General features: G+C 41.7%; 3 protein-coding genes across 10 annotated transcripts; 2 read left to right on the top strand and 1 right to left on the bottom strand.

Annotated features, from left to right (window-relative positions):
• Positions 1 to 1,458: 1,458 nt before the first annotated feature.
• Positions 1,459 to 42,877, top strand: mboat2a (membrane bound O-acyltransferase domain containing 2a). Its single transcript, XM_085144290.1, has 13 exons — positions 1,459 to 2,158; positions 21,808 to 21,953; positions 26,696 to 26,773; positions 31,301 to 31,396; positions 33,525 to 33,580; positions 36,174 to 36,228; positions 37,111 to 37,297; positions 37,871 to 38,063; positions 38,702 to 38,805; positions 38,903 to 38,967; positions 39,240 to 39,372; positions 40,159 to 40,310; positions 41,877 to 42,877. Exons 1-13 carry the CDS (start codon positions 2,075 to 2,077, stop codon positions 42,043 to 42,045), a joined length of 1,518 nt encoding a protein of 505 aa, XP_085000416.1. The 5' UTR covers positions 1,459 to 2,074; the 3' UTR covers positions 42,046 to 42,877.
• A 126-nt stretch (positions 42,878 to 43,003) lies between these two features.
• kidins220a (kinase D-interacting substrate 220a) lies at positions 43,004 to 91,772 on the top strand. Of its 8 annotated transcripts, XM_085144277.1 has the most exons (33): positions 43,004 to 45,207; positions 46,666 to 46,753; positions 48,668 to 48,826; positions 50,091 to 50,189; positions 50,874 to 50,972; positions 52,114 to 52,212; positions 52,561 to 52,659; positions 52,875 to 52,973; positions 53,771 to 53,968; positions 54,072 to 54,170; positions 54,475 to 54,573; positions 56,732 to 56,830; positions 56,931 to 57,108; positions 57,219 to 57,383; positions 57,497 to 57,676; positions 58,847 to 59,012; positions 59,212 to 59,363; positions 60,110 to 60,210; positions 60,354 to 60,539; positions 60,726 to 60,866; positions 61,743 to 61,980; positions 63,190 to 63,281; positions 65,669 to 65,813; positions 66,255 to 66,417; positions 80,159 to 80,337; positions 82,354 to 82,565; positions 83,315 to 83,428; positions 86,050 to 86,082; positions 87,260 to 87,376; positions 87,563 to 87,661; positions 88,625 to 88,843; positions 89,764 to 89,985; positions 90,345 to 91,772. In XM_085144277.1, the coding sequence occupies exons 3-33, from the start codon at positions 48,695 to 48,697 to the stop codon at positions 91,233 to 91,235; spliced, it is 5,115 nt and encodes a 1,704-aa protein (XP_085000403.1). In that variant the 5' UTR covers positions 43,004 to 45,207; positions 46,666 to 46,753; positions 48,668 to 48,694; the 3' UTR covers positions 91,236 to 91,772. The 8 variants fall into 8 exon arrangements, with proteins under 8 accessions (XP_085000403.1, XP_085000401.1, XP_085000406.1 ...); XM_085144275.1 differs by lacking the exon at positions 46,666 to 46,753; XM_085144276.1 differs by lacking the exon at positions 43,004 to 45,207 and having other exon boundaries at positions 46,031 to 46,753.
• A 1,360-nt stretch (positions 91,773 to 93,132) lies between these two features.
• id2a (inhibitor of DNA binding 2a) lies at positions 93,133 to 95,563 on the bottom strand. The gene is made up of 3 exons (XM_085144297.1): positions 95,101 to 95,563; positions 94,730 to 94,790; positions 93,133 to 93,871 (listed from the first exon to the last, which is right to left on the bottom strand). Exons 1-2 carry the CDS (start codon positions 95,452 to 95,454, stop codon positions 94,734 to 94,736), a joined length of 411 nt encoding a protein of 136 aa, XP_085000423.1. The 5' UTR covers positions 95,455 to 95,563; the 3' UTR covers positions 93,133 to 93,871; positions 94,730 to 94,733.
• Positions 95,564 to 121,896: the final 26,333 nt, after the last annotated feature.

The raw sequence follows: 121,896 nt of genomic DNA, 5'->3' as shown, positions 1-121,896 counted from the left end.
CTGAATGAGTCTGATCTGATCAATGCTATGCAATGCATTTAACTCAGTCAAGCCGATCCTTGTACCAGTGTCATTAAAATATGTTTGTATTTCTTATATATAAAGTTACCTTTATTACTTAATCATATACAAATAAACACTGGAGACCAAAAAGCTCATGCTGTAATTTTTTGTGTCTTTATAAACCTAATAAAATGTAATATGTTTACTATACTGGGATTATACATAAGCTTTAACTCCTCAAGTTTTCATATACTGCAGGACTAGTGAAAAAGCGAATGAGCTGCTGTTTATGAGTACGCGCTGCCCTCTATTGGCTACTGTGGCCTGGTGCAGACACCAGCTTTACCGCTTTAAACAAAACATAACTGGATTATTTAGGGAAAACTTAACCACACACTATGACTAACACTTCAGTGAAAATATAAACGAGTTATTTATAATCCCATTTTAAATATATATACGATACTTTATACCTAAGCAGGGTAAAAGGAAAATTTAGTGGGAACCACTAGATGGTGCTGATAGCAGACGGAGAATAAAACTAGTTGTGTGACTTTTCTGGTTTGCTAATTTTCATATACAAAAGGCATATACAAAGCCTTTGGGAAAACACATCATTTTCATAACGTGCAAGGCTGCACCTGCACACCTTTCAGATTGCTCGACTTCAATGGTGTTTTCCTTTCAGCCTCATGATGCAGTGGAAAGTGAAAGGCAACATCCTGTCTTACATTCTCAAATCGAAAACACAGATAGATTAAATAGAGCAATGGATATGACTGTTACAGCCACAGGCTAAAGAATAAAAAAATCATAATCTATAAGCGGAAAAAAGTTTATATACACAACAGTGATAAAATAAATAAAAACAATGACGTTCATCATGAAAATAATGACTGACATTGTGAAAAGTAATAGGGACACTATACATTTAAACAGCATCTAGCAGGTATAAAAAGGAAATGTGCAAATACTGACATTTTGAGCGATATTATATTACATAATTTTGATGTTAGAAATATCCCGTGAGTTACTTAAGTGTAATATAATAATCTTTATATAACCACCCTCAGGTTATACAGATGGTGACCCCTGAAGTCATGTTTACCTCCTTTTATGTCGCTATAAAGGACCAATGCTGATATTTGAGATAGATAGGTCTTGCTTTTTTATTAAAAATTTTTTTTTACACCAGCTTCGTTTTTGTCTTTTTCTTAAACGAGTATAACTAAAAACACCCCTTACGTCATGCTTTTTCTCCCCCTTCGCGTGTGGAATGGTGTAAATGACAATGGAACGGAGGGGGGCGGCGCGTGCAGCATCCTTCACATTTAAATTCAATTTGCCTCGAGGACCCCGAATCCAAATGCGGATTTACGACAGTGGCACTGGATAATGGGATTCACGTTCTCTGCACACAGGGGTCAAAAAATGTTGTCAGGGAGGGCTGGGTCGCCATCTCTCCACCCACACCGACACCGATTTCATTGTCATCAAAGGTGTTGTACAATCGAGATAGTTCACGCGCTAGCCTTCAAAAGTAGCAACCGCTGTGTCCTATTTGAGCTAATGAAATTGAATAAAGATTATATTAAACGTTAGATAGAACAAACAAACAAACAAACAAACAAAAACAACCCTCAGCTCGTGAATAAATAGCGGTGGATATTCTTTTGTTTTTTTGGGGTTTTTTTTACGACAACTTACATTGCGCGTGCTCCTAACAGGAGTTGCCACTTTTCTTCAATGCAAATAATTAGCATGCTGTGTAAGGCGAGAAGGGGCTTAAATGTGCTTTAGTTTTCAAACGTGTTTCTTTCTTGCAACTCGTAGCTAATACATATATAACTACGAGTTTCAAGAAAGAACATACGGGTAACTCTCTCGTTCCGGCTGTGTACTCTTCGTTGAGTGTGTGCCGTGGATGACAACAGTACAGCTCGTCGCAACAACAGCAGCAGCGGCAGAAACAGCGGCGGCGGCAGTGTATTTGTCATTGCAGCAGCCTAGGGGAGCGAAGTGAACCGAGGGGAGGAAAGGAAACGAAAGGATTTACGGACACCGTCCAAGCATGGCTACCCAAACGACAGCATCATGCACTGGATCCACTCTGTTGCAGCCGCTCAGTGAAATTATCAACCTCCCTCTTGACCAGGTATGTGTTTGGATGAAGAAAAAATTGATCAGTGGAGCGAAAGGCACGTTATGATACATGTTTGTCACAGTTAGGAAGCATCCGTAGATCTGAGGTTAGCAGAGGCTGGTGATGCGCACTACCAAATCGTTAGCTTAGCATTTATACATTGCGGTTTCACTGAGAACGACTACACACACACGCACACAAATATCACAGTTGGTGGTTCACTGTCACCATCAGCTAGTTCTTAGCCAAGCAACACTAACGGTAATGCCCTTTGTGTCTTTATTTCGATGCCCAGATCCTAATCCAGTCTTTTCCAAACTGGGGTCTCTTAAATATTCCATCGGGTCCTCCAGTCTAATTGAGGTCTACTAGTTTAAATGTATTTAAATTCCACTTAAATATTCCTTAAAGAGTCAGTATGCAGGCAGGAACGATTAACCCACTGCATTGTTTTTTCACTCTTACATACAAAATCTATCACTGTATAGTTAAAGGTGAGCTGTTTAAAAAAAATCAGGCATGTGATTATGATGTAAGGCTTTATTTTAGGTTCATAGCTGTAGGAATCTTAGATCATGAATCCCTTTTTAAAAAATTCCCAAACCGCGAAAACATGTGACAGTGCTGTGTTGTTCACCAGAAGAGAGACCTGTGCCAGGTCCTTGGGCATTTTTTTTTTAACAGCATGGAGACTGCTTGGGTAACTTTTGATAGCTGTGCCTTGTGTGGATTATTTTGAATTATATTTGTCACCGGTAGATTCTTGAAGTAGTGCAAAACATCGGCACTTTAGCAGCACTCACAGGCACCACACCCACTAACTCTGGTGGATCAGTCCATAATGATCTGTAATGGTGGTTTCAAAGCTCTGGACAGCAGAGATGGTGTGGTTGTCTGTAAAAGCTTCTGACTAGTCTAAGACAGATGAGGCCCATTTTTGTGTCTTTTCTAATCTCATGCATTTGTACTGAAATAACTACCTTGCTACCTTCCTTGTCAATGTCAGGTAATGTTCTTTTTGTTAATTGTGATCTGAAATCAAACCTCGATTTACTTTTTATTCCCCACATTGCTTTCGGCATTTGCCATAACTAGTCTGAATAACACTTTGTGGTATAAAGCATAAAAAAAGTTCCCCAAAAATGTTCTCCTCCTAGAGTGGCATGCTCCTAATGCCATGCATTTTTCTTCACATGCAAGTCTTGAAGTCATTATAGAAGGTTTTTGTTGGGGAATGTTTGCTTCCCCAGCCAAGCACTACTGCTAGTGTTTCACCATATTTTAAAAGTAAAAAATTAACTTTGTTACACAAAATAGTTGTGTGTCCAGAATCATGGATTGTGTCATTTGTGAATAAACTACGTGGTTTGCATCTCCATTGGCAGACCCTGCACACAGCAACTTAGCCAGTGTTTAACTCCTTGTCTTGCTGTGTCAAGCAGTAAACCAGTCTTTCATCCTCAGTTGAAGCTACATGTGGAGGCAGGAATGTGCCATTATTTCTCTTCTCCCTAGAATGTACCAGTTTCTGCAGGGAGTGTCATGTGTTGAGGACTCAGTCACATGAAGTAAGGAGTGTACATCCCTGGGATCCAAACTTATTTGCTTGTTTTTTGATTGCAATAGTTGTATAATAAGTTTTAGAATTATTAGAGGAATCTGTAGCTGACTGGAACCAAATCTCATGCTAAGCTGTTGAGGTTTTTATTCTCTTGTATCCTGCAATATTTAGCATGTTTCAACCTCAGAGTTTGGCATTAAAATACCTACATTTCCATTTCTACTCTGTGCGGTCCCGTGGACATCAACACCTGCTTTGGTCTAGCACCTCCCTGTATGTTAGGACTCCTCGGCACTGGCTCGTCTCAGAGCTATAACAGAAGCTGTAAAATCTAAAATGACACTATGTTTTTCCTTCTCTCCATCACACACTGCCCGCCTTCTGTCAGTAACATGCCGGCACTACTTTGAATAAGACCTCCCACTGCATTTTGTGTGCCCACACAAACACTATTCACCTACTCTGATTCAAGAGTTTTTATAGGAGAAACGATTACACACAATTACATTCCAAAATCCTAAACTGTGCCATATCTAGTACAAATTGATGCACTTAGTCTTAAAGATACAGTGTTCATGAAGAAATCATCCCCATCCCATCTTCCTCCTACTCAGTCTTCTTATGTCGACTGGTCTACAGATCCTTTTTTTTTTTCATCAGGAAGCATGAAAAACAGTTTTAGTTTCAGATATCCACTTTAAATGAGGATGCTGGACACTTATTGCGCTCTCTTACTCCCTTTAGGACTTGGTGTTCTATCACGTATTTGCACAATTAAGCAAAGCTGCCTTAGCTGCCATTTTCAGAGCTGGTGGGTAAATAAATTAAAACTAATCTCTTGGATTTAATGTTTGCACGTCCTGTTTGTTTGTTTGTTTGTTTTTCAAACGGGTCGAGGCATCGCAGATCCAGTGTCAGTCTGAAATGTCCAGTTCACATAACCTCACAGCTGCTTTGCTTGTTATCAAGGCTCATTGGGTCCATATCGTCATTCAGCTGAGTGACAGAAAATCAAAAATAACCCAGTTGAATGAATTATGCAGTCCATCTATAAATGTATGACTCCATACCAGAAACGACTTCGGTAATGGCCAAATTCAATTTTCCTCTTTTTGATGACACTGAAGCTAGAAGGGACTTTTGTAACTTGCAGCATCAGCTGTGATGTTCCTTCTGCAGCTGTTTCAATATGCAGCAGCTGGAGGCCTAGTAAGAGACTCCATGTAGTATATATGCACTAACCCTTTGTTTTAGACATTTGTAGGCTGAAAGTGATGTTTGAATTAACTTAATATAGTTATAATAACTGGTGATAGCAATACCAAATGCATGTGAAACAACAGATACAGCCTTCTTGCTTGTCAACAGTGCAATAGAGATCAGTTGATAAACTTTTTTTGTACATGCAGCTATTCCTTGTCTTGCATTTACATTGCAGTGCACCAGTTGTGCAGTTCTGTACTGCCCTTTAAAAAAGCAATTCAGCTGATAGCTAAAAAATAGATTTTTCTGATTAATATAAAACAGGAACAAATCCATGCACATCATGCGGAGCTGAAAAAATATAACATGGAAAAAAAATGGACGGCTTGCACACTACAGGACTCAACAGTTTTCTTACTTATTGCATCTAGTTGTGACGTTTTAAGCAAACCTGCTCTTCAGCAGACAATGAAACACTGGGCGGCACAATCTTAAATCACCTGTGATAAGTCACATGACCCACGGCACTAACGTCTAATAAGACAGTGTCTTGTATAGGACAAACAACTGATAAATAATTGACAAGTCATACTTGTTGCCTTGGCATAAATCAGGAAAAAAGGTGCCTCAACTGACAAAATTAAGATTTTTTTTCACAAACCCAACAACTAGTAGAAGATGTGACGCAACAGATAAATATCATCCACTGACATCAGTAAATACCATCTTTGTGATGCACAGATGGTTGATGCAGCCATTACAGCGTGTTATTGTTTTGTTTCCTTACAGCGCTCAGGCCTAGTGGCTAAAACTACAGGGTGGTGATCGTGTCTGTAACCAATGATCTTGTTGTATTGTTAAGTTTACATAGTTTACGCATTATGTACTTTGCATTTCTATTCAGTGTTCTGGGTAAACATGATGTGACTTGATAAAGTTTACTTGCATTCAAAAGGCTGACGGCACTACCACCTGTGCAGGTGTGTGGGATGTCTCAGAGGAGCATGGCAGTGTGGAAATTTCCAACTGTACCATGTTGTGTTTTGCAGGTGGTGCACTCATAGGCTACACTGCCACGACTGGCATGACTTCACCAATAAAAGGCATTTTGCTCATTTACTTAAGGTCTTTATAGATCTCAAATATTCAGTGGAGATTTTGTTTTTAATGTAAGCAGTGACCTTTAAAGCTGGGAGGCAGGAGCTTGCATATATTCAGGTTCAGAGACAGCTTTGAGATTTCAGCTGATTATTGCAGACGTGAGTGTGTCAGTAGACCATAGTGGCCCTGCCTTGTGATGCAGAGAAATACTGTCTGATGGATTACATAGTACTCTCTCTAGTCTCCAGTGATTTGATGGCTCAGCCACAAAAGTATCAATTTCTCACCTTTGTCGTTTCATCTTGAAATAGCAGAGCATTTGTACCCGTGCTGAGAGGTATTCCATGAACATGCAGGCTTTGTAGCTCAGTGGTAATTTCACTGTGCACTGTCTGATATAAAGATATAGTCTTTGGGGCTCACAATGTACAGGCGGCTCTGCTCTGTGTCCTGTGCTCCCAAAAGGCCCGGCTGTAGAATCAATCTTCTGTTTGGGCTACATATTGGATTGCAGTCTGTCACAGTCAACGGACATGTCTGTTATCACAATAACAAGCTTTCTTTTGTTGCTGCTGCTGGATTGCCTACCCAGCTATTGTACAGTAAGGCCTTTGAGCCTACACCGTGCTTGAGGGTTTGACTCCCACTTTTCTGTTATCCACTGTCAATTCCCTGTGATCTGTGACACAATTCAGTTTAATGGTTAGGTTAAAATGCGTTTAACTGAGGTTTGAAAGCAGATAAAAGTAGTCACATCTATAGTGTAAAAAAACGGGATCTTGAAAGGGGACTCAAAATAATTGCAGATACCTCTGATTTCCTGTAAAATGAACTTAATGTTCCTCTTATTAGCCTTAAAGCAAACATTTGCTTCTTTCAGTTCATTTAGTAAAGCGATAGCAGAGCCTGGATAAGCCTTGCCTGAAAAATCCTATGTTTGCTCCTCTCCAAAGTCTCCTGCCACTGATTGAGTTCCCAGAGTCCCCTGCCTTGGGGCTTCTGGTCTTCATTTTAAGCCCTTGGGTCTTGTTAGTTTCCCTACCTCCCCTTTGTCTTTAATTGGCTGACCTCTTGGGAGTTGTATCCTTTCAATTGATTTCGGTCCCTTAGCTCTCTGTAATACAGTGCCAGTGGCTGTTGCGTTATTATGGTTAGCTATCAACTATACAAGCATGCGTAATTCCTCCTTGGGAATATGGGAATGCTTTGTTGTTAGTGGCTGATAACAGGCAACGCAGTAATAATAACAAGCAGACAAGCTCCCTCTAAATGCGATTAGATGTAATGATTATGTGTTTATGACACTTATCTGTTGTAAGTGTGACATACAGCAAAATCCAGAGAAGTACAAGATCTGACCATAGAGGAAGGATCAGCCCATAGCTTTCCAATTTACACATCTTAATCAGTGTAATTACTAAAACTGCATTTTGTAGTACTTCTCCTCCATAATGTCCTGATTAAGTTCCATTAAATGTTATTAGGAAAATTAAATTTGTTGGACTTCTTGTGAGTTTTGGACCATTTATTCTTAATTTCTTTCAACAGCGATTAATATTCTGCTGCTGCCTTTCATATATTTCTTTCCCTCACTGAGTCTGCTACATTATAGAGAGCCAAACTGTGCGCAAACCTGCGTTCTATCATCATAGCGTGGCAGTATATGCATTCTTTGTCACCCTTTTATTTACCCTTTCAAGTGATTTTCCCAAATTCTTAAGTTGTCTGGAGACTCACTGGTTTGCTGGTTTTGGTAATCTTTGAGCAAAACTTGGAGCTCCCCCCTTTTTCTTCCACTTTCAGTATTCACCATGACCTCATCCTGTATTAGGGTTGAAGTGATAACTCTGATGGGTATGGATGTATTTCTTACTAACCATAAATGCAGTCATGGAATGGCAAAGCCATTAGGCTGAAAGCATCAGTCAAGTGTGATACAAGGCATCTGTTATGTCCTACACACACACACACACACACACACACACACACACACACACACACACACACACACACACACACACACACACACACACACAGTAAAGTGGTTTCCGTATATCCTATAATGTAGTTTTTCTACTAATGCCTGTTGTTATGGGTTTTGCTGTTTGCATGGTAGAGCAAAGCAGGTAGGTTGTAGATGGAGAAAGAGAGGGAAATCTGTGCAGCTGTCGCCACAAAAGTGCTCGCCACAAAAGTGGATATACACATGACTCAGCTATACTAACTCATTAGTTCTGTTGGCAATGGTGTGGTGCTATGAGGGTGGATTGGGTTTCTAAAAAGCCTGCACTCTCGGGCTTGGAGTGCCAGTTTAGTACTTGAGTGGCACAGCATATGGGTGGCACAGAGAAGATATTTTCAGGGACTCACTTTAGCTATTTCAAATTACAGGCTAGTCAAATTTCTATAAACTTGATGTTGCAGAATGTGAATTTATGTGACCAAGCAAAACTCATCTGAGAAGATCTGCTTTAGGTTATGATGGTGAAGGCAAAGCTCACAGTCTTACTTTATTAGGTGTCACTGAGCGAGGCTGTACTTTGCAACTTCGGAAAGTTTTCTCAGTTTCCTAAAGTAATTAAATGATAGTTGTCAGTTTATCCGGCGGTGCACAGCAAAAAAGGATTTTTAAAAAAATTTTTTTTACCCATATAAACAAATTTAAAACTCATGAAGCAGCGCCTGAATATATTACCCGCAAGCTTATCAAATACAAGGGCTTCCTCGGACAAATAAAATGTCAAATTCATTCCACAGCCAGTTTTTTCATTTCGTCAAATAAGATGAAGGAGATGCATCCAATATAAATAAGAGAACATACAGTACTGTGCAAAAGTCTTGCACCGTATGTTTCTTAACACAGGGTGGGCTATTTATATGGATACACCGTAATAAAATGGGAATGGTTGGTGATATTAAAGTCCTGTTTGTGGCACATTAGTATATGTGAGGGGGCAAACTCCTCAAGATGGGTGGTGACCATGGTGGCCATTTAGAAGTCGGACATCTTGGATGCAACTTTGGAAGCACTCCATTGTTTTTCTTGTGACATTACCAATAAGTTTGATGTGTCACATGGCTCTCTTGCTATTGAAAAAACAAAAGTTGTATCCAAGATGGCCGACTTCTAAATGGCCAGCATGGTCACCACCCATCTTGAGGAGTTTGCCCCCTCACATATACTAATGTGCCACAAACAGGACTTTAATATCACCAACCATTCCCATTTTATTACTGTGTATCCATATAAATGGCCTACCCTGTATTTTGCTTCTATGGAGTCAGACTTTAATTTATTAAAATAGTCTTGAACAATAGTTATCCCAGCTTGTATTTTAAGTTGCCTGCTTTTTCTACTCATTTTCAGTCCAGTCCTTTTACCCTAACCTGTTTGTTTTGTCTTGCCAAGTGGCAGGCCTGCAAGGGCAGCAGAAGAAGAGTACGTGAAACTCATGTCCTTAGGAAATAGGAAAACCTTTTAAGTTGATTTATCTAGATCAAAACCTCATCATTATTGGTCTCAGTGGGACAATAATGCCAAGAAAGTAAGGTAAACTGTAAAAAAAAAGAAAAAAGCCTTAGGTATACCAAATTAAACAAGAACTGGACTGCAAATTTTTAGCAACAGGTCTTGTGGGGTGATGAATCCAAATGAGAGATTGGTGGTTCAAATCGCCTACAGTGCAGAGGTGGTCAAGAGTGAGGTACAACACTGGTTATAGCCACCTGTAAGACACAGTGGAGGCTCATAGTTTGAGGCTGTATTTAAGCCATTGGTGTTGGGGATCATGTCAAACTTGATCCACCAAGCAACCATCTGGAAAAAGCACAAAATGGAACACGATCAGTCACATATTGTCCTCTTCATAGCCCGGACTTAAACATTATTAAAGCTGTATGAGCTAATTTTTGACAGAGAATAGAACAAAAGGCAGCCAAGATCCAAAGAAGAGCTTTGAATGTCCTGGAGAACTAGTCCTGAACACTACTTAAAGAACTTAGAAGAAAACCTGCCATGGGGAGTTCATTCGTAAGCTGAACAAACTGTTCTTGCCTTATATACTGCATTTCCATCTATGTTTGCACATTTCATTAGGTTGTTGTTCCTATTTCCCCATTTCCTCAAAAAAATAAAGCATTGAGGAGTGGCTGAAGACTTTTGCACAGTACTACGTGGGCATACAGTGAATTGACCCTCACTGGAAGACAGTCACATTCACCAGGCCTGTGTCTAGCTGTACATTCCAACTAGTCAACACAAATGTTGACTAAAAAAGTACGAGTTGTATTGTCATTTGAAAAGTGGGACTTGATTCATCGTGTTCACTCTCCAGCACCTTCTGCTATCGATTCCCTTGAACCTGATTAGCTGTGCCACACGATGCTTTTTAATTTGTACTTAAAGGTGAACAATGCTATGTGTACACCTCAGCTGACAAAGTTACAAATTAGTGTGCCATGGTCTGCTAGATTTGTCATCCCTCCCCTTGCAAACATGAAAGCATATTGTGCTTGAAGCTTTGCCACATTATGTACATGTGCATCAAAGCAGCCTCGAGTGTTTCCTGTCAGATTGCCAACTTCTGCTAATAGCCAGTCACTTCTGCGCCAATTGACCGAGCATTGTAACACAGGTTCTAGAGCCATTGTATCCATTTTGCTTGTAAGATGCCTGGCTGATCGTATTTGTCCATTCAGAAACATTTTAGCAGTTGCCACTCTGCACATGCTGAGTTGCACCTATCGCTCTCTTAGTTACAAAGAGATATCAAAGACACACTGTTGATAATTTTAGAACAAGCGTGTCTACACAGAAACTCCACTTCTACTTTCCTGTAGGGCACACTTGTGAAGGGGGACGTGGTTCCAGATGATATTTCTTTCAGCGACCATCAGTAGTAGAATAGAAATGTATTACCACAGAAGAACAACCACAGAACATTAATCCATCCAGCTAATGTCGGTTACTTAACTTGCTTATGTAACATTATCCCTGCATTTACAGTCTTTTGTAACTTTACGCAAAAACCTCTCTTTTATGCTAGTAGGTCCGATAGCCGAGCTAATAAAGCCTGCATCCTCTGTTGCTGATATGAACTGAAAATTCTTGTGAACTATTTGTGGCGATGCCAGCGGGCAGTGCCAGTTTCCTTTAACTTGCAAAGTGTTATCAAGCAGTTACTGGTTTGAATACATTTGGCTATTTATGGCAAGTTTAGGGCCGCTCTTTTCTTAGGCTGTTTTACTCTCTGCATTGGTCCTCATTAGCTGAAGAAAAGGCTTTCTTTAAGAGTTACACTAAGGAAATCTTTGCAGAGCTGGTTCACTGAGTAAAAAAAGGCCTTCACACAGTGTTTGTCAAAGCTGTCATGCTCTTGTAGATGAATTATTATAGCTCTCGGGTGGGGGTGGAGAAGTTTAAATAAGGCATTTCTATAAGGACTTTTTCCACAATAAAGCATTTCAGAAACATGCAGATTGAGTCATAGACAACAGAGCCAACTTTAGTTTAATTGCTGCCTTGATATGACGTCTTTAAGATTAGATCCAGCTCCTCTACTTCACTTTTAAAGTATTATTAAAGCAAGGCTGATCACACATGGCAGCCTGCCCTCCCTTTGAAATGCTGTCTTTGCACATTCCATGTGCACAGCTGTGGCCTCATGTTCGAACAACATGAGGGTGGTGATTGAAGTTTGCTTAGACGCTCGAGATGTAACTAGCTCATCTTTATTAGCAATTCCCCAGCAGCTCTGTGTGAGTAAAGTGAGGTGACCCGTGTGGGCAAGAGCCCAGTATTTTTTTGCCCTTGGGCCAAAACTTGACATGCAATCAATTACACCAAAAAATGTATTGTTTAAAAACTGCAGCTATTTTGAATTCATGAATCAGTACACACACTCATGTGAAACAGCAGCCGTCCAGAGAACAGGCTCTGGAGTTGGTCCCTTAGGTAATGTGACAGAGATAAGATAATAATATGGCTTCTTTAAACCCTTCCAGCCAAATTTAATCATTCTAATTATTTGCATGCATTTTAAGGGAGGGTTATGTGTGCATTTTTTTATTTTTACACCCGGGCACCATATAGGATACCCGATGCTTGAATAAATGCTACAGCCTGGTTGCTCTGACTGTGAAGTGACCATTGTGTGTACTCTGATAAACTTGTAGTTTGCGGTTGTTTTTACTTTTACTGATGTATTAAAAGAAAGGAAGCTGTGGCGACCACTGACAAAACTGAATTAATATACTTTTAAAAAGTCTGTCAAATTCAAAATCCTAAAACAAATTTTTGTGCAGCTGACCTTGTTGCTTATATGACCTTATATGGGAGTTCCTTTCTGAAGGTGCAAAATATAGGGAGGAGAATATTAGAAATCAAACATGCAAACTGATTTACTTACGTTTACGACGTGCAATTTACTCCAAATTGCACCGATATTTAACACAGAAAAAAAAAAAGAATATTTTGGGGGGTTTTTTTGCTCTTGATTTGAAATGAACTGACTATGCCTGTGTTTAGAAAACAGCACAACTTTTGTAAATCGCTCGTAAAACTAACTACACCTATGAGTCCTATTTGGGGACTGTACTCACATGCTATTTGGGCCCATTTAGTACATGTGACTCATAATCTTAAACTGGACTGGACTTGACTTGTTTCTTCAGTTTGCATTGATTCAGTAATGTACAATATGGATGGAATGAAGGTCGAGCTCAAGGTCAGTGCATCTGTGGAAGCATGACTTTATCGTAACACCTTCTTAGGGATCCAAGATGATTTTTGGGGGGGAGGGCTCAGATGATATTTATGATTAAAAGCTGCCATATAATCTTTGCTTAGGACGGGTTCAAACACTTTCCTGGAGACACACATACATACCATGAGCATGGTTCTGGCCCAGTGCTACTTTGTACCTTGTGGGGAATGTCTGATTGTTCGACTATTAATAGCGGTGACTGTAGAGCCTGACTGGGATCTGTGGATCAGCTCCGAGGGGGAAAGCACCACACTGCAGGCTTTAACACGTCTCTGTTTGTGTGTGTCGTTGTGCACCACTGCACACTTCTTTTAGGTTAGCCTTATCCGCATGACACTTTCCTCATTATCTCCAACATAATGTAGCCTTGGGCAACACGGTGAGTTTATGGCTCAGAGTGAGGCCTCTATTCCACAGTTTTCAGTGGCTATCTTATTCATCTGACAGCCTTTTGAACTGACTTAAGTGAGACTTTGTGAAAGTGTCAAACTTTTATTTTTTTTATTTCTTCTTCTTTTTTTTTAATTCGAGTTAGCAAAGAGACATAGCCAGTGTCACAAAACATGTCAGAGCTTTGTTTTTGTTGGCTGAAAGAACAAGACCACTTTTGTTCTCATACTGTCAGCACAACCTCGTTGCGCTGAGCAAACACACACGCATACACAAACGCACACACGCACGGTAGTTTGTCTCTGGGAGCCATGACCAATTGTGGCACATTTATTGGCAGAGGCTAAAGTACTCGTGACATTTCCCACGTCTTTGCCCGCAGAGAGTTTGTTTGGCAGAGGATGGAGCTCACTATATTACATGTTATTGAAATTTACTACCTCATATATGCATGGACACATTTGCTCTTGTATAATTTTCCTACCTCCGTTTCAGAAAGAAAATTCCTCATCTCTTTTACTCTGTCATCCTTTTGTTGTTCCCGCTTTCTGTAACGTTTAAGAACACTCTTATCGTCAGCTGTTTTTAATCTTCCAGGGAATTAAACATGAGTGCTCTTTCTCGTTGTCACCTAACATGAAAACTGCTGCTTGCACTGCACCACTCTCTAAAGAGGATTAGGATAGTATATGTGTGGTGCACCATATATCCTCCGCAGACAGTTTTGCATTGAATGCAGACTGTGGAACTAGTTGAGTTTAACTTCGAGGCTTTGGTTCCCTCCCTCCACTCGAATCTGCATGAGTCACTGTGGACTACAGCTGATGGAAATCAAATGAGACTGTGCGGAGCGGGACTGTAGCGTCGCTTAGGCTGTATGGGTGGAGGAGTGTTTGGGGGGAAGGGTGGGTTTACTTAATGACATGGAAAAAAGGGCTTTATGCTAATGACTGTCTAAATTTATCTCTGTGTGTGTAGACACACACAAGCAGATGCACACACATGCTGAGATGGGAACTCACCCGTCACAGCGAGTAAAGGGAGGCTTTGTGCAGGAAGGAACTATTTTAGTCCCTGGGTGTTAAACACAGACTACACACATGGAGAGGACAGGAATACTCTTCATGAAAAGTGATATTACCCCTGTGAGTGTGTATGTGTGTGTGCCTGTGCTACTTGGGCTTACTGGAGTGAAATTTTGTCATTACCTAAGCAAAGATCTCATCTATGGAAAAGGTGTTAGCACCAACAGACAGCAGGTCAAACTCATCAAGGCAGTCTTTAGATGTTTATCTCTCACGGTAACCCACAGGAACCTTTTGTATTGCATTTTCCCCACTCTTATCATAACACACAGTTTGACATAAGTGGGTAAATAAGCCCTTTAGTAGACTCGATGCAAATTCTCACTTCTGCTTAGCATTTGTGCTTTATACCTGAGGCGTGTGTCTGTGATTGTGAGCCTGTCATCGGTTTCCTCATAGGCCACATGTAGATTTCCACATAAACACTACTGATCACATCCTGAGTTTATTGGCAGTTAGTCACACAGGTGATATGGATGTCAGAGTCGGTCTGTCAGTCAGTTGCTCTGAATTTTTTAAAAAGTCCATTTTTTTCAATTATAGTCTGCAGCCATTATTTTCTTTAGTGTGACTGTACTATTACTTGGCAAATGTTAGCATGCTAAATCAGTAACATCTCAGACCCCTTGTGACCCCTTGGCAGTTACTGGTTGCTAAATGGTTGGCAAGTGGTTGCGATAGTTGGTGAAATTAGTTACAAAATTTGAGTGCTGCACCAAAAATCTTCTTGTGATTGGTTTTGTCATTAAACGCTAGATTGCTGTGAATGCCCGCGGTTTGTATGGAAGATGCCGACTAGTCTGCAAAGGTGTCCAACTCCTCACTGAGTAGCAGTGAAACTTGGGGAAAAAATGCAAAAACAAACAGGAAATGGCGAAAGTAAATTTCGCACCTTTTTAAGCATGTTGGCTGAGTGGTGAGAAGGAACTTTTAGTTTCAAAGTGAATGGTTAACAGGAACCACTGGTCAAGCAGTCAGGAAGTGGATATTTTCCGTGGGGACCAGACATTGCGATGGTGTCACTGACTGAAGACTGTAAACACTATAGCTGCACAACTTGTTAGCATGACATAATTGTTTTAATGTTAACATTTAGCTCAAAGCATAACTGTGAAACTGTCGTTAGCATGGTTGCAGTCTCTTACTGTTGTTTTTGTGGAAAAGAGAAAAAAGATAAGCTTTGCCCAGAGTATAAAGGACTTGCCGCCCATCCCTTCGTTCCTGTGCTATCCCTACTTTCTTTCCTCACAGCCTCCCTGCTCAGCTGCAGCTCCTCTCCAACACAAAATTCCTGGCTGATGAGACAGATAAAAACCGGAACAGAGCGGGAAGTAGTTGCTTTATAGACACGCTTTAAAATCCAGATTGTGGGTGAGGATATCATTTTGGTGATAAACGAACTGGAAAAACTGGAAAAAGATCAGCCCCGAAGGCCTTTATGTTTCCTCACATGCATGCAGGCACCCATACATGGACACTGGGTTTGACTCAGTAATGAGCTTCAGGAAACAGGCTTATCTGTCTTCAGCATTCACAGTGATTTCCTGCCTTCCTTTCAGCTTCTTTCCCAGTGCTAGTTTGTGTCAGTCTATAATATAGCGTCTTTAAACTGAGCTGAACTGAGCCCTATGTGCCACAGCTGCCAGGAGAAACTGCCTGACAGCTTATGGCCCCTAAGCGCTGGCTGCACACTGGCACTTGCTACCTATCAAAACATCCGTATGTTGCCTGTCTCTGTGATCTGTACCCTCTGTAATGACATGTGATTGATTTGCTGAGACATCACTGTTTGACATTGTATGCTGAAGACAAAGGATGGAAGGTGCTTTAGCTTCACAATGGTTCTCACCAGGCCTCATGGAGCCACTTCTCAGCTTCAGAAGTAAATATTCTGTCAGTAGCAGGCATGGACATGGCACCTTACCAGCATCCCAGATCTGCAACTTTTTGCTTTTGGGGCCTTCCTCCTCCTTTCCCAAGCTGGTCTGTGTCCCTTTTTCCTTGTCATAAATCTTGTCTCCTCTTTCATCCCCTTGAATCTTGAACGATTCTGCAGCACAGATATTCTGCCTTAGTTTCTGAAACAATAAGAGTGCTGTACCCCAGGGTAAGGTTGACTTCAGAGTGAATCAATAATGGAAGAGGGGATCCATGTATTATGAATGAAGGAACAACGTACCTCGGCACAGGAGCTTGTCTACTGCAAAGTGTTTATTCAATAAACAACCGTCCCAGGCTGAGAGAAAACACATTTAGCCTAATCTTTTAACAAATCCTGTGACTATCAAGTCTGATACTGCTTTTCTTTTCTTTTTGGCATGTGGCGGCTTCTATAACGATATAACTTTGTTGCAAAGTACTGCATGCAACCCAGAGGGAACACTGGTTCCTACATATCCCAGAATTCCTTAGATTTATGTCAAAGTCAGAGGGCTCTGGTTGAAAGCACCTTTTTTAAAGCGAAGAAGGGGGGGAAAAAAAAATCACAGATGCTACAGTGCCCGTTCAGTGTAAAATCACATCTGCGAGTGAAATGTAGCAAGTTTGCTTGTCATCTGGTCTCATTGTGTAAGTACTGCCCGGGTGAAAGAACCGTTCCGAAAATGGTTGTTTTCCCTGACAGCTTATTTCTCAAATGCTGGCATTAATTTCTAATGTCAATCTCCTACATGATTTCACAGATTCTGCAGGAGCTCTTGTAATTGACCTGTGAGCAATAATAATATATCTTTCCCGCTGAGTTGAACACACAGCACTGAGTGGTGAGAGGTACTGCAAGCTGTAGCTTTTGTCTATAAAAGGATTCCGATTAACTAACATATGGTGCAGAAACGCTGTGAGAATATGAATGCAAATGCTCTCATTTCCAATGAGCCACCAGTTAGCGGGGAGACGCTCTTTAAAGTGGTCATGTATGTGCACTTACCTTTAGCTATTCAGTGTAGATGTTGCACAGCATTCATTACTCATTAATTCAATCTTTTCCATCCCAGATAACAATCAACAGGTTATTATCAACAGGTAAAGTAAGAAGTATGTAATAAAAAAGTCATCTTTACTATTAAGGAGACTTTTGCTTGTATGACTTTAGTCCTTGAAGTAAATTTGTAAGTATACATTTGGTCTTAATCCTGCAGATTTTTCATGAACTCTCCTGTTCTCCGTTAGTCCTGGGTCCTCTGTTCTTTATTTGTCCTAATTAAATAGCTTGGAAGCGTAATAGGTGAACAACTGCAATCTCATTTCTCAGTTTAAGAATAAATGATTGACAGTTGTCAGTTGGCCCGCTTGAGGTTTTGCCACAAATAGTCACCCACAGCTCCGCTTCACTATTGACTCACACAATGCTGTCTGTCTGTCTGTCTGTCTGCCATGCCCTTTCCTTACTCTTAAGGTAATATTTTGATATCCAGGGAGGGCCAATTCACACTTCTTGATTTTCCAGCTAGTCAGCAAAGGACGTTGTAACTTCCTTCAGTACAAATCCAGAGTCGAGGGGTTGTGGCTGTAATAATCTAAGATGTAATTTAAGATGCATACCTGTGGTTTGACATACTTTCAATGCAGTCATGCACATTTAAACGCTCCTAAAACTAGTTGGGTTCACACAGAAACATTCAACTAGTTGACTTTAACTGCTATTTTTGTCTTACTGGAACACTTGGATAAATCAGTGACTCTAGTAAAATGTGGGCTGTTTGTTGCTTTGCATATCAACCTGTTACCCCGTGGGCCAGTGTACAGGCACACAAGTCATATTCAGCAAGTGAGCAGCTTGAAGGTAATCAAAGTGTAAAGCAACATCCAAAGCTGTGGACTGGCTAAACACTGTGCAAAGAAAGAGGCTTGCATGAGAAGGGGTGGGTGGAGAGGGAGTCAGAGAAGGTCAGTTTAATGTGATTTCTTGTCATTACATTAGGGCATCTTATTTTATTTTTAGCGCTTGAGCTTTAGAGAATTAGAAGCGATCTGCAAATGAACTGCGGCTTAATTTTGCCACATTTGTTGCGCTAGAGTTTCTGAGCAGAAGAGCAGAAACAGAAGCCACTCGGTTATTACTATAAGTCCTGGGCCTTTTCCCTGTTAATCATAGCTGAAAGATGGAAATAACAGACACTGTCAATAAAACTTATCTTTATTGGCACACAGCTGGGTGCGGTTGTTTGTCTTTCATCCATATGAGACAGATAAATGACTCATAGTCTTCTTTTGGCAGCCGTGGAGCTAAAATGACACATTTCTTCCCAGCGGATTGCTTGGATTTGTTTGCTTTTGGGCTAAGCTGAAGGAGTATCAGCATCAGGACCTGCACACAGCCATCTGGTTTAGCTTCTCCTGCTTGATTATTTGTTAATTACACTCATCTCAGTCCCAACTGGTTTCCCCCTTTTAAACAATATAACTCGTAACAATAGAAGAACAAAGCAGGGTAGCTTCTATTGTTGAGGCTCATATACATTGTGTGTATGTGTGTGTGTGTGTGTCTGTGTGCGCATGGAGAAACAAAAGCCCTGATATTTTCAACCAACTAGTATCTGATATGAAACTCTCAGGCTAATGCTGCAGATGATTTGTGGCTACGTAGCCCTGCAGACGCGAGGGCTTTAGTACTTAGGGCTATATCTGTCCCTCTCCCTTTCTGTCTCATCAATCATGCAGGATCCATAGATAATGGATGGCGCTCATGGTGTTACTTGTCTTTTACCGTTCACTGGCCAGACGGATCTGTTAACATGACCTATATACATTGGCGGGCTGTCATGTATTCAGACATGCATCGCTTAACGTGACATCAAACAAATGTGGGCTTAGTGCTTAACAGTCTGTTTCCCTTTACAATGTACTGATGTTTGAAATTTGTTTTGTATCTGTAGTTCATTTGCATCTGCCAAAGGAAGCTGAGGGCAGAGATGGACTTGGAGAGGCAATAAAGAAGTTAACGTGCAGCCTTCTGCTTTGCATTTGTGAGGGTGTATGTGGAATAGGCCTGTGCAATGTGCAATGACATGCTTCTATATTGCAGAAAACGTATGATGTTATAGAAAAACTTTATTAAAGATATCATAAGGTTAGGTTCTGAGGTTGCAGAGGCGAGGGTGTGGTGGTTCTTTCTTCTCCCCATATTCACAGTAAAGCTTCTAGCTAGCTATACTGTCATCCTCTTCTTTATTTCTATTTTAAAAATAGTTTTTAAGATAATCACTGTTTAGAAAAAAAAAGAAACATGGATGGAATGGAAAAAAATATAGTGAAATGTCAATGAACACAATAATATTTAAGATATGGAAAACCATTGAGTTTAAAAACATGGAAGAACCACAGACAATATAAATGATGTTACCCACTGTTAGTGAAGTCTCATTATGAGGCCTTGATGAGTGTTTTCGCCATCATCATCTTGGTGTTGATGGTGAATGGCTTTATGAAACTTATACAAAATGGACCTAAAGTTTTCTGCCTTGAAGTGTGTGACTGAGCCCATAAATTCACCAGTATTAACAGAGGTCAAGTCCAAGGGGTTTTAGACTGAAAGTCTTTCACAGAACACATGGTCCCTGCAGGCTACATAAGCATCAGTCATTCTTTGTCACCTTGGCAGAGGGGATCGACTGCTGTCTTGGCCCACGACTTGCTTTGGCAGAATCAGCTATGTGAAGATAATTGGCACATTAAGTTACCAGTAACATTACGTGCAGAGCTTTTCTTATAACTTGTGCGGAACAATTCATATTCTCTGTTTAATCTTGATTTAATAAAATACTGTAAAAGACTCGGCTGTGAAGGCTGATTGCACGTACTTAAGCTGTGTTGTAAAATCTTCACTTCACCTGGGCTTGCCGCTTTGCTGCCCTGCTGCGTGTGTCAGAAAAAGAGGAAAGGCTTCAGCGTGGGACAACAAAACATGATAGGGAACAGTTAGCTTTTTATTGTTTATTTGGCTCAGATGCACTGCCTCAATAGTAATTTTAGGGAAAACCCTATGAGATGTTTGCAAGATATGTGTCAATAAAATAAATGTCCTTTCTCATAATGTGTTAGGCATGTTCATGTAGCATTTGTGTAGTGTGGTGAGAGGTTTTACAGCACACACGAAAAGATTATTTTGTTTTCTGTACCGGTATATGACACACGAGGATTTACACTGCGTAAAATAGTTCAGTGTTGCCTGCACATGTTAAAATGATCATAGATCCTTACTCACCTCTTTGTATACTGAAAGACATGTCAACACTTCCAAAACTACTTGAAATATAATGATGACAGACAGTAGGGCTGCACAATTAATCGTTAGAAAATCGCGATCTCAATTTATACTTATGTGCAATCTCATTTCCAAATGACAATGATTTTTAAAAAAAAGAAAAAAAAGATGACGATTGTACCACATTTTGATCCGGGACATAATCTGCATGAAAAGAAACGCTCACTCTTCTTGCTCAGCAAATGACAAGGGCGGAGCCTTATACCACGTGATACAGAAGCCAGCTGGCAGGGAAAAAACAACGGAGAGACGAAGCTGTAAGGCCAAGAAAGTGACAGGAGAAAATCCGTTCCGGTCAACCACCCAAACATCAATAACGTGAACCTTATACAGCGCTTCCCCATACCGGTCAAACTCCCGCAGGCACAAAGAAATTACAGAGGCTATCACTTATCACCTGACCAAAGATATGGCTCCCATCAACACTGTGCAAAGCGAGGGATTTATGAAAATTATCAACACCCTAGACAAACGCTACACAATGCTATCCCGCAACTATTTTTCAAATGTTGCACTACCTGTTCTATACACGCAGTGTTGAGCAACGGTGGAGGTGGAATTACAAGCAGTACAACATTTTGCTTCAATGACAAAATATGAGACATTTATTGTTTTGTTATGTTTATTTATTGTTTTTATGTTCTGTCTCAACTGTTACGAAGTTGATGTGCAGTTAATAAATGCAATAAATATTTATATTGGAGAAGAAAATCGTGAGAGAATCGTGATCTCAATTCTAAGCAAAAAAAATTGTGATTCTCATTTTATGCAAAATCGTGCAGCCCTAACAGACAGTGTGAGTCAAACAATTATTACAAGGTTAGCTTGGGCTGTTGTCACAATTGTGTCAAATAGCCTTAATATAGAAAAATCCAGATGGATCAATACCGTATAAGAATCTCTTTTCTATCTTCCACCTGTGTTTGGTGTTACTAATCAAACGGAGAGGTTTCCTTTGCCCCCTCCCACTGGATTCAGTCAATCTCACTATTGACTGGTGTAAAGCCTCTTTGCTGTGCCATTTGGAGACATTAGGAGATGAAACAAGGTCTCAAACACCCACTCTAACACCCTCCAACCCAGCTATGACCTGTCAGATTCATATTATATTAATTTTTTCATAAATAGATGGATATTTTTTGCTTTATTTTTCACTATTAGAGACAATTTAATTGCACAAGGTGGACCACACCTTTGTTTTATGCTCAGTGTCTTCTACTATAATCTTTCATATGCAAGCGATACACAGAAAAAGCATCCATTTTTATCATTCATTACTGTGTCTCTGTGCGCAGGTTAACTTTGTGGCATGTCAGCTGTTTGCCCTGCTGATGGCTGTTTGGTTTCGGATCTACCTCCATCCCAGTAAGACCAGTCCCTTCATCAGACATGTGGTGGCCACTCTGTTGGGCTTCTACTTGGCTCTCTTCTGCTTTGGCTGGTGAGTCACCCCTCTGTTTATCCCGCAGCTCTGTTCTTGTCATCAGTGTGCTTTCAGACTCTGCTCCAACCTTCCTTCCTTCCTACAGTATCACGTTAGTGACTTTGTTTTCCTGCAAACAGAGGGCATGTCCCAGTTTCATGTTATGGCTATGTGCTTTTTTTTTTTAAATTTATTTATTTGATTTTACTTATGGTTCAATTATCAGTATATAGTATGTTATGTAATGTTATATAATACAAGAAATGTTATGTAATGAAGTGTTCATTTCTACTTAAGTTATTTTTCTACATTTCCCAGAATGCTTCTTCCTAAATCAGGACATACGTGAACAGTTCACCCTCTGCTGGTTTTGCTAAACTAGCATTCAGTTTTACACATAGGTCTCCAAACAAGTAGTTTGATAGAAAGTCAGCTTTTAAAAATGGTGACACAGACACTTCTTGTCTGGGTTTCGTCAGTCACAGAAATTAAGCCAAAAAAAGCTCGACTCCCAAACCATTTTGGATTTCATCCCTCTTGCAGTAGTACCCATTTCCCAGTGTCATGGTTTCCGTTGGCAGTTTATGCTCGCCTTTGTTGTCCTTATAAATACGAATGCGTGCCAAACGTTAAGTCACAACTTGTGGTGCGCCTTGGTGTTGTTTTGGCTTTTCGTGCACCCCCCTACACACGCACACAATTTTTTTTAACCTGGTGTGTCCAGGGCATTTTGGATCTGTGCAAGCAGGTCAGAATCTACTTGATTGTAGAGATGCCAAATGGTGCCAAATGGCAAAGAAGGAGATTGGTTTTAAAAAGAAACCTCTGTGATGGCTTTCTTTCCAATGTTGTTTTCTGGTCTATTTGAATTTCTTAATCACCTGCAGTGTTTATTCTGTTTAAATTGAACTCTGGTTCATTTTCCTGTTGGTGCATTTCATTTATGCAGGTGTGAACACAGTAATCACACCCTGGTGCTGACCAAAACAATCGCACCAAGACCCTTTGGAGGAAGTGGTCTCAGTGCGTTTCAAAATGAATTTCACAGCGGTTCATTTATGGCGTGAATGTGATTTGACCTTGATCCTAACGAGCTACCAGGTGTACGTTACAAGGTTGAACTAAAACAACTTCCCAAAGCCACGTCTGCTTTTTCCTCTAAGATGCAGCAATGTACTACAGATATGCAAAGGTTCGTATGAGCTACCAACTAACCACAAAATAAACGTAAACGCTCCATGTTCTCCAGTAGTCTAGAACGTTCTCACGTGGTTTGTAGTGATGAATTTTGGTTCGCTTGGAGTGCACTTGGATTTTTTCTTTGTGTGAAGAGAAACCAAACAAGGGAGAGATTAAAAGTTAACAAATTCATCAGCTGATTCACACTAGAGTAAACAAACTATAGATGTGAAAAATGTCACTGCTGGTTTTTACTCTGTTGCTTTAAGAAATTTCTTACCCTACTACCTCTACTGCACACAAATGGTTTACAATGAATGATAACCCTCAAGTGTCGTGCTCATATGCAATAAGATTGTTGCTAAAACTACTAAAATGCTCATCAAACACTAGTAAAATCTGTTAGCGTGCAAAGAAACCAAATAATCAGTTAAACTGAATACCACAGTGACACTCTTTGGTCTGCCTATGGTCTGATTATTGTTGTTTATTTGTGTTGATGTTACTATACCAAAAAATGAAACCAGACTTCCTGCATATTTGTCGGTGGTTGTTCGGAGGTTAGGTTTGATAGTACGATTGCCTCATTCGTTATTCCGGGCTTTTTTGTGTTGGTTTTTTTTTAATTCTGTACTCATTTGTTTGCCTGCTGTTTGCCTGCCATCGTCTTTGCTCTCCCTTGTCACTTCTGCCACTACCTTCACAGCCCTTCATGCCAAAGCAAATTAATCGATTGGGTAGTAACTGCTGTCTCATTAGGAAGCTGTTGTCCTGTATTAGACCATCTACTGTACCTCTAGCACAGTGCCGCTGTGTGTGTGCGTGTGTATATATAGCAAACACAGGAAACACTTGTTTCCTCCTAATCAGACTTCAAGCTGCACAGCAAGTGAGAAAGTGATAGCCAGATAAAGTGTTATCTGATCATCACACCGATGGGGTCTTATGTCACTTTACCAGCAGACTGTTTATGCTGCATGACTGAGCTGACACCAAGCAGATGGATGATAGTCAACCATATAGTATCAGAAACACTCTCCTTATGTACAGTGACATGAAAAAGTATTTGTTTTGTTTTTTTAAATCTTTTTTGTTTTAGTTTCTTTTGCATATTTGCGACACTTAAATGTTTCAGATCATCAAACAAATGTTAGGCAAGGATAACCAAAGCCATTACAAAGCCGATGGAGTGTTGTTGTCACCCTGGCAGGAGGGTGGTTGGCATGGTAACCCAACTTTGTGAACATTCTCAAATCGATGCTATTGGTGCCGCTACTAGAAATCTTAGAGTTTGATTCTCTGTGACCCTGACTTCAAAGTCAAGGTCATATGACTGCAAGGTCAGAGGTCAAGTTTTCTTAAAACACTTGTGAATCCAAGAACTCAAGAAGAAAGTCACCTAGAAACTTCAACCTTAGACCACATCTACGTGCATCTACGTGGAGGGTGAGGGGTAGCACTAGTGGCCTTTAGTATTTTAAAATGATGATTTCATTTATTAAGGGAAAAACGTAATCCAAAAATAGAACCAAAATAGAAAATCATCAACATCTGTCAGTCTGGAAGGGGTTACAAAGCCATTTGTACAACTATGGGACTCCAGCCAACCACAGTGAGAGCCATTGTACACAAATGGAGAAACCATGGAACAGTAGGGAACCTTTACAGGACTGAACAGCCTATGAAAATCACTCCAGCAGTGCATCGACAATTCATCCAGGAGGTCACAGAAAAACCCGGAACAACTGTACGTCTTACTAGTCTCAGTTAAGGTTGGTGTTGATGATTCAACCTTAAGAAACAGCATGGGATCCATGGGAGTGTTACAAGGAGAAAACCAATGCTGACCAAAAAGAACTCAAAGGCTCATCTCACATTTGCCAAAAGTACAATGGGATGGTATTCTGTGAACTGATGAGATACAAATGTAACTTTCTGGAAGGTGTGAATCACGTCACATCTGGAGTAAAACTAACATAAAAAGAACATCGTACCAACGGTCAAAAACGGTGGTTGTAGTGTGATGGTCTGGAGCTGCTTTGAAGCTTTAGGATCTGAATGACTTGCTATAATTAATAGACTCATGAATTCTGCTCTGTACCAGAAAATCCTGAAGGAGATGTGTGGACATAATATATCTGGCAGCCTAATCAGTTTAATGTAAGTTTTGAAGCTGGCAACAACAGATGTTTTCAAAATTCAGGCAAAACACAGGCTGTGGTTATCCATGTGGATGCACTGCAATTTCTAAATCACAAGGTCCCGTGGCAATAACAGTCCCAAGTGGACTTAAATTTATTTTTGTAAATGGTAACCACAGGCTACTTGGAAAAGTCGTCTCAAGCAAGGCTGCGGAACTTATCATCAGATACTGGCAACAGGGGAAGTGTAGTAATAAAGGAAGTGAAACACCGACTTAGTCCGACAACACAAGAGATGTGAGCAAACGTCATTTTTTCTGGCCAAAACCAGTCGTCTGTTTTAGCACAAAGGGGCCAAATAATCACTATTTGATATTTACCTCTGTGAGTGCCCGCCAAAGACTTTTATTGTCTGCAGTAATTAGTAGGTAATAAAAAGACTATACACTCATAGAAATGTCATTAAGAAGATACATTTTATGGAGGTAATATATAGCATTTATTGTACTTGGCTCAGTATTCCCAGTTAAGTGTTTTATGTTGCTAAGACTGAATTAGCCGCTAATCACAGGGTAAAAAGGTTTAACTTGACAAGTGGAATTGGTGATAAACATGTAATGTAGAGGAAGGAAAGGGCATTAAATGCATGAATGCATCAATAGTTTTTGGGGGTTTTTTTTTGGGGGGGGGGGTTTGGGGGGGGTGGTTGGGTGTATGCTTTTATTCAGCGGGCATATATGATGGCTTTTGTGATGGCTTTCATAGCACACAGACATTCTGCTGCTGCTCTGTGTTAGAGAGCCCTCGACTGCTGGTCTTAAAGGAGCTTCCTTCCAAATGCTCCAGGCTGACTGGTTTCTTTTAGGTTGTATTTCCTCTCTGGCAGAAACATACGCTTTTTCCTCAATGCTGCTGGACAAACATTTGGAACTGACTATTTAGTACATTTCAGGCAAACGGGTTGGAGTCTCTTTGTATAAGAATTTTATTGCCTTTTCCCCTCTCGGACTCTTAACCCTTGTATTTTCAGTTAATTCCATTCACCCACCCCTATGATCTCTTGTTCCTCGCCAGCCCTGATAGACGTGTTGTGTTTGTTGAGTCACAGCTAACACACTGTGACATCTCTCCTCTCCTGGAGGGCTTGACGTCTATAGGATCACACACTGCGCCCTTCAAAGATCCATCTGGTAGCTGCTGCCACTGCTGAACTGTTTGTGCCTCGCACAAAGGGAGAGAGGTGGCTATATGGCAGAGTTGGTTTAATATCTTGTTAGTACGTGCTGTTACTAACATGTTAATTAACAACAAAAGGTCTGTCCTCACATGGTTGCTGGTGTGACTGTGCTTTGTAATGCTGTAATTTCCTCTTCCTTACAACTATACAGGTAGATAAATAAACAGTGGTATTTATTATTTGTGGTATCTGTCTCTCTACAGGTATTCCCTTCATTTCCTGGTCCAGAGTGGCCTGTCTTACAGTGTGATGGTGTTTGCTGGGCTGGAGAACATGCACAAGTAAGAAGAAAACTCACAAACCTATAAAAAAATCAGTTTGATTTAATAAACCCTGAAACCAAAACTTGAAGTTTGCTGCACTTGAATCTTGTCATTAATGTTACATTAGATATTGGACTGTTTTAAGGCTTCATGTGCTTTATCTGTTTAGGGCACATAGGCCTAAGACACACTGATACTGATTCTGCTCCCGGGCTTCCATCTGTGTCCATGAAGACAAACACACACACTCAGATGCACAGGCATATTCACATTGGCTTAGATGTTATTTTTGCTAGAATTCAAGGTTATGAGTGCAGGTGTGAACATTAGATGTTTCCCCCTGGGAAGATCGCTCTAAATAGATACTAAGGAAATATTCATCACAACAGCTGCTCTCAGAAAGAAAAGGCTCCAAACCCGGTGACAGAATGGAAATGACAACTTTGGTTAACTAGATGAGCAACACGTTTTGACATGCATCACCCTTTGCGAGAGGTTCAACTCTTATTGTCCTTTGTAGCCCGGTGTTGTGTCTTTGCAGGTTGGTACATAAGCGCAGTCCACTCCCTCTTGCGGTAACACTTATGAAAAGCTGAGATCGAGCTTGGGGTTTGTGCCAAGTGGCTGGACAAGTCAGTCTGAACTTTAGATCGCAACCTTTCTGCAGTAATCAACCTAAGGAAATAATCTTTTGTCCCCTTTAATGGAGGCTTGCAGTGAATTATTATAAAGCTAAATACACTATTTTTTTTCCACTGTGAAACTTCAAGCTGCCATGAAAACACTGAGGGCAAATCGACATATTCTCCAGTGTATAAAAAAATGCCAATCCATAGTAGGGGACATAAATGACATCCTGGATTTCAGCTGCCATCTGTGACAGATGGGGAAATCTAATGAACCCATACACAACATACAGTGAGGAAGGTCGAGCATACAGGGAGCACAGTATGACAGCTTTTTGGGTCTAAGTGTGGATCAAACCCAAGTCTGGCTGTAGTCTGACTAGAGGTGCTTTGTTTAGTTGTTGGCATCATATTTCGTACTATTCATCACGTGAGCTTCAGATCTCTTTCGCTCCCAGCTCCCTGCTGTCTTTGACGGCTCACCTGTTGGATGTGGCAAGCAGACGGGGAATGTTCTAGATGCATTCCAACTTGCCTCGAGCGTGAACACAGCACTGCCTGCTGGTTGACGGCAAAGAGGGAGAACTGTGACATTGTTAGATATAGTGTAACTAATGAAAGAGGCTATCAGAGTAATGAAAGAGCCCACTTACAGGGATACTGGCAGTAAAAAAGAATTGTAACAAGTCAGACTTCTACAGAAATGAGAGAAAAACTGCTGTCTTGTTGCAAATGTGTTGGTACCTGATCTTTATAGTTTTCAGCTTTTGAGCCTTAAAATGAGGTAATTGTATCTAATTGGCTCTTTTACAGCATGTAGCTACTTAAAGCTGTTTAATCAATTGGGTTGTTTTTCTTTATTTTATGTGTTTTTCTTTTCTTTTTCATTTGTTTTATTGGCCTCAAGAGCCATTTTCACACATGAGCTGTGGGCCTGAGCTATATGTGAGAACGCAATTTTCTACTTCAGTTTGATTTGATATCAAATGGTCTTTGCCCTGCCAGCTCCCTAGTTTGATGTTACCTTGAACCCTTGTGAGAATCGAGCATAGTCTAGAGAATTCACAGCCAGCCAAGAGCACTTAATGTATCCTTCCACCTGCACACTCTCTAACCAGGCAGCACCTTCACCTAAACCAAACAAATGACACATAAGTCTGGAACTTATGTGTCATTTGTTTGGGGAAAACATAAAGGTAAAGAGATACTGACAGGATGCATATTCTCCCTGTGCTTGTAGGTTTCTACTGGATATTCTCACTTCCTCCCACAGTCCAAAGACATGACCAGTAATTGGTAACTCTAAATTGGGCGTAGGTGGATGCAAGCTAGGTAAAGCACTTAAGTGAATAAATATGTGTGGAAAAGGCGAATATAGTGTAGCAAGCATTGAGTGGTTATTAATACCAAAAAGGGTCTGAATCCAAGTCTGTTGCATCTGTCTGTTCATGAAACCACTTTGCTACCCTTTAAACATCTGTAGCTCCAGTGCTAGCCAACAGAGTTAAGGAAATTTGATCTCTTTTTAAATTGACTATAAATCTAAGCGTGACATTTGTATGAATTACTTCCTCAAATTTGCTTGGCCTGCTTTTAGTTTTCATTTCTGTATATACACCGTGTACTGTATCCATACCTGCACCTCCAGTGTGGCTTGACCTGTCTACCGCTGTCCCACAGCGGGAGACCAGCCTGCTTTAGTCTCCAGGCTCCATCTGATGCCTTGAGTGGAAATGAAACACCCCCCTCTGAGCTGTAAATTACACAAATACAAATCAGGTGATGATAAGACAGGATCCCTGCTGGGCTCAGTACAAATATAGCTGGTCCTGCATATATAGTTCACATCCTCACTGATAAAATGTGGCTGCACACTTCTACTGCAGAGTGCTGATCCTGGCAAAATTAGGGTTTTTGATAAAGATTCTTATTTTTTTTGTTTGTTTGTGGAGTCAAAAGAAAAATTCCCTTTTGTGTTGCACTAAATCACTAAATGTGCACTTTCTGGCATACAGTCTAGTCTTTTTGTTAAAAGCGAGTGTAATTTCTGCCAGTGCAACAGAACAATGTACCTCACTCCAACGCATCAGTAATATGTTTTAAGTGGGCTTTCTCCAGGTGCTCCTGCCGCCTCTCATGGATAATTGGTGATTTTTATCTCGGCTGTCAGTGTCAGAATAAGCGTTAGTAGCCATTCTCTTTGTGTCTGCTGTGTGATGGACTGGCGACCTCTTCACAATTTACCCCTCTTCTTTTCCCCAGCTAGGACAGACTGCAGTATTGTCGCAGATGCAGATTTCAGTTTTTAATTCAATGCTGGATGACTGTTCAAGCAACAGTTGCTTACCTCTTTTCCTGACAAACACTTGACGAACTCCGCTGTACCCATAATGACGAGTTTTGACACCTCAGAATATATAATTAAAGATGTAGTTTGACCACCATCAAAAAATAGTTTCCAGGTTTTTCCAAGGATAGCTGCACAGGGAGACCCCGCCTTCACTAACTTCTGCACACAGCCACTCATTTTGTAAAACCCCACATGGGGGCTCAATAAAATGTGTATATTTTCACCAGATCTGACGCATGTGCAACGATACACGGAGCAGATATAATAGGGCGTTCACTCTTGCTTGGGGACAAACTAATCTAGTCCTTGTAAGTTTTCAAGGGGTAAAGAGTTTTGTCATTACATAATTTCATTGCATTTGTTTCTTGCCACCAGCCAGTGTGACAGATAGCCCTCCAATATTTACTGACCAAATGCAGAGTCTTCCTACTAATCTACTGCTTAGTGGGTGTTAATTTTGGACCACGTATGAATGAAGCCTTGAGAAATATTATGTGAAAGTGTCTGACGGACAGAATATTGTCAATTTATGCAAGAGAATAATGAAACCAGTTTTGAAAAAGCTACAGGCAGCAGTTAATAAAGTACTATAATAAGCTGCTGGTGTGGGAATCTTAGCAACATCGCAAAGAGCCGTTTGGTCTCCTATATGTGCAGAATGCTGAAAGAATATTGTGTAAACTGCTTATACCCTCGGATGAGATGCCAAGTGTGGGCTGTATACAAATCTCTGAGAATAACTGTGCTTTATCTGTCTCCTCTAAGGGTTTTGTGATTAATAGGAGTGTACAATTGTAGTGTTTGATTGCTTCTAGAGAAATGGCTCTTGAAAGCTATACAAATGTTTCATACTGGAGAAGTACGAGTGCCTTCTTTTATTTTGTTTCATACGTGCTTGGCAGCAGATATCAGGTGACGTCTTGGATACAGTAGGCTGTGAGAATCAAAAGGTCCCGTTGTGGCTTATCTCCAGCACAGCATTGTTGTAGCTGGTATGCTGTATTGCTTCTCAGAGAGGCACAATCCTCTTATTGTTGACAGTGGAGGGATGCTATCTGGCTAGCTTTGACTTGAGCTGACTCTGCAGCAGCTTTGTGTTAGACCCTTTAGCGCTGCTCTGTTTTTGGGCCTTGTCTTGAAAGGTCGCGTTGTCCTCCGTCTTCCCTCCCTGACAGAGACACATTGCTGGAGCCTTCTCTGCCCTTTTGTCCAGTTTACGACCCCCCCTCCCCCCGCTGCATAGTTCTGCCCTGTTCGTGAGGCCACTGCGTACGGTGCTGTGTTGAAAAAAAAAATCTTTGTTCAGCCACAGAGATCAAAACAAAGAGATGAAAGTTTATTTTTTTTCTCCCCAGAACTCTAAAATGAACTGTTTATGTTGCACATATCGAGGTGCTGGTCTGAAAAGCTCCTCGTTGCTATGTTGAATAGTTGAGAACAAGTTGTACCCAAGTTTCTTAGCTGTTTTCGTGTCTGACTCTTGTGACTACTACTTTATTTCTTTTTTAAATGTCACTTAAATGCAGATAAAATCTAATAAATTTTTTTCTCTGCTTCTTTTCTGTGTAGATACTGCTTCATTGTAACACTGGGCTATTTGATATTGTGTCAAATCACACGGGTCTACGTTTTTGACTACGGCATGTACTCTGCAGATTTCACAGGGTAAGCTAACACTAGAACTCTTTCATCCTCATTTTTCACATTTCAAAAGAATGCTTTTCTTTGTACAGCCCATCAGTTATCCATTTTCTGAAACGAGCTATTCGAATGCTTTCCTTTTAAGACCACGCTCTCTTTAAGCCCAGTTTGATTGGCTAGCCCTTGCATATACAGTGTGTTTAAACATCAGGTGTGTGGGGAATCTGTGAACTGTATGCCTGAGCTGACCAAATTTTAAGAATAATCCCCTCTCTGTCCTCTCTAAAGACTGAGGGAAACTTTGTGTTTTGAGTAGACTGAATCCTGAACATTTGGCTCACGGGGATTACTTGTGTGCTGACCTCAACATTTGAGACTTTGCCAAATGACAGAAAATGAGGCATAATCAGTGCACTTTTAAGATATTTTGGACCTTAATTTAACATTAAAGACCTTCACTGATTGAGCTTGAATCCCAAATGGACTACAAATGACGCTAAAAGGAGAAGTCGTCGATAAGAATCGGCCGAATATTGGATGTGACTCGAGCTAAATGGATACAAGACTGAGTCCCACTGCTCATCTGTGTCCGCACGAGGACGTCGGCAGGGACTGCAGTTCCAAGTGGCTGGTTCCCATTTCTCCAGACAGTCTGACAGTTTGAGCACACAGCCCGCACTCCCAGCAGGTTGGGGGTGGCTAGTTACTAAGCAACCTAATGCAAAGCCATACTTCCTCTGTGAGATTTCACTCCTTCAGCTACATCTGTTGTCCCTCTGTTTTCGCTCAAAATGTCAAAATCACATGTTTTCTTAAATGTCATTGTACCTCCCACCCCAGCCAAATGTGCTTCGGAAAAAGGGAATTTTATTTAAGGCCAGTATTCAGATTTTGGACTATTTTGTTTCCTTATTATGTTTCTTTCGGGCTAATAGGGAAAATGTCTAAGACAGGTGTTTATTTAATTGAAGTAGTAGTGCATATTTATTGAGTTAATCCATTTTTTGCACATTACAAAAACATTTCTACACAAAAAATAATTGCCTCAGTGTAATCAATTAGGAAAGTTTTTGTCTTTTTCAAATATCTTGAGCCACATATCTCCACACTATATTTCAAAGATGACTAATATACAGTAAATACATTTTTTTCTTTAAGTCACTTAACACTGACCTATGAGTCATTCAGGCAGAAAAAAGACATACTCGTGTTGTGTCAACACATAACATGGCAAAGAACATGGCAACACAACAACTTGGCAAAGAACACATTTTAAATTCTGGCTTTAGGCACTTTTTGCAGAAATACACAATTTCTTCCAATTTCTTAGCTGAATCTGCAATTGCTTGCCTAAGAGAATTTAGGCATTATTAAAGAATAAAGGTGGTCTTATCAAATATCGACTTTCAGGCTGGTTAGTATTATACAAACAGTTTGTATTTAATATACTGCATTTCCATGAATCTCTGCAACTATTTATCTTCCTACCAAAATATAAAGAAATGACATGTGGCTCAAGACTTTTGCACAGTACTATAAATAGGTAAATAAAGCCTCATTTACATATTTATCTGTAAAATGTGCAAGATAAAAAATAATTGGCTTAAGTCTCATAATAACATCCCATAGTTGCAACTTTTACACAATTGGCCTTTAAAGAGCAAATAATCCCTACCCTGTGGCTTATTCTTCCCTTTGTAGCTCAACTTCATGCCACCAGCAGCTTTCATGTATAAAATTAATCCAGAATATGCTGATGCAAGCATCAGGAGAGGAGCTGTGTTTTTCTGAGTTCAGGCTTATACATATCCCGCACTGATAGAGAATATCATTAAGTCGGGATAAGGAGGGCTGACCAGCACAGAACTGGAGAAAAAACAACAACAGGAAGTTTAATAAAAGCCTGCCGTTATCCTGGAGGAAACTAGCCATTGTAAAGATACTACCACTCAGTGTTTGCACTGTTATTGGAAGATTCCACATAAAATATCAAACAATAGTTGCTAAATGAATACGGGATAGCAGCCAGGCAGGAAAACTCAGGACAAAGGTTTAGTGCATGAGGAAATGTATGTATCCTAAAGTCAGAACACTGAGACTTAAATGTGCTGCGTGTTTGTTTTTTGTTTTTTAATATTTACTCTGTCTTTAGGCCCATGATGGTTATCACACAGAAGATCACCAGCATGGCATTTGAAATCCATGATGGTAAGAACAAGTGTCGTTAAAGCCCGTGTGTCTCCAGTGTAGTGTGCCTGCGTGTGTGTGCATACTTTGGAAAAAAAGAAGTGGCAGATGTGACAGAAGTGAAAATGTCAGTTCAATTCTCTTTGGAGTGTGAAAACAGATCAGATGGCCACATTTCTGAGCCAGTTGTCAGTTCCTACAATGGGCTACTGAACCAGAAGGAGAGCATAAACATAGTTATATAATGGAGCAATGACCAACTTTGCATTGTTTTTTTCCCCCTCCTCAACCGTTAAGACTTTCTTTAATCCCAAATCGAATTAAACTAGACGTGATGGAACAGCCCCGTGTTACATTGTGACATACCGCAGAGCCTGTGATTATTTCTTTGTTTTTTCTAAGGTAACACAACTTTAGTGGACGTGCAAAAGTTTGTCTTCCTGTGGCTGACCTGCATTTGACTCTCCCTCCGCTCCTGGAACAAATAGAGACTTTGCAGATATAATTGAAACACCACATGTGCCGATGAGGAGTAAATAAAGATCAGAGAGGTACTCACAGCTGTTTAGCGCCCACTTGGTGGCTTAAGTCACCTCAGTGTACTGACTGAACACAGTCATCAGTCTAATGACAATTTGGATGATGTTTACTTGAATAGTGTGATATAAGGATTTTAACTGCTTCTCTTTGCAATTATGCCAAATGCATTGGTGTCACTGGATGATTTTGCAAAGTCTCACAGGAGTACATGTTTTCTGGAGATTTCACTGTATTTTGTAGGAAGCCAAATCATTAAGAACAAGATGTGGCATATGAGTGGCATGGACAAAATGAACAGGATGGGCAACCAGAGTTTTGAATCATCATCACTTTTACAGCCTTCTTACTGACAATGCATTTCCCATGGCCTGCAATGCAACAATGAACTGAGATGGTTAAGCCAAGGAGCTGTACCAGCATGTTTTTATTTAAAGTTTTTGCAAACATTTTCACAAAATTCTTTACATACGGCTTAAAAATTTGGATGTCTTTTACTCTTGGTAGCTATGCAGTAACGCTGTTAAGTCCAGTCCACTGAGATAAAATGGCCCATGAATTAAATGACTTTTGACACCCCTGGTCTAATAAGTGAGATAGTAGTGGCCATGAACAAAGTGCCGCATCCTGATTACCTGCCCAATATTTATTGTCTCCCTTTGTTAGAATACATGTGTCGATGGCACAGTTTACAGTCTCAGAGGTCAATATTTAATTTGAGTTTTTATTGAGTCAGAGGATTAAATTGTGGCCCGAGGAGCAGGAAAGTTTAACTAAATATTAGCTTGCACAACAGGCTTATAATCTCATAGTATAATGAATTGCATAGCCACTGGTCTTTATAACAAAGAGCAGACTGCAAAGTGGAACAGCCAGTGTTAGGCGATGAGGTTATGCACACAACACCCTGTTTGCTCTGTTGCATCATCTTTTCTTTACACCCTTTGCTCTTGCTCTCTGTCGCTCACTGTCCTCTGCTAACTCAGCTGTGATTGATATTGTATTGAATTTTTAAACAACATAATAGCTTAATGAATGTGAAATGGGGACAAGAGGTGACGGGTATCTTAAAAAACAAGCATTGAAGCACTGAATAGAGAGAGATGAGAATGTAAGAATGAATATTAAAAAAAAAGAAGAAGAGTGTGTTGGGTTTAGGATCAGGTAACAAAGGATCAGGTGTGTGTGAGCCATAAATTTCCATGTAACGGTCGTTAATATTGTAAAGAAATCATTCCTGTAGCAAGTGATATTGTTGTGTCCCGCTCAGCTATATGCTGCCAGCCAGGCAAGTCAATTTTACCAGCCTATACCTATTCTATGAGCGTACATTGAACTCATCATCATTTCCAAGAAACTGGTTTGCGATGACTTGAGCTTTATGGCATCATGGCATGTTACCAGCCATCAAAAGATGGGTACTGTGGTCACAGGGTCAGCAACAATACTCAGGTAGGCTGTGGTGCTTAAAGCAAATCAAGACCAGGAAATGTATTTTCCAGTCTTCTATTATGCAATTTTGGTGAGCCCATGTGGATTGTCACCTCAAGTTCCTGTTCCTGTCCTGTAGATTAGATATTTGCCTTAAGAACCAGTCCAACAGGTGTTCCTAATAAAGTGGCTAATGAGCATAAATGAAGAGGGAATTGTGTTATTAAGGAAGGACAGGGCTGCGGACAAAAACAAATAAAAAGGGGATTTACGTGCCTGCAACTTTCTGGATAAAGCCGTGAAGCAATGTCCAAAAGTTTGCAGTTTAGGGCAGCCTCATAGGATGTGAGGTTATACACCCTGGTCAGGCCCTGTGTAGCACCTACGCTAACTTTTACAATTAACGCTACAGAATCTATGGTACAAAATGTTCTGTTGATAGTTTTAAATTGTATTAAACTGCCGTGCAGGAGCGTAATCCATTTCAATCCATATCCTGTTGACAGAATAAAGAGCTAAAATAGCATAGTGTATTAGAAAAATGCTTGTGACCCTTAACAAGCTTAAAATAATACGTGTGTGTGTGTGTTGTGAAGCTGTTATGCATGTCACCTGTTGGCATTGAAGCGTCTCTCTACATTTGTAGGTTTGACCAAGCGAGAAGGGCAGCTGACTCCCGGTCAGAAATACTTTGCTATCAGGTATGTATCTCAGGTATGTTTTTGATGCTTCAAATGATGAGTTCACTGAATCAAGTGGAATTAAAAAGCTGCTGTGATTTTTAAATTGGCATTCAGTCTGAGAGCAATGATCCTCTTTTCTTTAATAAAGGCGTTATTGCACACCCTGCCCTCCCCTTTCAGTCTCTCTGGCGCTGTCAAGCAGTTGTTAGGCACTCTGTATCTAGGAAACAACACATTGACTACTCTCTGGTGACTTGTACTGTGGGAATGCCTATCCCCTCCATCTATCCTGCTGTATAACCGACCCCCCCCCCCCCCCCCCCTTTGTCATTCCTATTGGAGACCATAATGCAGCAAAAACAAAAGTAAAAGTAGTTGTTTAGAAACAGGTAGTTTATATGTGTCAAAAAGGTTAGAAAAGACTAGCCAATAAAAAATGCACAGCAAAGAATAACACATATTTTACATGTGAATCTTACACAAACCAGCCTAGATGGTTATAAAACAGAGCAAACGTAGTGATCACTAGAAGACCTACTCATTGTAGCTTTAAGGCCCTAGACATCACAATCCTTCGCTGGGCTACTCTGAGTCAGCCGCTTACTCTGAAATGGCTGCTGGGAAGGACATCCCGCATGTTCCAGCAGTCAGACTGTGCTTCACCTAGCAGATGAAATTTAAATAGGAAAAACTAGGAGAAAAAAGTCTCCAGGGTCAGTCGAGATTCTCCATCTTTGCTTGGACTGTTCAGTCGAATAAATCCTACTTCTTCTCAGTCGATATGGACAATACTGCTCCAAGGCATTATAACATGGGTTTAGTCACTCATATATGTGTTTGGTCTGGATTCTGTAATGAATGGATGAATATTTTCTAATGTTCAATCCCTGTCTCCTCAAGTCGTATGCCCAGCTTGTTGGAATATTTGAGCTACAACTGTAACTTCATGGGAATCCTGGCAGGGCCAACCTGCTCCTACAATGACTACAAGGCCTTCATTGAAGGAACGTGCTACCAGCCGCGGCACCAGGAGAACGCCAACGGCAAGGAGAATGGAAAGTACAAGCAAACCGAACCCTCGCCCAAGGTACAAAGCACATTAGTGGACACAGTTAAGTCCCATTTAGATTGGTTAGGCAGATGAGCCTAACGGTCAATACAACATTGCAGTTTTTACTTGACAGAAGGTACTATCTTGAATCTTGAATGCACATAACTGTGATGTAAAATTGCACATTTGGATAAAAGGCCCAGAGTGGAGCAGTCCTAAGAATAATATATTGCCATACATATACAGGGTTTTGATTTGCGTGACAGAAACTGGGACATTACTGAGAATTTGTGACGCAAATATCGAAACCTCAAGGTTTTTTATATATTCTTGATGCATAATGCATTAATAATTTAACGACAGTCCAAGATTAGCGTTTGTGTTTATAAGTGTTTCATAAAATAAAGGAACAAAGTGAAAACAGATGTTGCTAAATATAAAACATAAAAGGATTCTCAAGGACTCGATTTACCTTGAAATCAATTTAACCGGGTTTCTGTAGAATAACATCACCTCTCATCATGTTGCCAGCGTTCGTTTTTGAATATAATACAGTTCACCGAGTTTAATTGGATTGCTTCATTTTATTGTCTCCCACCTTTTGTCCAGAATGATGTCATCTCCAAGCTGTGTACCTGTGCTATCTCGCTGGCCGTCTATCTGTCCCTCTACAAGCTACTCCCAGTGGAGCGCTCGATAGACGACGACTTTGTAAGCTCCACACCCTTCCATCTCCAGGTTGTCTACCTTTACTTGGCAATGCTGGCGCTGAGGCCAAAGTACTACTTTGTCTGGACGCTCGGTGAGTTTGACTTGGCTTTCTTATCAGTGAATAACACATTTCCTCCCATAAATGTGTTATTCAGAGATTTGAATCTGTCATTTGAATGTTTACAAATAAAATCTGTATATTCCGATTTTATGCAGATTTTAAACATTTGCATAAACACTGTATATACAGAGGTTCCTTTATGCTGGAAAGGAAACAGTCTTTAAATAACATGTGTAATGTGCACAAAATGTTAGGAAGAGCTGGGACAGGAGAGGGAGGAAATAGCTTATGCCTACTGGCATTCCAATTTTCATATTTGGTCTAATGTGAGTTAGGCAGGTATTAAAAGTGAGGAAATCTGGTGATAAGCTGGACAGTCTGATGAAAAGTGTGTCTATAAGTGTTACTAAGATCATATTGCTCAACCCCACTGCCTCTTTAAGTTTTAGAATTGAACTTGTCTATGTGAAATGCAACCTCAAGATATTTTTTGAGGTAACAGTGCCATCTAGTGGTGAAGATCTAGTGGTGTCGTGCTTAATTTTAGACAAACGCATCCAAGGCTCCATTTGTTTCCGTCACTACTTTACAAACTGCAGGGAGGGAAGCTCTTGTCATTCTTTACTGTAGTCGCTCTACTCTGAAGCCCATGTACCTCTGTCCCGCAGCTGATGCTATCAACAATGCTGCCGGATTCGGCTTCAACGGATACAACAAAGATGGCTCCCCACGGTGGGATCTGATCTCAAATCTCAGAATTCTGGACATTGAGGTCTGGATCTTTGTTCTCATTTTATTATTTTATATCCAGATAAAGCCCCTTTTTATGTAAAGCCTGAAATAATATTTTTTTATGTATTTGTTTTCAGTTCGCCACCAGTTTCAAGTTGTTCCTAGACAATTGGAACATTCAAACAGCTCTTTGGCTTAAGAGGTAAGAGCCTTTCGGTTATAATGCTGTAGCTTTCTTAGTCTGCGAGAGAACAAGTTGTGCATGTATATTGTCCTTGACACATAAGCAAAAATGTTTGCTTGATACCTGCATAATTTATGTGGAGAAATTTTACAGAACCTATAATCTGAAGCATTTATATTTGATGCAGTGAACTTAAATTAGACAGTTTTGCCCATTTATGAGATTTTGATTCATTGGTCTCCACTTTTTTGGACTGAGCGCTAGATGTACGCGTTATGTTTTCTTCTCAGGGTGTGCTACGAGCGCTGTCCCATTAACCCCACTGCTGCCACCTTCCTGCTGTCAGCCATGTGGCACGGGGTGTACCCTGGCTACTATCTGACCTTCCTTACTGGCATCGGCATGACCATGGCTGCACGTGCAGTGAGTACACGCAGTGCACACTGTTCAATTGATGAATTTGTATATTACTTACTTTCAAAAAACTTGCATTAAAATTCTGCTACAAAAATTGATTTGTTTTCCACCGCCATACTAGACTTTAAGACCTCTATAGATTTACCACAGCTACTTAACAGACCAACGAACACACAACAAAATCACTTAATGGATTGCAAGTGGATAATAATGAAGTAGTGTGCCACTTAAACCTTATTTTGAGCGTGAGGCCATTACCACTAATCTCGGCAAAGCCAGACATCTTCATTCCAGTTATGTCAAAAGAGGAGACAGGAGGAGATTTATGCAGAGACAGTGGAGTGATAGTACACTAGGAATGCATTAAATCTCTGGATAAAAGAGATAAAATGCAGAAACGGTCAATTTTGTGTGCGGGGCAGTGAGTTGTGAGTTTCTGCAGCGACTGTATCCTTCTTTATCTGAAGGAAGACAAGCAGAGCATTGACCTAGTTATGCCAACTTCTGGCCTTTGCCACACAAAGCTGTTTCAGAGATAGATTCCTCCCAAGATCTACGAGGGACAGAAAGAGACGGCGCAAAAGAAAGATGGGCAGATAATGAGTGGAAGCCGACAGTAATCCCTGCTGTCATGTGGAGATTTTTGGAACTAGGTCAGTTAGCTCAACTTTAGTCTATCGTACGGAAGAGTGGGTAGAGTATAATTCGAACTTTACGGCTTCATTTACCTAAAATGTTTAAATTGACAAGTTGAACTTGTTAGAGCAGTAAGAAAAATACTTTCTCTTTCAGGTAAGGCACAACATCAGGCCGTACTTCCTGGTGTCTGACTCATACAAGGGCATCTATGATGTGATCACGTGGGCATGGACTCAGGTGGCCATTAGTTACACAGTGGCGCCATTTGTGCTACTTGCAGTAGGACCCTCACTCAAGTTCTACAGGTACGTCTATGAGCTTCTTATACACTGTGGAGTAGGAGACACAATGTCAGCCTTTCTTATTTTAAAAAATACATTCATTTTGTCAGCAATTCTGTTGTGTGAGATTACCGTGGTATTGTAGCAAACTTAAACTTTATTATTGTTGTAGTATTAAAAGTGTACATGAAATCGTTGCCCGTAGTGTTGAAATTTACATGTTTTTATTAGCCTGTCAGGCGGTAATGGTTAACGAGAGCTTTATGTTTGAAGGATGAGGAGGAAATAAAACAAGTGACCTTATAATTGACCAGTCGCTGCAAAGAAATTACGATCCAAACATCAACAACAGCTGCTAGACAGGCAGTAAAGAACAGACACTGTAGTAGTGATGGGCGAATCATGAACGAATCGTTCAATACTCGAGAATCACTTTACTGACTCGTGACTCATGATTCACAAGCCCAACTGACTCACTGACTCATCCCTGTTGCTATTAGCAAACTAATTTCATTAGTAGAAATATATCTAGCTTATAATTAAAATTGTGTGGAAAAAAACAAAAGCCAGTTTCTTAACAAAAACATTTCTGTTCTGAACTGGAAGAAAAAACCCTGAGTAGAAGCTCACATCAAGACATTAGCTTCTCAGTTCACAGTAGCATCGCTCTGCTAGCATGCTAACAGCACATTTGAGTTACTCACCCCCTCCCTTCCTGTGCTGAATCCTAGCATGAACGAATCACTCACTCACCCCCTCCTCAGGACTCACTCACCCCCTCCCTTCCTGTGCTGAATCATAGCATGAACGAATCACTCACTCACCCCCTCCCTTCCTGTGCTGAATCCTAGCATGAACGAATCACTCACTCACCCCCTCCTCAGGACTCACTCACCCCCTCCCTTCCTGTGCTGAATCCTAGCATGAACGAATCACTCACTCACCCCCTCCTCAGGACTCACTCACCCCCTCCCTTCCTGTGCTGAATCGTAGCATGAACAAATCACTCAGGACTCACTCACCCCCTCCTCAGGACTCACTCACCCCCTCCTCAGGACTCACTCACCCCTTCCCTTCCTGTGCTGAATCGTAGCGTAAGCGAATCACTCACTCACCCACCCCCTCCCTCCTTGCTCTCAGCTTCTTCTTCTTCTTCTTGGTTGGCAACCAATGTTAAGAAACATTACCGAGCTGCAAATGTCATAAACCCATAATTTATTCACAATAGAGTACAGAAAACATATCAAATGTTTAAACTGAGAAAATGTTTTCAATTTGATGGCAGCAACATTTCTCAAAAAGATTGGTAGAGCCATGTCTTGTAGCAGTCTATGAATATCCTGGAACTGAGGAGAGCCGGGCTGGACTTTTGGGAGAAGATTGTTGTCTCATTTTTCAGTCCCGGGTCTTCATTTTTGTATTTTATGTCTGTGATGCGCCAGATGTTTTCTGTTGATGAAAGGTCTGACTGCAAGCAAGCTAAACTGGCTTGTTTGTTTGTTTACTACAAAGTCATGTTGTCGAACATGTGCAGTATGCGGTTTACCGTTGTCTTGTTAACAACATTCTCTCTCATCGATGTTTTCGCAGGACTTGGTACTTTGGGTTACATCTTCTATGTCTGCTGGTGGTCCTCGTCCTACCTGTCAAGTCGAAACGCCGGCAGGCCAAAGAGCAGCAGGACGACCTCCAGAAGGACAACCAGACAGATCACAACAGCACAGACAACAACTGCAACCAGAAAGAAAAGACCACATGAGGGTCGGGACGGTGACGCGCCACCCCTTCAGCAGCAGAAACACTGAGACGAACTATAAACTACTGAGACCTGGAGTGTGTTGAGTCTGTTTACCTGACAAAGAACCAAATATCTCCTATCAGACAGAAAACACAAGTCTACATCCTGGCAAAAACTTCCAGTAGCAAGGCTGACAGCAATCACACTTCTGACATGGATACGAGACCAAGGTGAAGAAATGGCCAAGGTGTAAACTAATGAGCGGTAGTGGTTACTTTACAATACATTAGTGAAAACGAACACCTCCAAGCTGCCTTAAACCCTCTATGTACTTTGAAGGTGAAATAACAGTTTGAGTGGCACGCTGCAGGAACCTAAATGCAGTTACACCAGTGTGGTTTCATGTAAGGTAAACAGATTTAAAGCGCAGTATGTGGAGGGTTTTTGTCATTGTCTGGGTACAAGCCTCTGTTAGGTGGCAACAGAAAACCATGTACATGTAAAAGAAACATAACCTTTATCATCAGCTGCCAATTTCAAACAGGCCTTAGGATCCTCAACATATTGTTTGATTTCTATGTCTTTTTTTTTTTAATCTCTATTCCAGAAGAATTCACATCGTGTGTGTTTTGTACTTAGATGTTTGTGACGACACTAACTGAAATCCATTCTGAATGCTCTTTTGTTTTTTGTGGGATGACTTGACTATGCCTGAAAGAGAGAATCTCAAAGTGGAATTCAGATCTCATTCCTCTCCATTCTAAAAGATTTAATAACTGGATATCTTTTTATATTTTTCATATCTGCTGCTTTTTTTTGTTGGGCAAAGAAGACTCATCTGATAAATGTGTGTTTCAAAGGGAGTTTGTTTACCCTCTGGTAACTTAGAATACCTTTTAAGGCTTGTTGACTTGGGGTTCAGAATTTCTTTTTTTTTTTTTTAATTTATGCTGATATTTGTCTCATGACAGGTTTCCTCTGTGTTCAGTTGTTAAAACAAGTTTCCAAAAATGATTTTAATTAACAGAATTCCTACAGAATTTACATCCTCCTTGAGTTATTTGTGCAGTAATTGTCTTAAGTCCTACAAACGCAACAGAAATCTAATCAGATCACCGCACTGACTTAGAAATAAAGTGTCAAATGGTCCATGCACAGTGCATAAAAGCACATAAAGAAACCAGTTAGTTATATATGTATGTGACTTTATAGTATTGTACAAATTTCAAACACATAAGCCAGCTGTTGTGGTAAATGGTCTTATTTCATATTGTGTGCACTTAATGTTAGCCTAGGGGATGTTTCAGCATTTGCTGTATGGTGTTCCTGTTTCCTCATGTTGTTTTGGTCCGTGGCTCGCCTTATTAGCCTTCTAGAGTCCCCCAGTTGGACCTTATAACAGCGACTGCTGTGATATTTTTCTGAAATCATTAGATCGGATTAATGAATGATGTAGTTAATGAAAACATGGTGCAGAGAGGACCTTTTACAAGGAACCTCGCTGCTCTTTGAATAATAGTGACACATAAATGTACCTGTAAGAGCAAGATATAATCTTGGGATTTCAAAGCCCACAACATCACTTTGAAATTATGCTTCCTTTTTTTTTCTTTTTCCAAAAATCATTCTCAATAATTTGAGTTAAACTGATGCATTTGTTTCCTGTAAAGTAGTAACAAAGCAGCAGAGATGAGTTGGGGATTTTTCTTTCTTTCTTTCTTTCTTTCTTTCTTTCTTTCTTTCTTTCTTTCTTTCTTTCTTTCTTTCTTTCTTTCTTTCTTTCTTTCTTTCTTTCTTTCTTTCTTTCTTTCTTTCTTTCTTTCTTTCTTTCTTTCTTTCTTTCTTTTCTTTCTTTCTTTCTTTCTTTCTTTTAAAGACTAAGATAACACTCGCATTTTCCTGCCATAACTTTGTGTGTGTGTGTGTACCAGTATTCATGTGACCCGTTGATGTTGATGTGAACTCGACTTAACTATATTTGTAGCCTGGGCCCTGTGTAGGCGAGAGCGGCCCACCCAAGGGGAAAGGGATGTCATTGTTCAAAAACATAGCGATTATTGCACTGCATGGCCACCTAAACCAGCAGATCAATGCAAACTGCTCCATATGTCCAAAGTGCCAAATCATAAATGGCGCATTTTGTTTTTTGTTTTTTTTTGTTTTTTTTTTGTGTATAAGTGGGCCTGCGTGTGTGCGTGTGCGTGCCTGTGGAACATATTGGTTATTTTTGTGTCAGAAGGAAATTTATTGAAAGATTTGTATAACAGTACATTACAATTCTGATTTATGTGGGGGAATAAAGAGAACTTATTTTTAAACACTAACACTGCCATTATGTCATAAATGATTTGTTTTTGTCCTGTTAAAAAAATGAAGTAATTTGTTTTTAAATGAATGCAAACACTAGTACAAAAGGGCTTTAGCTGCATATATCACATGTGCATATAACAACATTAAGATTCTTGCATGTTAAAGAGAAACAGGAGTAGAACCATTTAAAATATATTTATCAATTGGGTTTTTATCTTTTATTGATTTTTGTCTCTTTTTATAAACAATACTTGACTTGTGTGGATATATCCTTCATCCACCCAAAGTCAAAAAAATGGGGCAAACAAAAGGAATTGGCCTTTTTTTCTGCTTTGTAGTGTAACAAAATTGCCATCATCATTGGATTATCCATCTACTGCTCCATGCACATCATAATGGGAATTGAGTACAAATTGGGGGGAGTATCCAGATGCTTTACTCAGGTTCAGCATTTATATTATACTGTAATAGGCGACCAAAGAAAAAGCTAAATATTTTGCTATATATCACCAGAATTACCTAAAAGCAGCGCACAGCATGTAAGCGTTGTGCTTAAAGCTTATTTTAACTACTTGTTGAATTCAGAAAAATATTTTGTTGTGTTTTTAAACTCAGAACCTATAAAGTTACTGTTAAAACTGTAAAATTAATGTCGTACAGTAAAAACAAATCCCACCTCACCGCTTTTTTCCCTGTTAGTTTTCTTGCCACATGTTACCCTGCTGTACTCTTGGGTGCGAGGAGGTGGAGTCTTACTGTAGCAGGTCGAGGCTCCTCTGTCAAATAGAAGCAAAGATATTATGGCTTAAAAAACGAAGACTTTTTGACTGGATTATCTGGACCGGAATTAAAATACAGAGCAACCCAGCGTAGGTAAGACTACTTGAAAAATTGTTGGTGTACTTTTCTCCAGCTTTTTAGAGGAGATAAAAAAAATAAAATAAAAATGTAGGGACCTGTTGGAAAGCTAACGCTAGCCTGTTAGCCCGTTTCCAGGTTTGGCTAGCTTGTGTTTTCAAGTTGCTTCCTAGTGATAGTGAACGGGAAGTCGCTGCTGTGTTTGCAATATCGTGTTTGCAAAAGACCTTTGTCAAGACACCGGAATAACCGAGCCACACTATTTCTAAACTTTTCTTCGCCTCGTCACATTTAAAGCCATGTGATTATATGCGCGTCATACAGATGTTCTTTTTTTAAGAGTCATGGGGGTCAGAGCAGTGAACGCACCATAGACTTGGTGATTTTATATTATACACCGTATCAACATCATTTAAATGCCGCGATGTTGATACGGTGTTTTGCCTGTCAGTTTGTTGTGTCCATGAACTTTGTGCACGTTGCAAAGCCCACAGCCAAGCAGTTGAAGACTCTGTGTGTATCAAAAACATGAGACAGTTTTTGCTTATCCATATAACATAAGCAGACCCTGGTATGCACAAGGGAACTGAATCCTCAGCAGTTTCATACCCACATGACTGGTCATAAAAAAGCTGACAGGTTAAATTTAGAGACCATATCCAGTGTTGCTTAGTTCCCTTCTAACATTTGAATGTGTTCAGATAACCAAACAGCTGACGTGGAGTTTTATTTGATAGTTTGTGATGTTAGCTAGTGCTCTGTGTTTTTACATAAACACTATAAATGTCATGTTTATGTCAGTTTTCCAGCTGGAAACAAAGAGAATTGGGCTGTAAGTAACAAGTGTTTTCATTACTGATTAGAATTTATTATTTTCTTGGTCGATTTGACTTTTGGACATTAAAATGCCAGAAAACCGAACTTCTAAAGCCAGTTTCTTGTTTTGTCAGGGCAACAACACAATTTATTTAATAAATTGTCACGTTTAAGAATGGGTTAGAAAATAACTTGCAGCGATCGACTGATTTATTTGGTAATCCTTTGTTTTTCTTTATTTTTGTATCCAGAATCCTGTGTATAGATCATTTTTATAGCACTAATTGACTTTCACATGAACTGTGTTCATTTTCATTAACAGTAAAAAACGCTTTATTGTTTGGATTTCTACTATATTGTTGGGTGATTCAAAGGGTTAGTTTAATATTTAATTTTAATTGATCAGCACCTGAGTCATTTTAAACACTGTGATTATAGTGATACTAAAGTGACAGCTCCCATGCCACTTTATTGCATTATCCATAAAATTAAGTCATACAGATGAGTCCAAACATCCTAATTGGCCTTTTATCTTTATCAGTCGGTGCCAAGCCATTGCATGTAATGAATGAATATCTGGTCGTGTGTCTCTATTGTGTTGGGTGAGGATGGGCGTAGGCCAGCCCCCTCATCTAATATTCAGCTGTTTGTAAAAAGGGGGGATGCTGAGCCTGAGCCTGGCAGTGCTTGTTGAAACTGTGTGCAGCTGAGCAGAGAACCACTGCCAGTTTTACCCTTCACGAAGGTAAGAGTTTCTTTTGTAGTAATGTTTTCTGGGGATTGTAGGTCTTATTTTCCCTTCTTTCTCCAGCAGCTTATTTTTGATGTGTTTTTTCTTTCTTTTTTACTGGTTTATTGTCTGTGAGCTTTAGTGTGCATGTGTTTTGTGAAAAAGATGTGACTGAGCTCCACTCTGATCACTGCTGAACAGGGAGAGAGCGCTTAATGTTTACTGATTGGTTCTTGGATGTATTTGTCCACCCATTATGCTGAGAGGCAAGAAGCTGGGGAGGGTGTGTCAACAGGCTCCAATTGCTTTGACTGTAAACAAAGGATTTTTTTCTCACCTCTTCCTGGCACTGTCTAATATGGGCAAATGGTTACCAGACGATCCCTGACTGAAAATATAAAGAATTCAGAAAAAAAAGGTTCAATATTTGCATTGATTAGTTACTCTGCATTTGAGTAAACTGCCAGGCCTTTGTACTGACAGCCCAAGAGGCATGTGACATTTGAGTGTTTATTGACCTGAGCTTGAGCTGCTTGTCTGAAGGATTATGGTGAAATATTGAGCCGTATATAAACCCCATTGCCAGGGCAACTTACAAGCAATGAATGGAGCTGATTAATTCTTTGTTACTGTGGCAGGAAGTAGGTCTGACCATTAGGAAAGAGCCCAACTTGATGAATGATTAATGAGTGCTTTTATCGATTACTGAATCCCTAATTCCTGTAAAAACCCCTTTCAAAAGAAAACATATTTTAGAGGCTTTCTCTTGTCCAGATGTATTATACAATACATTTCTGGGAGTTTTATGCAATTTTATCTTAAACTGGGAATATCTTTTCTAAATATAGAGTAAGTCAATACCCAGTAGTTAAAGTGTCAAAGAAATAAAACAAACCTTGGCCGTCCAGTTAAGGTAAAAAGGCTTAAAATGACTCAGTAAATTTAGAAACATGCTTGTCTCTGGGTTTAGGATAATTCTTGAGAATTCAGATTCAGGTTCAGTCCAATTATAGATAATCTCGCTCCAGTGGGTCATGTGCATTGATTTGTCATATAGTCACTGCGTCTTACTGCTTTTTTCCTATCGGTGAAAAGTACTTCTTGTACTTTTAGGGAGAACTCTGCTTTTTTCTTGTGTACAAAAGTTCCACAATGTCCAATTTCAGGAAGTGGAGGAGGGTAGAAAAGGCTGGCTCTGATATAATTGGAGCAAACAGTCGAGTGCACCAATTGTCCTAGCCCTTATTACATCAGAGAGTCAAAGTTTAAAGGCTATTGTTTGTCTTCATTGGTATTTGATGGCTTGGTTAACTATCTTGAGCAGAGCTTTGTGATTGCTCAGCCTTCATTATACTGAGTGGACAAATTTCAGTCAGTGTTTTCAGCCTCAGCAGACAGACTGAACGAAACTGAAGAGAACTAACAGCCCCTGCTCATCCCTGTGTAATAAGCTTGTTTAATAGATTGTAAGTATGGTTATAATTATACTTTAACATGATATTAAAAGATTTGTAATGACTTCTGAAATGCACGCTCAAAAAAAAATTGTCCTCATAATTTGTGATTGATAATATTTTTGCATTAGAGTGGATATTGCAACAGGTTGAACACACATACACAGAAAAAAAAAACTGTTTTTCACTTTTTATATGTGTGTTTCTTAAATATTATACTTTAATGTGTACACCATCTAGTCTCTGCTGTATTGTTATTGTTTGTATGGGAGAGCTTATGCATGCAAGTTGGGGTTTGGACAGTGGTGATTTATTCCACTGCATCACTTCAAAGGCACACCACACCTCTTCCCGGTCACGATTTTAACTTCTTGTTTGTCTCTTAGAAGTGCTGTATATTTAGCTGCACAGGCCACAAAGCTATTGTTGTGCTCTTTATCTTATTGTGAATGCTGCTTTTGCTCTCATTCTGCAGGGGTGTATAGCTGGTTAGCGGTCAACCATGGATACCAGCACGTCCCTGAAGATGACCTCTCTGGCTGTCCAGAGTCTGTTCAGCTATGTGGACGAGGAGAACCTGGCTGCCATCAAAGCGCATTTGGACATGTTCACAGATGTGGACAGCAGGAGTGATGTAAGCCACATCACAGCAGCCTTAATGTTGGCTCTAGAAGTTCAGGGAAGAATAAGCAGTAATTAAAGGCTCTTTAAAATAACTTTAGTTGGTGTTATGTAGGAAAACTAAAATCCTTCTGTGTGGAGTTTGCGTCCTCTTCCTGTTCAAAAACATACTTGTTAGGTTAATTGGTGATTCTTGGCTTTAGGTGAGAATATGAATGGTTGTCTGTGCTTGCCTTATGAAGGACTGGTGACCTCTCCAGGCTGTTTCCTATCTCTCACCCAAAATCAGCTTGGATTGGCTCCAGCTAGTAGCTAAGAAAATGAATGGATGGATGAAGATATAGTATTCATAAAACATCATTATGTTATTATCTTTTGCGTTCTTAATTATTTTAGATAACATTTTAGATATCTCTTGTCGCTGCAATTAAAAGGTCAGCTACTGTTTTACAACAGTAAAGAAATTGTTTATTATGTGCACTTAGTACTCATAGGACGTTATTGCAGTATACCCTGAAAGACACAGAGGGATAGAGCTTAGAAGGGAATATAAACATCCGAGGCCATTAAAAGGTAATGCAGTATCTCCACACTATCTGTAGTGTACACTGTACGATTGTAGCAGCTGTAAGTAGCCTGATTCCTGTATTTGCAACATATAAAATCTTAAAGAACAATGCCAGTGAGATAATATTTTGTCAAGAAATCTTACAAGAAGACCAGAACTCCAAAATTGAACCGATCCTACTACTAATAAGTATTTTCATGTAGCCAAAATCTGATTGTTGCACATTGCTGTTTGTTTCCAAGGTTTGTCTATATAGGTGCTGTAGTTTATGCACAGTGCTTGTATAGACACCCTCCTGCTGTTGCTGCAATTACCACAAAGTGCTAAATTTCCTGCAAATGAGTCCTAAGTTACATATAGAAGCATTTACCAAAAAAATAGAGTGCATAGCAGGTTGTTAAAAGATTAAAGAAATAAAATTTTGCGGCGACAGACAGTCTGGTACCCAAGTAGAGCAGATTTTGTAATTTTAGGCTTTACATGAATTTGTTGACAAAGTAAAATTGAGACAATTCCAGACCTCTCCCTTAATGTGGAAAATATCAAGCAGCGTGTAGACTTGTATGGGACAGTAATCAGTTATGTTACTGTACATGATTAGCGTGAAGTCATAAAATCGTTGGACCTATCTGTCATTTTGTTCCAGTGACGTCTTATTTAATTTGTATTGGATAATCGACCACCTGTACTCCGCGTCTCCTTGTTTCAGAATGGACAGACTCCCCTCATGGTGGCAGCAGAGCAGGGCAGTCTGGAAATAGTGCAGGAGCTCATTAAGAGAGGAGCCAACGTTAACTTGGACGATATTGTAAGTTTTCAAATGCACACGCACTTGTCATCTCTTAATAAAGAGCACAGCCCCAAACATGAGTAAACGCAATGTACGCAGAATGGAGGGACAGGTGAAAAACAGTGCGGTCATTTAAACCACATCATCCACTTGACAAAGAAGACATAACTAGTGGCCTTGATGTTCCATCTTGCTGAACTCACCACATTCGGGCTTAGCCCTCAGCTGTTATGATCCGTCATGAGCCATAATGACAGCTTATTACATACTTTTACCTTCGCTCATTTGAGTAAATGACAGGATCCACTCACTAGCCAACACCCTACATCTTCAGATCCCAGCACACACTCTCGCATGCAGCCTCCTACTTCGACGCACGCATGCATTGCTCTCACACCACTTATTAACATCTCACGTAATGTAACCTATTATTACACATGGCGCACTCAAAGTCAAAGAAGAGAGAGGAAGTTTTCCATTTCGTAGTCCTGTCCGTGTCTCACACTCGCGCTCTGTGACACCTTTGTCTCTCGATGCGACACCGCGTTCCCATGAGCACCTGGTACGACCAGCTGGTAGGTGCGGTTTTCTTTTTTTTTTCTAACCATCCTTGAGCGTCCCATTTATTGCTCTGACAGATGCTCTGTCAACTGGATTTAGAGAATGGGAGTTCTCAAAGTAACAGGTAGTGTCTGTGTACAGGACTGCTGGACGGCGCTGATCTCGGCAGCTAAGGAGGGACACATCGAGGTGGTGAGGGACTTGCTGGAGAACAATGCTAACCTTGAGCACAGAGACATGGTGAGAATGTAGACGGTGTGAAATTGTTCCTCATTTAAAATATGTAAAGTTTGTGTTTACTGTACTACAAATACAAAGGAGCAAAAATGAAATTAGGCTAGAAAACTGGGCTCCCAACATCTAGCTAGCCTAACACCTGTTACGTATTGGCCGATAGCCTTTTGTTTTGCTTTAGCTCCTCACTAACTCCCCTTACTTTCCATCAGTGTTACCAAATAAAGTCTTAAATGCATCCTAAAATGTATTTGGGGTATATTGCTGAGCTGGAACAAGCTCCAAGCACAACCAAAATGATTGAATTTACGATAATATAAAAAAAAAAGGCTAGATAGCACAACAGAAAAGAATAAGACCCCAAATCAGTCTTATGAATTTACTGAAATGGTATATATTCCTTTTATATTTATTAATGCTTTCTGTTTGATGTGACAGTTCCAGTGCTGGTTGAACAGAGTAATGCATTAGCTTGGAAATCGACCTAAAATTAAATTACTTTCTGTCTGATGGCTCCTTTCTAGTAGTAATCCCATTTACTGGGCTCTGGTTGTCTTGCATGGGGCAGTGATATGATTTAGTTACTTTGTCAGAGGCAGAGACTCAACAGTAACCAAACTATAGAAGCTTTTTTCTGTATTAATAAGATTAAAAGCAATGCTTAGGAAATATGATCTACATGTAAGGAAAACACAGTAAGGATAGTGAAAAATAACAGTCTTTATGTATCACCGTGTATCAAAGGATACATTTGCTTTCGTATTATGTACCAGACATGTACATTATAAATACTTGGCCTCTGCAACTCCATGGCAATGAGTCAGGAGTTGGGCTGACTCATTGGCGTTCATGGTGTGTCTAAGCTGCGTAGGAGAGATCACAGTCAGTCATCACAGTGGGATTATAATAAACGACACTGTGTGATACTTCACTTACTGGGTCACGTCATCTTTAAATAGCACATTTTCCAACCACAAAATCTGTCTAGATCTGTACTAGCCTGTAAGGTCAGTACTGTTGTTTGTCTTCCTCTTTATTATAATAAAATAAACTGAATATTACATGTGTTGTGTGTGTTGCTGTTTTCTGATCATGTACACTTAAACTCCTCACTAGCTGAACTAGATTATCTGTGTTTTCTACTTAGGGAGGCTGGACTGCTCTCATGTGGGCAGCCTATAAAGGTCGTACAGATGTGGCCCAGTTGCTTTTGGAAAAAGGATCCAACCCTAACATCACTGGACAGGTATAAAAACTCAACACAGCATTGTTATTTGTATGTTATCTGTGTCTTCTGAAATCTTTGGGCATCTGTGATCTGATAATCTGAATAAAGACATTATTTGGTTTGTTTGTTATGATTTTAAACTCTGTGTAAATGCAGGGAAATAGAGAGAAATGTCTCATGTTAAATAAGTGGTAAAAGTCAGTAAATTTGAGAATTAAAGATTAAAAAAAAAGGGGTAAGCACCGCAGTGCTTTGCCTCTCCCCATCATCTGTTTTTACAGCTTGAAGCATTTGTTTGACCGCGGGCTTAACACTGATCATTAGTTACTGTCAGCATGACTACACGGCTGTCCTCTGCCCCAACAGTACAGCGTCTACCCCATTATCTGGGCGGCAGGTCGAGGCCACGCAGAGATTGTCCGTCTCCTGCTGGAGCACGGAGCCAAGGTCAATTGCTCAGACAAGGTAACTACATACTGACAGATGCTCATTATTTACTTGCTTTAAATCCTACATAAGATGTGCTTTGTGGTTAGGGCTCGGTCTAAAAGAACATTCTTATTCCCCAAGTGCCTTTCCTCTGTCCTGGGCCTCTTATTTATTGCCCTTCCTTCATGATTAATCAATCTCTAGGTTGTTAATGGAATCATCTCTTGCACTCTGTCATTTTTTATTTGTAGTATGGCACCACTCCTTTGATCTGGGCAGCCCGGAAGGGCCACTATGACTGTGTGATGCACCTCTTGGCCAACGGAGCTGATGTAGACCAGGAAGGAGCAGTAAGTAGACTGTCAGTAGCATTCAGCAGTGATGCTAATCGTTTCATAAAATGGACACAGTGTGTCAAATGGAGTGTTTTCCTTTCTGTGTAAATTATTTTGATTACGAGTCAAACTGTACATTAGGCAGCACCTCAGCTGTAGTTCACATAACTATAAACAAGACAGTGCTGCCATTTATTTCAAGGAGTACTCCACACAGATGTAATTACTCAAGAACTTCATTTGGCATTAGTTGTGATGATGCCACTAAAGGTTTCAGCAAAGTCACTTTTATTATTAATAAAAATAGTGTTCTTAATTATTTTGTGTCTGGAATGTTTGAGTAGCAACATTATTTATTTTATTTCCACACGAACAAAACGCAATCTTAACCCCCCCCCCCCCCCACACACACACACACCCCACCCCCCACCCCCAATGATTTCTGCAATGTAGTGCATCTGTGCTGCTTCAAGTCATGTTGCATCTATGCTAACACAAAGTGAATGATGCGCTTTTTTTACATGCTGCATCAGTAATCGGATGGAACTGTCATAGCTAATGTTACAGAGCAGTTTAAAAGGCAGTAATTAAGAGACTCTATGGAGTTTGCAAAACCCGAGTTATTAGGCTCTTTAAGCTAGATTGTTAATTGACAGAAGGGTGTATTGTCTCTTAAAGCTCCTGAAATAAACAGGCATGCTGGAAAGGATGATCTTTACCGATAACTGCACATTTTTTGTTTGATAATAGGGATGAATAGCAAAAAGGGGTTTGAATGATGTCTAAATATGCCTCTTTTCTTGGTTTCACAGAACTCAATGACGGCTCTGATTGTAGCCGTGAAAGGCGGCTACACAGGGGTCGTCAAAGAGCTGCTGAAGAGGAACCCAAACGTTAACAAGACAGACAAAGACCACAACACAGCCCTTACCATCGCTGCCAAGGAGGGACACACAGAAATTGTGCAGGACCTGCTTGACGCCGGAACCTACGTCAATGTTCCAGACAGGGTGAGATGTTTGACAGTAGCAGCAGTGGCTGATATGAAATACAATGGAAATAAAATACAACTCACTTTTCTCTGTTTGGTTTTCTCTGGTTTCTCTCTTGCAGAGTGGGGAAACAATGCTGATAGGAGCAGTTAGAGGAGGTCATGTGGAGATAGTGCGAGCTCTGTTGAACAAATATGCTGATATTGACGCCAGGGGCCAGGTAGAAGCTCCTCTCCTTCTGCCCTCTCATGTGCTCGGTGTAAAATCTCAACCTACTGATCAGTACTGTTTACTTATCCCTATTGTTTCTCAGTAAAGTGAACTTTTCCCCATGGGTTAGAATTACAGCTATTTCTTGTTGTTGTTGCATAGACCTACCTTAACCCAAAAATATGCACAGTACAGCATAATATGCTGCATTCCCAGCTATGCATATTAAACCATATATATTTAATTTTATTTGGGATTTTGTTAATGCAATTTGTTGTTGTTAGTACAAAAAAAAAGCCTTTATTTTTCATCAGGATGGAAAGACTGCCCTCTACTGGGCAGTGGAGAAAGGTAATGCTACCATGGTGAGAGACATTCTGCAGTGCAACCCTGACACCGAGAGCGCCACCAAGGTATCTTTCTTGACCTTTGAACTTCTTTAATTTGATTTCTTGATTATGTTGCAATTTAAATCCTCCAGATTTTTCATACACATCATATACATCAAATTTTAAAATATGGTATTGGTATTTATATATAATTGTATTTATTTATTTATATGTGTGGTGTTGATTCATTGTTCTTTTTTATTTTGGCCATTATTCAGAGACAACAACAGCAAATATGTTTCCACACAAATAAATAAATAAAAACAAAGCATTTACTTAAGTTCAGAGAGGACAAATTATTATCTGGAAGGCTGTAACCTTCACTTTTACAGAGCGTTTTCTAAATAGCAACACTTTTATAACTGGATTTCACTAAACAAATGGTGAGGATAAAGATAAATAAAAATAAACCTTAGATTTATACAATACTGTGCAAAAGTCACCGTGATATCTTTATATTTTGCTTCCAGTTGAATTCTTTCATTTTTAAAAATGTTTTCCAGGCTTTCTAAAGGTTTTTCAGAGTCTGTCTTTGTACACTGGCTGCTTTCTCACTCATTTTCAGTCCAGTCATTGTACCACAGCATTTTCAGAGGCATTGTTTTTGTTTAAGCCACTTAACACTGACCTATGAGTCATTCAAGAAACCGGTCAAAAAAAGACACCTAAGTCAAGGATGAACCGGTGTTGTGTCTACACATAACACTTTGTCTACACAGTGTTATGTCTACACATGAGGCAGTTTAGCAAAGACCCAATTTTAAATTGTATCTTCAGGCATTTTCTTACAATAAGCCTACTGCAAAAAACAAATAACTTGTTCTGTTTTTTATTTTAGTTTTATCTGTATAAAATCTCAACAATAACACAGTTTACATAAACATAAAATTGTAGGTGATTCCAGAGAGCTGAAAAACTTAGCATATCTCAGGTGTGCAAAATAAAAATAAGTAAATAAATAAACAAAGAAACTGAACAAGTGGAGCATAAGGTGAACAGTAAAGTAATCTCCTTAACAAATGGGTACAAATTCAGCAAGGAACAGAGAAATGCATTTGGCCTGCCCAGAACCCGAACCTCAACATTGTTGAAGCAGTGCAGGATCATCTTAACAGAGAACAAAATAACAAGGCAGCCAACATCCAAAGAGCTTTAAATGACCTTTAAGATGCCTGGAGAGCTACAGCTGAATACTACCAGCTCTGTTCTGGAATGCCCTCTGGACCCAGTGGAGGTGGTGAGTGACAGGGGAATGGTGGCTAAGCTGTCATCCCTGTTGGACAACATCTCCCACCCCATGCATGAGACTCTGACAGCACTGAGCAGCTCCTTCAGAGGGAGACTGCGGTCCCATGGTGTGGGACGGAGAGATTTCGCAGGTCTTTCCTCCCCACTGCTGTCAGACTCCACAATAAAGACTTTTGCAGCTGATCAAACACACAAACCCACACATGTGCAATAAGACTGCTATATGTGCAATTCTTGTGCAATTCTTCTTCTGACGAAGTTTTTGTATTTGCCTACTCAGTTGTATATAGTATTTCTATTTCTATTTTATTCTATTGTATATATTATTCTATTGTATATTATTCTATTCTATTTTATTCTATTGTATATAGTATTTTATTTTATTCTATTGTATTTTATTGCATTCCAGTGTTTTCTAATTTCTGCTACATAACTTTGCACTTTTGCTGTAACAAAACAAATTTCCCACCTGTGGGACTAATAAAGGTCATCTTATCATATCTTATCTTACCTAAAGAAATTAAAATTAAGCTTGCACAAGAGAGTTCAGGCTGTTTTGAAGAATAATGGTGGTCACACCAAATATTTTATGCTTGTTAGAATTACGCAAACTCTTCTATACTTTATATACTCTGTATCCATATATGTTTGGACATGACTCGAGAAATCACTACACCTATTTCAGACTTTCCAAGCAAATATTAAGAAATGAGGGGTTTCTCAAGACTGTATAATACTTTATTCATAACCTCAGGCATAGATTATTTTGTGCTTTGTACATTATTAGTCCCGTATTGAGTTTAGCCAAGCTGTGAAATTTAACAGTGTGTAATGTAATAAATAGTCTGCTGCATACGAAGGTGATGTGGTTCTGAAGTTCTGAAGGGAAATCATTGTAAAGTTAATTGAGTGATTGTGTTTGTTTGGGTTTTAGGAGGGAGAGACGCCACTTATCAAAGCAACGAAAATGAGGAGCATAGAGATCGTGGAACTGCTACTGGATAAAGGAGCCAAGGTGTCTGCAGTGGACAAGGTACTGTTTAAAGCACGCTTGGTCTTGCTTCTGTTTTTAGATTGTGTTCTCAGCTTGGAGTGAACAGTCATTAACTGAGCTCTGTGTTTTCTCCTCTCAGAAAGGAGACACGCCTCTCCACATCGCCATTCGAGGGCGTAGCCGAAAGTTGGCCGAGCTGCTGCTGAGGAACCCGAAAGATGGCCGCCTGTTGTATCGTCCCAACAAAGCTGGAGAAACACCGTACAACATCGATTGCACCCACCAGAAAAGCATCCTGACGCAGATATTTGGAGCGAGTACGACACATTTCACATTGCAAACTAAAAAAGGAGATTTTAAGTTCAGAATTTGAGAAAAGAAGCTGTTTATTTTCTCTGAATATTTTTTCCCCCTAACTTTCTCTCAGAGCACCTGTCCCCCACTGAGTCTGATGGAGACATGTTGGGTTATGACTTATATAGCAGCGCTTTAGCAGACATCCTTAGTGAGCCCACGATGCAGCCGCCTATCTGCGTTGGCCTGTATGCTCAGTGGGGCAGTGGCAAGTCTTTCCTTCTTAAGAAACTGGAGGGTATGTATTCTCCTGGATGAGAATAAAGTGGTACTGGGATGTGGAAAGTACTTTTTATTGTTTTTTAAATTTCTTTTTTGTTTTCGCCTCTCCGTTCTTCTCTTGTTCAACAGATGAAATGAAGACATTTGCAGGCCAGCAGATAGAGCCATTGTTCCAGTTCTCATGGCTGGTAGTCTTCCTCACCCTGCTGCTCTGCGGCTCAGTGGCCGTCGTTCTGGGCTTTACTGTTAATCCCAAACTGGCAATCGCGGTCTCGCTCAGCCTCCTCGCCCTGCTCTACATCTTTTTCGGTGAGGAGACAGACCGGCTTGAATACTGGGTACTGAATGATTGTGGGAAAACTCTGCTTTGATTTGAATCGCTCTGCAGTGAGATGAGAATAAAAGGTCAGCCTCCATTTGGACATATTTTGGACTTAATCGTTTGCATTGGGGCTCTTATAGGGCTGGAGCACAGCTCGAGCTTTGCTTCTGTGCCGTCCTGCTGTCCAAAGAGAATGTCGAGCAGAATTCTTTAACTGGAAAATATTTTGACCCTTGTTTCAGTGTGGCATGTTTTTATGCTGTGCAAAATCATTTAATCTAAACTGTAAATCAAAGCCTTTTAACAGCCTTTTAATAATGAGCCAGTGACAGTGTTGTAATGAACCCCTTTTTAAAAAAATTACCAGCTTAGCTACTATTAAATTTTAATTCCTTTTAGTGGACATTACGTGTAAACATTGCTACGCTAGGACTTCTAGCCAAACTTAATTTGCAGATCTTGTCCCTGGTTAGGCTTTTGGGGTCTTCTATTATCCTAATACAGAAACAATTACTAGTAGAAACATAGTCAAGCAACCACTTCAGACAGTATAGAAATATTAACTAAAGCAAAAAAAAAAAAAAAATAGGAACAATGAGTGAAAAATAACAATTAAGAACAAAATAAAGAGAAAAAATGGATGCTTTAAAGATCCAGCTCAGTGCTTACAGATCAGCCTTTGTTTGAATCATAATTTACTAAAGCTTGAAGAAACGTCTTTCGGCTGTTTTCATATTCACAAGGGGGCGCCACAGCATGTATTTGAGTTAGTAGATTTTTATCCTGCATGCTGTTTGTGACCCTCCTAGAGTTTTAAGTCTCCTCCTGGTCTTGAAGCAGGGCTTTTTTGCATGTTTGGTGAATGCTTTAATGTGTCTTAAATTCGTAAAATCTTAACAAGAAGCACAACTAATCCTACTCCATCATCATCCTGGTTACGCCATACTTAACAGCATTTGAAAAATTTGTGCCTGTCACATTTTTTTACTTTTATTTTTGTCACTGAGGCTTGGTCCTGGTAAAAATCTTACTGAATTTCAGAAGCCAAACCTTTTGAGGTTTAAGAAGATAAAGTAATCACAGATATTGGTTAAATGGAGTAAGGTGGATAATGTTCTTTTTTTCTTTGTTGACTGTGATATGTCTTCTGCATTTAGTATTGGTGTACTTCGGAAGCCGACGTGAGAGGGAAAGCTGGAACTGGGCGTGGGTCATCAGCACCCGGCTCGCTCGTCATGTCGGTTACCTGGAGCTGCTGCTCAAACTGATGTTTGTCAACCCTCGTGAACTCCCTGAGCAGACCACCCGTGCCCTTCCTGTCAGGTGACAATGATGCACAGACACAGAACTACATCCACTCGATTTATTGTAGTCAACAAATAAAATACACCTTCACAATTTTCTTGTTGTAAGTTGTAAAATGTAATGCATTTGTTAGCACAATCGACTAACTCTGTATATGTCTGCTGTACTGATGATATTAAACTAAATACTGATCTGCATTCTCTCCCTCTTTATGCAGGTTCTTGTTTACTGATTATAATCGCCTGTCCAGCGTTGGAGGAGAGACGTCAATGGCTGAAATGATTGCAACATTGTCAGATGCCTGCGAGAGGGAGTTTGGCTTCTTAGCCACCCGGCTGTTTAGGGTTTTCAAGAGTGATGAGATCCAAGGTGATGTTACTGGCTTTTTTTTTATGAGTCATGTCAGGACTCGTAAAGAAAAAGTTTACTGAGACAATAAAGAATATTACATTTACAAATAATACGCTATATAACGAAATGCTGTTTTTTTTAAACGTGCTGCAGTTCAGCAAAGGATAAATAATATAAATTATGTATTTTCATTAATCAGAACCTATGTAAAATTATAATGATGGGAATTCTGTGGGAGTCTTATAAGGATTGTGGACTTTTCTTGGTGAACCACTGCACAAATTGTGATGGTGAGTCAGTGTGGGCAAAAAATATGAAGGAAATACAAATGAAAGAAAGCGCTCGAGAGACCAAGAGATACCTGTGTCGCAGTAAATAGACCTTTGAAGAAAGCTGCGCAAATAATCTGCCGACATCTGTCTCCCTCTTAGCTAGCTACGTTTGGTTTGGTCATGCAGGAGTGGTTTTAACCTGCTTCAACAGCAAACAACAAATGATAAACAAAACAAACTTGCAAGTTAATGCTGAAAGTAAATGAATAGAAAGAAGGAGCAGGCTACAGAGTAGATTCGGGACCAGAACTCCCAGTAAGCCCAGTATAAACACCGGTAGCTGCTGATGTAGCAGGAATTTTTTTAATTCATTGTTTTATTCGAATTAAAAAGTCTTTATATCCTTCTTGATGTATTTTTAGCATGTGAAGGTGTGTTGTGCCCTCTGTGCATCTGTGTAATATTACTGTCTCCTTTCTGTGAACCCCTTAGGTCAAAAATGGAAGAAAACATGTTGTGTTCCCTCATTTGTACTCTTTGCATTGACGCTAGGGTGCTTGATCACTGGTGTGGCACTGTTGTCTATTTTTAAGGTAGGTGTTTTTAGTTCTCTGAAAAAAATACTGTGTAGGTGTATTTTGTTTATTTATGCTGGTCTGAAATAGCCTTACAAGAAGAGAGCCTACCCAGTATGTGTCAGAGTTTCAGTCCTACTTTTTATCTTTTGGTTCCTCAGGTGGACCCTAGGAATCTGACAGTAAATGCAGTGCTGATTGCGATGGCTAGCGTGGTTGGCCTGGCCCTGCTGCTCAACTGTAAGACCTGGTGGCAGGTGGCTGACTCTGTCCTCAACTCTCAGAGGAAACGCCTGCACAGCGCTGCCAACAACTTGCATAGACTCAAGAGTGAAGGGTTTATGAAGGTAATTTAGTAATTGTACATAATCAAGAGAAAATGGAAATCCTCTGACATCCTGTTGCCATGACAGTGGGGCATTCAGTTTGCTTATGAAATTATGAAGTTGTGCTTTCTAATTCAATTGATTTCCTTTAGTTCATAGAAAATGAATTGGCTTTGATTTGTTTGGGGTTTTTTTTATGTCTCACAGGTTCTGAAACATGAAGTGGAGCTGATGTCAAAAATGGCCAAAACTATCGATGGCTTTACCCAGAACCAGACACGCATGGCGGTTATCATTGATGGGCTAGATGCTTGCGAGCAGGACAAAGTGCTGCAGATGCTGGACACGGTGCGTGTTGTCATGTGCGTCAGTACAGGCAGATTAACAATTAGAGCAGCTTCCTCTTGACTGAAAACAAGATAATGGAATAATTCGATTTTTTTGACATCTGCCGCTCAAGAAAATTTATAACTATGAGCCAGAGTGTTTTAGAGCATCTGCCATGTGGTTTAAACACAAAGTGGGTCTTTCACCTGTGCACACAGAGACCACACATCTCTGTTGCACTGCAGCCACCTTGGTGTTCCCAGCTGCCTCAGCTTGCCTCCAAGTTTAGATTCTTTTTCCCAGCTGCTCTAATATAATTTCCTTTAGCCAAATGTTATTATTCGGTGAAGTAATCCCAGGGAAGACGGCAGCCTCCTGTGTGCTAATGCAATCTTCTCATCTCTGCAAGCACGTCGCAGTCACTCCAAAACCTTCTTCTTTTGAGAGAGACTCAAACAACACATTTGTCAATTAACTAAATGTAATTTTTTCTCTCACTCTGTGTACCTATGCTAACAGATGATGTGCATTAAAGATGCAGACATCATGTGAAAACATTTTCACTTGATTCTGCTGACAGCTGCTTTTGGACAGGAGGTTCATCGTCCTGCGGGCGAGCCTTAGGGTTGTTGGCTACGGGTTAACAAACCAGCACTGCATCTAGCACAAATTGATGTCCTGTGACACTTGGACAATGTCTCTTAGTTAGTCGAGTGGAATTCCCCAGCACCATGTGCTGTGGACAGTCAGCTCTCACAGGAGTCATTATGTTTAAGTACTACAGCTGACTGACTACCTCGAGGTGTCGCATCATGGAGTGATTAGATTGTAAACATATATTTAATGCAACTGAAAGATACTGAAAAACTTTCTTATGGTGTTTCTTTTTCTTTCCAGGTAAGGGTCCTCTTTTCTAAAGGCCCTTTTATCTCCATTTTTGCCAGTGACCCCCATATTATCATCAAAGCTATCAACCAAAACCTCAACAGTGTGCTTAGAGACTCAAACATCAATGGACACGACTACATGAGAAACATTGTCCACTTGCCCGTATTCCTCAACAGCAGAGGATTTAACACAGCTAAAAAGATGAGCATGGCAGCACCCACCAACGGGGAGCCACTGTCTGGTGAAGGTAAACGACAAAGCTACACGCCTTCCTTTTAAAGTGCTTTTATTTTTTTCTTTACTGTCGTCTTTTAGTGTGTTATATAGCTTTTTGTGTGTGAAAAAGTCTGCAAAGTTACACCCAAAGTTTACTACAAAGGGAGTTAACCTCTCCCACAATAGAGTGCTGCTACTGAACAGTTTAAAGCACCTCATTTGTAGGTCAAGTGTTACTTCCCCCACATCTATGTCACAATAAAACAAAAATTTCCACTCAGCAGCTAGTTTGACACACCATTTTTACTTACTTGTTGAAGCCACTCATGCTAACTCTAAAATGTCTCACCAAGTGCAAACACACTAAGTCTTCTGTTACTGGTTGCAAGAGCAAAATCATTGTGCACTTCCCCCATGTGAGGAACCCAATAACCAATTGATTACGGGCACTGTTCTTGATCCTGTTATTTTAAAGAAAGCAATCTAGATTCGCAAATGTCTTTAACGGGTTATTCCTTTGCTCATGATCATCTCTGCACCAAGGTTATGGTTTATGTAAGGTAGAAACTTCTGCAAGACTTTTTTTGTTCTGGATCATATTCTTGGCTACACCCCAGGATTTTGTTAGCCATTAGCTGGTGGTGGTCAGATGGCCCGGTGGCGCCAGTGTCCGGCAGCCTCGCCTCTGTCAGTGCGCCCCAGGGTGGCTGTGGCTACAATGTAGCTTGCCATCACCAGTATGTGAATGTGTGTGTGAATGGGTGGATGACTGGATGACTGGATGTGTAAAGCGCTTTGGGGTCCTTAGGGACTAGTAAAGCACTATACAAATGCAGGCCATTTACCATTTAGCTCTAAGAAGGCAGCTCCTCCTCATAGAACTACGCTAATTAGCCAACGCTCCAGGCAAGCTGACCCATCTAGAGTAGATTGGAATTTTTGTAAGTGGGGTCTTAAAGAGGCAGCAGCTGAAATGATACGTTTCAGTGAGATAATAAAAAGTGGTCCTGTATAGTAAAAGGAAAACCATGACCCACCCTTCTAGTTGACCCACAAATTAAAGTTATAAACTTGTAACTGGGCATAATAAGGTCACTTTAATATATACAAGTAGGTTTACACAGAGCTTTGAGGCATTTTATAAACTCATAGTTTCATAAACTGTTTTACATCTAATACTTGGTGATGCCTGATCGTCTCTGTTGACACTTTGACTCTTCCTCTTCATCCCTTTCTCTAGGATGGCATGAAGACACGGACAAGAAGATGTCTCAGAGCAGCCTGGCTCAAGACCAGGCCAAACTTGGCAGCAAGAACGCCTTAAACCGCAGGGTAACAGCTATTCAAGTCAAGTTTGTATAAAAAAAGTATTACGTGTAATATTTTGGTGGGATTTACAAACACACATTAGTGGTTGATTTCCTAACTTTGGGTTTGTAAGTTAAGAAGACGAGGAAGAGCCGTGGTAGTTCAAAACAGATTGGACTTTTTTATTTGATTTTTCTTTTTATTAACAAAGTGTCATTAGTCCAAATTCTACTTTCAGCAGGGACTGTTCACTGCTTGCACCAGCCTGTAATACCCAAATCAAAAAGGCTGCAATAGCACATTGAAGAAGCTTTGGACACAATATGAAAGCAGGCAGGTTTTTTTTGTTTCAATAATTTCCCCAAAACCCACGCTGTTTAGGAAAGTACTTAATATTCACGTTTGATTTCTACATATTAATCAAACATGTTGATTTCTACATATTAATCAAACAAAATGAAAAAGCTGCCAGTTCACTGCTCTTTGACCAGAAAACATTGGCTTCGTGTGAGATATTCTGGCTGAGAATCCTTCACTGCTATCTCTCTTCAGCCTCCTCCCTGAAGGAGGGAGGAGGGGGGGTTCAGTACAGGCGTGGTGTTGGCAGGCGGTGCAGAGGCCAGAGGACAGAAGGAGACACACAGAGACAAAAAGAGAGAGGTGCTCGGTGTGCGGCCAAGGTTCCTGGTGTAATTGATGTAATGGCTGTTTATCCTTCCTGCTGCGTTGCCACAGCCTAATGACAAGGCCTAGCAGCAGTGGGTCCCTGTGACAAAACACTGGCACCAGGTCTGCTGGCAGGAGGCTAAGTGACTCTGCTGCTGTCGCTGATGCCTTCCACCCTCCTATGAGACCTTCCCCCCAACCCCCCCTTTCCTTCCCACTTTCCTTTCTTGTTTGTTTGTTTGTTTGACATTTGGTTGTACCTTGGGTTTACCCAGCATCCTCCATTATTGATGTTGGCCCCTTTAATACAGGGCAGCATTCTCTTTTTATATGCCGCTAGCTAGCACTTGGCAGGAGGGCCCTATTTCTAGAAGTGGAGATTAAAATGAGGGGGCACGAGGGCAAATTGACTATGAGCTCTCTCCACACTGAAATTCTGTGACTTCTTGAATTAAGTGTGATGCTGTAAATATCTCTGTAGTATTTTGACATTTATTGGATTGAAACTAATTGCTGCTTAGTATTTCTTAGCACTTCAACGAATCATCAAAATAAACCATTGACGCTGTGAAGCTACAGCAAAAGTTAATAAATACCAAAAAGCTAGCCCCAAAGAGGTGTCTCTATGATAGACCTTTTTGGTTCAGACTGAGCGGTGAGCATATGTTTCATCTCTTGTAGAAAGAGGTCATGAGACTGGTGTTACAACTTCAAAGTCAACCAAAAGGCTTGTCTTGGCTCATGACCATTGCAGCTGTCTGAAATCATCACAGATGTTCTCCGGTAGATCTGTGTCAATAGCTTGCCTGTGTGTCATGACTTTTCAGTGTTGGACAGCGGCTCTTTGATTTCTTCTGTGCAGTCACAGAGATTTAGTGCTGTGTATGTCATGGCCATTAAGAGATTGGTTATATGGAAGGAAAGAAACCCATGTACATCTCTTTTACAGGGCTTATCTGTATAAACCTTAACCGGATTATGTTGAGAGTAAGGTAGTGTTTGCTGTTAAAAATTATTGTGGTGCTGCTGATACTTTAAAATAAAATCTCTCTCTCAAATATGGGGTATGTGGAATAATATAGAAATGATCCCATCTAGATGTAGTCGTAGTCTAATGAAGCAAAAGTTCTTAAAATGGTCTTAGATTACATGGTGACCATGAAACCTCTCCTCTGGTCTCATGATGCACATAGCGGGACAGTAAGGGTGCGTTCTCACAAACATCAGTCAGGGTCCACAATAACTGCTGCTGTTTCAATTTAGAAATCTAACATCAAACAGGAAAAATTTATGTCTCTTTATGGTTCCTTTGCTGTATTTCTTTTCCACGTGTGGCTAGAAAACACTTCCTGTTTTTCTGGTCCCTTTATTATGTACTGTGAACCAGTGGTGTCAAATATAAGGCACGTGGGCCAAAGTCGGTCCGGCAAAGACTCCAATCTGGCTCACTAAACAGCTTTAGAAAATGTGAAGGTGGGCACAGATTTTAAACTTTTAACTGTATTTATGAAGACTTTTTATAAATATAGAAGAACCTTAGAATAACCTTTCCTGTAATTTTATGCATTTATTATATAGTTTCACCGGTTCTGTCCACTTAAGATCAAAGTGTGGCCCACGATATAAAATGAGTTGGACGTCCCTGGTGTAAAGTGTTTTTTGGCGATCCATTATGTAACTTTTGTGAAGTAAAATTCAGCACGTACCATCTCCAGCCTCATGCTAATGAGTGTTTGTCTGCTAAGGACACATACCGACGGCGCCAGATGCAGAGGACCCTCACCAGACAGATGTCCTTCGACCTGACCAAGCTGCTGGTGACCGAGGACTGGTTCTGTGACATCAGCCCACAGACCATGAGGAGGCTGCTCAACATTGTTTCTATTACAGGTGAGGAATTAACCATGATCTGCTTTAGAACTGTTCATATTATTACAGTAATAAAGCCATTTTTCTTTTTACAGCAACATCCGCGCTTCAAGAGTTCTGTTTTAATGAAGAGTACATTTTGCTTGTAAGCTTAAACAGTAATTTTAATTTAACCACAAAGGCTTGGCAGACTTAGGATTTAGAGGTTATAAATATATTATAATAAATTACACAAGGGGTACAGTAATAGAACAGAGCAGACGATTAAAAACAGTTGGCACTACCACTGACAGTTTGTTTTTAAGCAAGTTGGCACAACAAGTCCCTATAGCTGATTAGTGCTTGTGAGCAAAACCATTATATGTTATACAAGTCAATGATGCAGCCAAAAGAAAATGTTTGTTATTAAGCAGATTGGAAGTGACTTCTGTGGCCCCTAATCCTCTGATTCGTTGTTGGCAGGTCGTCTGTTACGCGCCAATCACATCATCTTTAACTGGGATCGACTGGCGTCATGGATAAACCTGACAGAAGAGTGGCCTTACAGGACATCATGGATCATCCTGTACTTGGAAGAGGCTGATGGGATGTCTGATCAGGTTACTCTCAAGACCATCTATGAGAGGTATACACACAGAGAAACATCATATTTTGATTAGTTACTGATCTGATTTATTGACTTTCTTGCCTTTATTTCCCGGGTTGTTTTATTGCCTTTTATTCATTCTCTTTCTAACTTGAGGGCAGCACTAGCAGACTGATCATCAACTTAATTATCTAAATGAAAATTAGGTGATGGATGTATTTGGATGAGGAAAATTCCACATCTTCAAGCCGGAATAAAAATCCTCAGATGTCAGCTAAGAATTTGCTTTTATTGCTCTCTGTTTAAGTAACCCTAACCAGCAGGTGGCAGTAGAGGATTTTGTTTTCCATGCAGGCTAGATAATCTGTACACATGTAGTGCCAAAGGCTGTGCCACACTAATTGGCAACTGTCAGACAGATTTTGTAATTGACCATAATGTTCAAGGCGAATGATGACTGAGTTATTGCCCGGATTCGAGATTCACAAAGGGACACTAATTCTTTAAAGTCTACAAGAGGAGCAGTAAAATCTTGTCCCTGTGTGTGTATACTGTGAGGTCATGAATGCTTTTAGGCGTGCTCACCGCAGACGAGAGGAGGAGACCGATAGAGGCTGAGTCGCTGGGTTTGGGCGCTGTTGTGCATCAATCGCTGGCCTTTAAAGGTTGCACTCTGTCACAATACACTAGCGCCCACGACTCCTGCGGCAGGGAAGTGTCACAGACGGTTATTGTCAGCTATTCAGCCAGCTAGATTCAGCCGACAACTCTCCATCCCCCATCTCCAAACACACCACCACTACCTCATTAGACTGGATTTTTGCTCTATGGTTTTTTAAAGGACAAAAGTTATTACCTTTTCTTTTTCCATATGGCACTACAGAATGCAGATTTTTAAATGTCTCGTTTCTCTCTGCATTTTATGGGAAAAAATATCACTACATTTCCTCCTGTGTATGTTTACTCTACTCGCATTCACTGGAGACCCTAAAAGAAACGTTCTTACTTTTGCTGTAATTATTGTGGAAAATAAGAGAGCCATAAAAACTGATGTTTCTACATCTAACAAAAGGCCTGGATTCAAGTCTCCTTACCGCAGCATGGGGTTGTACTTAGACTACTCATTAGACCTAATATAGCCATCATCTTGCTTTTGACCAACGGCCCTGTCTTTCTTTATCTTCCTCCTCGCTGAGTGTCTTTCCAAATGGCTGCTCTGTTCCACAGTGGCCGTCGAAGAAGCTGGCTTAATGATGATGACAGGAAGCCTCGAACAGGCTAAACACAACGCCTTGCCTAGAGGCCTTATCTCCTACACCAATCTTCCGCTGATAAGACTCAGGCCTCTGTCTGTCTGTCTTTTTCTGTCTCTGCTCTTTTCTTCCTCTTTCATATGATCTGAGGCTCTTTAGGCCCTTTTTTTGTTCTGGATGAGTTATTCTGTCTCATTCCCTTTAACGACGGATGGGCACTTGACTGACCTCTAAGAACCTCGGGGTCTCGGGGATTGCCTGCCTGTTTGAGAAGTGGATAGCTTCTTTTATTTGCTTTCCTTTTCAGAGCGTCAAAAAATACACACATCCACCCACGTCTCGTTTCACAGCTTCACTTTGACCAGTTTGATAATTTCCTTTTTTTTATACTTAGCATCCTTTTGCTCATGTGGTTCAGATCTCATCTATTCTTTGTTGCGTTTTATTTTGCAAACATCTGTGCGAGTTGTCATGCACAGCCGTTTTTACACAGCAAAACTGCACATCCCCTGAGCGTTACTAAGTGAATATATTAGTGGTGAAGTGAACGTGGGGGGTGAGTCAGCCCCTTATAGGTCAACTGTCGCCCTGCATCTCAGTCACAATGCAGCAGCTCTTCCTCTTCTCTCCCCTCTCTTTGTAAAACTGTCTACAGCTAAGTATACCACAGCATCAAAAATACAACTTATTGTTAACCATAAGACTGAAAACAGTGCAGCTGTGGTTGCAATTAAATATTTTTTCTTCATAAGTACAAACGTGCTTTAAATGGGGCTAACCACCATTAGTTGGTCTCAGTTCAGATTGCATGCCCCATACATTAAAACTAAATTAACTCTCACACTGTAAATTATTATGGAATACACACAGGCCTTTCAGTGAAGGGGGTGAGCTGAACTCTTAAGAAATCATAAACAGAAATGCTTACCCACCTTCTCTCCTATCTCACACAAACAGACAGGATTTCGAAACAGCTAAATGTTTTTCACTAACTTGCTTTGCATTGACAAGCATCAACGAAGGGCTGTGAACTGTCATTTTAAGACGTGGCGTGCAGAGAAAAGCTCACTTCTGATTCCCGTTGCAGGAACAGGCTAGTACAGCCGTCTTAATCTGATGGAGAATGCGTAATCGGTTAATAACTTCAGCGATTTTTATCGTTAATGCTAAGACTGAGGGCCGCCCAGGCTCATGCACGGTAGCTGAGGGAAAGAGGTGTGTGAGGAACAAAGACGGCACTGTCTGAAGGAGATACTGGTCCAAAGCAGTCAAGCTTTTACTCAAAGCATAGGTAAAATGTTTGTGTCACTACTTTCACAGGGGAAATTGCAAAAAACACTTGGACGAGCGAGGCAGCATTGTGGTTTGTCCAGTACACTGACAGAACCTGTGAAGAAAACAAAAGATCAGATGCTTTAGACCAGCATCTGCAAGTCTTCAATTTGTAGTTGTCAAATTAACAAACCCAAATCTTTCTTTTGAGTTTTTTCTTTCCATTAGTAAATTGGATCTGGAGCCTGCAGCATTATGACTATCATTTTCGGTTACATCATTACTTCCTCTTCGTTATTGTCTCTTCTCAGGAGTTGTTTCTTAACTGCCATTAGAAACTTGATGATTATAGCTACACTGGCCCTCTCCTGCTTTGCGGTTATTGCTGTATATTTATTTCCTTGAGCTTTTTCAGCATCATTATATTACATTTTGCCATCTAATGGAAATTCATTTGTAGAGTGAATTTAAACGTCTGAACAAGTAGTTTTAGGATGTTGAATACACATCAGTTATTATTGTTGTGAACGGTTGGTACTAGTCTCCATGGGGGTTTAAGCAAAAAAAAAAAAAAATTAAAATAAGTGATCAGAATATATTTTCTAAACTTAACTACAGTTGTGTCATTTTTTCTGTTCTTTGTCATTAGTTGAAGATTAAAAGCAGTGGATAGGCATTAAGGACATAGTGTTCAGCAATTAATTATGCAGAATTAGTCAATAATCAGCAAAAATGTAAAAAAAAAAAAAAATCAAATGTCTAAATGACGAAATAAAAAGCAAACCAGCAAAGTTAGCAAATAATTTGCTTTATAATGTAGCAGTATGGCTGACAGAAGGTAGGTATTAGCAAAGAGAAAAACCCAAAGAACAACGAGAAAGGACAAGCAATGAAGACACGAGGAATGTAAATAGTGAGTGGATGAGTCAGTTGGCAAAAAAAGTTGATATTTTTTAGTGGAAAAAATTAAATATTGTTTCCAGGCATTCAAGTAGCTAGAACCAGAACCAAAGGAGTTCCTGCTTTCTTTGGTTTCTGAAACACTGAATATCTTCAGGTTTGGATGTGATTTAAATATGCTAACTGCAGGATCTTCAGGGACTTTCAAATGACTTGTACTTGTTTTTTTTTAGTGATAATTTGTTTCACAGTGAAGTAATTTTGGATGTAGGGTTAACATACTTGGATCTAATCGTCCGTGAGGGCGGGTTCAGTCGGGTCCTAAGAGAGTTTATTCCTGGACGCCCAGATCCAGTTTTCAGCTCTAGAAAAAGAAAAAAAAAGTGTCACTGGTCCACTGAGCAGGTTCCTGCACTGCTCTGACATCTGGTACCCTGTGTGTGCCAGGACGCCCCTGCTGCACTCAGGAGTGTGTTTCTGGCGTTGCACCTGAATCTTCTGTTCATTACACACCCACTCATATATACACACAAACTATTGCATGCCATGGACTTATAGACACTCTCTCACACACACACTCAGGTGTTGTCATCCGTGCATGTTTCAACTGAAACTCATTTGCCACTACAAGTTTTTGCAATTTACACAGGTGCACACATGAAATCACATACAAATCTTATGCATGCGGTTGATAGAAAACTCACAAAAATTCACACACACTAGCTAGCTCTCACACCAGTGCAAGAACATATGTCACCCCCAACTCCTCTGAGAATCGGTGTAATTAATCAGACCCTGAGATGCAGGCTGTGTTCAACAAACATGCGTACTCACACACATTCACACAGTGCAGGAAGCAGAACACAGCAGAGAAATTGTTGTCAGGTGAATTTGTATTTAGAAGCACAGTGACACTACGTTTTGCAGTATTGTGGGCAAAAAAAAATTCCCACTTTCTGTGCCCTCTATGCTTTTAATCACCAGGTCACGGCTTGTGAATAATGAACTGTTTCTCTCATCCTTTCATCTTCTTTTCACCTCCGATTTGTTGGCTTGACCCAGCGTTCATGCGCTAAACAATCACCCTTTCAGTGATGTACAGCCAGCCACTCGATGGACACTTAAAAACTTTTTTTTTTCCACTAATCACAGTCTGAATGAATATGCAGCCCACCAATTCACTCTTAATTAGGGAGACTCTTATCCCAAGTACTGAAACATTAAGATGACACTCTCTTCATTCGGGATTACTTTAATTGGCACAATTATTGCAATTTGGTTGCAATTATGTGCAGGGATAAAAGCGCCATTCCAAAGCTCACGCTGGTGATTCCCTTTATGCGGAGTTCTTTTAATAAGCTCTTAAAAATCTGGACTCAAAAAATGGCGAGACCCTGTTCTTTTGTTATAATGAACACTTCTGAACTTTTCCTGCCCTCAAATGAAGAAAAAAAAAGTCTTTATTCTTCACCATACAGCCCATTCATATGGAGTTCTGTCACATTTGCAACACATTCTATAATCTAGCTGCACAACAAATGCGCAAAATGGTTTTCTACCCTCTCTCTGTCCTCTGAGAGAGCCCATTGTCCCTGTACCCAGGAGGTATTTCAGTGAAACACAGAGTAAAACTGGTAATTCGATCGTTCACTGCGCTGCCATTTGCCAAGAGGCCTCCAAACGTGTGTGAATTTGTAAAGGCTAATGTGAAGTCACCTGTGTCTCAATAGAGTTCTGGCTCCATCACTGATAGGACACCACCACTGAGTCTACACACTAGTGTGCTGACAGACCACCTGACTGAAGGGAAGATAAAGACAGAGACAACAACGAAGCTAGGGTTAGTGTGAGATAAAGATGGAAAAAGAGGAACAGTTGGGGGGTGGGGGGAGATAAAAAAGGGCATAAAGAGAGAGCAAGAAGAAAGAGTTCTGTCTCTGGAGGTAAAATAAGGTAACGGAACCAAAGCTTGTGAATACTACAGAGGATCAGACCAGATACCAGCAGGATTACTGCATGAGGCGTTTGCCATTGGTGTGCTAGCGTCTCGGGTGTATTTGAAGCCTCAGGTGATGCTGCTGCTCCAAGTGAGATAGTCCAGGTGGTGGACACACACACAGAAATTCATGCACATGTCCCCTGGGTCCCACGTGGCTGTTTATATTAGTGAAACCGGTCCTCTGCGGATTCCACTTGAGTGCATGTATGCGTGTGGGTCGATTTGGCCTGCTCTGTCGTTCTTGCATCCCTCAGGTGTTTGCTGGCGGTGACTAAGGCATGAATCAGCCTCAGCCAGCTCCAACACCACCCAACCCCTACTGAGCTACTTAAAATGTAAAAGGAAAAAAAAGACAGCTCTGGCCAGTGTGTACAGGTGACACAGGAGGAGGTGTGTGTGTGTGTGTATGTATGTGGAAGAGGAGTTTTTGACTGCTCTTGTGTGTATTTGTGCAGGGAGGCTACCATGTGAGGACGGAAAGAACATTGTGCAGCATTCTTTGCTAGAAAATCCTTAAAGCCTTTTTCATTTGTGCCTGCAAGCCAAGGTTGAAGGATTAGTCTAATTGGTCAGAAACAAGAGAGCTGCTCTGTTCTCTTTTTGTACAAAGCACAAATAATCATTTTTAAATGCAGTAAAAGCCCCACCGCTACACCTCTGGCTGACCTCTGCTCCGGTCTTAGAGCCCATCCATCAGACCACAAGGTTGGGTTAACATTTAAATGTGACACTTAGATGGAAGAAAAAGAGCAGAGGGCTGAGAAGTTGACAGCCGCCTGATACTTTGGTATTTCTGCAGTGTTGAGCATTATCACTGATCTCGCTCGTGCTTTCCCGTGTCTTTGTGCTGGAACTGCTAGAAGGTGGGGGCTGATTATAAATAGCAGCACAGGGTTACAAGAGGGTCGGCGCTGACCTTTAAGGGGACAGTGAGATTCACCACTCAGCCACTGCGGGAGCCACGGGCAATCTTGATACGCACACACACACATCCGGCTCTTAACTGACATTAACATCCTGGCCCTTCAAAGGTCAATGGAGGTTAGGGCTTGTTAGAATATGTGTGCAGAAACCACACTGAAATTGCAAAGAAGCCCAGAGAAACATATTGAGGATTTAGCCTGTGTTGAAAGGTTTCACAGGTGCTTTTTTTCTACATAATCATTGACTTTCTGTGATCTTGTTGTCAGCCTCTGTAGTAGTTGCTCAGTCTGCTTTTTTTTTTTGAAGTCCTTAATAATCACGCGAGGCTTTACATCCTTGCCTCTAACTTGGATGCAAATTGAACTGGAGAAGCTTTTGTTTTACCACAGTAATTTCCTTTTCTTTCTCTCACATTCTCATTGATTTTTCTTTTTCTCATTCCAATTTCTCTTATTATTATTGACACATGTATCCCTTTCAGTGACGTTGAACAGGATTGCTCGTCCAGTCTGAGACTCCCAAGTGTGTTTGTCACATAAATTTTTCACTGTATGGATTCATTTTTATTCCAGCTGCATAATCTACAGCTGCCCATTTGTCTTCACTTTAGCAGTCCACCCCACTTAACCGAGCATCATATGGCCTATCAACTGGCCATTACAGCTATCAAACAACCACATGTGCTGATATGAGCTTCATGGTGCAATTACTGTCACAATGAACAAACTGTGTAATGACCCAAGGATGCTCCAAACTCTCTTCTTGTGCGTAAATCACTAAGTTGAGGTTTACTGTTTTAATATTTGTCAAGAATGAGGCCCTAGTTGCTCTGAGTGGAGGGTTCAGTTAAGGTTTTTGGGGTCTGGAACAAGGAGGCTCCATTTCGGCGCTACACATGAGTTTAATCAACATTTCACGGAACCACTGAGCCCTGAGCCCGTTTCACTGAGAGGCCGCTTGCTCCGAAACTGCTTGGTTTTTATCAGCATGGTGTGTTTCCCATTAGCCTGCTTGTCTCTGTGGTTTGCTTTGGGATGCACAGGTCCAGCTTAGTACAAGAGAGTTTCAATTACTGGACTTAACTTTGCCACAAATGTATATGGAAAGCAGACGCTGCCGCAAGTTGTCAGTTGGCACTGCCAAGACAAGGAAGCAAGGAAAAGGGAAGGTTAGAGACGGAGAGGAAAGCAGAGACAGGGGTGTCCACAGTACTTGAAGCATTTGATTTAAATCAAGGAAATGCGTCTGGATTTTTAAGGAGACAAAGAACATGGCGTCATCTAAAGTGAAAACATATTTTTGCTCTCCCCCTCTGCCTTTGGGTGGTGGAGGTCTTGGCAGCTTCCATTGTAACAATAACCTCCCTCAGCCTTGATGCTGCGAATCCACGCGCCAACTCGCCTGTCCACTGTTTTTCCAGAGAAGGCCTCGCTGTTTTCATCCACATGCTGGGCAGACACTGCCAGCAGCTCTGACATGACTCTGACCAGGAGAGGAATGTGCCGGACCCGGGCCTGGTTAACTTCTTCACCCACACATTGTTGTACTGGTCGCACAGTGTCTGACATCAAAACTCTTGAGCTTCTCAAACACAATGCGCACAGGCGGTTGTCTGTTCTGAGGCATCTCTCTGTCTTTGGGCCCCTTTATGGAAATGTTTGGCAGAGAGACCACCTCTTTGTGGCGTGTGTGCGAATGTCATCCATAAGCACAGTGGGCAGCTATAAAGCAAAGTCAAGTGGCACATTCATACTTTCTGTGCCCAGCGAGAGTACTGAAGAGAGAGCGAGCGAGATGAATTCTGCTCCTTCCCATCAGCTGCAGTGTGTGGGAGTTGAGAGGAGAAGAAAGGCTATGCCCCAGTCAGCTTTGGGACCTATTAGCATTTGGATAAGCTCAGAAAGCTCCCAGTAGCCACGCCACACAGCAAGCGGTTGGACCTGTGCGCCTGCATGACTGCAGCTATAAGCCCGGTCCTGTCAATGGGCCTATTGTGCTACAAAAATGGCTGCTGAAAATGTTTTCTTCATCTGCTTGAAAGTAGTGTAGTGGCTTCTTGGACACTGCAAACAAAACATCTAACTTCTCATTAAGCAACTGGTTTCTGATAAGAATGACTAATTAGTCCATAGTGATTTTCAGCCAACATCTCAAACGATGGGAATTCTAGATATTGGCATTTTAAGTGGTCGTATCTCATTTTAAAAGTGTTTTTATCATTTAATGGGTACATGCATTTCAGCGTGTTACCCAGACTCCTGCAGTCAAGTTGTTAGCTCTCAGTCCATTAGTACTGAAATATAATTTATGGTAATATATTATTATATAAGGTGTAATAATCATAGCCTCAATATACATGTCAGCAAGGAGGGAGATTGCTGAAACTGTCAGAACGGATGTCAATGGATGTATAGAGAAAGGAAAAAGTCTTAGCATTTCATTTGTTTCAGTCGTAGCTTGCACCAGATTTACAGTAGTGTGAAAAAGTGTTTCCTATTTTTTTTGTATGTTTGTTATACTTGCATTTTCTAAATGAAGGTGAACTGAGCTAAACTGCCTTTTTAAGGTCATGCCACAGCATCTCAATCGGATTCAAGCGAAGGTTGCGCCAAAGTCTCCATTTTCTGTAGAACCCAAGTGCACTTGAGCTTGAGGTCACAAACAGATGGCAGGGCTTTCTCCTTCAGGATGTTTTGGTAGAAAGCAGAATTCATGATTTCATTTACCACAGCAAGTCCTCCAAACACTTTTTCACACCACTGTAATTTGCTGGGTTGTGTCCCAGTGCATATAATACACCGGGACACAACCACAGGATGATTAACACATAATACAGCATGCAGACGCATGAATGCTGGCAATGCCGTCGGCTGCTTAAGTAGGTTACGTTGTAAGCTTTACCAGTCTAAATCAGCTGTTTGTCATGTTTTTTTTTCAGAAACCCAATATGGCAATGGGTCACAGTAGCTATATCCATCTTTTATGTACAGTTTATGCTTATTTTGTGTTTTCTTTTTCTTTTTCCACTATTTGTTGATTTGTTTTGTTTTTCTGGCACGTTTTGGTCCTCCTTGAAGCAGGATTTCCACTCAGTGTCGGTCTTTCCTTTCTTGTCTGAATAGGTAGTTGGGAACTTAATCGTCTTCTTATTCTCTCACAGTTTGTCTGGGCATGATGGATATACTTGACTTGCTCTTAGCAAATCCAGTTGTATTTAAAAGACACATCTGTCTGTGCTCTTGTATGCTTGCACATTGTGCATTACCAAGAGCAAACACACAACTCAGTGAATTATGCACATTGTAGCCAGTTTCTTGGTTGCCATTGTTGTCCAGTATAAATTAAGGGTTTTTTATTTGTTTGTGAAACTTGTCTCAGTTTTAACAAAAGCAAATGTGTCTGAAAATATGACAAGATAAATGAGTTATTGAGTTATTTTCAGTTATAATTCTTAGTAACTTATCATCTAACATATGACTCCTCGGGCTATAATAAATCTATGAATATAAACAGTCTGTAGTAGACCAAAATTTCTGTCTGTGTGTACATCTAAGCATAATAAGTCTCAGTTATACTTTCATAATTGGAGCCCTTTCTAATCTTTTTTCCTGTTTACACATTACCGAGTTATTTTAGATGGTCCTATAAAAAGATATAAGATTCCTTAGAAAGTCTGTGGAGGATGTTCTTTGTATAGCAAAAGGAAGTGCTCTGTGTGCGTGCATGTTTGTGTGTGTGTGACTCACTGGCTCCTGTTGGTCTGTGTCTTCAGACCCACAAATAAACAGCACTAAGCCAGCTGGAAATGGGGAAAAGCACAAGATTCTCTGTCTGTGTATGGGTTAATACAGTTCATGAGAAAAGGAACCAAACACCCCCACACACATACAGTACACACACACACAGACACTCGCGCATGCGCTTAAACACACACTCCACCCTTCATCTGTGCCTTTGAATTTTCCCATCCTGACTGCCCAGGTGTCTGCGGTGGATATTACATAATTGTTCTCGTCAGTGTTATTTGAATCAGCACTCAGGCTGACACCATCACTGGTGGTGCTTACGTGCATGTACACTCAGGTAACAGCTGTGCCTTCAGAATCACACTCATCCGCTAGGTCACAGCAGAGGGTTCGTCTGTGTACCTACAATGAGCTTCCTCAACTTTTTGGGTCTTATTAAAGGTTCTAATGGAAGAAACACTGAGAGGGCTTTGTCCACTGGAGCCAGCTGTGCTGCTCTGTCCTCTCTACTCACAGCCTTTTCTGTTTCCTCACTAGAGATGGGTATCGTTTAGGTTTTATCCGATACCAGTACCAAACCGGTACTTTTGAAACGGTGCCGGTGCTTAAAGAATGAAGAAAACAAACTTTGTCCAAAAACCTCTCATGTTTAGCTGTTTTTTTGTAAAAAGACAACAATGTTTGCCTTTTCTGCAGCTATAGGGGATTTATGGCATCACTCTTGGCTGGAAGCAGTGCTTAATCAATGGGGGAAAAAAACCATCAACTTTGTCCAAAAACCTCTCATGTTTAGCTGTTTCCCACTTTTTCTTTGGTCATTTTAGCCTTTTTGGCCAGGGTGAAGGGAGTATCTGCCATCAAACAAGAAGACAGCCGCATGTAACTACAACGGTGTTTGCTAGTTCACCTTACATGCATTAATGTAATAACGTGGTTAGCCTACTCAACATAAATTACACAAGAACAACATTAAGCTACTCACACAGAGAAGAATGGCTGCTGCTGCCATCATCATCTGTCATCATTTCTGCTACACTGGCAGGGCTAGGGGCCAGGACTCTCCTCTTCGGGTTTTTGGGGGAGGTTGATAACTCCGGGAACGATAACAGGCACCACACCCACAGTAGATGTGCTCGATGTGAGGTCTCGCAGCAAGCTATCAAATACGGTGCATTTCTCTGCTTTTAAAAAAACGCTATGCATCGCCAGGTGTTTCATCCGATTCGAGGTGTTGCCTCCTTTGCACAGTATCACCTTAAAGCACTTTTTTTTGCATCTTTTGCTGTGAAGTACAGCCAGACTTTGACTGCTTCGCCTTGGGCATTTTTAATCTGTAGCTCTGCTCTAAAAGAACGTACGTACCTGGGCCCACCTACTACGCTTGCAAAGGTAAAATGATTGGCTGGAATCCAAAGTGTATGACATCTCAGGAAAACAAAGCACCGAAATAAAGCACCGAAATGTGCACTGCTTTTCTGGTTACTACCGATTATGTCAGAACCGGTACCCATCCCTACTCCTCACTGTCTTTTTCTAAGTAGCAGTTGGGTAGGTACAAAGGGTTGCTGTGAGCCACCTGGGCTGTTCTAAGAGAAGATCCTGAGTGGGAAGATAAATATGAAAACATTCACTTGATTCAACTGAAATAATGTATATGCTATCAACATGCGGGATTTGCATGTCATATATTTATTTTTCATTTATTATGACTACCAAACACGCCAGAATGTCTCTCTAAGACACCCAAATGTCAGTATTTCTTGTCAGACTTGAGCATGAACCTGCAACAAGGTCACAGGTTTTAGCGCTGCAGCAGCAGACCTGTCTATCACCAGCCATCTGTCCTGTGGAAATGTCCTTGAACAGAGGACTGGAGCCCTACCTGTTCACTCACTGTAAGCAGTCTGGAGTGTCAACTAACAGCCAGAAATGGAAATTATGTAACTTGTAACTGAGTGTTCTGCACCTTTAAAGGACTTGTTTGTGACCACCCATCACTGAGGTATGAGAACTTCACTGGAATGGGCTGATGGAGGACATTTCAGGCCACCGTGTTAACCAGATTAAGTTAGTTTATATTTTGGATTATTAGCTAACAGTCTGCTGTGTTGAGCTCTGGCCAGATGCTGACCTCATCCTGACTTAGCTAGCATGCAGCAGCAGCAGCCGTACTAATCATCCAATCAAGTCACAGAAAGACGAGTCTGTGTTCACTGTTGAAAACAGCTCAGTCTTTGAGAAAATCCCCAACTTTTCCAGCTTGTATTCCCTGCACAGCTCACCACTAGACAGACTGGATGATGTATTAGAGGAGGGTGAGTTGAGGTTGATCTGTAAGGAGGAAAGGTTGAGGGGGATGTAGGGAGAGAAAAACATCTACTGAGAAAATGATGAAGGGTTTGGATGACAAATGGAAGCTGAGATGAGAAAAATGTCTACTCCCCACTGAAGTCTCCTCATTCATCTGATAAGAGCTGCATACTCTCATGATGAATGGCCGGTGTCATAAGTCACTCCAAGTTTCATATTTTCCTGTCTGAATGATAGGATCAGTCGAGATGTACTGATTGCTGTGGCTTGTTGTTGTTTGTATCCTGTGTATCCTTGGCCTCATTTTACCCTTTCTGTGATTTTGGGATAGCACTTTTAACATTATTCAGCTTAAATAAAAGTCCTCACTTCATAACCTTTCAGCATTTATAATCCATATGCAGCATTTCCGGGGTCTAAAATTTGGTTTACAGTTTTAATTTTAGTGTTTTTAAAATGGAATATTCCATAAGCTGAACACGGCGTCGATAAATTGTTCTCATCTAAAGTTCTTCATGTAGTACAACTTTTCCCCCCCTGTTGTATAGACCAGGAAAACTATAATCACGCAGAAACAGAACAACCTCCAAACGTGGTGTTTACTTAGGGCCTGTGATAACAAACATCACGTTAACCGTAGCAGCACATCATGACGCGCTTCCGTCTGCTGCTCGCTAAATTACCCTGATTGTCATCTTCTCAGGTTTCCTCCTCTGCTCAGAAAAGATAACATCCCTCACTCTATCTGTACTCGAACATCCCCGCTTTCACTATCTCGCCTTTTTCTAAATCCAGTTATCTCTCTGCTCTCATGATGATGATGACCGTTGTCATATCTTTTCAATCTTAACAGAACTGCTTGTTGTTTCCTCTTTTCTTTTTTGGTCAGAATTTAATGATTTCTATTTTTTGCTATGAATCCACAAGTCAGAATTTAGCATGCAGTTACATATTTATGCCATATTTGTCAGTAAGACAGAATAGTTTGTCGTCATCCTTGTGCTCTCTTTGGTTCTTAACTCATAAAGAGGAGTAAAAGGTGTCAAATTGTAATGTTGTTTCCAATTGGTGCTTTTTAAATTTCTGTTATTTGTATTGTTAAAGTATTTGATCAAAGGGTAATTTACCTTTCTGATTTCTAATTTAGTGTTCACGTGCAATACAAGATGTAGTAAAATGGTGTTAACTAATGTCATACATACATTCTGATAAGTCATACCAGCAGTGGTTGCAAACATCACATTTCTAAACACCCTCAAATAGTCAGTGGTGCCATGTGTTTTTTGTTGTCTTTGGCATTTTTTGTCTTAATAAGTATCAATTAAGGTAAATATTCACTACAATAACTCCTTCAAAAATTCTTCGTTCCTCTAAAGAATCTCCAAGAACATCCCGACCACAAAGGACGTGGAGCCTCTGCTGGAGATCGACGGAGACATCCGCAGCTTTGAAGTGTTCCTCTCCTCCAGGACGCCTGTTCTTACTGCCAGAGATGTGGAGATGTTTCTGCCCTGCACTGTTAATTTGGACCCCAAATTGCGGGAGATCATAGCAGGTCTGTACACACACGGTATATTTTACAGATGGCAGAAAAAAAAAACCCTGCCATAAATAGCATAGTGTTAGTAGATATTTGAGTTGCAATATCCTGTCAGAACAACTTCAGTGCTCTTTGGCAGTCTCCTGTGCTCTCCTGCAGGGATTAGCATTCTTTCAAAAGATATTCCCTCATTTGGTATTTTGATGATAGTGCTGGAGAGTGCAGTCTACCACATCAAAATCTGTTTTATTTTGTTACAATCTGGGGAAAGGAAAGAGAGCACGAAGGGCATGAACTCTGTTGTTGCCACTGAAGCTTTCAGCCACATCTCATGGACATCTTCAGCAAACGGACAAGCTCAGTTGGCACGTGGATGATTTAGCTGTTAAGATGGGAGAAAAGACCCCAAACTGAATGGTGTACAATAACATGGAGACACTGAAAACTGTCCTCTATGCAATGTGTCCAATGCAGTGCCAGCTCATTTGGCAGTGGCATTACTCATAGCATTGTAGCAGGGTTTGCTCTAAAATCGCCCACTGCAGGGGCTCTCAGTAACCCACAGCGTGCATCTCGTTTCCAAACAATCAAATGTCGACCAGCACTGTACAATCAGGACAATGCCTTCGCTCCCCGTTTCCAATCTGGCCATAGTGCAGCACCAAATTTCACACTTTGTAGACGTAATAGTGCATCACTGTTAAACTGTAAGCTAGAGCGGAGTTGTACTTTCGCTACCGTGCGTCAGCGTCCATTCGGCCCGTACAGGAGTGTGGATGACGCCTGGTGTGAAGCTGCTGCATCATAGCGTTATGAGACCACAGAAAACACACACTTGCACACACAGAAAGTCTGTTCCACTGAGACAACTTTGAGTCACGGAGGGCGCAGCTGACAAAGTACTACAACCAAACGCCCCGATCTGTAAGTACAGTACTCTGTTCCTAAAAAGGTGCGTGTAGTGTATGCATCCATGAAACATGTGTTTGTGTTTGTACGTGCTCAAAACTGTGGGCGTTTGCGCCTCCACTCTTGTCCACGGCGAAACGGAAGGTGACCAACGCTCCTACCCAGTCATCGAACTTCCTGCGCTCCCCTCCCTGACCAGTTGGTACTTGGTGCCCAGTGTCCTGTGGCCAACCAGTGGGCAGTGCTGTCAGTGATACCCGCCCATGAGCCTGACTCACATCATAAGGCCCCCATTGTGTTCACAGGCTGGATTGGGTCTCACTCAGCGTGTCATTCAGCAGCCACTTGTATAACCAGGAGACATTCTGGTGCCTGCTTCTGTTTCTGGTTCTTACTTTCTTGCCAGCCGCACAGAGCTACTCTGTTCTGTCTTCGGGCTTATTTAACTTTAATTTGGGAGCTTTAACCAAAGCTCCCTACTTACCTCCTCCTCGACTTCTCTCAAAGTCAGAATGGTTCGTGTGAAAGCGGTTGTAGCAAAGCACTTACGGGATGATGTCTATGAGTTCACATGGTCCCTTTGTTTGTTTACATGGGCGAATTTATTTGTCGGGGACAGCAAAGAGCTGCATGTGCCAGAAAACGTCACGTGGCTGGCATATAATCTGGAAAACCGAGAATATCAACACGCCTGCTGTTTGTGAGCAAACAGAGTAATAGGAATCAGTGTGAGAGTGGAATTCACAGTTGAAGGTCTCTGTAATCGTAACATCTGCGCTAATTTTCTTTCCAGTCTGTAGTTGTTTGACTCTCTTCTTACTGGGATAAGGAGAACATGTTCACGAACAATGTTCTTGTTGTATTCCCTGCAGTGCTTTGAGAATCAAAGAATTTTGCCGGCATGTACGTCAGCTGTTTGATATGTAGTTTTTTTCCTCTGAATTCACAACTGTCCAAACTCTCCAGAGATTATGAAATAAAGCTAAATTATTGATGTGTGGGTGGATCTGAAGGGTCTTTATAGTCATCGCCAAGACATGATAATCAGCATCACAGATAAACCCTTCCTCTCTCTCTCACTCTTTCCATTGTACGTTCTTCCCTGCCTCTGCCGTCTCTTAGATGTGCGTGCGGCCAGGGAGCAGATGCACATCGGAGGAGTGACCTATCCCACACTGCCCCTCCAAGAGGCAGCGGCCCGTCCCCAGTCAGTTTACACCCAACACTCTGCCGCCTGCTCCCCAGCAGGCTCCTTCACCGGATCCCTGCCTCCTCAGCCACACAGTGCCTACTTCAGTGGAATGACTGGCCCTCAGCACCCTTTCTACAACCGGGTGAGGAAACATGACTTACATCCTGTACCTACTACTCACTCTAAAAGGTGTCTATATGGCCAAATGACAATGCTAACAACCCAAAAATGGCACACAATAGGTGCTTTCAGGCCAAACAGGTCTAAGGACTACCCACTGGGGTGGTCCCATGTGAGAACATACCAATGAGGAATTAGGAAAAATGTAGGCGGGAAGGAAATACAGCAAGGACATAGTTGAAAGCAGTGTGATGCTCTTTTGGGTAGTGTTACAAATAGCTGTTTTCTTTAGACAGAAGCTTCTTTCAGCAGCTTGCTGCTGATGTTAGCCTCCAAATCTGATCCTTGACCATTGATAGTCTCCAATAAATCATACTGATTCAGATCTACTTTGGTTGTTGTGATTGTCATTTTCACTGAGTGCAGACTCACACAGCCAATATCAGAGTCCTTCAATCTCTACTAATATTTACTCATTGTTTTTCTTAAGAACTGTGATTGGCTCCTCTGGTCAGAAAGCACCTATTGAAATAAAGATGGATTTCAAAGAGTTACTGGATTTAGCTGCCCAATCCTTTATTCCTTATCAGTTGACCTACATTGCAGATTTGGACAGTGCCGCATGACCATGATATTCCCCCCTCCCCAGCATCCTTTCCTGTTATATTTACACATGCTCATGCTCCTTTATATGATTTTATGATTTTATGATTTTTGTTTTATTTTGTCTTCCTGCCTGCCTTTCCACAATCCTTCTTTCTCCCCTCGTAGCCTTATTTCCCCCATCACGTGTATCACCTGCCACGGCATTTCTCCCACCATGTCCCCTCATCCTCGCGTCCTTCCATTAAACCACCCGGTCAACCGCAAGACACCAGTGGACTTGTAAGTAAAAAAGTTGGGCTAAATGCATTTCACATGTGCTTTCATCTCATCGTAGCACATACACTGTGAAGAAGTGTTAATAGTGTGTTTGACGTTGTTTGACTGGATCGATTGAAAGTTTAAACGCTTTTTACTCTTCTGGTTCACTTTGTTAATAAGTTTATGACATCTGAGCAGTGCTTCCTGGCAGCTAGAAAATCTTATTTGATTAAACATACACAGAGTTAAGTTAATAGATTAAAGCAATTAAACTTGTAAAATTTCAGGCTCAGGACAGCATGGAGTTTTAGCACTCAGTGTTTAATGTGCTGTGAAGTCCATTGTGCATGAATGAACCGCAAATTCTGACCATCTTTCCTTTTTTAATACTTCCTTTTCTGTCGCACACCTCATTTGTCCTGTTAGTGATTCTATATGCTTTAGTTTTAAATTTCTTCATTTCCTCTCAATGATTTTATAACTCCCTGTTTTCACTATCACTGTTCTCATTCACAGTCCAGGTCCTGACCTTAGCGGGGGTATTTCTCTGTTTGTAAAGCCTTACCCTTGCAAATTAAGAAGTTTAAGGTCCTCCCAGTAGGCTGTATGCTTATAACCCCAACCCTCGTTAACACGTCTCCCTGTACAATCCTTGTCTCCATTCTGCACTCCATATCAGGACGTTATTGCAGAGGATGCCAGTGAAGCCTTCCACACAAGCCCCATTGACCCCACAATGGTAACCTTACAAACATTAGCGGACGTGTAATACGCACATACAAACTCAACACTAATGCAAAAAACAAAAAAAAGTAGTCCTTCATTATCTGCCTGCAGGCCTGATGCTTAAACCTCACATGCTGCACGAATAAAAGGCATGCCTCGTTGTGCGGCAGGCTACTTATTTTGTTGCAGTGGTTTACAAACGCCAGGAGAACTAAAATAAGCTGTCACGCCTGCTGCGTGCTGCAGACTGCTTAAATACTCATAGTAAGCTGCATCCGGTGTGATTATTACCCCCCACTAAGGAGTGTGCAAGCAATAACACATGTAATTATAACACGCTGAATGAAGTTAATTCTGATTCTGGCACGCTGCAATCTCTACTTCTCTTATAAATGGATATTTCACACTGCGAAGTCTTGGTGAAAAGTGTGTGGGATCAAAAATGGTCTGTCTTAAAACGAAAGCCAAAAACACACACTGCCCATTGCTCATTTTGTGCCCATCATAAGTGATGGGCAGTGTGCAAAAATCAACAGCGGGTTGGATTTATTTTTCTTCTTCTTCTTGTAAATGGATGTAGAGGTCCTGTGAACTTACATCAAGGATGCTTGGAGTTGCACTGAAAAGAAGTGAGCCTCTGCATCCAGATATTCACACATTTGAAGAGAAATCAGCCAGTATTAGAACAATTTGATGATAACGCTACTCGGGAGATTTCTGCTTCACAAAGGCACTTATCAGGCTGCTGCCAGCAAGCATTTAGAGGAGCTGTATGAAAGATTTAAATATAGATTACTGAGTAATGTTCAATCCGTCTAACTCTTATCTGTCTGTATTTTGTGTCTTTAATTTAAAAAAAAAAAATCCTTTATACCTTCATCAGTCTCTTATATTTTAATACCAATTTTTGTTCCTCGTATCTCCCTTGTGCTCTTTCCTCCTTAGTATAAATTTTCACATTTTCCTTCCCTTTTTTGGTTCGTACTTAATCTCTTTGTGTTGTGCTCATGTGTCCCTGCATTTCTACAAATCTGAAAATGTGTATGTGTACATTTGTGTGTAATTCCTAGTGTGGGGATATATAAGCAGCCCTATCCTAGTGTAATTGCCTAGCTGATGTAAGTGCGAGTATGGATTCCTCTGGCTGCTGGGATTATCATCAGAGCAACTGTTGGGGCTGGCAACACACGTACAGACAGACACACACATATATACTGACAATGAGCCCAGCGCTGGTAGAGCTTATCTCCTTACCAAGACGCTTCCTCCCTCACAGAGCTCTGTTTCCTCTTCCCCATCCTTCTGCCCAGCCCTGAGCTCAGCCCAGCTGTAATTACAGTCTTATCACACACACACTGGGAGGGTTCACACAAACACACACACACGGACACACCCGCAGACATTCATGCTTTCACTCACGCTCTTAGAAGACACGTTCGGTGTCTGAATCAAGGAGCCTTATTCAAGGCCTTCAGTGAATCGAAACTTCTGCTTTTTCTTTGCAGAGTGAGAAACGTCTCATTCTCTAGATGGATCTTTCTTTCTGTCTCTATGTCCTCCGCAGTCCGCTCTGTCTGCAAAGATTATGGCTGTAAAAGCCAGCTGACTCCAGCGAAAACAAAATCTCTTTCTCTGACAATTCTACTTCCAATAGCTTCCTCTTTTCCAGGCCGACAACACTGGCTGGCTAGCTGTCTCCCCTCCTACTGTTTGACAGATAAATGTCTGCACTGTCGTCGTGGTGATGAGTTTAACATGTGTCCTTACAGTCTCTCTGCTTGTCTGTCTAAATTTCTGCCTCCCCGCCTTCTTTTTTCACAGGTACACTCCTGGTTTCACAGTGTTATAAATGTCTGTGTGTATTTTTGTCTGACTTCTTGTCCATCTGCTTCTTATTTTTTTGTCTCCTGATCAAGCATTTAAAGCCGCTGCCTTACAAATTCAAGCAGGTACACCTTTGGTTTCGATGCTACTTCCATCTCCATCATCCACCTATCTCTGCTTCATCCCTAACACTTGCACCGGAGTACGTTGCATGCTGTAGAAACACGGACTTGTTGCTTTAAAAATGCAAATCACAACTTAACTAGTATAGTTATTAGAGTCACTAACATAGTTTCATTCTAGAGTGTGGATATGAACAGTAGTTAAACTCCCTTAGTGCCAGTCTTCATCCTAGCCATTACTGAAAGTTGGCACCTATTATTGTGTACTGTGTTGTAAGAGCTGCTTAGGTTTTTTTGTCTAACAACCACTCACAGTCCGGCTAAGCTCTGCTCTTCTCTCCCTCGAAACCAGAAACAAAGCCAGGGGGCTTAGACTGAAGCCTTGTCTTAATAGTGCTAATAGCTGAGTGGAGCGGGAGGAGGGAAGGATGGAGGGGTGAGAGAAAGACAGTGATGGAAAAGAGAGTGATAGGAGATCAGTGCAGGAGGCTGAGCAGGGAGGAATGTGAAAGGAAGGAAGGAAGGAAGGGAGGGAGAGAAGAGGGAGAAGGAAGGAAGAAAGGAGAACTTTGCTTGTCTCAAAGACGAGCAGAGCCAGAGGGAGAGGGGTGAGTGAGAAAAGGGACGGGAGGAGGGGGGGTTGGTTGAAGGAGGGTGGATGAGGTTTGTTTGGTCTCCGTGCCAGCGGGTGGCATTTTGGCTGTCTGTGAGGCCTTCACAGACAGCCAGTTGCATCAACAGGCAACTGGTGTTAGTCACATCGAGCTACGTAGCTGCTCATCAGCGGAGGCCGCTTCGGTGTTGGTAGACTCACAGGCTCCATCCCTTAAGTGTTGAGCACACACATTATGCGCTTATATATACACAGAGAAAAAGAATAAGGGTAGGTAACAGCGTATTTGGATAGGTTGGCATTTATGTTTACTTTTACACTTACACTGTGTGACTGATAGAAAGAAATACAGTGTGAGATCGTGGTTTTGCACCTCTGTGTGCCTCGCAGCTAACAGCCCTGCACGTCTGTTTCTCAGGAATTGTTGCTCAGTTTGCCCTAATCAGTGTGTTAGGAGTTATGAGTTGCCCTAACAGAATGTGTGCGTGTGTTTGCTCTGGTGGCTTTAACTCAATGAAAGCTGTCTTAATATGTTCCAATTATATGTTTATGTGTTTTATTATGTAGGGATCTCCCGCCGTCTTGCTCAGCTCTTTGAACACAGACGCAGTGTGCGAGCGTCTCAGGCAGCTAGAAGGAATCGACCCCACCATGCTGCCTCAGTACACCTCCACCATTAAGAAGGTACGCGTTTAAACTGAAAGAAGTTTATGTGAACACCTCATTTTTTCTTGTCGTCATCTTTGTGTGGCATTCTTTCGATGGTCACATTTATTGCAACATATGAATGTAGTGTTTTCCTCTGTGGGCTTTTCTAGGCAATTGCATTGAATCTGTGAGCAAACCAGTCCTTTTCTTTATCCGTTGCAGGCCAATATAAATGGTCGGGTACTCACGCATTGCAACCTAGATGAGCTGAAGAAAGAGATGGAGATGAACTTTGGTGACTGGCAGCTCTTCAGAGGAATGGTGAGACTAGATTGCTTCATTTAGGTGCCTTTAATGCAATAATATTGTGCAACTCGACATCTTGCTAAATATTGTGTGCATGTTCTCACCATTCTTGTGCGGGTTTTCTCTTGAAGCTCTGGTTTCTCATGCTCCAGAAAAGATGCTAGGTCAATCTTGCCTTTCTGGGGCTGTGATACTGTTGAAAAAATAGGCTCTAAATCTCATGATTTTCCTTTCCTGAAAAAATAAAGTTGTTTTTTATTAATTACCCGTTAAACTCTTGTGAACAGAAGTGGTCATATGTAGGCTGACAGGGAAAGCATTAGTCCGCCACAAACAATATCAACTGCCCCTCTGCGACTCTGACGTATACTCAACCATGCCAGCGCCCCGCTGGTGATATTTGTTTCAGTTGTGGTTTGTGCCAGAATCCAGACAATATCGCATAATAAGACATCTCGTGTTGTGCTGAGATATTGGGATGGAGATTTTATAATCCGTATTACGAGAAAGGCGCTAGTCAGCCAGCCAGAGGTCTAGTCGGCTGAGCCGGGGCTCAAATCACTAACACATGTAGCCGGCTCCACTTCATCAAATGTCAGTCTGTGCTCTTAATGCCAAGGCAAGAGCCCCAGATTGGTCGTGTTTTACCGGAGATCCTATGCAGGGCTTGGGTAGAAGCAGCTGGAGAGTGCAGTGGCCTTGCAGCTCCATGTAAAAACCAGTGTTGTGTTGCCAGGATGCAGCTAGCACAGCCATCTGGTTCAAGATGGCTGACTGATATCTGGATGAAGGGAGGGTATTGTCAGGGAGGAGGGGACAGCTGAGTAGATCTACTTAAGGAACAGCTCCCAATTCTGTTCTCACAAGCTTTTGTTGTTGTTGTTGCTGCAGTCTGATGTACTTGTTACATTTAAACACACCAAAAACCAACAAGCTATGTGACTTGTTGATCACATATATTGTCCTGTATTGTTTAAGGTCATAGAACAGCGGCATGCTGAAAGCCAGGCAGCACTTCAGGATGAGTCCCGAGCTGCTAGCGAGCAGGGCAGCAGCGTGCACCTCGGGGAGCCCAGCAGACGCTCAGGGGGAGCCCAGCACGAAACAGCCGCCTTCAGCCTCAACCTCAGCTTTGAGGAACTCAGCGGCGTGGGTCTGGAGGAGCCTGTGAGACGCAGCAACAACTCACACTGGCCGGTTAGTCTTCCTGTCACAAGCTTGTTATAGAAATATCACAACTGCGGCGTGATCAGCCAGTGTGTGCGTGGGCACATTATTTTAACACATGCAGATGTGCAACCGTATTGAAGTTGCTACTTTTAAGTGTAACTGTTATCGTGTTACACTTGGAAATAGTCGGACCCCAAACTGTTGAATGGTCGCTGCACCAAGCCAGTGTGTTGATGGCCTCAGCAGTTTCACATAAATGTGGTTTAACCCCCCCCCCAAAAAAAGAAGAGCACAGCGGAGGAAGCTGACGATGGTCTTGAAATTTGCAGAATTAAAAATACTTAGACACTGCTGCAAACCAAAAGGTGTCAAAGGGCCCCCTATTTGGTATTTTCACCTTTTTGTATTTCCAGTGTGCTAAATGTCTGAGACACATGCAAACGGTCACACGTCGAGTGATACTGCTGCTGTTTCAGATGACCTCAAATCAAAAATCCAGTTGCCACTCCACACGCGGTCTTTGCTGGAAACATTCAATTCTCAGATTTAGAATATTTCAGATCTAATGATCAGTTTCAGTTTCAAGCTTCAACGTTTTCTAGTCATATGCACATTAAAGAAACATGTTTCCCTGTACAGTGAAACTCTTCCTTTGCTGTACACGACAGATGCCAAACAGTATGTAAGAAATACAGTCGAAATATAAGACGTGCAAAAAATAAACTCTACAAATAAAATCAATCTGAGCTACAAAAGCTCATGTACATATTCATGCAGTTTACAATGCTGCTGTATATGTCTGATTGCACACAGAGTAAATGCTGTTGCACTCTTGTTTTATGCACTCTTAAGTCAATAGCCCAGAACCATAAGGCACTCTGTACTCAGCACATGACAGACTCTGATAAATGTTGCACCCCAACCAAACTTTTTCCTCATTTTTTCAGGTGGTAAATCACCGCACTTCAAGCATGTCTAGCCTGAATTCCCAGGAATCCTCTAATGACATCTGCAAGCTGACAGACAAGCAGCAGGCTGAGTATCATGATGCCTACAGGGAGTACATCGCTCAGATGGCCCAGCTGGAGATGTCCGGCAGTGGGGGAGAGAGGCCTGTTCAGCCCCACCCTGGACAATTCCTTCAGGCTGCCAGCTCAGAGGACAAAGGGGTGGGTGGACAGTCACAAGTACACTGTCGTGTTTTTGTCACCACATCGCTGATGGCAGAAATAGCTCGTTCAAATAAGTTCCTACTGTCATGACTGGAGGGAAAGTACCGTGTAGTTAACTTGTGATTTTGAAATGTTGTATTTCGCTGTACTGAGTAATGGCGGGACTCGAAGTCTCAGCTGAGAAAATGGAGACCACTGCTTCTTGCATTTCATCATTATTGGCTTATATTCTTTGTTTGTCTTGGCACCAGAGGCAGAGATAGGAATCCTTTTGTCAGTGGTCTCTCAGAGGTCAGCACTAGAGGATTCAGTATATTTTTATGTTCTCCTCATTGAAACTTCTTCCCTCTTCTCAGTCCAAGGAAGGATCTGATCAAGACAGCCGCAAGTCTTTCACCAAGAGAAGCTCCAAGAATTCTGATGCCACAGACTTTGCCTCAGGGACCGATGGATTAGACCCCATCAGCGAAGAGGATGAAAAGCTGGATCACAGCTCGTCCTCCAGGACTCCAGGCTCCAAGAAGAAAGGAGCTGGGTCATATTACCACAAGCTGCCCAATGATGAAGACTCGGGCCCAGAAGACTCTGACAACACCACACCTCTCCTCCATAAAGAGGCAAAATTTGGTGCTCTGTCTTCCCACAGCTCCAAGCCAACTGGGCTGCTTGCCAAGCCTGGCTTCCTCACCGAAATCCTCATCGATAAGAAGGACTCATCCGATTCGGGGATGCGCTCCAGTGAAAGCTCCTCAGACCCATCCCTGGAAGAGGCTGAAGGAGAGACTGGCAGACAGAGAGATGCACTGAAGCCCAGTCTGATTGAACTGGAGCTGGAGGGCTTGGTGAAGAAGAGAGGCCCCCTACCCAGCAGCCTGAGCGGCCTGCAGGATGCCACAGTGGCCCGCATGTCCATCTGCTCCGAAGCTCCATCTGAGGCCAGCCTTATGGCCAGCAGCCCAGATGAGGGGTGGCCATCCAGCGGGGTCAGCAACCTCAACCACAGCGCCAGCAACACCACCCTTAATAACAACACAAGCAGCCCCAGCGACACCAACACTAACACCAACAACAGCCATCAGCAGCAGGCTACCATCACAGGCACAGAGTCCGCCTGCTCCAACATCATCTCCCCAGATGTCATCATCATTCCCGGCAGCAGCACTGCCAACACCACGGCAGCCACCATCCACCACAACCAGAACCTGCGCACCATCAGCCTTGGCGACGAGAGGGAGAGTGTCCTCTAAGAAGCCACGTGTTTGTTACACTAAGAAGGGTCATGCGGAGTGTGGTTCTTGATGTTTGTATCGTGTTGCGATGAACTAGCGTAGATGAGTGTTGTGTTGTTAAGGACAAAGTCAAAGAAGAGTTGTAAGGTTTAATAAAGCAGCCACCTTGATTTTTGAAAAGGATAAATCTGATAGTTGATGGTTAAATACCAAAAAATGTTTGTAAGGTCTGTTTGTTTGTCCCGTGTGTTTATGCCGTTAGTTTGGATTTGCTGTGTGTAGCGACGGTAATGTTACAGTAAAAAATAAAACAAAATAAAGTGTTGCTTATAGAACAGTAGCCATGACTGTGAAGAGAAAACAAGTCTAGTGTTTCTGAGGCATTCGGCCTTCAAAGCATGTTGTGAGGTTGCTAGTATATTTCAGGTAGAACAAAGTGTAGACACTTGTGTGCTGTTTTCTGTGTGATAGAAATGCATGAACTAGACTCCAAAGCGTCATATGTAAGTGTGTTTTGTGAATCAATAAACATCCTCAGTATGTGGACTCTTGAAATCAGTCTGACGGGTTTTATTTTTGTTTTCTTTCTTCGACTTAACTCAGCTGCTTGTGCAGTAGATTATTGGAATTCGCTGGTAAATAGGCCAGAATACGCACATTAAGTCACATTTTAATAGCTTTCATATTTTACCTAATGATGTGGTGAGGAAAAGCAAATGTCTTCAGTGGTAGGATTCGTATTGACCGATAGATGGCGCACTCTTCATACAAACGTGCTACTGCCTGGTTGTACACACTGCCTGTCAGGTTTGAGGACTCTGAACTTCAACACAGTAACTCTTAAAGTGTCCTTTAAGGAGCCGTTTTTATTTCTGGTACTTCTACATTTAACTGTAAATGAGTCTTAACTTGAATACATGCTTTATTTATAAATAAATTTTTCCTGGTTTTTATAAGAATGACTGTTTCCACACTTGGAGATTTTTAAGTGTCCCTTGGGGTTATTAAAAATAATAATCACCTAATGGGAGGCCACAGATTATTTGGCGGGTCAGTGGTATGGAAACATTTGAGATCCTGCTACACGGTGAGGGCGGACGTGACTGACAGGTCTCACTGCGGGGTCCATCACGTCACCCAACTGCATGCATTAGTGACCCCCTGCCCCCCTTTCTACCTCAGTCCGCTTTTGATGCCTGCTTTAAAGAACAGTGGACTGCGAAATAACCACGGGTGGCTTTTTAAGGTTTCAACGTGGCCTTTTGATTTTGAACTCCCGTCATCGTTTGACTTGGTTTATAGTTTAATTTCACAGGAATCAAACTGATAAAGTCCAAACTGCGGACACCGGGGGGGGGGTTTGATTAGTCAAAATCTGGTCTGAATACAGATGCTTCTAGGAAGTTTTGATCTGACTCGTACTTCTGTTTTGCAAAAAGGGGAAAGGCAAGTTAATTACGCGACTTACGGAATCCAACCCGTCACAGACCTATAGTTTCACCTCTTTCCCACAATTGTCTACCATTTTAAAAAACAATAGATCCTCGGCTTCTGGCGCTCACAACCTAAACCAGTTAATCCCTTTTACTTTCAGCGGCATGTGAGAAAGTAAGAGTGCAGTCAGTGCGTCCTCAGTAAGCTTTTACGCAACCGAGAAGTGTTGACGCTGTGTTTTAAGACTATTATAGGTCACATACTGCAGGTCTGATAAGGACACTGTACGATTTGTTTTTCAAGCATCTCAGATGTTTTCTTTACATCCAACCTAAAGCCAACACAGATAACCCCAGCTTGTTCTTTATCTGACTAGATCATTTTACGCACTGGTTCAATATCTCCTGAACAAACAAACAAACACCCACCACATTTAACCCCAACCCGAAGTGGTTCTTCCCCCAAATGAAACATATCCAAATGGCGTTTTTGATTTATTTTGTATAAAAAAGGTACAATTTACATTACTTTTATAAAAAGTTTCAGCATAATTAAGTACAACATTACACTTTTGCAGAAGTTTCAAATTCCTGCAACTATACAAGATAAACTCCCGATGAGAGTTCACAAGGTTTCATTCTTTTCATTTTAACTTTTTTTTTTTTAAACAACGTCCAGTCCTTCATGTGCCAACAATTCTGACAAGACTAAACTTTTTACAGTAACTAACCAAGCTGTCTATTTACGTTCCCACCTCCGCAAAAAAAGCGAAGACTTCAACAAGGAGAAGGACAGGATGGGGGGGGGGGGGGGGGGGGGGGGGGGGGTGAAGAGGGAGGAGGAGGGATGGGGTGAAGTCGGTGGTGGTGGTGGGGTGGAGGATAATCCTTGTGACAATCTCGTTTTTCCTCCCGCTGTCGGGAATATAACGCGCCTTCCATTTCCAGAAAGGACCCACAAATAATAATAATAAAAAAGTCTTAAGTTAAATAATAATGAAGTGTCCAAACAGAAAACACATCACATAAAGATTGTCCCATAATAAGCAAAAGTCTCTTGATTTCAGCGTCAGAAGAGGAGGAAAAAAAGGAAAAAAAAAATCCAGGCCTGGAGGACAGAGGTTGGAGGTGAGGGAAGGGAGAGAGAGAAGGGGGTGGAGGGGGGGGGGGGACGTCCTGCTCCCCAGGTCCTGTGTGTGTTTTTACGTCTTGACCAAACACCTGCAAAAGATTGAGAAAGAGAGGCGTGTTTAGAAAATGCAAACAGGGCAGAGATCCGGACAGACTGGCGCCAGGGAGGAAGCCGCAGTTTTTAACATTTAACCAAACACTCCCAATACTAAGCAAACCCTGCGCTCCAGATGTACACACACAGAAAGAGAGAGAGGGAAAGGAGAGGGCGCACGCACACACAGGCAGACACACACACACACTTCTCGCACAACTTCAGCCTACAATCTGGGGAAGAATCAGCGTAATTGCCGCTCAGCTGGCGCCTACCCACTTCTTGTACCAATTATGTGCAGACATCGTAGTAGCAGTAATCCAAACAGCCATTATTTTCCTGTTGCAGATGCTCTTCATTATAGACACAAGAGGGTATAATACAACCCTGACGATTGCTACTTATATACAGTAAACCAAGCAGCCTGGAGCGAATACCTTGCCACTAAACTCCAGCGCAAAATATCAGTCTGCTACGTCTTTCCACACAGCAGATGAGACACGAAATAGTTCGATCAATCTGTGACACACTCAAGTCTCGAAGAAGCCAGTGATGTGATCTTTAATTTTGTTTCAGATGAGCCTTGTAACTAATAATAATAATAATAATAATAATAATAAAATGTACCCAAGTCGTGCTTGCCATAACAGACGCCCGAGTGTTGCATCGCATTCTCATACAAAAACATTAGTGGGACCATTACAGCAACGTGAGACGACATTCGCGGTGGAACAAATGGATGGGTAAATGGTAATTCAAGCCCATTCTGCTCCAGCAGACTGGGAGACAGGCTGTAGCGGAGCCTAAAAGCCCTGGACAGAATGCAGCAGCAGACATGAGGACAGCCTACTTACCGCTTTAACGATGCAGAGTCCGGCTGTCATCTGTCATCAGCTCTGATGGCAACTCCGGGGACTGAAAACAAACAAACAAACCGACCAAATGTTAATTCTTTAAGCATATCCGAATGATGTGTCTGGCGTTTGCAACAGTGTTATGTAGGTCAAATCTCTTCCTCATCTGATTCTGAACAAAAGGAGGAAAAAAAAAATATAACATGCCATTTCCCCCCCTCCTCCTTTCCAACAAGCCATTTTGTGCGAGTTACGCATAGGCTACAAAGGCGCACACGAAAAAGAGAAAAAAATCCACCAAATCTTTCTCTCACAACACTCTGGACTGTCGCTTTTCAATTAGGATACGCGCTCAGCTACAGTGTAATTACCTGTAATGACAAGATGCTGATATCTGTGTTGAGGGTGGTCAAAGGAGTCCTGGACGGAGTCTGCCCCGGCCGGGAAGGGTGATGCAGGCTGGTTAGTGCGACACTGGAGTCCAGCGCAATCTGCAGGTCCAGGATGTAGTCGATGACATGCTGCAGGATTTCCATCTTGCTGACGTTCTTGTTCTGGGGGATGCTGGGCACCAGCTCCTTCAGCTTGGAGTAGCAGTCGTTCATGTTGTACAGCAGGCTGAGCGGGTCATCCACCGGGGTCTTGCTCCGAGAGATTCCCAAGGAGTGCTCTGATAAATTCACGCTGTTTTTCCGGAAGGATCGCACGGGGCTTATTGCTTTCATTTTTGTAAGTGTTGAGAGAGAGGGTTTGCTTGTGTCGGATGTCTTGCTTCTATTAAGTCCTGTGATTTGCCAGACGATCTGCGATCAGACTGGATTACCTAGCTGTCAGTGTGGTTTATATAGCTAGTAGGCTGGGCATGCGGCACGGGCGGGCCAAACGCGCTGATTGGGAGCTGCTAACATGTCACTCAACTTCCTTTATACCCTCTATTGGCGCTTCTCATTCAAACCCCACCCCCTTTCCACCAGGTTACCAGTGGCAACGCATGTTGGAGGCGGAACCCAGAGGGCGCTTCAGCAGCTCCGGTGGGCAATTTGGAAAATTAAGCCCTTACCTGTTTCTGATCAAGAAAATTAATGATTCTCATGGATGTCAGTTGACAACGGCAAGGCGCGAGCACCTTTGCCTACACGTTTTAAATTTGACCCCATAGATTTGCGATGGGCGTCGAGCTTCAGTGGGTTTAGAAAGGTGTATTTAAATTCAACATAAAAATAAATAAAGGAAATCTTTTCATTAGTTTATCTGCTAATTCTATTTACGGAACACCATCAAAGTCCTCATCAGCCAGCACTTATTTTTCCTTCCTGCATCAGTGCATTCAGCTGTGGATTTGAAGTTGTGGAGCAGTGATGATAGGGACTGTTTCAGGCGCGCCTGATGATTCTTAATTCACACCAGCCCGGACCGGTGTGAAGGCAGGTTCCTGCATGAAGGAGAACAATAAACTTAAAGTGGAGAACTGAAACAGCTACCAACAGAAAGAAAAAAAATGTTCAGACCAGTCAAAGTTTTTCTTTCTTTCTTTCCTTTAATTGTTTTGTTTGTTTTTACGCACGAGGAAACGTACCCATGTGCACGAAAGATTATGGATGTTTGTTTTGTTTTGGTGGCAGAAATATACAGTTTAACTAACTAACGCACTTAATACCTGATTAAAATGTATTCACTGTATTCACTGACGCCAAGAGTCTGTAAAATATATCACAATAAAGTGCGTATGTGCGTTAGACATGATGCGCGACAGTTGCAATCAGAGGGAAAATCATCAGTCGATTTACTTCAGCGACTTTTCCCCACAGTTGTATTAAACTGTAGTAATCCAAGGCATCGTGTTTAGACCACTTTCATGTTGGAGATGTGTCTTTAATAAAGACCCAGTGCACTTCGGCACAGCAGAGTGCAAATGTAGCTTTTGCATCCACACACGTGATGAGGCGATTAACTACAATTGACACTTTAATGTTTTCTGAATGAGTCATTTGTTAGCAGGAATTACACGCTTCATTCTTCGGCTGGAGGTGATGGGGGCTGCTTAATACTGCACTAAGTAATTGCCCCCAGGGGCAGCTGAATGTGATGTGCGCGATTTTGGCACTGTGGATCAAATTTGCTCCAGATGACGCGTTTCAGTGTACTTTTAAAAAGACGACGAAGCGGTCAGCGTTCGTATTTTCAGTTTATTGAAATATAGGCCTAGTAATTTGGCAAGGCAATTTGGTTGAAAGGATTAATCAAAGAAAACCCCAGAAGTCAAAAGAATCCGCTTTCTACAGCTTAATGGACCACAAGAGAAGCATTTCAGGGCTGGATCCTGATGAAAAAGCCCAAGAAGGCTGTTCACCCATGGCAAAGAAAGACGCTCTAGTCTATAATAGTCGAAATTCTTATAAAAAATATATATAAACATACATGTAAATATATATATCAAAGAAATGTTTTCCGGGATTTCACAAAAACCAGTGAAACACCATCTGTGCCATTGTTTTGCCCGTGGTTCAGTTCAGGGACAGCTTCTCATTCAGCTGTATGACGAGCCTGATTTTTTTTTTTTTATTCATTTCTAATATAATCTGGAACTCCTGCAGTCTGCGTCCACATCTGGTGCAATAGGATTTTTCCATTTCTCCCCTTCATCCTTTCGCTCCCACAGCTGTGTACATTTCGCTCTGCGCCTCTGACTGATGCCTGACAGACAGGTGATGAATTGGCGCAAGAGCACGTCGGTACAAAGCCGAGCGAATCACCGGCAGCAGGAGCAGCAGCAGCAGCCGCAGCCTCACCCTGCCTTCACTCTTCCCTGTTTCTCCTTTCTCTCCTCTCTCTCTCCCTCTCTCTCCGTCTTTGGAGCAGACTCTCTGGCGCCGGCGCCGTGACGTCACCCCATTCACAGCAGCCCTCGAGCCAGCCCTCCCGGCGCCGCCGAGGCGGTTTCCATAGAGACGGGGTTTCGGGGATGTCAGTCAGAGGTGTTTCTCAGCTGATCGAGCCGGGGCCCGAATCAGGGAAGCGTTAACACCGGGGACGGGTTTGGGTCTCCGGAGGAGTCTGCTTTGGTGGTGGTGCTTCGAGGGGCCAGCGGATTATCTCATTACATATCTTAAAGAAGAAGAAGAAAATACCACTAAAGGAATGTGACCAATGCCTCTGTAGTATGTAGAAGAAAGTCTTGTAACCCCGCAGCCATGCTGAAACACATCTGGGCCCTTATTATTTAGCATTATCTAAAATAGCCAATTTTTAAAATTCTGTAGCCAAATGCATGAATCACCAATCAAATCTGATTTTAAAAACTCTTAAAATAATATCTGTCTTTGTCCCCGAAATAAAGAAAAGTTCAATTGGAGATTCTTCGAGTGTCCGCTCCTATAATGCCTCTAGTGTGACTAAGTAGCCTACATTTACTCGCTAATGGAGGATAAGCTTACAGGTCCGTATTTATTTGATGCTACTTCTGCTACATCCCAACCCGCAGGGAAATACTGTGGACATACTTTTACTCTATTAGGCTATATTTATCTGACATCTATAGTCACTAGTTTAAGGATTAAGATTTTCCACAGGAACATTAAAGCCAAAGATAGATTAAAACCCAAGTGAATATAAAATAGCTTGATTAATCTTCATCTTATAACAGATGAATCACTCATAATGATCCACGGATGCCGCTAAATAAGAACACTTGCATATTTTATGGAGTATGAATATGCTTCTTACTTTCCTAAGACTTCATGCATGCTGTGACTTTAGTGACTATTTCAGTGCATGATTGGAGATTTTATTTTCTTTGTTTTATTTCCCAGTGTCATTATGAAATTAATTCTTTTTGTCTTTTCATTTGCACCAAACGTTCGATTGTTAATGGTAACAAACGGTCAGCATCTTCTTTCTGTTTTCTGTGATTAGGTGTGGGTGTGTGGGAAGAAACCAACTGCAGGCCTATGTTCAACTATATTTGGATTGATTTATTTTTAATTGCAAAACCTAACCAGTCTTTTTTCTTTTACTTTAAAGTAATCTGTTTCTTTTCTACTATGAAGCTCGTACTTCTTTCCATATGTGGCTGTATGTCTTGTTCTGTACCAGTGTCAGAGTTCATGCATCACCTTCCGAAAAGCAGGGAAAGAACCTGCACAAAGGTTTGTGAGCGCACAGTCAAACTTTTAGAAACATGCTTCTCGGGCTCAAGCAGTACTGCAAAACCTTTCTCATTTTTTTCTAAAGTAACACAGTGTTGTAACTCAGAGAGATTATCCAATCTGAGCGAACAGAATAGTAAAAAATAAATAATAATAATGAAATAATAAATAAATGAAGAAATCCTCAATAACCAACTTTCTTTCAAATATCAAGGGAAGGATCAGAAAGTAATGTTCAGCACCCAAAGCGGAGATTCGGCCGGGCTGGAGTGCGCTCTACAGCCCGACTGTGCTCCGGTGAACTTCCTCCTAAACCTCCTCCCCTCTCCCTACCTAAATCTCAAGGTAAAAAGATGAAGCTGGCTCTAAACGATGTGCCGATCGTCTCCTGGTGCCAATATTTTAATTACGGGAAACGCAAAGAAATGAACTTTTTGGTCGACCCTGCTGCATGCGGTGAATCACAGTGGAGGCTATCAGAGTGTCCTCCCCGTGCGCCTAAAAGTTAACCCGGACGGCGACTGGTCTTCAGTTCTCATAATAACAGCAGAAAGAATAATAATAATAATAATAATTATAATAATAATAATAATAATAATAATAATAATAATAATAATAATAATAATAATAACAATAAATTAAAACAATAAAATAGGAGAAAATGTTATAATATCCCTCTACGGCTGATGTTATCGACCCCAGCCGTGTGATGGAGAGGGTTAAAAGCGGAGAGGAGAAAACACCAATGATTAAAAAGCTTTTTTTTTTCAAAGGTTATTTAAACTCGTAATTTCTCAAATGTGGGTTTGATCGTACAAACCCACAGATCGCTCTCTTTCTTTCCTAACACTGAATTCCTCCTTTTGCAATTCCGAGTCCTCCGACGTGACAACAGCCGAGTACACCGCAAGTAACACTTTGCTCTCCACCGTCCCTCAGTACTGAGCGGTCTCCCCTTCGACACTCTTCTTCGTAGGGCTGCCACGCGCCTGTCGCGTGGAGGAGTGTACACATCAAACAGTGGTGCAGTGACTCTTTAAGCAGCGTCTATTCTGCAGGGCGGGGTTTGCTAAAATAGGCCCACACCCCCAAACACTGATGTGATGCGGTGGGGTGAAGCGTGATCAGCCCCCGAGTCACCTCTAGCAGGGTAAAGGCTTTCTTTTACATTTATCGCAGCTGAACTGCAGACTACGATCAGGCTCATCGTCAAGTAATCTGCACATTAGCTTTTCAGTAAACCCGTTAATCAATAATAAGACAACAGCAGCTTACAAAAACCACCATTGTGATTTTTTGTTGGTATTTTTGCTCAAGAGCCGACACAGATTTACTCATTATCAAAAGAGCTGTTGAATCATTTTCTTTCAAATTCATTGGACTCATTGTTTTATCGCAGTTCAGTAGAATAACTAAAAGGTTATGTGAGACACACTAAGTTGTCAGCCCACATTTGTGACTTGATTATGTGAAATACTGATATGTTTGATTTTTTGACTGTTGCATTGATTTAACTGGCAGCTGACTAAAATCCTCCTGCCTGTTGCTTTCCTTGTCTTCCAGTCCACCTCCTGCCCGTCTTTTAGTCTGTCCTGTGGTCCAGATGGGACTCTCTCTGCTCTCTGAGCAACGGCCATGCCTGGCTTTACTGTAACGTGAGAGGCTGTGGCCGCATCACATGCAAGTGGGAGGCACTGGGAGAGATGGTGGCCAGATTGGTCTGGGAGACAAAGGCCGTGGCTGTCCAAGTGCCTTCCAGGCTGGTGGTGGAGTGGCCACTCCAAGCCTCCCTGGAGGCCGGCCTTCCTCTTCTGCTTCTCCCCAACGCACAGCTGGCTGCAGGAGAAAAAGTGGAGGATGGAGATGGACAGTTAAGCTGCAGCAATATGATGTGCATTATGCTACCACCTACATCTATAGTTTAAACCGTTCAAGCAACTAGTCATGTAAAGTTAGAGCTCCACTTATTTTCTGCTGAACCGCTCGGCTCCTTTGGACAGAGAAACAACCACCAACCAGTTGGCAGTGTGAAAAAGTTGGCTGCAGTTTAACTTTTAGGCAATATTGCCCGTTGGCATACAATCACACGCTAACATTGCTGTGTCGCCCACCTATCACTGCGGTACAGCTGTCACTGCAGCTAGCAGTCTGCACCCCCGTAATCAGATATCTGCATATCTCCACTTTCACACAGGGAGTATGACAGTGTGGGTACTAGTAGAATATTGTTAAAAGATGATTGTGGAAATGAGATTTTTTTTCTTAATGCAGCTGGGAGAAGAGAGGTGAGCTGGTGTGTGAGTGGAAATTAGGAGTTGGGATTGCTTATCTGTCACAGCTACACACATGTGACAAAAAAGTTTTTTTAAGTCAACGTTAACGCGTGGCGTTAATGACCACTAGTCAGTTACTGTTAGGATGTGACAGGTGCAGGAACAGTGTAATATCATTGTGTTCGTCATTTTTAAACTGATGAAGTTTGGGGCTGTTTCAATCCCAGGGTTCAGTTTGTCAGGTTCCTCTATTCCAAGGGGAATTGAGAATGTATATGAGACGTGAAACTAGGTTCTGATACCACCTAGCCCTCAGACTTCTTGGATTCTGTGGTAATGCGGTTGTGCGTGCTCGTCTCGAAGATGATATGTGTCAAAAAAGCCATTTTGGTTAAATAAGCTTTAGCCTTGCATAAGCGGTCCCCTATTTTCATCCACAACACCAAATTTCAGTAAAGTTATTACTGCCGTTTTGCAAGACATTCCAGGAACTAGAGCAATCTCTTCACAGGGACCATTTCTAATAGCATACAGAGAGCTGTATCATATAATTTTTCCTCAGCAGACCTTAAGAGTTCAAGAGTTCAAGTTGTTTTTTCTTTATGGATTGCAAAAGCAAGTCTTTGAATCTTTGGAAACATGCTGAAGCAATGTGCATGTGCATGTAAGAGAAAACCCAGTTAAAGTTTAAAGGGGTTTGTTGAAATAAGTCTAGAAGCAAAACAAAACTGGAGCAAACCATTAAGAAATGGATTCGGCATCTGAGCTGCAGCTGTTAACATTTTGGGCCAGGAAGCACATCATTAATGAAAAAAAACCCCAACAACTAAACTAAACTAAAAATAATACAATAACACAAAATGTTAAAATCTTACCACGATTAAAGCTGAAAGATCTTTACTGAACCATGTAGGGTCATGTTGGTACAAAATAGCAGTCTAAAATTGTTCATTTTTAATCCTTTCCATAAAAAAGACAATCAGCTGTACCACTGTAAAAGACCTACAAGGATCTTTAGCTGGAGAGGATGCTAGATTTGTCTGGGACATGTAGGTTACTTTACCACAACAATATTTAACCATGAAGAGCATATTTAGAACCTTAATTTGCTCGGTTTATTCTCAGACCACCACATGCACATAAACTCTACAAAAATGTTTCTTTTTTTAGTTAAAAGAAAAACGTCATAGCTGGAGCCATGTTTGTGTTCGATACACTGGGCCAAGCAACCAAAAAAATTGATTTATATCTTTAAGGTACACGACCTTATGCTTGACTGCTGCGACACACTCCGACAGGAACACAAGAAGAAAACATTTCGGACTGACTTCTGTCTTTTGCAGAACTCTGTTTCCTTCAGCTGTATCTCTTAGTTGCAGCAAAGCCCACTTCCTTCTAACCACAGTCATCTTGCTCTTACTCAATCTTTATCTATTTATACAGCAGAGAAGGAAGAGAGAGTTAATGTAGGAAACACACTTATTTCTGTAAAAACAGGTCAGCCCTGTTTGATACATACATACATTCACTGACCACCGTTACATCACCATAAATACATTTTGAAAGGATGTTGTAGACTATGTATTCATATTTGCAATGGACCTGTGTACCCCACCTCTCACCCCATGCCACCTTCTCGTGCCATTAAAGTGATGTTAATTGCTGTTTGCATTTTGTTGTCTTAAAAGTTGTTCGTTTTAAAGCTGCTACGGAGAATTACATCATGTGGAATGTAGTGGCTCCATCGTGTAGTGGTTAACACCTTTGTCAAAAATCCCTAATTTCCTAATTAGCAGGTATCTTTTTCTAGAGAGTCACTCCTACCAAGCTTGTTTGCATTTCCTGGTAATGTAGCAGTCCATCAATACTCTAGCTCAAATATGGTAACCTTTCGTAACGTAAACCCCCCCCCAGCATGCCAGTAGTAATGATGCTAAACTGCAGGTAATAAACCCAAAAGTTACAAACCAGTAGATGATGTCATGATGGCTCTATCTGTAATACAGTTGTGGTTAGAAGTCCACATACACTCATCATTGGCATGAATGTTATGGTAATTTAAGGATTTTAATGATTTCTAGGTGGCATTATTCTATAGCATTCATCTGTAATGACTTTAAAAACAAGAATTAGGTGCACAAGTTTGGATTCATTCTGGATTTTCTCTACTACACACAGGGTCATACAGTATACATACAGGCTCAGATATATACACACACCCACACTAATATTTTGCCAAATGTCCTTTAACAAGTTGCACCTCAATCAGATGCTTTTTGTAGCCATCATCAAGCTTATGGCATAATTCTGGCTGGATATTTGATCACTCTTCTTGGCAGAATTGGTAGAGTTCATTTAAATTAGCTGGAGTCCTGCCACAGACGCAGCTTTTAAGCGTAACGCACAGATCTGAGGTTGGAGCTTGGGAGGTCAGCTTAATGTTAGCCTGCTTTATCATTTTCAAAACCAGTCTTGATGTGTTTGGGATCATTGACCTGTTGGTACAGCCAAGTCTCAACCATCTAGCTGTTGCGTTAAGGTGAAGATGAAGGTAGTCCTTTAACCTTCCCGTTGTTCTGAGCATTGATCAATCAATTAGTAGTGTCAAACAAATCCTTTTTACGCTGGCAAAGAGAAAGTACCAGTTTTATCCAATCATGATCTTTAAGGAGAAAAGAATAGGCCTTGACAAGTCAAAAGACATTTTAGCATGTTTAGCATAATTTATTAAAAGATTTAAGAATGTACGTGTGAGATAATCTGACTCAAGCGTCAAGGAAGGTGGCAGGTAAGCAGACATCACAGTTACCTCCATCATATGCCAAAATTACCAAAACTCCCCCCAAAAACAAACCCAAAACCACACAGATTTAGTAACACAACTCTTCTATCCTTCCTCCTCTGAATCAGCAGAGACCGACTATATATAGGGCTATCAATTTCCCTTCAGTTAGTCTAGCCAGGACCACTAGCTTGAGCGGAGGAATCTAAAACTAAACACAAATGACTGAGAATTACATGAAGCTCACCACTTGTCTGATTAACACATTTATGCAACTAAATTGCTCTATATAAGAAAAAATATTCAACAAGTCCCGTTGTATCCCGAAACAAACAAAAGGAAGCATTCCTATGGTAAAAGAACCCCCTGCTCTTGGTTTAACCCGCTGATGTCAGACATGACATCATCAGTACTTTAAAAATCAGGACATGCTGGGCGGGCCTTTCCTCACACCTGACCTACATGAAGACTAAAAACAAAAAACAACGTAACTATGCACAAATTCTGCAACATAATAAAATATAAAGCAACATGTAACTGAGTATTTGCTTTAATTTACTGAATTTTTGGTTTGCTGGCAACATAATGCTTACACAAAGAAACCCGGGATAGTAAGTGCAGCAATGTTACTTTGACAATAACAAATCATAGCGGATAAATATATAGAGAGAATAATGTGCAAAAAGTCACTTCTGGGACAAGTGGAGAGTATTTCAACTGCTCATCCACTTTGTCACAGTGTGTATATGTTTGAGGCAGTTATATTGCGGTACAGTTGGCTCATAATTGTTCACATACTTTGATAAAACAGTGTGAACAATGCTGTAGACAACACATGGGAAAATATGTGGTGAATGCTTTTGGACACATCTTGGATTCACATGACTCGTGCTTGTGTTCTCCACTCATATTGGTATCTGACGCTTTGATTTAAGATTTGTAGAGATGCTTAAAGAAAGCAGACGTCAGCTCTGTTAAACATCTGTCTGCAGGGCTGTGTCCTTGTGGTCGTGGGTCCCTGTGTTGCAGTGGGTTGCTGACGTTGTCTTGTCATGCCTCACATGCAGATTTGCTGCTGTAAGCACACCGAAGTGGTCAGGTGGATCATTGAGAGCCAGTGCTTTTAACTGATCACAACAACAAAGGTTCTCACAGCCCTAATCCTCTTTGGCTCTTATCTCTCACCCCTCCTCACCCGTCACCCATCTCATCGGCTCACACAGGATCAGACCTACCAGCGGACTTTCTCATGCCTTTCTCTTTTGGCGTAGTCTTAATATCCCCATCACTTTCTCTCTCTCTTTCCTCTTAGATTATCTATCTCGCGACGCTGACGCTGTCTTCGCCTTTTTAAAAAAATCTATTTTCTCTCTTTCACTTGCACAATTTTATCGCTTCTTTCCCACCAAGGGCATCTAGGTCTTAAAGGACTCTCTTTACCCTTTGACTAACAAAAGCTGAGTCACTTTTGAAATGAAGAGCAAAGTCTTTGAATGACACTCGCTAAGCCCCATTTGAAGAGAAGTTTCAGTCTCTTATCAACAATAGCTTCACCCCTGTGTTTCGACTATGATCAAGCATAAGGCGTTTCATTCAGGACGGTGGGAAACTAACCAAAAAAAAGCAGCCGAGAGAAAGCGTTTGAAGGAGAACTTCCTTAAGCTGTGGCATCTTTACGTCTTTGTGATGTAATTACATTAAATCCTCAAAAAACCTGCTGTGTTTCACATTGCCGCTAGTTTTTACTTCCTCTATATGACAAGCTCCAGCACAGCTAGTCCCAGCCAACAGGTTAATGTGGCCATTTACTTTTATCTCAGCAGAATGAATCAACCTTTAAAGGCTATTACTGTTATTAAAAATGCCCCAGAGGGAGCAGCTATGGCTTGTGTATTTCCAGGGTTTGTGTATGTGTTGCAGTTAGGTTTAGATTATTGGGACTTATTGGAGTAACAAGCTAATGGAATTAAGGTGCTGGATTTCATGCACCGTTGCCAAGATTCAGCATTAAAAGGATGTGTGCTGAATAAATAGTGCTTTAAGTAGATGAGATTCCGACACGGCAGAGATTCGCTTGTCAGAGCAGCATTGTTTGCTTGGCTCCTGAGCCAGTGAAACTGTCAAGTGTGCTGCTGGCCACGGATAGATGGATGGATGGAGGTTTCAGAAAGCGGATTTCTCTTCTTAAAGTGCATTTTTAGACGCTGAAGTTGACAAACTCTTCAAATGCTGAGAGGAAAGAAACTTTTCCTTTCACATCTAGCTTTCAGAACGCAAAGGCACGAAGCGGCTCTGAAAGGAACTGCTGGAAGCACACCTAAAGACACCAACACCCTCCATAGACGAGCAAAGGTTTCTATACAGATCTATATTTGCCAGCTAATTACATACATGAAAAGCAGAATCAAAATGAAATCCAAATATTTACCAAAATAAACTCGTGTTTTGTTTCATTTCTCCGTCAGCTGTGCCAGAACAGAGTCCTCTCCATTACAGATAATTCATCTGATGTTTGTGTTTGTTGGTGGATTAGCTGGGAGGCGTTGCTGTTGGCCCAGGCTGTAAAACGCTCTCATCTGTATTTTAATGGACTAAGAAGCAGTGGGAGGATGTGGCTCCGTGCCACAATTTCACAGTGAAAGAGAGGATCGTATGTAGCAGGTAATCTATTTGTGAGAGTGTTTTATCCGTATAAATGGAATTAGTGGCTGGTTTGACGACACATTAAAAAGGCAACGTTGAGTTTGGGTGCGTGTGCGCCTCTGTGCTCGGGGAGCCATATTTGATCGACCCTAATTGGGATTTCAGTGCAAAAAAATCTGTCTTTGCTTTAATGATGCTCTGGATGCGATGGACCCCCCCCCCCCCCCCCCCCCAACAAAAAAAGAAAAAGAAAAGAATACAAAAAACAAAGGCATTGAAATCAGAGTGCACCTAGACTAAAGTAAAAGTGGAATCATTAAATTGTAGATGAAAGGCCAACAGACGTATGTAGATGGATGTATGAAGTACCGCTGGCTACAGGATGCACTTTTGAAGGCTTATTACAGAAAAAGCTCTAAATTTAATTAAGAAAAAACCCACCAGTCCACACCGGTTTCACAATAAGATGAAGCAATTGCGCAGAGAACCTGTAGCTGTTTTCTTTCCCAGCGAGTGTTTTAAAGCAAATTGACAGCATGCGAGTATCACACAAAGTCATGCATACACAAATACACACACGGAGCTTGCAGATGGTAGGGTCTCTCCTACCCGGCTCTTTGTAGCCCTTTCACAGTTTGAGAGGAGGAAGAGAAGCCTTGTCTTTTATCATGCTCTGAACGCAGCAGTGTTGACATTGGGATGGCACCTAATTAGGTTAGGCCCAGCACAGCATGCATGGTTAACTAGGCTGGCCTAGGCCTCGGGCTCCACAGATCCCAAGGTGACTGGCACACTACAGCGGGAATAATACCTCGGTCTACTAATGTACTTTTAACATTATCCATCTTCTAAAAATATTACGGCAATAAATACTCATGGACACCGTTATTCTTCATGCCCTTCTGCAATTAGAGGGAAACACTCAAGAAAGCACAAAAGTTTGATCTACCTGTTACAGTTCCTCTTAAAAAATATTTGCGTGAAACAGCTGCTAAACTTTCTCTTTTTTCTGCTATCGTTAGGGTCTTCTTTTTTAGCTCTTCAAGCAGTAATAACAGCTGAAAGTAGCTGTGAGAATATCAGATTATAAACGCACCAATTAGTGGCCACTTCAAAATAAAACTGCTCTGGATCATGGATCAACTGTTTACCTTAGAGCTCTGATCTTATGTTTGGGAAAGGCAGATGAAAAGTCTTGTGATTGTAGTTAATATTTGCAAGACAAAGTCTCTGAGAAAAATTTGCAGAGGTATGGTGTCAGGTTGTTCAGTAGGGCTTTTTGAAAGCATGTGGTGTTTATAGACTAAGACGTTTCATTTTAAAGCCTTTCGTGTTTCCTATCGACCAATGACGGAGGACCAAGCAGGGTTGCGAGAGCCTGACAGTAGCTCTGTTTGGGTTTAGTTTCACAGTCTTACTTCCCCCAAGGGGCTGTGCTTTGTAGCTTCATTAACAGTTTCCTTGCGTGGAATCCCCTTCTCTGATTTTATTTCCGCTTTATCGCCTTTTATGCCTCATTAAAGTGAGATGGTCAAGCTGGAAAGGGGATGTGAGCTGAAAAAGAGGATATGGTGTCTGGGAGTATCCTGTGTTCCTGCTGACATGTGACACTGGTGATTTAAAAGTGACACACTTTGACTCATTTCTGTTTCAGCGTCAGCCCTGACAGAGATGGAGATCTCTGTGTGTAGTGCGAAACTGGCAAGAGAACATCTTGGCCACTTAAGGTCACATTAGCTCCTCACAGGTGTGAGGGAATCAAATGAGATCATTTGAATGTCTGAGAGTGGCTACGGGGAGGAGAGGAGAGTGTCTGGGCTGCTTGTAAAGAAAGACAGAAGGCGAGTGCTGCAAAAGGAGGAGGAGGGAGAGTAATAGGAAGAGAACAGGAGGGAAGGAGGAGGGGGTGTCCGGTCATGCTCAAGCCCAGCGTCTTTGAGAGAGAAGAGGGGAAAGACACTGGAAGAAAGAGGGGAAAAAGAAAGGAGAACGCTTTGCAAGCCACCCAGGCTTCATTACCATGTCAATCTGAAGAGAGAGAGATAGAGAGGGAGAAACAGGCCGGCCAGGGCCCAGCAGTGGGGCCGGATCCATATGGTGCTGCCGGCTCTGGAATGAATAGTGAATGGAGCGGCTGGGCGCTGGGCTGCTGGAATCTGCCTCCAAGCCTTTGTGAACAGGATGACCAAAGACAAGAGGGAGCTCTGCAGATGGCCCGGGCTATAAATAGGTAGCTAGTCTATCTCCGTGCTGTCACTCTTCTTGTCTATCTGCCTCTCAGCTTCCCCTCACACCACCCCACATGCTGCCAGGCCCCTGGACACCACTAAACCCAGGAAATAAAAGCCTATGGTTGCATGCCTGTACGATAGGGCCACTGGCCCGGGAATCTAAGTAGCGCAGCCGCCCCTCTCTTCAAACATTTATCATTCAGATTTGTTAAAGATACAGGAGAGGTGCGGGACACGCTGTGTGGCGAAGTGTGTGAGTGCGGTCTAAAAGAGAGAGTTGCTAAGTTGCTCAAACACAAGCTGGGGAAGGCAGTGAGATTGAGCAGTTGTGTTTTCTGTCCAAACTTCTCGCAGATGGACTTTAAAGTGAGTGATAAATCCATGTCCAGATTGAGGGTCCTTTTGTCATTAAACTAAGCCTTAGCACTGCTGTCCATCTGGCTCTGCGCATGTGTATGTGCATGTTTGGCTGTGTGTGTGTGTGTTTGTGTGTGTATGTGTGTGCACACTGGACATGATCCGGTACTGGGAAGAGCACTACAAGCGTTCCTTTTAGAGTCTTGCTGACTGTAGCGCACTATACGCTAGCCTTCTGCTCTAACATCGTACATTTTCTTTCTTTTCTCCGTCATGAACACACACACACACACACACACACACACACACACACACACACACACACACACACACACACACACACACACACACACTCTTACTTTACCCCCCAGTTCTTGTAAACACATCTCTAAGCCGGCATGTGCTTCGTCTGTAACAGCCCCAGACTCTGAGGTGCCTGATCTGTGAGCCAAAGATAATTGTTAGGAGTGATGGAGCTCAGAACCAGACCTGTGGAGACAGAGCAAGAGATGACGTGTGTGTGTATGTGTATGTGTGTGTGAGAGAGAGAGAGCAAAAAGTAACCCACACACACAAACACAAGTGGCCTGGATGGCTTACGTCTGGACCACACAGAGCAAAAGGCATCCGTCAGGCTGGTGTTGCATAAAAGCTATGGCGTCAAGGCTGGGTGGCACCAAAGTAAGAGAACGACAGAGAGATAAAGACAGAGAGAGAGAAGCAGACAGACACACAGACAGACATACAGTCAACCAGAAAGAGCTCTTTCCAAATTCACCAGGTTTCTGTAGCATCCAATGGGCTGCGGTGTTCCAAGTTTTATTGTTTTGTCCAGTTGGAGTTGCATACCAGCTGCTGGCTCTATGTACTGTATGTGTGTGCGTGTATTTGTGCATAATGACTGCGCTCTAAACAACCTTCTGACATGTAATGGCTCTCTTGTGGTGGAAGCAGCCAGGTGCTCACCGCAGGCGACACCACCGGGTCAGCTGATGATGTGAGACACAGACTTGACTTGATGACATCATCGCCCTACTTCTCATATGTGTGTGCGAATGTGTTTGCAGTGTGAAAACTAAGACATTAAATCTACTGAGAATATTAAAAAACTGCATTTTGGAAACAAGAATTTTTCCAAAAGCTAACTAACAGATAATTTCGTTTTTTTCTGATATGCATACATAAAAAATAGCTTCACGATATCTTGAAGCATTTCATATTTCCACCCCTTCTGAAGAGAAAATGCTTTGGAAACCATGTTCTCCCCCCAATAGTACTGTTTTATGTCTAAATTAAACATTTAGAGATGGAACAATAAATATTTTAAGACAGAAAATGAGAATAAATGCCTTGTTAAGACATTTTTTGCCTCATTTTCCCCTTCTTTTTTATGGCAAGAAACTCCTTCCCAGTAGAGGCCCTCCATCTGTTTAAACTTCCGCAGACACTTTGTATCTGTGTCTTTACTCCTAGAAGATGGTACAAGAAAAGAGACAGATGAACTCGTGTTATTATCCTGCCAGACAGTCAGATGTGCTGCTGCTGTAAAAAATAAATAAATAAAAAAATACAGCATTTATCAGCTGCAGCAAGTTTCTTATTTTTGTGCACGGCAACAGCCAGTATCCATCATCGCGGTGGTGTGTTGTGTCACAACAACCCAGAGGTTGTTAAACGCCCGCCACTAATCCTGCGGCGTTCATCTCGGAGAATGTGCCATTATCAAGCATGCTCGGTGCAGACGGACAAAAATATCTGCGCTGTGGCGCCATGACATCACAGACGCTCCCTTTGGGTGGGGAAAAAGTCATGTAATTGCAATATGCTCTATCATTAGAAGGGCACGGTGTCATTATATTACATGAGTTATTGTAAGGATTAAAAAAAAAGAAACCCAAATCAAACCCACGTTCTTCTCCTGCTTCGGCCTCATGTTAGTGCTGCTACTGCGGGTGTTTTCTGCTTCCTGTCTGTATAGCTGCTAAAAGCTTTGACTTCCCAGCTGGCCGGCGTGTGATTCAGCTCACCTCCGTGCTGTTCGGGCTTTAGGCTTCTGAGGGACTTAGTAGGTTTAGACCAACGCAAACAGGAGACCACTACAGAGGGAGGGCGGGATGAAGAAGTTAGAAGGAGCTGCGAGAAACGGGACAGATGGGGTAGGGATCAAGGCCCCGTGTCCCTCTGTCCCTCTCTCGACTTGTCTTCTGTTTCTGGTTCAGGTCTTTCAGCCATTATGTGGGGCCAGATGACAACCAGCCTGTGAGCTCCTCTAATTATGACTACAGATGTCCTCTTACTGCTTCTCTTAAACTGTTATTATAATACCACGTCCATGATACTATGACATTCTGTTTCTAAGACTTAAAACAATAATAATTTCACACTACTTTGGGCATGAAGGATTTTACCCAGAGAGCCTAATCTGGCAACCTGCCTTTCCCATGACCCCCCCCCCCCCCCCCCGCCCCCTCCCCTCTTCTCCACCACCACCGGCACATGCACACAGAAAGCACCAGAAAATGACAGACAGTGAGACAGAAGTTGTTTTTATCTTTTTCCTTTTTCTCCCTCTCTTCTGCATATGGTCATCCGTTCTGCCTGTCTATCTGTCTGTCTGTCATTACAGTAAATCAGAGGGCTCTTCGGGCTTTATCCGAGCGTCCTTCTGGCTGGGACGGCTGCAGCAGATGTTGGAGCCTGGGACAAAATGGATTTCCCCCTGCCAAGAGCAGCTTTTCTTGCCCTCCTTAATGGAGGCTCCTTGAAATGCTAATGCCCCACCATTAGTATAGTGGTGGTCTAGCATAGTGATGGTGGGAAAAAAGGGAGAGACCGGCATCCTGACTGAAAAACCTTTGTGACTGGACAACCCCTGGAAAAATCAACTGTGCCGATCCAGACAGACAAACGTCCAGTGGAGGTGCGAGAGAGAGAGAGAGAGAAAGAAAGAAAGGGGCGATATCCATCTCACCACACACACACAGCTGGGTCGTGTGATGGCATCTCATCCACTCCCCCCCCCAAACCTCATCCATCCCTTCCTCAAAGTTCAGCTCCAAAGAGGGATAATGATAATCGTGCATATAAAGAGAGCGATAAAAGAACCAATTTCTGCTTTGCACCAAGCGTTTAAAGGATCAGGGAACGATTTTGAAATTAGGAGGCTTAACTTGTTGAGGACATTTCACAATGAGCTGGTGCTTACTGTTATCGGAGGAATCAAACGGCGAAAGGCAAAGCTGCTTTGCTGAGTGGCGTGTACCACGTTTTTTCCACCCCTAAGAGCACGGACGAGGATGAACGCAGCAGTTGGGGAAATGCATTTTTTCTATTTGTGCAAAGAGGCAGCTCAGTAAAAGATAAAATCGGCTTGCAGGTGCGAGGGAGGCAAAACCTGACGTGGCCTCTTTGGTCAGAATATCAAAACATGAGGCTGGCTTCATATTTTTATTGAAAAGTGTGACTTGAAACTATGCAGTGACTTCTGTGGAGTATCTAAAGCTAGATGAGGATTTTTGCTCTCCTGCTATTTCTTGCTTAACCCCCCCCCCCCCCCCCCGCCCCCCCGCCCCTTCTTCCCTCACGCACACACTTGCAGATTTATCGCTCTGGACACTCTTGTCCCTGTCAGCAGCTGGCGGGCTGAGTCTTGTTTGAGCTCGTGTGTGTATGAATGCATGTGCACAAATGTGTGTGCACATAGCCCAAGTAAAGCCTGCTGCTCTGCTCTGCTGTGCTGGCCAGGCCATGTGGCCACTTTAAAGCTCCTTTCTGAGAGGCCTGTGAAGTTGTTAAGGAGCTCCACTACACTGGCAGTTGGCTCTGGGAATCCCTCTGCCAGCTGTAGCCTGCACACACACACACACACACCCCTCCCTGCTTCACTTCCCTCTCTCTGTCTCTCATGTTCCCCCTCTCATGCTTACACTTGCTCCGTTTTTCTGTGTTCGCCGCCGTCGCCGTCCTCTCTTTCTGTCTGTATTTGTTTGTCGCCTACTCTCTGTTTTTCGTGCTCCCTTTCTCCCTCCCTCTCTTTTGCTCTCTCTGTTTCCCTCGCTCTGTCTGTTCCTCGTTCTGACCGCGGTATCTGCATAATCTATGTAGTGAAACATCATTGCGGACCTTCTGTCTCTTCTGGCACCGGTCCGGCTGCACATGTTTTCTCCTGTATACCTGCTCAGATCGCTGGAAATGCACTTTGGCAACCGACACGGAGCCACGTGTGGCAATGATGGCTGTTTAGAAAAAAAAGATGGTTTTGAAAGTGGGTTTGAAAGAAAAAAAAAAAGGTCCACAGCAAATAGTTTGTATGCCTAACTCTGCAAAAAATGAAAGTTAAATATTTCTTCATCTTGCCTTCACTTTACCATTGCTGTGATTATTCCTGTGTCAGTCTAGCTCGCTCTCTCCGACTTTTTTTTTGTCACCGGCTCCCTCACACTGGAAGGCTGCATCCCTCTCTGAATCTGGCTGACCTTTCATCGAGAGCAGAGAGCAGGTGCACCTGTGTCCCGTTCCCTGGCTCATACTCCCAAGGTCTGCAGTGCACATCTGCTTGAGTGCTCTTGCTTGTACACACAAGGAGGACATTTGCTTGTATTGTCATCAACTCCATTTGCAGTGGAAGTCCCCGGCTGCAGGGTTATGGATGAATCACAGAAGAAGGCCAACGCCTCCGATATTTATTCACTGATCTGCTGATATTCACCGCGAGCGATTTTACCCTGAAAGAATGACACAGCACCTACTTTTAGTTAAGGTTTAGCTTTAATGGTAAGGCTCTTCTTTGCTGCCATGCAGCTGAGTCACCACACATGTCACATGACTTTAGATTAGCTCACTCACTGTCAGCTTTGAAGAAAGTGCAGAACATGATTTCGACCTCAGTTTTTGCACGTTTACCTTGAAAAATTTGGTGTGAGGTTCAGCAGGTGCAGATTTAAAGTAGATTTGCTCACTTGCTTAACTTGAAGACTTGATTCTTGATTAAGGAATATGGTCAGATTAAACTATTTTATATTAGACAGCGTCTCGCCTCTAATTATCAGCTGACAGACAAGGTTTGGAGCTCCTGTTGACTCTCCTCTCTTCTCCTCTCCTCTCCTCTCCCCAACTTTTGCTTTCTCCAGAGACGACCATGCAAGCTGGCGTCCTTTCACTCCACAGATGTCTCTGTTCCTATAGGGCTCTCGCTGCGAGGAGATGTGTTGGCAATCCTGTGAAACACACCTAACACACGTGCCTGGGTACACACACACACACATTCACAGATGCTCACACACACACACTCGCAGAAACACCCAAACACACGGTGTGATACTGCTGTTGTCGCCGCTGGAGTCGATGTCTGTGAAGACTCTCTCTCATCTTCACTCCCTCACTCTCTTGTTCCTTCCTTTTCCTGTGTGTCGCTGTTCAAAAGAGCGACAGAAAAAAAGTGAAGAGAAGAAGCAGAATGTGTGTGTGTGTGTGTGTACATGTGTCTGTACACACAACACATCCTGTGTGACAACCTGGCGTAGCCTAGATCCGCCAGAGCTCTCAAGTTGGGTGTGAGAAGGTTGTCTCCACATACCTGAAGCTCGCAGGATTAACACCTGTTATGAGCTCGAGTGTGTCATGTATGTTTGTCAATGAGCATCTCACTGCATTCATTGGGATTCTTTTTTTTTCTTCTTCTGCGAACAAACTTGCAACGAGCCAATCAAACGAGGCTCAGTCCCTTGAAGAAGTTCTTGGCTACATAAATAGATGACGGTTGCGGCTAATTCTGGCGATTTATTGTTAAGTCAGTTTATAGAGTTTGCATATTTCCTCCATTTTATCTCAAATGTGCGTCATCTGTGTCCGCGATGCCTGTTTAGGCTAGCATGTTGGTGTGTTTTTCTGTTTTCAGCAGTCGTGCTCTGATATGTTCTCTTGTTGGCTGTACTGTTGTGTGTCACTCTGAGTGTGTGTGAGTTTGTGCGACTGCGTGTGTGTGTGTGTGAGTGTCCACAGCATGGCAGTCCATCTGTCTCCAGGAGAGCAGCTTCCTGTTCTCTCCCTCTCATCTCTGCCACTGCAGGAACACACAACCTGGTCTGACATCCGCTCACACACAACGTGCACACACACACGCAAACACACACACACACACAAACACACATGTATGTATACCTTCTGTCTGTCTATCTGTCTGTCTGTTTGCCGACACACATTCGTCTGTCTGTCTTTCCGCACACATCCCCATAAAGCTCATCAAAGCCAGTCATCTGCCTTCCTTCTGTCTCTCTGTCTGCCTGCGTGTCTGCCCATCTATTTGTCTGTCATCCAAACCGGTCACAAATGATGGAGGGGGGGTGGAGGGGGTTCACACGCGCCATTTGGCATCCCCAGCTGAAGCTCAATAGAGTGCTAAATGGCTGGGACACAAAATGGCTGCAACAAAGTGTCTGACTCAAAATGGCGACAGATGGGAGGTGTGACACTGAGTCAAAGGTTTCGGCATTTCTCTGGCCTTTCTGAGCGGCGACTGTTTTGAAGTCCAGGGACGAAGCAAAGGGCCGTGTTGACTTTCTGTACACGGCGGTCTCATCGATCGCCCACACCGCCGGCCGGGATGGTTTACAATGATTGTTCCACATATCCTTGTTTGCTGGAGAACAGTGGTGCCTGGGGTGTGTGTGTGTGGAGCATGTGTGTGCGTATCTCGGAGCGCGCGCGCGGAAACGTGTATCTGTGTGTGCGTGTGTGTCCGAGGGGGACATTGATTGGAGCTATTTCTTCTTTGCCACATGACAGATGCAGCCTGTTCACAGTAGAAACGTCAATGCCCACACCTGCTTGGGTGGTGAATGTGAGGCATCACTGATGATTGCCTCGGTGGAGCCAGACTGAGAGACTGACAAAGTAGGAGGAAGGACTTTGTTAGGATGCTGCTATCTGCTAGAAAGCAATTTTTTCAGCACTATAAGCACCGCGTTAAAGATGAACGTCGGCTAATTCATCAATCAGCAGAAACGAGCGTGTCCGTAACATACACTCTCAGCATATGCCTTCAAATGGAGAGCTGCGTATTAGCCTAATGATTCCATTATATAGGCGACAACGGTGCATTGTTATGAAAATAAATATCACTGTAAGCCTTTACAGTTGGTGAAAATTACCGCACACCACATGTTGTGCCTGCATTTCCATTCAGTACTGTTGGTTTCCAGCTCTGCACCATCACGGGGCAATCTGTTGACTGTTGATTTTAAGCGAGAGATAGCCGCATATCATAATATTTCTGCACGTGTGTCATCCGCGCAGTTTGCAGATTATAAATACAGAAAGATTGAAGAGAAAATCGTGACAAGGACTTTTCTGGCACATAGAACTGTTTTAAATGAGGCAAAAAAGAGAGCCAGTCCTAAGCGTTGGGGCGTGTTTGACGCAGGTAGGATTATAGGCACTAATAAGTTATAAATGATAGTAATGGCCATCTGTTCGCCTATAGGGAGCTCCTAGCCAGCTCTGATTTGGCACGCCGAGCCGCGGCACGACAGACACTCCTTTGAGCATTGGGCGTTTAGAACGCAGCCACCTCGTGCCTGGGCATTTGCTAAATTCAGACGTGACACTCTGACAGCAGATGCTCAAAGCTAGACTTCAAGACGAGGATAAGTACAGATTTTTCCCTCCTCAACAGGAGCATTATGAACGCCGTAGTTATGGAACTGTCAAGTGTGCCTCCGATTAATACCAACCAATTAGACTGATGGTTGCAACATAGGGACAGAAAATCCACACACTGCAGGATAAAAAAACAACAACACAGTTTGTGATTAAAAAAAAACAAAACAAACGATGGTTTGAAACGGCACAAAGCACCTGAATGCTACACCGCTTGGGCAGTAATTGAGTGACTGTGGACAGCTTTGTCCCTGGTAACCGTGGCCTCTCCATCTGTGTGTGTGTTTGTGCGTCAGGGCTCTGGTCTTAGCCCTGTGGCAGGTGTCTCATCCCAGTGCAGTGTTTGCAGTCTGGCCCCTCTAAGCACTGTAGCCTGTCTGAGGCAGATTACACACACACAAGAGCAGATGGGTGCAGACCTCAGCACCCACAAATACACAAAACAAGGCCAGACCAGCTGAATGTACTGGATCTATACATGTGTGAGAGTGTTTTTGTGTATATATGTGAAATTAGGCACACACAAGACATGTTTGTTCCTGCATTTATGTCTGTATATTATGTGTAGAGTATGCACGAATTTGTGTGTGTTACTTGCCCCGGCGTAGCTAAACACATTAGTGGGTAAACATTCTAATCCTGCTGCCCAGAGATGAGGCGCAGAGTCTCTGTATTCTTCCTCTATCTCCCACATACGTCAAGTCCTGTATCAAGGCATGGCTGGGTAAGATATTTCACTCATCTTTCTCAGGTTCGCTCATATCGAAGCAGGAATTACTAGCATTGGTGGCTAGGATGCTACACTAATGCGCCATGTCTTCTCTGTTATCAGAGCCTGTGTGGCTGGGATAAAATGCTACGGCATGCTAGAAAGCGCCCAAGGCTAGAACGACACCAAAGCTTGCTGACACAAGAAGTTGGGTAGAAATGCTCTTGTAAATCTGAACAGGCACCAGGTCATATGTGTAGTCTCACACTGTAAAAAAACAACAACAAACAAACCCCATAACGAAGCTGGAAATACAAACATTTTATATAAATCTAAACATACCACAACTGTATTTCAGTTAACCTTCCTGTAAAAAAACTATACTAAACTACCTATACTAAAAAACCTACTGACATAAAGTTTTTGTTTTTATTATTATAATTATTTAGGTGAACAGAGTACCCTGGAGTTCAGTTAGGTATATTAGAGATTCTCAAACACAGTTTATTAAAGAGGATTAATCTAAGACAAGAGCAAGAAAATAACAAGGAGATTTTCTTTCATCAAGAAGTTGCCCAAAACGTTACGCTACATCTCGCTTCTTTAACGGTCTCCACTTTAAGGCTAGGCTACTTTATGGTTACCTGAGATTCTTTCTTAATGATTAGATTGCTACCTATGCCATAGCTCAATGCTAAATATGAAGCAACCTCCAGGAGCTGGTAGCATTGTTCAGTGTGCAGACTGAAAACAAGAAGCAAGCCTGGCTCGTATCGATATGCACTGTCTCCCGCTGCTTGCTACATGAGAGGAATGGCAAGTATGGGCAATGACCTGACTTCATTTTCTCTGCATTGCCCAGATTTCATGTGTGAAAACCGCTTAGGATCGTTTACTTTCCTGGAGCCTCCAATGGTTTCTTGGCCTCTTCTCCCAGTTATGGACTTCAGAAGTGCATCATGGGCAATTTGTTACAAAGTTGAAACAGAAATTGGGTTTCCCCAAACTTCAAAGCACACAACTGTCTAAAATGTCATAGCATGTTGTGATATCATGTTTTCATTTTTTTTAAACCTGATTAACTTGACATGAACCATGATGAACAACCACAGACCTAAAGTAAGTGGACAGGAGTGCTTCTGCTTTTGGTCATAAAAAACACTGAAGATGGTGGAGAACATACGACATTTCAAAGAAGCTTTTTTTTTTTTGTTTCTATATTCTGTGACAGCTGATCCCACCTGCTCAGAGAGTCAGCTGTGGTTTGGCAATCATTTATTGCTTTCCTTATGCTGCAGTCTTTTTATGGTTAGTGCAGTTTCACAGCGATGACAAGGTGATGTCAGAGGAAACTTGTTTAGCTCTGACTAAGCTGACTGGAGGATGCACGCATGCGTTTATATATGTTAACCGCCCCCCACCCCCATGTGTACACACAGATGCTCCTCTGTATGTTCCCCTCACAGCTGCTGTAAGATCCGTCATGTGACCTCGGGCTGCTGGTCACACACGAAAAGCCGAATGTGTCACCAACAAGGCTGATATATGGGATCTTACAGGACACACTGTGGTGTGTGTGTGTGTCTTCAGGGCCCTTATGTCCAAAATGGAAGAGGTGTCAGATGACCTGAGGACGCATCTCTGGGACACAACAACTGGAGAACTGTCTTATGCAAACGCACATGCACACGCAAACGCAAACGCACACTTTTATCTGTACGTCACGGCAGCAGTTTGTCTTCATTCTCTCTGCACCCTGCATGGATGCTCAGTCAACACCATCCTCCTTCCTGCTGAGTGTCTCTTCGCCTTCTGTTTGCATCTGTAGGAACACACACACACACACACACACACTTGCAAATCCATAACCACACCTGTGAAAGCTTTGATGATGAGTAATTAGCTGACCAAACAGGTACTGCTTCACCTGATGACTGAGGCTGCAGTATTGAATCTGGGAGGAAGGAGGGATGGAACAGCAGGAAACTTCCTCGTTCATCATCCAGTGTATGAATCCTTTCATGGGATCAGATTCCTTTTGTCTGATATTACAATTCACGGCTGTCATGTCAAATTATTGTCACTTTTCACACTTTTCAGCATCTGAAATTGAGATTGGGCATAGTTACGGTGCATGTCTGTGTGAGAATGAATGTGTGTGTTGTCCTTTTGTTTTTCGCCTTTCTTCACAATGTTCCACCTTTTTGTTTGGCCCGGTTTTTTATTATGTTTATGCTTTGGGGTTGAATGTGTGTGTCAGGGCATGAGTGTGTGCTTGTATTTGCGTATGTTGGGACAAATTAGTTTTCAGCTTGACTGCGTGCATGTGTAAATGAGTTTGAAAGGCTATGTAATCACCCAAGATGAGAACTAAGTGTGTGTGTATGTGTTTGCATGTGTGTGAAGGCAGCTGGACCTTAGCCAAACCCTTGCCAGGTCCTTTTTGCTACGTCCTCTCAAGAATGAAGCACGCACTTGTTAGAGTGATTCTGCGTATGCGTGTATGAGCGAGAGAGAGCATTGAGAGTCTTATAATTAACATCAAGAAAATGTCATCTCTTCTTCCCCTGTCATATTTGACACTACTATGCCACAGCTTTGTTAAATGATGAGAGTGGGTGTGGAGCTGGATAATAGGAAATCCTTGTTGATCTTTTTGTGACTGTAGTAGGCCCAATACAGGCATAGATCTAGAAGGGAAAGTACCCCCCTGCAGAACCCTATTATGCACCAACTCTCTGCCCCTCCAGCACCCAGCTAGCATATAGATGAAGCAGTTCAAAAATAGTGCAAAGAACACTCTTGTGCGCTCATGGTAAGCTGTGTTGCCAAGGGTTGCCAAGAGGTCAGCACAGTCTGCAGGCAGGGGCTTTTTCTCTGACTTAAAAGAAATTCCTTATGTACAAACTTTGGCTCTAATTTTCACTTTCAGTAAACACCCGCCACATAAGAAACTCGCATGATGAAATTCACCTGTGGGCCTCCCGTTGGTGCTAGAGTGACAATTTCCAAAAGTAGCAGTGGACTACTGTAGCTCGAAAGCTCGCGGCTAATGTTTTGTGACGTCAGGAACGTACTTCCAGTGGCTCCCTGAGCTTTGTTCTTTGGTCTCAACCATGATGTTTACGCCACCCCTAACATTTTTTTTCTTAGTATTGTGAATCATCACATGTGAAGAGGAACAGAGAAAAACCACAAAGTCTAGAAGCTCACCGAGCGAGTTAGCTTAGCACTTAAAGTGATAAGTGTACCCAGTTTATTTAGATAAGTTCAGTGAAGGAGGACATGCAGCGGGCTGGTGTAACAGAAGAGGATGTAAGGGATAGAGTGAGCTGGAAGCAGATGATCTGCCATGGCGACCCCTAAAGGGATCAGCCAAATGAAGAAGAAAAAGAAGAAGTCACTGATTCATAACTCATAACCGTCTGGAAGCCATTCATATTTCCTTTACTTCCTTATAGGTCGCTAAGTGATGTAAGTTGAGGCAAAACAAGAAATCAGTTTTCGGACTAAAATATTCTGTAGACTCAGTGAGGGTAACCACACTGTGGAGAGCTGAGAACACATGCCTAACACTGAAGTCATCCAATAGCTGGTTGGTAGCAGTTGTTTCATTTATGAAGTTTTCATGTGTTCAAGTCAACCAATCAGTATATACTAAAGTCACTCAAGGCCCCTCTTATAGTTGGAGTTTACTTATGAAGCTTAAAAAAAAGAGCCTTTACTTGGTGAAACTATGATATTCATCCCTTCCTCCATTGCTGACACACTTTAACAGACTCTTTTAAAGATCCACACCGCCAAAGCAGCTGCTAGTCAACAGGTATAACCCCCAACTTAATTTTCCCTTACAATCCATAAATCCAACATGGACTAATTTTTGCTTTCATTGCTGTTTTAAATGCTTTAAAGCACTTACACATGCACTACATGGATAAAAGCACTGGTCTACACTGCTTCATCTGTGTATTCAGGTGTTTTCAGTCCTGTGGCCAAGGGTGTATAAAATCGAGTACCTAGCCATGCCGTCTAGGATGCAACTAATCAGTTTGGGAAGTTTTCAGATATAAGTGGTGTTATTGCAAAGTGAAAGATATTTCAGATATCTTCAGCTGTTAAAATTATGTATTAATATTGTCATTGTCCCTCGGTGTGAACAGAACTTAATTTGCTGTTATAAATGTTTTCTGTTTCTCCCAGAACTCATTTTCAGGTTAAGCACATTTTTGCGATGTTATACTTCGTATGAGTCCATAAAGGAGTCGTCGTGTAAATTCTTTTTGCTATTACTTATTTTTTTCTATTTTGATTTGTTTCATTGTGTGTGTATATATATTTAATGTACCATCTATTAATGCCTCTTCCCATCCA

The sequence above is a fragment of the Neolamprologus multifasciatus genome, chromosome 19 (genome assembly GCF_963576455.1).
Source record: "Neolamprologus multifasciatus chromosome 19, fNeoMul1.2, whole genome shotgun sequence".
Lineage (NCBI taxonomy): Eukaryota > Metazoa > Chordata > Actinopteri > Cichliformes > Cichlidae > Neolamprologus > Neolamprologus multifasciatus.
Note: the sequence above shows the minus strand (reverse complement) of the source record. Positions and strands in the feature narration are given on the sequence as shown.

Coding starts and splice junctions, on each gene's coding strand:
- mboat2a (XM_085144290.1), top strand. CDS start 2,075: ATGGCTACCCAAACGACAGCATCATGCACTGGATCCACTCTGTTGCAG. Junction 31,397..33,524: donor TACTCTGCAGATTTCACAGG/GTAAGCTAACAC, acceptor CTCTGTCTTTAG/GCCCATGATGGTTATCACAC. Junction 40,311..41,876: donor CCCTCACTCAAGTTCTACAG/GTACGTCTATGA, acceptor ATGTTTTCGCAG/GACTTGGTACTTTGGGTTAC.
- kidins220a (XM_085144275.1), top strand. CDS start 48,695: ATGGATACCAGCACGTCCCTGAAGATGACCTCTCTGGCTGTCCAGAGT. Junction 54,171..54,474: donor ATATTGACGCCAGGGGCCAG/GTAGAAGCTCCT, acceptor ATTTTTCATCAG/GATGGAAAGACTGCCCTCTA. Junction 61,981..63,189: donor GGAGCCACTGTCTGGTGAAG/GTAAACGACAAA, acceptor CCCTTTCTCTAG/GATGGCATGAAGACACGGAC.
- id2a (XM_085144297.1), bottom strand. CDS start 95,454: ATGAAAGCAATAAGCCCCGTGCGATCCTTCCGGAAAAACAGCGTGAAT. Junction 94,791..95,100: donor TCAGCATCTTGTCATTACAG/GTAATTACACTG, acceptor GTTTGTTTTCAG/TCCCCGGAGTTGCCATCAGA.